The sequence below is a fragment of the Schistocerca cancellata genome, chromosome 3 (assembly GCF_023864275.1).
Source record: "Schistocerca cancellata isolate TAMUIC-IGC-003103 chromosome 3, iqSchCanc2.1, whole genome shotgun sequence".
Taxonomy (NCBI): domain Eukaryota; kingdom Metazoa; phylum Arthropoda; class Insecta; order Orthoptera; family Acrididae; genus Schistocerca; species Schistocerca cancellata.
In genome coordinates, this window is record NC_064628.1 from 50,705,988 (window position 1) to 50,850,166 (window position 144,179).

The following is a 144,179-nucleotide window of genomic DNA, read 5'->3' on the forward strand; positions in this document are numbered from 1 at the left end:
TCTACAAGATTATGGAATAGGAGGCAAACTTTTGCAAGCAATTAAAGGTCTTTACATGGATAGTCAGGCAGCAGTTAGAGTTGACGGTAAATTGAGTTCATGGTTCAGAGTAGTTTCAGGGGTAAGACAAGGCTGCAACCTGTCTCCACTGTTGTTCATATTATTTATGGATCATATGTTGAAAACAATAGACTGGCTGGGTGAGATTAAGATATGTGAACACAAAATATGCAGTCTTGCATATGCGGATGACTTAGTTGTGATGGCAGATTCGATTGAAAGTTTGCAAAGTAATATTTCAGAGCTAGATCAGAAATGTAAGGACTATGGTATGAAGATTAGCATCTCCAAAACGAAAGTAATGTCAGTGGGAAAGAAATATAAACGGATTGACTGCCAAATAGGAGGAACAAAGTTAGAACAGGTGGACGGTTTGAAGTACTTAGGATGCATATTCTCACAGGATGGCAACATAGTGAAAGAACTAGAAGCGAGGTGTAGCAAAGCTAATGCAGTGAGCGCTCAGCTACGATCTACTCTCTTCTGCAAGAAGGAAGTCAGTAACAAGATTAAGTTATCTGTGCACCGTTCAACCTTTCGACCAACTTTGTTGTATGGGAGCGAAAGCTGGGTGGATTCAGGTTACCTTATCAACAAGGTTGAGGTTACGGATATGAAAGTAGCTAGGATGATTGCAGGTACTAGTAGATGGGAACAATGGCAGGAGGGTGTCCACAATGAGGAAATCAAAGAAAAACTGGGAATGAACTCTATAGATGTAGCAGTCAGGGGGAACAGGCTTAGATGGTGGGGTCATGTTACACGCATGGGAGAAGCAAGGTTACCCAAGAGACTCATGGATTCAGCAGTAGAGGGTAGGAGGAGTCGGGGCAGACCGAGGAGAAGGTACCTGGATTCGGTTAAGAATGATTTTGAAGTAATAGGTTTAACATCAGAAGAGGCACCAATGTTAGCACTGAATAGGGGATCATGGAGGAACTGTATAAGGGGGGCTATGCTCCAGACTGAACACTGAGAGGCATAATCAGTCTTAAATGATGATGATGATAATGATGATGATTTGCCTAGGTAATGTACTTAAGTGATTAACATTGCAAGATAGCAGGTTAATGGAAGCGTGAGACAACCCATTGCAAACGTGAAATACGGTACCCTAACAACCGGTGCAAGCGCCAAAATGTTGAATGAAAGCATGTGACCATGCATTCATTGTATTGCACAGTGGCCGAATATCCGTTTGTGTGACGGAGTTCCATGCCTGTTGCACTTGGTCGGTCAACAGAGGGACGTTAATGCTGTTTGTGGATGACACTGGAGTTGTCGTTCGATGATGTCCCTTATGTGCTCGACTGGAGACACATCTGGTGATCGAGTAGACCGAGGCAATATGTCGGCACTCTGTAGAGAATGCCGGGTACAATAGCAATATGTAGGTGAGCGTTATCCTGTTGGAAACACCTCCTGGAATGCTGTTCATGAGTGGCAACAAAGCAGGTCGAACCACCATACTGACGTACACATCTGCAGTCAAGACGCGTGGGATAATCACGAGACTGCTCCTGCAGTCATACGAAATCGCACCCTGGACCATCAGAGCAGGTGTTATGTGCAATGTCTCTAGCAAGGAAACAGATTGGTTGCAGGCCCTCGACCGACCTAACGAAAACACGGCCATCACTGGCTCCGAGACAGCTTTCACCAGACAACACAGCAGACCTCCACACTACCCTCTAATGAGCTCTCGCTTGATACCACTGAAGTCGCAAATGGCGCTGGTTTGGGGTCAGTTGAATGAACACCACAGTGCATCTGGCTCGGAGCTTCCCTGAAGTAATCGATTAGTAACAAATACTTACTGTCAAAAACAATCTTTATGACAAATTATTTATCCCGGTGACCGTTTTCGACCACAACTGTGGTCATCTTCAGACCTACAAGTCATATACAACGCTTTGATCAGAGGGCTACATATATTAAAGAAAATACATAAAGCTACAAAACTATAAAACGATGAATTACCAATGAGTAAGAACCTTCTTCTGGTGGTAAATCACTACTGGAGAAATCAGTGCACGTCTTACTATATCTACTGGAGGCTCTGCCCACTTCTGACAGAATGATGTTATTGCTAACCAATGGCGTATAGGTCGAATAACAACGTAAATTTCTTAGTTAAAAGAAAATTGACAAGAATGTAGAATAAACACACATAAAACGTAGCTTGTTCACTAGATATTATCAGTTAAGAAGTGTTAAAAATATTTAAACATGTAGGATAAATGAACATCGTTTAGACAGTACATCGGTTGCCCTCTCAAGGCCTGTTAGTGGACATTTGGAACCACTGGTTGCCACAGTGAAGTTAGACGCCGTTCCAAAGATGTGACAGGAGGCTTCTTTCCACTGAAGTTGTTGTAAAGTAGATAGGGAAACTAGTGGCTGCCATGGCGAGGATGGACGCCATTCCAAAAATGTGGCAGCAGGCTTCTTTCTAACCGGTCACCAGAATAAATAATTTGTGATAAAGACTGTTTCTAATAGCAAATACTTGTAATAACATTCATTACTGCATACTCCCACAATGTAGTCAAAAGTAATCGAGTTGTAATCGTTCGTTGTGTCATTTTAGTGACAACTGCTGCTCCCACTACTACTGCAGATGCAGTGCGATGGGCCAGAGCGGTGCGCCGAACACAGTGGTCTTCCCTCTGGGTGGAGCCACATGACTGGCGCCTAGTCCGGAACCGCGCGACTGCTACGATCGCAGGTTCGAATCCTGCCTCGGGCATGGATGTGTGTGATGTCCTTAGGTTAGTTAGGTTTAAGTAGTTCTAAGTTCTAGGGGACTGATGACCACAGAAGTTAAGTCCCATAGTGCTCAGAGCAATTTGAACCGTTTGAACCACATGCTCCCACTACTACTGCAGATGCAGTGCAATGGAATTTTGATAAGACACAGTACATACAGTTCCGTACAGTGAATGGTATGACGCCATTAATAAATATAGACCTTAATCAGAAGCATATAGCTAGGGTAGAATATTCCAAATTTTTAGGTGTGTCCATTGATGAGAGATTAAATTGGAAGAAACACATTGATGATCTGCTGAAACGTTTGAGTTCAGCTACTTATGCAATAAGGGTCATTGCAAATTTTGGTGATAAACATCTTAGTAAATTAGCTTACTACGCCTATTTTCACTCGTTGATTTCATATGGCATCATATTTTGGGGTAATTCATCACTGAGGAATAAAGTATTTATTGCACAAAAGCGTGTAATCAGAATAATAGCTGGAGTCCACCCAAGATCATCCTGCAGACATTTATTTAAGGATCTAGGGATATTCACAGTAGCTTCTCAGTATATATCCTCTCTTATGAAATTTGTTATTAACAACCAAACCCAATTCAAAAGTAATAGCAGTGTGCATAACTACAATACTAGGAGAAAGGATGATCTTTGGCACAGAAAGGGGTGAATTATACTGCCACTAAAGTCTTTGGTCACTTACCAAATAGTATCAAAAGTCTGACAGATAACCAACAAGTATTTAAGAAGAAATTGAAAGAATTTCTGAATGACAACTCCTTCTACTCCATAGAGAAATTTTTAGATATAAATTTAAAAAAAATAAAAAAAATAAAAAATTAAAAAATTAAAATAAAAAAACACAAAAAATGAAAAATTTGTTATATTAACTTAAGTATGTTGTTAAATTAACTTAATTATGTCATGTATTGGAAAATTTGACTCGTTCCACATCATTACGAAGCATCGTATTCATGATCCATGGAACTAGTATTAATCTAATCTAAGCTAATCTAATGACTGGGTGGAGCCCACATGACCGTCTGGAGCCCAGTCTTCTTGCGATCGTACGTTCTCGTGACCGCCGCTGCCAGCAGTCATTACAGTGGCTACATTCCTGCCAAGTCTTTCTGCAATACAGCACAAGGAAAATGCAGCTCCTTGTACACCCATTACGTGACCTCGTTACAGCTCAGTGAGTTATTGATCATAGCGTCTTTGTCGCTTCAAAGGCGATCTCGACTAACTTCAACTCACCGTCTCCAATCTTAAAGGTAACTACCGCTCACGACCGTTACAGCGTGTATTTAAAGCAAACCTGATTTGCAAATCATTGGTGCTACTTACACCATTCTTACCCGACTGCCGCTAAATACGAGGTGCATTCAAGTTCTAAGCCCTTCGATTTTTTTTCTCCGGACTGGAAAGAGATAGAAACATGCGCATTGTTTTAAAATGAGGCCGCGTTCATTTGTCAATACGTCCCAGAGATGGCAGCACCGTACGGCAGACGGAATTTTACCGCCAGCGGCGAGAATGAGAACTGTTTTAAATACTTAAAATGGCGACGTTTTCCTTACTTGAACAGCGTGCAATCATTCGTTTTCTGAATTTGCGTGGTGTGAAACCAATTGAAATTCATCGACAGTCGAAGGAGACATGCGGTGATGGAGTTATGGATGTGTCGAAAGTGCGTTCGTGGGTGCGACAGTTTAATGAAGGCAGAACATCGTGTGACAACAAACCGAAACAACCTCGGGCTCGCACAAGCCGGTCTGACGACGTGATCGAGAAAGTGGAGAGAATTGTTTTGGGGGATCGCCGAATGACTGTTGAACAGATCGCCTCCAGAGTTGGAATTTCTGTGGGTTCTGTGCACACAATCCTGCATGACGACCTGAAAATGCGAAAAGTGACATCCAGGTGGGTGCCACGAATGCTGACGGACGACCACACGGCTGCCCGTGTGGCATGTTGCCAAGCAATGTTGATGCGCAATGACAGCACGAATGGGACTTTCTTTTCGTCGGTTGTGACAATGGATGAGACGTGGATGCCATTTTTCAATCCAGAAACAAAGTGCCAGTCAGCTCAATGGAAGCACACAGATTCACCGCCACCAAAAAAATTTCGGGTAACCGCCAGTGCTGAAAATATGATGGTGTCCGTGTTCTGGGACAGCGAGGGCGTAATCCTTACCCATTGCGTTCCAAAGGGCACAACGGTAACAGGTGCATCCTACGAAAATGTTTTGAAGAACAAATTCCTTCCTGCACTGCAACAAAAACGTCTGGGAAGGGCTACGCGTGTGCTGTTTCATCAAGACAACGCACCCGCACATCGAGCTAACGTTACGCCACAGTTTCTTCGTGATAACAACTTTGAAGTGATTCCTCGTGCTCCCTACTCACCTGACCTGGCTCCTAGTGACTTTTGGCTTTTTCCAACAATGAAAGGCACTCTCCGTGGCCGCACATTCACCAGACGTGCTGCTATTGCCTCAGCGATTTTCCAGTGGTCAGTGGTCAAAACAGACTCCTAAAGAAGCCTTCGCCGCTGCCATGGAATCATGACGTCAGCGTTGTGAAAAATGTGTACGTCTGCAGGGCGATTACGTCGAGAAGTAACGCCAGTTTCATCGATTTCGGGTGAGTAGTTAATTAGAAAAAAAATCGGAGGCCTTAGAACTTGAATGCACCTCGTAGAAACACGCCTACCAACTTTCATTTATGTCGCACAAGTCCTTCTTGGTGTTTCTATTAGGTTTCCGTCAGTGTAATTACAGTGAAGATTTTTAATGGATTACTGAAAACTCCCAACACACTGATCAGACAGAGCATTATGGCCACAGACCTATTATCAATATAAACCCGTCCGGGCGATAGCAGCTTCACCTGGCGACGAATGACTGCTAGTTAGACCATGGAGGTAAGAATAAGGGGAGATGGCGCTGCGTATCCTAGCCGTATTACGTTTTGAAGCCATGGGGGCGTGGCTCGCTGCCATGACACTCTGACCAAAACATTGCCAGTGTGCTATAGCGCTGCGTGTATTACAGTCGCTAATTGCCCCATATACGTATGTAACGTCATCATTTTGGTTGTTTCAAAGTTTTTGTTTAAAATCAAATCTCGTAAAGGCGAAATTCCGCATTTCTTCTGATTAAAAATAGTTTTTAATGTAATATTACGAATAGCTAGCGATCAGTGTAAACGATATCATTTTGGTAATTCAGTAATAAACGTGTATCACAAACTAAATAATAGAAACTGAAAACTATGTTAGCTATACCCTCCCTCCAAAGCCCCATAAATACATCTTGTTTGTAATACGTACTGGGACATTTCAGTTACGTTACACTACTGGGAAACACTGTTCATTACCACCAATATTTACTGAAATACGGTACATAGAATGGCAAATCTACACAGTGTCCAGTTTCGGCCTATACTTTACGTCAGTTAATGTAGTGTTAGCTTTTAATTTGGTACATGATGAAGACAAAGTGAGTTACTCAACAATTCGATCATCGACGATACGTACGTATTATACTGAAACGTGAACTTGAAAACTAAGAATTTAATTCTTTGAATTAACATACCTTTTGCAAATGTTTTGGGTGTGTAGGGAAAACTGATGGTACAGCATTTTCTCGGAGCCTTACTGTTGAAAGGGAAGTTCGGTCTATGTCCGCTTCTCGGAAATGCTGAGAACATACAGTGCTCCATTTAGGCGCACGCCAATTCTTCCTCCTCACGGCATTCTCCCACAGAGCTTTCCGACTTTCATTTTTAGGAAATCTAAAATCATACAGGAGAAAAACACGCTATAGTACAAGTACCGATGTAGCACACGTTCATTCACAATGAAGTTGTAAAATCACACTTGACGAGACAACTTACACATGAAATGTTATTCCCTTCGATTTCGCATCACAATCAGAACGATTCGTACATACGAACACCACACAAGTCAGCATAATAGCGCAAAATCCTTCCAAAAGCGAGCGACAAGCCTGTGCACACAAGCTTACAGCAGCAACGTTTTGGTCGGATTAAGATGGCTACCCTCAGCTTCACATAGCTTCACAGCTGTGACGTCACGGCGTCTCCCTCTATTCTTACCTCCATGAGTTAGACACACGGACGGTGCGTGTAGTATCAGTGAGCGAGCTGTCCGTGTGTAGAATGTTGAAGAAGCGCGATCTATCTGAGTCTGACCGAATGCAGTCTGTGACGGCACGGAGGCTCGGCACCAGCGCTTCGGAAACTGCACGATTTGTCGGGTGTTCGAGGAGTGCTGTGGTGAGTGACTTCAACACGCGGCGAAACCGAGGAGAAACCACGTCCAGATGTCGCGGGTTTGGGAGGCTCATTACAGATGTCGGACGTCGTAATCTGGACAGACTGTAAAACAGGATAGGCTGCGAACTGTGGCGGAACTAACATCAGTGAGCCGTGGCTGGTTCGTGTTACGCATTGCATTAAACCTTGGTTGCTGTTCTGTGATTAGTCTCCCGCGGCTGTCGCGATTATGCTGTTATCCTCTCTCTCCGCGACTGACAGCAGCGTGTATCGATATTCGCACCCTTGAACTACCTTTGGCCTTGCACTTATAGTTTCCGGCTATGCCGTGTATGGGCAGTTCATGGAGGTAAGAATAGAGGGAGACGCCGTGACGTCACAGCTGTGAAGCTATGTGAAGCCGAGGGTAGCCATCTCAATCCGACCAAAACATTGCTGCTGTCAGCTTGTCTTCATAGGCTTGTCGCTCGCTTTTGGAAGGATTTTGCGCTATTATGGTGACTTGTGTGGTGTTCGGATGTACAAATCGTTCTGATTGTGATGCGAAATCGAAGGGAATAACATTTCATGTGTAAGTTGTCTCGTTAACTGTGATTTTACAACTTCATTGTGAATGAACGTGTGCTACATCGGTACTTGTACTATAGCGTGTTTTTCTCCTGTATGATTTTAGATTTCCTAAAAATGAAAGTCGGAAAGCTCTGTGGGAGAATGCCGTGAGGAGGAAGAATTGGCGTGCGCCTAAATGGAGCACTATATGTTCTCAGCATTTCCGAGAAGCGGACATAGACCGAACTTCCCTTCCAACAGTAAGGCTCCGAGAAAATGCTGTACCATCAGTTTTCCCTACACACCCAAAACATTTGCAAAAGGTATGTTAATTCAAAGAATTAAATTCTTTGTTTTCAAGTTCACGTTTCAGTATAATACGTACGTATCGTCGATGATCGAAGTGTTGAGTAACTCACTTTGTCTTCATCATGTACCAAATTAAAAACTAACACTACATTAACTGGCGTAAAGTATAGGCCTAAACAGGACACTGTGTAGATTTGCCATTCTATGTACCGTATTTCAGTAAATATTGGTGGTAATGAACAGTGTTTCCCAGTAGTGTAACGTAACTGAAATGTCCCAGTACGTATTTCAAACAAGATGTATTTATGGGCCTTTGGAGGGTATAGCTAACTTAGTTTTCAGCTTCTATTATTTAGTTTGTGATACACATTTATTACTGAATTAACAAAATTCTATCGTTTACATTGAAGGCTAGCTATTCGTAATATTACATTAAAAACTATTTTTAATCAGAAGAAACGCGGAATTTCGCCTTTACGAGATTTGATTTTAAACAAAAACTTTGAAACAACCAATCTGATGCCGTTACATGCGTATATGGTGCAATTAGCGACTGTAACACACGTAGCGCTATAGCACACTGGCAATGTTTTGGTCAGAGTGTCATGGCAGCGAGCCACGCACCCATGGCTTCAAAACGTAATACGGCTAGGATACGTAACGCCATCTCCCCTTATTCTTACCTTCATGGGGCAGTTGGTCGGTTGGCGTGGAGCAGCGAGGAAATCTCCGTGGCGTGTGCATGGCCGCGGCCGCTGGCGGCGTCCACGCGCGGTCGGAGTGTGTGCTGCTGTTCCCATTGCTACGACGTCCGTGGCTCACCGATCACGAATCGAAAGTTGAGTCTTTACTTAATCTACCAGCCAGACCCCAACTGTCCACATTGTGTCGTTTGAATTTCGTTGTGCGCTGTTGGGACATTCCCGCGAGCAACAACGCGTGTTTTCAAGCTGGCGAAATTCTAGCCGCCCTCCTGTGGAACTTAACTTAACTTGATTATTTTTGAAATGAAGTGCACGAGCGGAATCTTCTGCCTTGTGGGCGTTAACGTTCCGGTTACCTGCCCTGGTCGTTGACGTAAATTCAGGCAGTGTATTTTCCTCGTCGTGTTGTAGCCGTCCAGCACGGCGTGTAGTTTGACAGCTGAATGTGTAACTCGTTGTGGGCGCCGATACCTTCTGCGTTGTTCCATTGAACTCCCTGTTGTGTGCTGGTCGGGTGGAGCGGAAGTTATCCTTTCGCTTGGTCCGTTGACTGTCTGTCGGTTGGGTTGCCGTCGGATTGAGAATTGTGAGCCGACTGCCTGTCTCGCCTAAGCGAGCATTAGTGTTTGAATTCCAGGCTTGGAAACTTCTGAGCGCCGTTTGATGTGCTGCCTTTTCTTATTTGTCCTTGTTGTTTGTTTATGTATGGCTTCTAGCCGATTTTAAATTAAAGTTGTTTTGCCCTTAAGGCGTGAGATTGTTTGGGCCTTCAGCCCAATTTAGAGAAATGTTTTAAAATGAAGCCTTCTGCCTTTTCAATTTCAGATTCTTGTTTTTGAGTCTTAAGTGATTGCACTTCATCCGGTTTTAAATTAAAGTTGTTTTGCCCTTGAAGCGTGAGATTGAATGTCGCATTTAGCCGGGAATTAAGTTCTAAAATTAATTGCTCTGTTTTTAATGTTTTCTTTACTTTCGTAATATTTATCAAATGAATAAATTAGTATGTACGTGTACAACTGACAGCCACTCATTTTGGCCCCTTTCCACAAATTAAACTATCTGTCTTGTAAAGAATGTAACTACCCCACACTATAATACACTCCTGGAAATGGAAAAAAGAACACATTGACACCGGTGTGTCAGACCCACCATACTTGCTCCGGACACTGCGAGAGGGCTGTACAAGCAATGATCACACGCACGGCACAGCGGACACACCAGGAACCGCGGTGTTGGCCGTCGAATGGCGCTAGCTGCGCAGCATTTGTGCACCGCCGCCGTCAGTGTCAGTCAGTTTGCCGTGGCATACGGAGCTCCATCGCAGTCTTTAACACTGGTAGCATGCCGCGACAGCGTGGACGTGAACCGTATGTGCAGTTGACGGACTTTGAGCGAGGGCGTATAGTGGGCATGCGGGATGCCGGGTGGACGTACCGCCGAATTGCTCAACACGTGGGGCGTGAGGTCTCCACAGTACATCGATGTTGTCGCCAGTGGTCGGCGGAAGGTGCACGTGCCCGTCGACCTGGGACCGGACCGCAGCGACGCACGGATGCACGCCAAGACCGTAGGATCCTACGCAGTGCCGTAGGGGACCGCACCGCCACTTCCCAGCAAATTAGGGACACTGTTGCTCCTGGGGTATCGGCGAGGACCATTCGCAACCGTCTCCATGAAGCTGGGCTACGGTCCCGCACACCGTTAGGCCGTCTTCCGCTCACGCCCCAACATCGTGCAGCCCGCCTCCAGTGGTGTCGCGACAGGCGTGAATGGAGGGACGAATGGAGACGTGTCGTCTTCAGCGATGAGAGTCGCTTCTGCCTTGGTGCCAATGATGGTCGTATGCGTGTTTGGCGCCGTGCAGGTGAGCGCCACAATCAGGACTGCATACGACCGAGGCACACAGGGCCAACACCCGGCATCATGGTGTGGGGAGCGATCTCCTACACTGGCCGTACACCACTGGTGATCGTCGAGGGGACACTGAATAGTGCACGGTACATCCAAACCGTCATCGAACCCATCGTTCTACCATTCCTAGACCGGCAAGGGAACTTGCTGTTCCAACAGGACAATGCACGTCCGCATGTATCCCGTGCCACCCAACGTGCTCTAGAAGGTGTAAGTCAACTACCCTGGCCAGCAAGATCTCCGGATCTGTCCCCCATTGAGCATGTTTGGGACTGGATGAAGCGTCGTCTCACGCGGTCTGCACGTCCAGCACGAACGCAGGTCCACCTGAGGCGCCAGTTGGAAATGGCATGGCAAGCCGTTCCACAGGACTACATCCAGCATCTCTACGATCGTCTCCATGGGAGAATAGCAGCCTGCATTGCTGCGAAAGGTGGATATAGACTGTGCTAGTGCCGACATTGTGCATGCTCTGTTGCCTGTGTCTATGTGCCTGTGGTTGTGTCAGTGTGATCATGTGATGTATCTGACCCCAGGAATGTGTCAATAAAGTTTCCCCTTCCTGGGACAATGAATTCACGGTGTTCTTATTTCAATTTCCAGGAGTGTAAATTTACTAGCTTTCCGCGGTCTTCGGATTTTGGGGGACCAAGAACACAGTGTGAGAGAGTATCGCACTTTCCCAAATCTCCTAATCCAGAAAAGCAATTATTGAAATGGTGCTATAAACATCAAATCCCTCATAAAAGCTGAAATATTAAAGAAACTGAGAGATACCCTAGACAGACTTAACATCCAAATTCTGGCTCTACAAGAAAAGGGATATAAAGAAGAATGCCACACTGATTACAGAATTTTCAAAGACAAACCAGGAATCTTAGAACCCAAGAAACCACCGCAATTTTAAACTAGTTTTGTAGTCAAAAAAACTTAAATCCTAAAAGACTTTCATTACTATCAATCGAATTAGATAACAAACGTTATTAATGAGCGCTCATGCACAAACAGCTGAACCAGAGCCGCTTAAAGTGGAGGAATTCTGAGAATTATTGGAATGAACCACAGCCACCATTCGCCATCACCAAACCGAAGTTTTGATGGGAGACTTCAATGAACAAATATGCGAGGAGAATAAGTTCAGAGCAACTATAGGACTAAGCCTTGCTTCCAAAGGACTTATAAAAATGGAAAGAGACTAATCAACTTTTGTGAAACATTTGAAGTGAAATTGTTGTCAATAACAAATTGGTGTCCTAACAAGAAGAAAATTTTGAGATCTCGAAATCCTTATCCTGAAGAATTTTAAACAGATCTTATAGTCATTTCCAAGAGAAATAAAAAAGAAATCTCGAATGTAAAACTAAAAAAAGGGAATTTAAAAATATTTATTATTACAGTGTCAGCTGCACATATTCACACACGATTACTGTTTTTTGATCATAAACAAACATCATCTTCATATCTGCAAATAAAATGAAAATAAACACCAGCCGCGGTGGCCGAGTGGTTCTAGGCGCTTCAGTCCAGAACCGTGTGGCTGCTACGGTCGCAGGTTCGAATCCTGCCCTGGGAATGGATGTGTGTGATGTCCTTGGGTTAGTTAGGTTTAAGTAGTTCTAAGTCTAGGGGACTGATGACCTCAGATGTTAAGTCCTATAGTGCTTGGAACTATTTGAACCATTTTTTGAAAATAAACATTACAAATAACTATTTCTTAGATGACATAGTTTTGAATTAAAGACGTTGAAGCTGCCCCTTCTTATTGAAATTATATAGCCTGACATGTTTTAAAACATAAAACAGGTGCCTGATTAATCGTCAGTAGTGAAAAGTCTCCGTTCTTAAAGAAGAAGAGCACGGTCAAAGTGATTCAATAAAAGTAATAGCACAGACGTAACTGTGCCATTCTCGGTCCCAAGCCCGGGGCCACATCTCACAAGTCATGGTGTAGTGTCGCAGAATAGTAAAGACTTGGAAACGTGGAATATTGCCAAAGTTTCGTTGCCTATGCCGAGAGCCAGAGGCAGCAGGTTAGCCAAGAAGTAAGAGGATTGCGCATGTATCGGAATGTGTCGTCAGGCAGGGTCAGTGGCCTGGTTACACACAACAGGCGAGAGAGAACTGCTTAGCACGCGGGTTTGTGTTAGACGGAGACTCTCGTAAGTCTGCCGCAACAACACGTAACTCTGTCGCAAGAACCCCTAAGGAGCGAGTATGACAGATGAATCAGCAGTATAAGTGGAACGTATGCGGTCATTACAAACGAGCATGACGTCAGGACGTCACTCGTGCTTCCTTTAAATACGCCAGCTTTGATAGCAACGAGGCACTCGCAGTTAGACTTGCAGTTAGATGTGTACTGGGTCGCTGCGTAGCGCTCAGCTCGGTGATCGACATGTTAATCTTTATTAAGGAGATGTTGCAGTAAGGGCGGCCCATCCAGCAGCAGACGTGAGGGGTCAGTACCAGCCCTGGTCCTCTCTGCTGCCGCTGTCAATCATCAACCCAGGATTTGCAGACTCGCTCGCCGCCAATGCTGACTACATCAGTGAGCCGTCGTCGAGATCGTGCGGGGCCTAGGCCCCGTGCATCCGCCGTCACAACCGGGTGAGCCGACGACGCTGAGGGACTGCAGCCCGTTCCGCCCGTCCACCGCGGACGAGTTGTAAGTAAGGTGTTTATGTTTTCTTATTGGCAACGTTACATAGCGCTCTGTATGAAAATCACTGGCTGTGCTGTGTGCAGTCTGTGGCTAGTTTGCATTGTTGTCTGCCATTGTAGTGTTGGGCAGCGGCAGCTGGATGTGAACAGCGCGTAGCGTTGCGCAGTTGGAGGTGAGCCGCCAGCAGTGGTGTATGTGGGGAGAGAAATGGCGCAGTTTTGAAATTTGTAAAAATGGATGTCATGAACTGCTATATATATTATGATTATTAAGGTAAATACATTGTTTGTTCTCTATTAAAATCTTTCATTTGCTAACTATGCCTATCAGTAGTTAGTGCCTTCCGTAGTTTGAATCTTTTATTTAGCTGGCAGTAGTGGCGCTCGCTGTATTGCAGTAGTTCGAGTAACGGAGATTTTTGGTGAGGTAAGTGATTTGTGAAAGGTATAGATTAATGTTAGTCAGGGCCATTCCTTTGTAGGGATTTCTGAAAGTCAGATTGCGTTGCGCTAAAAAATATTGTGTGTCAGTTTAAGCACAGTCTTGTATAATTTTTCAAAGGGGACGTTTCAGAGTCACCGGTAGGAGCAGGGAAGAAGACGGGGTGGGATAGAGTACACTCCGCACTACGAGAACGCTTCTGGTGCCCACAGCGCCGGGGACTCCAACCCGGAGCCTCTTGCTGTCCGCAGCCGAACCGCCGCCCAGCCGGGCGCCGACAGTCACGCGCCGCCGAAGTAAGGGCATTCCTCCGCTACGTCACAGCACGCGGCGCTGCGCTAGCAAGACTGCCTGACCCGGATCTGGTGTCATCGCTACGAGTCAGCGAGGGCTCGGGGAAGGTCGTTGATATCACCAAGCCACATCGTACTCGGCAGGAATAAAGATGTTATGAGTTAATAATGTTTCTTTGGCGTTTCTGACTCTTCTACAGCCATTTCCTATCATCCTGACTACTGGAGAGGTCACCGCTCGGCCATCCAGTCCACCATAGGCGACCGGGACCACCGGTGTGCCTACAATGGGGAAGGAGGAGGGGGAGGAGTAACAACCTCGTAAAAAAACCTGGGTCCATCTGGCTCCGGATGGTAGCACCCAGTTAGGGCCCCTACCTAGGGTTACAGGCGATGCCCGGCCAACGGTCTCGAAGGCGGAAGAGGAACGTCGTTTCCCAACGGCGGAGAGAGCGGAAGAGCCACTGAAACGTATCAGGTAGCGGCTGTACTCCATGTTAGGGGCGGCTACCAAAGGTGTCTGTGGCCCCATGTCGGGGGCGGCCCCAACACATCTTCTGGGGCTAACAACTTCAGTCGTATAACTGGACGGACATGAGCCGTCCCATCAAAAAAATTTTTAGCTCATGGAATGGATCGCACTAAGGAATCGAGATTACCCCAGGGGGAAAATCCCCCGTTGACCGAGGTCGACGCAAGCAGGCATTCGGTTTCTGGGGGACCTGCCAAAAAGTGCACAAAGATGATTCCGAATTGGAACCATAATGTACAGACAATGATTAAGACCGGTAAACTCATATAGGTAATAGATGAGATGAAAGAGAGAAGCATTGGAATACCAGTGATGCAAGAAACAAGATACACTGACGAAGATGCAGTGGAGTCAGAAGGCTTCGTGATACTGAAGTGGAAACCAGGAGTTAAAGTGGGAAAGGAAAGACATGCACCTAGATGCTTTGGTACAGGGTTCATAGTAGACAAGAGATACGAGGATGGCATAACTGAAATGAAGAGCAAGTCAGAAAGGAAGTCAGCACTGACATTTCAAGCAGGTAACAAAAAGTATACAATAATAAATGGACATGCACCTACAAATGACAAGAACAGGAAAGACAAGAAAGTTGCAGATAGTTTCTGGGAAGAGCTAGATGATACACTGAAAAACATTCCATATAGACATGTAAAGATGCTCGTAGGAGATTATAATGCACAGATTGGAAGAGAGAAGCAACATAAAGGAGTAGTGGGTGAGTACCCTGCACACCAGCGAACAAACAAAAATTGGAGAAAGACTAATTGAACTGTGTCGAGAACACAAAATGAGATTGATGGCAACATACTTCAGGGCCAAACCGTGTAAGAAAAAGACATGGGCAAACCCATGCACCCGCCTTGGGGAATTCCAAATTGACCACATAGCAATCAGCTGGACAAATGCTAAAGAGATCATGAACACAAAGGTCACGAAGAACACAAGAATAGAATCGGATCACTATCTTACAGAAATTAAGTGCATTTGGATTCCAAACAGGGACAGACTGCCACAGATGAATAGAAGAACAGAAAGCATAAAGGTAGACAGAGACAAATTAAGACACAATCGATCCAGATATGTGGAAGGAATTGAATCATTCAATGAAAGGGACGACACGAAGCGAAATATAGCGAAACAGGCTGAACTATGGGGAAAGGAAGAAAAGAAACGGAAGCACTGGTGGTGGAACAAGGAATGTGAGGAAGCGGTAGAGACTCGCAGGAAAGCCTGGTGAGGCTGGAGCAGCAAGAAGGACCAGGAAAAATGGGAAATTTTCTTAGGAGCAAGAAAGGAAGCAGCCCGAACAATAAGATGGACCAGAAGACAGACGATGAAGCAGGAACTGGACGAGATTGAGACCAACTTCAGGAAAAACAACAGCAGACATTTTTCCGGGAAATTCAAAAAGAGTCTGATTGGATACAGGGGTAGAGAACTGTTTATAAGAGATAAGAAAGGGGAGCCGGCTGTCAGTGCGAAGGAGAACTATCGGATTTTTGCAGAGCACTTTCACTACCTGCTGAACCGTGAACCACCTGAAGAACAGCTGGAACTGGGGACTGACACAGAAGAGAGAGAGCCACGCCCCCCAACCAGGGATGAAGTCGCACATGCCATAAGCGATCTAAAGAATAATGAAGCAACTGGAGAAGATGGTATAGCAGCCGAGATGATAAAGTGGGGAGGCAACAAAGCAATAGACAACATGACCAACATAATTCACCAGATATGGAGAACAAAGAAGTTGCCAGAAGGATGGAAGAATGCAATTGTAGTACCAATACATAAGAAGGGGGCCAAGAGAGATGCAAACAACTACAGTTGAATATCGCTGCTAGAGGTCGGATACAAGGTGCTGTCAAAACTCTTGCTCAAGAGAGTAGAAGAACAGGTAGAAAGTACAGTTGGCGACTACCAAGCGGGTTTTAGGAAGGGAAGAGGTTGTATAGAACACATATTTATCCTGAAACAACTGATAGAATATAGACAGTAATAACCTTCGTGGACTTCACAAAGGCATATGACTCCATTGACAGACAGACGCTTGTTAGGATACTGAAGAACAGAGGACGTGATGGAACTACATAAGAACTCACAAAAGAAATTCTGACAGACACAAAAGCAAGGGTGAGATTCAGAGGAGCACTGTCAGAAGAATTTGAGATCAAGACTGGTGTTGAACAGGGAGATGGATTGTCACAATTGTTGTTCAATATAGCACTGGACGAAGTGATCAGGCAGTGGAGAGCAATAAACGAGGAAATGGGAATACCAAAGACCCATGTGGGGGACAGAAAGGACAACAGGACTCAAGTGGACTGCCTAGCATTTGCAGCTGATATAGCAATAGTAAGTGAGACGGAAGAAGACGCAAAGATACAACTCGACAACTTAAGTAAGGCAGCCAGAAATGTGGGACTGAGGATCGCCTATAACAAAACAAAGACATTAAACACCACTAAAGACTGGGAAACACCGGAAGGCACTGTGCAAATGGTGGATAAATTTAAATACCTGGGAGAATTTATAACAGGAAGGAACAGGAGCAAGGAGAGAATAACGGAAAGAATAAAGAGGATGAGGCCAGCTTTCGGCATGACGAGAGAGATATACAATAAAAAGAATATATCCATAGAGGCAAAGATAAGCCACTACAAGGCAACGGTGAGGAATGCAGTATTATATGGTGCAGAGACGATGACACTAGGGAGAAATCGGACAGAACAACTAGAGAACGAAGAGAGAAAAATACTGAGAAAAATACTAGCTCCCAAAAGAGGTGGAGAGAGGTGGATGCGAAGATCTAGGGAAGAATTGTACTGGAACATGAGAACAATAACCGGGGAAATCAGACTCCAAAGAGCAAGGTTTGCTGGACATGTAGTTAGGATGAGTATGGACAGAATGACGAAGAGAGTGTAGGAAACAACAGGGAGGACAATGGGAAAGACAGGAACCAAGTGGGTTGTTGAACTTCGGAAGGACTGGTTGGAATTGGGGATCAAGGTCGAAGGAAAGGAAAATTGGAGGAACAAATATACACCGACCAATATGCCGGAGATCAATGACAGAGAGGAATACAGGAAAAGATTAGAGTGTCACTAGTGGAGCCGACAGGAGAAACGGAAACTGAAGATCTATGAAGAAGAGCGGGAGAGAACAAGAGAACGAATGAAGAAGTTCTGGGAGAAGAAGAGGAGAATGCAGTCCACGCAGGGGCTACCAGTGGTCCTACAGAGGCCGTAACGCAAGAAGAAGAAGAAGAAGAAGAAGAATAGCACAGAAGTATGCTCGTGAGCACATTTCGTGGCATCAAACATATTGTACCCACTATGCAGAAATTGATGTACGTGCTCCTAGAATATGGAAGAAAAGTGTCAAATATAAGCAGTTTTGTAAAATACGATTAATAATAGGCTTTCGCACAAACAAAACTCTCCCATTTAAGCTAACACTTGGTAGGAGCAAATCGAATGGTAGATTTACGGCATCGCGAGTCTATAATATCAAGCTCAACGAGTCTCATAAACAGTATATAGGTTACACGGGTAGAATTGTCAAGACTCGGCTTAAGGGGCTCCGGAACGCCCTATACTTGCAATGTTAAAATAACGCTTATAAATTACATCTTTCCTCACAAAGTATTTGAGGTAGGAAGTTGAACTTTTTACAGATTACTTATTGGAATATGGGCTACAACTTAACACAGGGATTTTACAAAATTTTTGTTCAGTTATTAAAGATGATTTTTTTTTCAATTGTAATGAAAATTCACAACATTTTTTTGCAATTTTTTGTTTATATATTCAAAAATATACAGTTTTTTGGAAAAAGGCTCTGTTAAATTATGCAGAAGGTACTGTGTAACATTTACTGAAAGTTTGAAACAAATATGTTTGGAAGATCCTTAGAAAACATGTAATTAGTATGAGAAAATAAAAGTTTTGGGAATCGAGCGACAAAGATTGGATTAACTTTTTAGTGCATTCCAGGTCCATAGGATGGATTATCTTCATCCTCTGCAAACTCCTCCTCCAGCTTCCTCTTGTTCCTCCTCCTGTTTACTCTTGCTTGTATTTCTAGACTCTTTACAGCCCTGTCTGCAGCCCGAAGGCGTTCCTTGTCTAAAGCAAGCATCGCTCGTACCATGTTAGAACCTATCTTCATTCCCATATTTCTAAATACCTTGCACCTTACAATGTTGCCATCATTGAAAGTCGCAACAGCATCATACACACCAAAGTGAAGTGTTTATATTCCAACAAATACAGTCTTGGGGATTCTCGACCATGTTGTTGTTGTTGTGGTCTTCAGTCCTGAGACTGGTTTGATGCAGCTCTCCATGCTACTCTATCCTGTGCAAGCTTCTTCATCTCCCAGTATCTACTGCAAACTACATCCTTCTGAATCTGCTTAGTGTATTCATCTCTTGGTCTCCCTCTACGATTTTTACCCTCCACACTGCCCTCCAATGCTAAATTTGTGATCCCTTGATGCCTCAGAACATGTCCTACCAACCGATCCCTTCTTCTAGTCAAGTTGTGCCACAGACTTCTCTTCTCCCCAATCCTATTCAATACCTCCTCATTAGTTACGTGATCTACCCACCTTATCTTCAGCATTCTTCTGTAGCACCACATTTCAAAAGCTTCTATTCTCTTCTTGTCCAAACTAGTTATCGTCCATGTTTCACTTCCATACATGGCTACACTCCATACAAATACTTTCAGAAACGACTTCCTGACACTTAAATCTATACTCGATGTTAACAAATTCCTCTTCTTGAGAAACGCTTTCCTTGCCATTGCCAGTCTACATTTTATATCCTCTCTACTTCGACCATCATCGGTTATTTTACTCCCTAAATAGCAAAACTCCTTTACTACTTTAAGTCTCATTTCCTAATCTAATCCCCTCAGCATCACCCGACTTAATTTGACTACATTCCATTATCCGTGTTTTGCTTTTGTTGATGTTCATCTTATATCCTCCTTTCAAGACACTGTCCATTCCGTTCAACTGCTCTTCCAAGTCCTTTGCTGTCTCTGACAGAATTACAATGTCATCGGCGAACCTCAAAGTTTTTACTTCTTCTCCATGACTTTTAATACCTACTCCGAATTTTTCTTTTGTTTCCTATACTGCTTGCTCAATATACAGATTGAATAACATCGAGGAGAGGCTACAACCCTGTCTCACTCCCTTCCCAACCACTGCTTCCCTTTCATGCTCATCGACTCTTATAACTGCCATCTGGTTTCTGTACAAACTGTAAATAGCCTTTCACTCCCTGTATTTTACCCCTGCCACCTTCAGAATTTGAAAGAGAGTATTCCAGTTAACATTGTCAAAAGCTTTCTCTAAGTCTACAAATGCTAGAAACGTAGGTTTGCCTTTTCTTAACCTTTCTTCTAAGATAAGTCGTAAGGTCAGTATTGCCTCACGTGTTCCAACATTTCTACGGAATCCAAACTGATCTTCCCCGAGGTCGGCTTCTACCGGTTTTTCCATTCGTCTGTAAAGAATTCGTGTTAGTATTTTGCAGCTGTGACTTATTAAACTGACAGTTCGGTAATTTTCACATCTGTCAACACCTGCTTTCTTTGGGATTGGAATTATTATATTCTTCTTGAAGTCTGAGGGTGTTTCGCCTGTCTCATACATCGTTCTCACCAGATGGTAGAGTTTTGTCATGATTGGCTCTCCCGAGGCCATCAGTAGTTCAAATGGAATGTTGTGTACTCCCGGGGCCTTGTTTCGACTCAGGTCTTTCAGTGCTCTGTCAAACTCTTCACGCAGTATCATATCTCCCATTTCGTCTTCATCTACATCCTCTTCCATTTCCATAATATTGTCCTCAAGTACATCGCCCTTGTATAAACCCTCTACATACTCCTTCCACCTTTCTGCCTTCCCTTCTTTGCTTAGAACTGGGTTGCCATCTGAGCTCTTGATATTCATACAAGTGGTTCTCTTCTCTCCAAAGGTCTCTTTAATTTTCCTGTAGGCAGTATCTATCTTACCCCTAGTGAGACAAGCCTCTACATCCTTACATTTGTCCTCTAGCCGTCCCTGCTTAGCCATTTTGCACTTCCTGTCGATATTATTTTTGAGACGTTTGTATTCCTTTTTGCCTGCTTCATTTACTGCATTTTTATATTTTCTCCTTTCATCAATTAAATTCAATATTTCTTCTGTTACCCATGGATTTCTATTAGCCCTCGTCTTTTTACCTACTTGATCCTCTGCTGCCTTCACTACTTCATCCCTCAAAGCTACCCATTCTTCTTCTACTGTATTTCTTTCCCCCATTCCTGTCAATTGTTCCCTTATGCTCTCCCTGAAACTCTGTACAACCTCTGGTTCTTTCAGTTTATCCAGGTCCCATCTCCTTAAATACCCACCTTTTTGCAGTTTCTTCAGTTTCAATCTGCAGTTCATAACCAATAGATTGTGGTCAGAATCCACATCTACTCCAGGAAATGTCTTACAATTTAAAACCTGGTTCCTAAATCTCTGTCTTACCATTATATAATCTATCTGATACCTTTTAGTATCTCCAGGATTCTTCCAGGTATATAACCTTCTTTTATGATTCTTGAACCAAGTGTTGGCTATGATTAAGTTGTGCTCTGTGCAAAATTCTACAAGGCGACTTCCTCTTTCATTCCTTCCCCCCAACCCATATTCACCTACTATGTTTCCTTCTCTCCCTTTTCCTACTGACGAATTCCAGTCACCCATAACTATTAAATTTTCGTCTCCCTTCACTACCTGAATAATTTCTTTTATGTCGTCATACATTTCATCTATTTCTTCATCATCTGCAGAGGTAGTTGGCATATAAACTTGTACTACTGTAGTAGGCATGGGCTTTGTGTCTATCTTGGCCACAATAATGCGTTCACTATGCTGTTTGTAGTAGCTAACCCGCACTCCTATTTTTTTATTCATTATTAAACCTACTCCTGCATTACCCCTATTTGATTTTGTATTTATAACCCTGTAATCACCTGACCAAAAGTCTTGTTCCTCCTGCCACCGAACTTCACTAATTCCCACTATATCTAACTTTAACCTATCCATTTCCCTTTTTAAATTTTCTAACCTACCTGCCCGATTAAGGGATCTGACATTCCACGCTCCGATCCGTAGAACGCCAGTTTTCTTTCTCCTGATAACGACGTCCTCCTGAGTAGTCTCCGCCCGGAGATCCGAATGGGGGACTATTTTACCTCCGGAATATTTTACCCAAGAGGACGCCATCATCATTTAATCATACAGTAGAGCACCATATAACACTATTTACACTTTCATTGGGGTTTTGAGTTTTTCCGTGAATACACTTTTTCAACAGTTCAGGTGCTGCTAAGTCTCTGAAAATAGGTTTTATCACCTCCATTATTGCATGAGGCAGACTATGCTTATGAGTGTACACTTCACCAGTTAGCAATCCTTTGTTATATTTACACCAACTGTCTTCTTCTTTGGGACACAAGCTATGTTGGGGATTTTCATCGGTTGAAGAAGTATGAAAAAAAGGAGCCCAAACAGCCTTCTTCATTTCGTCGACGCTTTGGATTTCTAATTTCTAATAACTTTACTTTTACTCATTATTATACTTCAGCAAAGCAGAGACTCAAGAAACAGAATTAATTACGAATATTTTCGAGATAACGACAGAGTAAATAAACATGAAACAATCGACAATCACGCCAGCGATATATATTGAACCATCACAGGTTAGCCACAACACATACTTTATCTCACATCACTAAAATGTACCTGATGAACACGGACGTTAATAATAACACCATTTGACAGCAGTTTAACAGCCCCACAGTGGGTCACGCCCATGCAGAACACATTTAAAAAAAAATTTAAAAATAGTTGTAGTCTTCGGAATTGAATAAATTATATATCTATTAAAAGGTAATAGTCTGCAGATTCAGAAAACGCAAAAGAGTAAAAATTGAACTTTTCATGATTTTGAGCCTTTCCGGAGCCCCTTAAAGAACAAACAGATAACGAAATAAGAAGACAGCACATCATTTGCATGAAACTAAACACTCCGTAGGACGAATGGAGAAATATCTTGAAAATTGACACTCTCGCCGAAGAGACTTTTTTAAGCAGTTGAGAGTAACTTGAAATATATGGACATGACTTGAAAGAACCAGATGAAATGCTCAATCTTCAGTGTAACTTCAGGAATTCAGAGCTGATAAGACTTGTGATGACTTGCTTAGTCGGCCCAGTCAGCAGCAGCCCACCACCTTCGCCACGTCCCACTCGGCAGAGCGAGGCCTCTGCAGCTGGCAGCGCGGCCGAGTGACAATGTGGCCGCAAACAGAGAGAACCCTACCTACAAGGGCACAGCACGCCGCAAACGGACTCTGGTGGAAACTGCATGTACTCTATGTTTTAGTTCAACGTTTAGTTATAATCACAAATTTGAAAAAGACGTCTCATGAAATAATGTTATGTGCGTTGTGAATTTTGCGCATTATCATCAAATTGTTTGCGTCTTCTGGAGAGTTCTGTGCTATATTTTAAGAACGCATGCAGCATTATTTTACGAGGGCAGTTCAATAAGTAATGCAACACATTTTTTTTCTGAAACAGGGGTTGTTTTATTCAGCATTGAAATACACCAGGTTATTCCCCAATCTTTTAGCTACACAACACTATTTTTCAACGTAATCTCCATTCAATGCTACGGCCTTACGCCACCTTGAAATGAGGGCCTGTATGCCTGCACGGTACAATTCCACTGGTCGATGTCGGAGCCAACGTCGTACTGCATCAATAACTTCTTCATCATCCGCGTAGTGCCTCCCACGGATTGCGTCCTTCATTGGGCCAAACGTATGGAAATCCGACGGTGCGAGATCGGGGCTGTAGGGTGCATGAGGAAGAACAGTCCACTGAAGTTTTGTGAGCTCCTCTCGGGTGCGAAGACTTGTGTGAGGTCTTGCGTTGTCATGAAGAAGGAGAAGTTCGTTCAGATTTTTGTGCCTACGAACACGCTGAAGTCGTTTCTTCAATTTCTGAAGAGTAGCACAATACACTTCAGAGTTGATCGTTTGACCATGGGGAAGGACATCGAACAGAATAACCCCTTCAGCGTCCCAGAAGACTGTAACCGTGACTTTACCGGCTGAGGGTATGGCTTTAAATTTTTTCTTGGTAGGGGAGTGGGTGTGGCGCCACTCCATTGATTGCCGTTTTGTTTCAGGTTCGAAGTGATGAACCCATGTTTCAGCGCCTGTAACAATCTTTGACAAGAAATTGTCACCCTCAGCCACATGACGAGCAAGCAATTCCGCACAGAAGGTTCTCCTTTGCTCTTTATGGTGTTCGGTTAGACAACGAGGGACCCAGCGGGAACAAACCTTTGAATATCCCAACTGGTGAACAATTGTGACAGCACTACCAACAGAGATGTCAAGTGAGCACTGAGTTGTTTGATGGTGATCCGTCGATCATCTCGAACGAGTGTGTTCGCACGCTCCGCCATTGCAGGAGTCACAGCTGTGCACGGCCGGCCCGCACGCGGGAGATCAGACAGTCTTGCTTGACCTTGCGGCGATGATGACACACGCTTTGCCCAACGACTCACCGTGCTTTTGTCCACTGCCAGATCACAGTAGACATTCTGCAAGCGCCTATGAATATCTGAGATGCCCTGGTTTTCCGCCAAAAGAAACTCGATCACTGCCCGTTATTTGCAACGCACATCCGTTACAGACGCCATTTTAACAGCTCCGTACAGCGCTGCCACCTGTCGGAAGTCAATGAAACTATACGAGACGAAGCGGGAATGTTTGAAAATATTCCACAATAAATTTCCGGTTTTTTCAACCAAAATTGGCCGAGAAAAAAAATGTGTTGCATTACTTATTGAACTGCCCTCGTATGTCCCATTGCATCTTTCTCCCTCCGCTACCCATAGTTCATTACGTATCAGGGACTGGGTGTTGTGTTGTCTTCATCATCATTTCATCCCCATCCGGCGCGCAGGTCGCCCAATGTGGTGCCAAATGCAATAAGACCTGCACCAAGGCGGCCGGACCTACCCCGTAAGGGGCCTCCCGGCCAATGACGCCAAACGCTCATTTCCATTACGTATGGATTTGCATCATGCATAGTGGGTTTAGAACAATACTCGATGCGATTAAATGTGCTTGATGCCATGGAATGGACTCACAAGTGTACTTTCCTGCTGTTACGTTTAGTGTAAAACTTTGACTATGTTCTTCATTTTGAAGAACTTTGACTTTTCACTGCTCGTGATTAATCAGGTATTTTATGTCTTTAACACTGTGAATCTATGTAATTTTAATATGCAGGTACAATGTTGACAGCGGTAATATTAAATATTTTTCTATCTATGTCATCTAAGGAAACAGTTATTTGTTTCACGTTTCCTTTGATTTTATTTTTAGGTCTGAAGATGATCATTGCTTACGATCGTACTTTTCAGTGTGAGTATGCGCAGCTGAGACTGCAGTAACAAATAGTTTTAAAGTATTTGAGCAATTTCCGAATCTCTGACTGTATGTCGTCAATTATTAGAAAAGAGGAGCCATCTATCCTGATCACCACTTGTCATTAATTGAAGCTAACTTGCAGCCAAGAAGAACCAAAATGAGAGAGAGAGTAGAAATCCAAGAACTGACCCTGAATTTCTTAACAAAATTCGGACGTCTCCTGCGCAAAACATCCTCATCCAAGAATCTTCGAGCTGCTCAGAATCGAAAGATACTCTCTTACAAGCGTCACAAAGTGATGGTACACCCCTAAATAATCGTAAATATACGTGGTGGCATAATGTGTATGAGAAAGGAACTGAAGTCTGAAATGACTGAAATTCCCATAAAACCACGCAAAAGGAGAATGCACTCACTGCAGTCCAGAAACAGGCTTCAAATATCATTCGATCTTTAAAACGTCATTATAATAAAACCTGGCTATAAGAAATAGAAGAAGAGCCCAAGAAAAATAAAGCACGGGGTTTCTAAAGAATTTTAAGCAAAGAGATGTCTACATATCAGGTACCCAATCTGTGTTTTAGACGACTAGATGCGACTATGGACGTAAATGATAAAGAGGCTCTTGAACTCTCAGCAAACCATTTTAAAGAACTTTTAAATTGTGATTTTCCCGCAGTCGAATTCACATTTCAGAAACCTGAGCCACACACAGTGTAGCGACCGGAACATTGTCCATTGTCGTAGTCGTACAAGTAAACATCGTCTGCGCCATCCAGCGACAGTATTGCAGCTGGCTGCAGTCACAGAGATACTGTCAGTGGTTGCAGTGAGGTGGCACCATGTCTGTGAAGTTGTGACGTGTGTTAACGAGTGAAACAGGGCAACGGCTGAGTGGAGACAACCTCATGAAGCCATGGACCCTGCATGTCAGCAGGGGACTACTCAAGCCGGCCGGAGTGGCCGAGCGGTTACAGGCGCTACAGTCTGGAACCGCACGACCGCTACGGTCGCAGGTTCGAATCCTGCCTCGGGCATGGATGTGTGTGATGTCCTTAGGTTAGTTAGGTTTAAGTAGTTCTAAGTTCTAGGGGACTTATGACCACAGCAGTTGAGTCCCATAGTGCTCAGAGCCATTTGGAGCCATTTTTTGGACTACTCAAGATGGTGGAGGGTCTGTAATGATGTGGGGCGAGTGCAGTTGGAATGATGTGGGACCCATCATATGTCTGACAGGTGATCCTATCTGATCAGTGGCATCCATTCATGTCCATTGTGTATTCCGACGGTCTTGGGCTATTCCAGCAGGACAATGCGACATCCCACACGTTCAGAATTGTTACAGAAACTCTCTTTTGAGTTTAAACGCTTCCGCTGGCGTCAAGGCTTCACAGACATGAACATTATTCAGCATATCTGGGTTGCCTTGCAACGTGCTGTTCAGAAAAGCTGTCCACCCCTCGTACCGTTACGGATTTATGGACAGCCCTGCTGGATTCATGTTGTCAACTCCCTCCAGCAGTACTTCAGTCATTACTCGAGGCCATGGCGTGTTGCGGCACTTCTGCTCACGGGGGACCTACACGATATTAGGCAGGTGTACCTGTTTCTTTGGCTCTTCAATGTATAAGGCCATCAGCCACTGCGAGTCAGAGACCGTCACGACTCCGAAACGCACACGCTTTGTCCACGGAGCTCACGAAAGCATTTATTCAGAGCACTAAGAAACTATTGTTAGAACTTTCCGTTTTGCAACTAACGAAGTGATATTTAGTCTTTGGCACAATTTTGATGAGAATACATTGCGTTATGTAGTCAAGTGTATGCCAAGTAGCTACGTTGAACTTTAGTTGTGGAAGCCGTGCTGGTGATACAGTGCAATGTAAGTGCAAATTGAGCATAACTTTTAACTAACGCTGAGGAAATTTAAGGTTTTCCTAACTTGCACAGTGTGCAGAAAGACATTCATTATCATTTTAGCAAAAGTGGATTCGTTACGGGTGTTTTAACTTTTACATGTACAGTAGAACCCCTCTAATCCGACCTTGGATGGTCCGTCACTCCGGTTAGTCCGACTATGCTGAGGCTCGCGAGCCTGTGCCAACTTGTCACTGAGTGGACGCCTGTCGGGCCATTGTTGCGGTGTCTATCGCTGTGCACATTGTTTTACTGTGCGTTATTGTGCAGTTTTATCCTTTGTTGGGATTAAAAAACTTGGTTGTTTGCTTTATTCCATGTTCTCTACCGTACTTATCACTGTAGATTCACTGTCTATACAGTTGTTTGTTTTTGAACATGTCTGGATTCGAAAGTAAACACGTAACTCTTTCACTAAATGAAAAATTAGCCATGCTACAAAGACTGGACGAAGGAGATTTGCTCAAAAATTGCAAAGAAACTGAATGTAGGTGTTACGACAATTAAGGATTGGAGGAAGAATCGGAAAGACATTGACTCCTATGCGGTTACAATTGATGGTGAAAACACTCTGAAGAATCGCTAAACATTAAAAAAGCCAAAACTTGAACTGCTTGATAACGCATTGTGGATGTGGTTTTGTCAAGAAAGAAATAAGGAAAGGAACTCCAATATCCGGGCCAATTCTCAAAGAAAAAGCGATAGTTTTGCACAAAAAACTGGAAGCCGAAAGTAAATTTTCTGCCAGTGAAGGCTGGATTGATCCTTGGAAAACTCGTCAAAAATGTATCCCTGACATTTTTCCATGTAATTTGTTTTCGTTTTTACTGTAAAAACAATGCATACTGTATAATCATTTCTTAGCTTATACATACAGTAGCTTATTTTTTGTAAAAATTATTTTATATATAGTGCTATAAACATTTTTTAGTTTACAGTACATATCGTTTATACGTTATTATGTACAGTACAGTACTGTAATTTGTTTGTCGTTTTTCCTTTTAAAACCAATACATATTATAGTGTGTGTAGACGTTTTTTAGTTAATATACTGTTTAACACTGTGTAAAAAACATCTTTTTATATTACTGTAGACATCTTTTAGTTCTTAAATCGTTTAATTTTTTGTACTAAATGTCTTTTTATACTTTTTGCGATAAATATTAGATTTTTCGGATAATCCGACCTTTTTCTCGTTCCGACGATAGTCCCGGTCCCGAAGGTGACGGATTAGAGGGGTTCTACTGTAAGATGAAAAGTTTTTATCTACAATGGAAATTATTGGATGTTTCTGAGTTTATATAAAATTTCTTTGCAACATTGTACTTTGTTGGAGGAGAGAACTGACGGCAGAGTTAATACGTAGGTTTTTTTTTCTTCACTGCCGCCCTCCCTGCATTTTCTCTCACCAAGTCACTGGCTTCTAGTACTGTAATGGCGAACTTCCGCGAAGCTTATTAGAACACCCAAGCGAAGAAGTTAAGTCCGCAACCAGATATTATCATTACACCAAGCCAAAACGCTAAAGGTTGTTGCTTTGATTTGTATGTACAAACTTGCAAAGAGATTTGCTCCCTGCGTTCTCTGTTTACTAGCTACGAATTATGAGAAAATGCATTACATTTTGAAGCTTAGCATATAATTTCAGCGCAAAGAATTCACGTCTGTACTGGGCCATTACGAGTAATAGGATGCAACATTCTCTGTCCTGCCAGGTGTCCAGTCTCTACTCACGTGGGGCAGGATTTGATTTCTCTATGCAGCACATTGGAATCATAGGCAAACTACATAAATCGTTTTATCATTCATCTGACGATTCTTGATGTTTTCGTACATCTTTGAATATTTTGTGGATACATTCTTTGTTATGCTGTGGTATAGAAAGCCACATGATTCTAGCAGAAGTAACTTTGTTTTGAGTTACGATAATCAGTAGTTTTAATACGATTTCCCTACGTTTATTTATGCATCTTGCTATTATTAGCTAGTAATTGAAATTTAACGATTCCATTTAATGTGTTATGTGCTCGAGGACTTTGCAACTACAACTGTAGTAGGGATCCTATCATGATCATTTGCCTTCAGCAAACGTAATTGTTTATTAAGAGTTTCTTGTACTATCGGCACTCATTTATTAAAAAAAAAAAGATTATTAACAGCGTCTTCGTACTGATCTTTCGAGTTTCGGAAGGGAAGTTTGCTTGAGATCTTCAAGGCAGCTAACGATATGTCAGGATCTTTGCTGTGTTTATTCTATTTCTCAAATTTTTAGTGTTTATGTGGAAAAGTGTTTAGATATCAGTCGTGAGACTTGTATGCTCGTTGTACATGCTGCGCCTATTAACATAACACATTGCGTCAGTAAAGTGATGAGTAGGAAATTGTATCATTAAGGTGTAATTAAACGCTCATTTAAGCCCGTTTATTAACTGTTGCTGAAAGTAAGTGAACCCTGTATTATCTTATTCTTAAAGTAACGTCAGAGAGCGTTAAATAAAACTTTCATATGCCAATACTGACAGATTGTTAGAGGGCATTTTAATCAGACAAATTTTCTGAAGACGTCCTTACATGTAGTCAGAATTTCAAGAACAAGCGGAGTAGTTTCAAGCCTTCTGACGTTCGGTTCATACTGTCTGTAAAGCGTCTAATTAATACGTTTTGTCTCTATGCTATCTACAGGGTGTTTCAAAAATGACCGGTATATTTGAAACGGCAATAAAAACTAAACGAGCAGCGATAGAAATACACCGTTTGTTGCAATATGCTTGGGACAACAGTACATTTTCAGGCGGACAAACTTTCGAAATTACAGTAGTTACAATTTTCAACAACAGATGGCGCTGCGGTCTGGGAAACTCTATAGTACAATATTTTCCACATATCAACCATGCGTAGCAATAATATGGCGTAGTCTCTGAATGAAATTACCCGAAACCTTTGACAACGTGTCTGGCGGAATGGCTTCACATGCAGATGAGATGTACTGCTTCAGCTGTTCAATTGTTTCTGGATTCTGGCGGTACACCTGGTCTTTCAAGTGTCCCCACAGAAACAAGTCACAGGGGTTCATGTCTGGCGAATTGGGAGGCCAATCCACGCCGCCTCCTGTATGTTTCGGATAGCCCAAAGCAATCACACGATCATCGAAATATTCATTCAGGAAATTAAAGGCGTCGGCCGTGCGATGTGGCCGGGCACCATCTTGCATAAACCACGAGGTGTTCGCAGTGTCGTCTAAGGCAGTTTGTACCGCCACAAATTCACGAAGAATGTCCAGATAGCGTGATGCAGTAATCGTTTCGGATCTGAAAAATGGGCCAATGATTCCTTTGGAAGAAATGGCGGCCCAGACCAGTACTTTTTGAGGATGCAGGGACGATGGGGCTGCAACATGGGGCTTTTCGGTTCCCCATATGCGCCAGTTCTGTTTATTGACGAAGCCGTTCAGGTAAAAATAAGCTTCGTCAGTAAACCAAATGCTGCCCACATGCATATCGCCGTCATCAATCCTGTGCACTATATCGTTAGCGAATGTCTCTCGTGCAGCAATGGTAGCGGCGCTGAGGGGTTGCCACATTTGAATTTTGTACGGATAGAGGTGTAAACTCTGGCGCACGAGACGATACGTGGACGTTGGCGTCATTTGGACCGCAGCTGCAACACGGCGAACGGAAACCCGAGGCCGCTGTCGGATCACCTGCTGCACTAGCTGCGCGTTGCCCTCTGTGGTTGCCGCACGCGGTCGCCCTACCTTTCCAGCACGTTCATCCGTCACGTTCCCAGTCCGCTGAAATTTTTCAAACAGATCCTTTATTGTATCGCTTTTCGGTCCTTTTGGTTACATTAAACCTCCGTTGAAAACTTCGTCTTGTTGCAACAACACTGTGTTCTAGGCGGTGGAATTCCAACACCAGAAAAATCCTCTGTTCTAAGGAATAAACCATGTTGTCTACAGCACACTTGCACGTTGTGAACAGCACACGCTTACAGCAGAAAGACGACGTACAGAATGGCGCACCCACAGACTGCGTTGTCTTCTATATCTTTCACATCACTTGCAGCGCCATCTGTTGTTGAAAATTGTAACTACTGTAATTTCGAAAGTTTGTCCGCCTGAAAAAGTACTGTTGTCCCAAGCATATTGCAACAAACGGTGTATTTCTATCGCTGCTTGTTTAGTTTTTATTGCCGTTTCAAATATACCGGTCATTTTTGAAACACCCTGTATGAACTTCAACAAGGGCTTTGTACAGCTAGTTTTACACTACGAGATAATTAGCAGCTGAAGCAGTTCAATGCATCGCGCTTGTCTGACATGCCGGACTCCCTGTGAAAGGCAACACCGACTGTCAGTGGTACGGACGGGGCTTGCATAGGACGACAGACAGCTGCTGTGGCAAATGTATCTCGCGCTGTATCAGCAGATAACACGTCGTTGCGAATGGATCCGCGGCATTGTTTACGTCGCTTTTTAACAGCTGCACAATTGCATTAATTGCAAATGAGAGGGCTGGCAGCGCGCCACTTTTCGATCTGGCTGTGAGCGAGTAATCGGATTAATTACCGCACGGCGATTTTTTCCACGCCCACGTCAAAGCGGTCCGGCATCCGGCTACGACGTACTCGTGATACACGCCTAATGCGACCAATTTCTAACGGCAGAGTCATTTCAGCGCGTAAAACAACTGTATCACGCAAAAACCCCAAGAGTGTTCCACACGCAGGACTGGCTACCCGCTGGCGTAGGCTTTGAGATATGCCGCGAGGATACAGACTGCCCCGACAACCAAAATTTAATGAGTTCTTTGAGAAAAAGATAGAAATGCTCCACCAAAAAACAGCTGGGTTACTTTCCAGAAGTTACATTTTTGGGAAGTATGTCCGATGTCATTTGCTGCTGGACGCATCTTCTAGGGAGGTTTACTATCTTTGGCTCGAAAAAGCATGTTCCTTGAGACTTTTTTTTCTCGGGATGTGTTATAGATATCAATGTAAAATTTGGTCAAAATGTTTAGTGATATTTCCTCTACAAACTGGAATTTTTCGACCGGAAATGTCGAAGAGCAAAGGCGGAAGTGCCGTCGGAACGAAACAAAATTTCGATGTAAACCTCTACTCGCGGTACGTAACAGGTCAGCCGGCTCTTCTGAAATCAAAGTTGAGTTGACATTAGAGAAGTATATAAGATTATTTAGGTGTTATACCTCTCTTAAGTTATTTGGAACATAGGAAACAAAATGGCGGCCATTTGAAACAAAATAGTGTTTTTTTTTCATCGAATTTTCGACTTCGTCGGCCAAGTAAAAATATTTATAGTTGATGGATCGGAATAAAAGTGGTACAGATCCTAGACAATTTAGTTAGTTTCGTCGGAAACAAGGAATTATACCAATCGGTTCAGTAGATTTGAAGTTACCATACCGCGCGATAAAAGGAAGTCATTTCGAGAAAAACGCGTTTGCAGTTTTGACTACATATAAATGCAATATTACGCAACCAACTTACGTTCAATCTCTTATTCCGAGTCCATGAACTAGTCCTTCCCCTTCCTCATAGAGGGCGTTCTTCTCGATCTGGGCCATCTTACGCTGCTCCAGAGCTGCTCGTACGTCCGGTGACAAGCGGTTTTCGGCCGCTTGAATCCGGTGGTCGTCCGAATGCTTGGCGAACTGCGTCGAATAGAGTCCCAGGGTGACGTCCATCGTTATCATGGTCTTCAGAATTGCTGAATACCCTTCGTTGAAGCTGCTCACTGCCAGGAAAGTCGCAATCTCCACAGTCTTCGTACGAGAACGCAAATGCTTGGGGGATAACTTCCAAACACACGCGTTCAAACTTTCATTTGAATTTTGTGTGTTTTCTCCCTATCACCGGTACAACAACTCGTCCTCCGAAAGGGCTTCGTAGATCGGATGAATCTTTTTGAACCTTTTTGGAGAGCGGCTGGTCGTGTTGATATTCATCCAGATGCCCGATAGCCTCTGCAATGCGCCAGTTGCACCAACTAGTTTCCCCAACCGGACAATTTTGGTGTTGTGGGTGGTCATCCGTTGAACACTTGTGGAAATACGTTGCCAAAATTGCCTTTTTCATCTGTTTCACCGAATTGGAATGCCGTCGGATTGAAAAGCCGTAGTACGTCGTAAGCTCCTTGATCACTTGATGAATTCTTCTCGGGTTTTCTGCCGAGTGGTGGCGCCGTCTTGTCGCAACGTTTCAATGAGTTTCGTATACATCATCTTCTGGCCAGAAGATGATGGGTACGAAACTCATTGAAACGCTGCGACAAGACGACGCCACCACTCGGTGATAACCCGAGAAGAATTCATCAGTGGAATACGCCGAGAAAGAAGACAATGGCATATATCCTTGATCACTTGATCCTGGGCAAGCACATAGAACAATTTTTCGCGGCTACGAAGTCGAAATTCCCGAAAAGTACTGATGCGTGAAAAAGGCCGATTTCAGGCAGGTGCCCTTTTTTTGTTCAACCACGAATAACAAACATTTCAGTTCCGCATTCGGAAAAACCGTTTCAGGGGTGGATTCTAAACACTTATGCATCCAAAAATGCAGTTTAAAAAATCGATTTTTTGAACAAAAAGATAGTAAACCTCCCCTTAATATCACGGTAAAAAAAAAAAGAAATGTCACTTTCTATGTCTTGTGTCGTTCCTTGCTTGTGAGTTTCTACGTAACTAACGTCCGTCTCTTTGAATGAATATAGGGCTGTTTTCTTGTCTGCCACGTCATAAACAAAATGTGCGAAATGCTCATGTCAGCCAAACAAAGCGCGTTTCATATAGTCAAATACTAAGGAAGTATTTACAATAAAAAATTACAATAATAATAATTGGGCTGGCATGGATGCAGGACCCTAAAATATAAGAGAGCTCGCAGAACAGTGGATCATCACATTCAGAGCTAATGGTAGGCACTTCCGTCTGCACGGCGCAAAAATAAGGTATAACTGTTTCGAGACCCCGTAACTGTCTCCGACTGCAGCGCATAAGTTTGAAATTTGGGTGAAAGATAAGTACAACCTTCTTCTATAGTGGTACACAAGGGAGGTGGCCTGAGTCGTCACCATTGGTCTCAGTGACACTTCAAACAGCGAGATGTCGGCATACGTGGAAAGAATAGACCACGGCTCAGAAGGTCATGTGAGCTGTAAGGTGAGTTAACGATGTCAAATCGGCAACAAACTTCATGAGTATTCCGCCCAATGTCATCTTTGACTCGTCACAGGACAGGAAAATCGTCACACCCCTTCTTCCCCAACATTGCACGCCTTCTTTTGACGCCTCTGCGATGGAAGTCAGAAACACAACACCCAGCGTTGAAACGACACAGTTTTCTTGTGGGTGGGCGAGGAAAGCATTTCAGACTTACCGATGCACAGAATCGACGCGAGAAGTCCTCAGGACATGGTATAAATGGGGTTAATGAATGCACCTGTTCCCTTGGACATTGGTTCCCACACTGTTGGAAACGACAATTCGATCGACGTTGTTGACAACGTTCGACACGCTGACAGCCCTTACCCCCACCCTACGTACCCCACCCCGCTACGTTGAACTCTAAGGACTTCGTGGGCCTGTAACCCCACTGAACGTAATCTGACCCTTTTGGAGTGTACTGCGACTGCAATTTTTGCTGCCGTACACAGGGTGAAACCACTAGGGACCGCTCAAAACGATTCGGTGGAATCTGGACGTGATCCGAAGCAGCCTTTTCAGCGCTCCTTTTTCGCACCCTCCTGTGGCGCGATCGCGGGGGATGCAACACTGATATATGCTGGCAAAGGGTCCCTCTAAGGGCTGTCAGTTCGACAACACCCTCAGTGCCATCCACACACTCTTGTCGACCACGTTAAAAATGTCCGTAGTTATAATAGAATATGCGTTGTTATCAATACGTTGAATCTACATGGCTACTTATAAGGCACTATCGATAGCTGCCCTTTCAGCTGAAATGTAATCTGGAATAGACAGGTGATACTAAGACCGATGCTGATCTTCTTTCTGTCCAAGTACACAATTAGTGTGGTCAACAAAGACGCATACACGGCGTCGAGGATGTTACCGAACTGGGGGCCTGAGAAAGACCCTCTGATGTTTTATTCACACACATTTCAGTGCTGCGCCTCTCCATATGACGCCGCAATAGAGGACGAAACAGGAGGGCTGAAAAAGCATAGTCACCTTTTACTGCCTCGGATCACGTTCAAATTCCATCGAATCATTTTGATCGGTCCCTAGTAGTTCCACAGAATCGGATTTTTAACAGTCATATTCTAGTAAGTGACAAGAAAACCGTCTCCAACGCACTGTCGCTTCCTGTTTCCATAACTGAGGTGGCTAATTGGGCACGAACTGAAAACCAATAAATTGAAATTAGAGTAGGGCTGAATGGGGCAGCCGGCCGAGGTGGCCGAGCGGTTCTAGACGCTACAGTCTGGATCCGCACGACCGCTACGATCGCAGGTTCGAATCCTACCTCGGGCATGGATGTGTGTGATGTCCTTAGGTTAGTTAGGTTTAAGTAGTTCTAAGTTCTAGGGGACTGATGACCTTAGAAGTTAAGTCCTATAGTGCTCAGAGCCATTTGAACCATCTGTGCGGCAGTGAGGCTGAAATGTTTTCCTCGGCCAACCATAAGAAAACCGCGTCATTTCAACGATCGTTCTCATGTTTCTGACCTCCTTGGCAGAGGCGTCAAAACAAAGCGTGAAATGTGTGTAAGAGGGAGTGCGATGGCCGTCCCCTCTTGTGATAGATGCACAGTAGCGTTGGGCAGAATTGTGGTGAAATTTGGTTCCAGTGTGACGTCACTTGGTCACCTGTATGTCGACACCTTGCAGTTCGAGGCGTCGCCAAGGCAGCGGAAGAGGAAGGTTGTAGGCATCTTTGAGCCAAATTTCACACTTATGCGTTACAATGGGAGATAATCACGCGTTTTCGAAACTATGATAATTTATTTTTATTTTTTACTATCTGTCAAACCCGGCATTGCCCGAATATCGATTCTGCCAATTTTCTATTAAAAAGAAAAACTGTGTTTCTACTGAAAAATTTCGTTTCCATGTATTCGTGACAATACCTTTGAAATTATGAAACAGAAGTACAAACAAATAGGAATAGTGTACAAATGTATAAGTACAGTATCCAAAAATAAGAACCATGATCCCGTACAGTTTCTGTACTCTGGGCGCAGCCGGTTCGCGTGTCTACGATGTGATTTTGTAATCGTCTCTACTGCAACGAATCTTCATAGCTCTGTAGACGCCTCCTTTTTGCCTACAGGTGTTTGCGTTTCGCAGTTGAAAGCTGTCAAAAGCGCTGCCACGTGTCAGGGATTTCCTTAATTTGACTCGACTTTACGAGTCTTAGTAGTAAAGAATACATACAGGGTGTTACAAAAAGGTATGGCCAAACTTTCAGGAAACATTTCTCACACACAAAGAAAGAAAATATGTTATGTGGACATGTGCCCAGAAACGCTTACTTTCCATGTTAGAGCTCATTTTATTACTTCTCTTCAAATCACGTTAATCGTGGAATGGAAATACACAGCAACAGAACGTACCAGCGTGACTTCAAACACTTTGTTACAGGAAATGTTCAAGATGTCCTCCGTTAGCGAGGATACATGGATCCACCCTCCGTCGCATGGAATCCCTGATGCGCTGATGCAGCCCTGGAGAATGGCGTATTGTATCACAGCCGTTCACAATACGAGCACGAAGAGTCTCTACATTTGGTACCAGGGTTGCGTAGACGAGAGCTTTCAAATGCCCCCATAAAGGAAAGTCAAGAGGGTTGAAGTCAGGAGAGCGTGAAGGCCATGGAATTGGTCCGCCTCTACCAATCCATCGGTCACCGAATCTGTTGTTGAGAAGCGTACGAACACTTCGACTGAAATGTGCAGGAGCTCCATCGTGCATGAACCACATGTTGTGTCGTACTTGTAAAGGCACATGTTCTAGCAGCACAGGTAGAGTATCCTGTATGAAATCATGGCGGTGAATCGAGGAAGTACAGTACATATTGACGAAACTAAAATGAGCTCTAACATGGAAATCAAGCGTTTCCGGACACATGTCCACATAACATCTTTTCTTTATTTGTGTGTGAGGAATGTAACACCCTGTATATTAAAACTTGATACTTGATGTGACAATTTTTCTCGCATCTCAGTGTTTACGACGTCATATCTCCTGATCTACGTGTAGTATCAAGATATAATTTTGTAGATACGTGTAGCGGCTTACATGGATATTATCACGAAATTTATCGTGAATACGGTTAGTAGTACAGGAGTAATATATTTAAACGTCATGAATGGTATGGCAGTTTTACACGCGTCATTTTTATGACGTCATATTTCCTGAACTGATAGGTACGTGGTTCTCACCCCCACAGAGATTGTTCAAATGGTTCAAATGACTCTGAGCACTATGGGACTTAACTTCTGAGGTCATCAGTCGCCTAGAACTTAGAACTACTTAAACCTAAGTAACCTAAGGACATCACACACATCCATGCCCGAGGCAGGATTCGAACCTGTGACCGTAGCGATCACGCGGTTCCAGACTGAAGCGCCTAGAACCGCTCGGCCGCCGCGGCCGGCACAGCGATTGTTGCCTGACAGTACAGGATACATGCTCCAGGTCTGGTTGAAATCGCGCCTGTGGTTTAGGGGAGATGTGAAACACACGTACGCTCGCACGAAAAACACACACACACACACATATTTTTATAATATGTAGGGATTCTGCATCGTACACCCACATTTATCGGAAACCTCTATGATACGCACGGCAGAGAATACTTCCCATTGTACGAATTATTAGGACTTCTTTGCGTACCATTCACGTACGAAATTCGATAACAATGATAGCTTAAACGCCTCTGCTTGTGCTCTAATTAATTAAATCTTTTCGGTATCCCAATGAGAGTAATACATGGGCGGGGGGGGGGGGGGGGTTGCAGCATTTTTGTAATTTAATCACTTAAAACTGGTTCTTGAATCCGGTTTTCACGAGATAGTTTGCGTCTGCCGGTTTAGTTTCTTCAGCATCTCCATGAATTTCTCTGACGGACCGAACAAACACGTGTCGATTTGTACAGCACTTCATTTATACGCTTAATATCCCCTGCTCTTTGTATTTTTTCCTTATGGCTGTCACACACTTGAGCAACATACTTGCGAGCATAATAGTTTAATTTTGAATTCAGAACTGAAATCAAAAGCTAAGCATACAGAACGAGCCGACATAAAGTAGGAGGAAGCTGTCTCTTGGCATGAATGTGCTCAGATTTGTACATGTTTTTGTTTAAACCCACATAGCCTTATAAGTAAGCGATATTTATAACTACTTGGTACGACAATCTTGGGGCGAAGCAGAAATTTTAACTGCTTTAGCACAGATCGTCAGGCAGATCATCATAGTTGATTAGCAGGTGTGTTCGTATCTATTTGCTTTCGAAAAACGTTTACCTAAAAGTTCAGTATTAACTGAATATTTCAACGGCAGCGGGAGAATCCTTGGAAACAAGACGAATGTTATCAGGACGTAAATTATAAGAACGTGCATAAAAGATTTTCTGTTTTGTGTGTACATGGATGCCGCCACCATAAAACCATGGTAGTTTATCCATCATAATCGGTTCGTATTTTCCCCGGTTTGGTCAAGCATAATTGAGGAATGAGTTATAATTTATAGTCTTTATCGGACGCTCCAAATCGAGAGAGGTGACGCAGTGGCAAGAATCGAACGTATCTTCGGGCGAACGGCGGTTCAAATTTTCAATTCTGCCATCCAAACTTAGGTTTCCCTGGATTACCCTATTTCACTTAAGAGAAATCCCAGGATTATTCATTCGAAAGAGGAGGGCTGATTTTCTTCCCTGTCTTTGCGCAGCCAGAGCATATGCTAATAAATCTTTTTCTTCTTGTTTTGTAAAAACTGAATAGTTAGTTGATTGGTATTAGGCAACTTCCCGTTTTTCCGTTTCCCGGATAGCACTTGTTTAATTTCCTACATGATTTCCTTGAAATGGACAGTGATCAAAGTGCTTGGGAAGTGGTAAAGAACATCAGTGTTATTGAAATAAATCGGCTCTGCGCTAATGGGTAACAGAACATGGAATACGTCAAAGGATTACAATAGAATGATAAATGTCAGCAGATGCCCGATTACCTTCCATGTACAATCACATATAGGCTGGACTCAAATCCGGCACCAGTTTATATTACTGGAGGCACCGTTCTACATGATTTGGCCAAACATCGCTACACATATAAATCGAATACATTTAACAAACACACAATAACCAGTTCACAAAGTAGGCAGCTCTTCCAAGTTCCGCAAATTATACATCGCATGACCTACCCCACGAAATGTGTCTAAAATATCATATACTAATACATAATGCAAAGCAACAAATAAGTATAAGAACAAATCAAACAATAGAACTTACATGTGATGCCAACAGCAATTAATCTTTCAATTTAAAGGCACAAGTAAGAAGTCCTGGTAAACCTAGTACAAGAGCAAGGTACAAACGTGCAAGAAACAGTGCTGATTGCGGAAAACTAATCAAATATAGATAAGCAAAGTTACAACATAAATTAGGACACACAAGTTACAAGAAAATTCAGGTAGTAAAAATCTTAAAAACAGGCGCATTCACTGAGCAGGATCCGAACAGCTGTAACACTCAAATTTATTCTCCCCGTCCACCCCGGTAGTCAAACCAATAAATGAGCAATTGGAACGATACGACAAAAAACATTTCATTCCGACCGGCTATAACAAGATGAATTAACAGCTGGAAGCAGTTTAACATGAGACAATGAATAACCTACTCTCCTCAAGCGTTCCGGAATCAGGTAACAAAACTGAGTGCAAATCAGTGGGGAGTAAGGATCGGTGAACAGCACCAAACCGATTGAACTGTTTATTAAAGTCTGCTCTGCAGCACGTGTGCACGGCGACAAGCAGTGTTCTGAAACGCACGACCCGACAATTCCCTCGCCCGGCTACATGCGGCGCGGTCGCATGGGTCCCAATGCCGACGCCGTGCGCTTGGTCACGTTCGGCTCTGAACGCGCCCTCCCAGCTTGTCCGCCGGAAGTCGAGGCGTCGCTTTTGGGAGGATGCTAAGTTCACCCAAACTGGATATGATGGGACGTCATTATGACGTATATACACTTTAGTCGATTAACACACCTATCGACTTTTACGAACGTTCGAGATTCTAAACTGTCGTCAGCTAGTGGTTTGTTTTGACACGTGCGATTCTGATAACAGCTCAGTGTGGCAGCGTATATGTATTTCGCCAAAATAAAAGTAAAAGAGCTGGATATTAATAGAAATATTCCTGACCGTGGCCTTGAAAACACCACGGACAACACGTTTCGTAAAAAAAGTGAAGTCTTCTTATGTCCCGACCAGATTAGATTGTGTGATTGTCGTATTGAACGCTTACGCCGAAAATAATATTTATTTATTATCAATATTTTAGTATGGTTTCATACAATTGGTCTTGTCAGTACATATTAGATTGTAGCAGCATACTCTTGCTGACTCTCTTTTCTTAATTTATATAGCTGAAAGAGAACTCGTGCAAGTTTGTTAGCTAAGTAATTTATATGTCCATACCAAGATAGTCTTTTATCAACGATAATTCCAAGTAATTTTACACTCGGACCGCAGAGACAGGTACCTTAGTGTCCAGTAATGACTGGTGTGTAGAATAATTGAATTTCGAACTTAAAAAGAAAAATATGAGGCAGTGTTGAAGAAAAATCGTCGACCGGAGATGAAATACGAGGGGAAGTGGATTTCTCAATGTAACCTTAACCAAAGGTTAGTGTCTTGACGCATCTAAAGATTTTGGCTGCTGAGTGCTTCTTCTCACCGAGTACGAATAACCGACGCACTTCAGCTGGGTCGGAAGTACATCAATTTCTGCTTGAGATTCACAATAACCACGCAATTGCCCGTCGTCATCGATGCTGAACTCTTTCAGCTTTTCTCTCATTAGTGTCTCGAATGCTGAACACATAATTAGAGACGAGCAAACGAAAAACAACGCACAGGACACAAACACAGTACAATACACGATTTAAACGCAAGGAACGCAAAACACATCTAAGCGAATGGCGCAGAGCACAGCGCTACCTCTCGAAAGTTCACAAAAGTCGAATAGTCGATATACGGTTTCTATCGTTTTCGATGTAGCGTGTATACGTCATAATGACGTCACATCGTATCCAAGTCCGGTGAACCTAGCATCCTCCTCGCTTTTGCTGCCAGCCGGATACTTCCATTTCGACCGCCAGACCGAGACCCCGCCACTCGAGCTCGGCACACCCGTAAAAGGCTTGCAACTTATTGCGCAGGCCCTCTGTGGCACCACGTGCGAAGCCGTTGCTCCGTTCAAAGAGCGCAACTACCAGTCCTAAACACTACTTTATCATATATAGTCCGTGAGACGAGTGATTGGTACTGACAGTTCCAGCGGGCAGACGGCGCTGTTGCCGAACGTGGCTCACAGCACGCGGCGCCATGTCTGCTACACGCATTCTCTAACAGCAGAAACAAAAGCGAGACAAAATACAAGTCGTATTGGTACGCGTGAATTTATTTAAAGTTGATGCTTCAAATATATTAACTCGAAAACTGATAAGAGCTATTTAGTACAAGTATCTAAGATGCTGAAACATAATAAAGTTATTTGTTAAACTTCACAACTGAAATGAAAACTATTTTCGCAAGTTGTTGAACATTAGCAGTTTGGGTTTCCATTGTTAAGTATTAGCATTATTAATTTGTTCTACTACAAGCTACAGAATAATTGGTCAGTGTATTAAGAGTTATAATCTGAAGAAAGTACTCACAATATGATGATCTGGTTGTAGATCGATAGCAAACTCCCTCCTTACATTCCTGAATACGTTGTAGTTACTGTAATGGAAAAACACCACTCACATCACTGTCAGAATCTGATTTGACATTGTCTTCGTCAGCTCTACTTGAACTATCACTGCTCTCTCCCAGATGTATAATTAAATTTTCGATGCATTCTTCCACAACCCCTTCGGTTTTGGCCGCCTCTCTGATGGCACTTGCAGTGCTGTTTACAATTTTAGCCCACGTCTCGCTTGTCACTTTATTGATAGCTGCTGGAAGGAGAGTTTTCACTTCAGAGATCGTGAATTTTTTATTGTTTGCAGCAACGTAATTTTTTATCTGCGCCCACACTCCTTCAATTGCATTGAAGTGACAGTGGTATGGAGGAAGCCGAACGATTTCATGCGCGTGCCTTTTAGCAATCTCGTCAATTACATATGTTGGAAATTGGGGTTTCTTTTGTGCCACAATTTCGAGCAGTTCCGCCTTCCTTAAATCTTCTCTGAAATCTACTTTTCGCCGTTTCAACCACTGAATGATATCGTCTTTTTTGTTGCCAAGGTTGGTGCCTTATCGTGAACAACGGAATGATGAGGCGCATTGTCCATAACAATCACTGATGGACTTGTCAGATTCGTCATAAGCGATGTCTCGAACCATTCTTAAAATACTACACTGTTCATTTCTTCATGGTAATCTCCCGTCTTTTTTGACCGAAACATTTTCAAGTAGTTTGGCACAAAACCTTTCGATTTTCCTGCATGTAAGACAATAATACGCCCTCCTTTGCCAACAGACATTGCCATTGTACCCTCGGGCGTTCCATCATTCCACCCTCTACGTAAAGAATGGCTGGCACTGACCCAAGTTTCATCTAACCACACTATACTTTCGAATTCCACACCCATGATCCTGCGCAGAAACCTGCACCGCCATGCAACTACATCTGTCCTTTCCATTAATATTTTGCGTCCGCTAAACAGTGAATAGCTGAAGCCTGTATCTTTCAACACTGTACGCAATGAAAATTTGCTCCCTTTAAAAAGATCGTCTTTCTGAAGCGACACCAGTAATTTAGATAGAGTGGGATGTTCCCTTCTCTTATAATAGCTATATATATGACGACGAATAGCGTCTTTCTGAAAATCGTCCAAAGCTGTCACCTGCTTATTTCTCGGTCACTTCTTTCCTGGTGTGTGCAGCTTTGTTGTGCCACTCTTCTCACAATCTACACTATACTGTTCTTTCCCTATCTTTACAACAGTGTTCTTACTTATTTTCAATGCTGCTGCAGTTCTTTTCACAACCTGAACAACAGGAATTAAGGGCCCATCTTTGTCCTTTTCTTTCTCAAAGTAATCCCTCACAGAGCACACGAATTCACGGGCCTGGGTGTGTAGCACACTTTTCTTCCTCCGTTTCACTTCTTCTGTTGGGCTGGTACTACCCGCCGCACTAGACATTGTTTACAACGAAACATAAACAAAGAAACACTAAAAACAACAAAAACGAAATAAACTGCGAATTCAACTTCAGACAAACGACGAACGACCGCACCGCCTGCACGCGACACACTGGTAAGTTTCATAACCGCGCGCGACCGGGTTTCAGAGCGGCAACGTGGCCCTTGCTACTCGCTCAAAGTCAGGCCGTCATTGGCTGCCTGCCTGTGGTCGCTAGGCAACGGAAAGACGCTACCGAGCTGTCAATACCAAAGACTCGTGTCCCAGACTATAGTACTTGGAGCGTGTAGTACGTGAACACATAACACTGTAAAAAATATTGTGTACTTTATGAATGAATTTTTTATGTGTTAATTTCACTTAACGGATTCTTTAAGTGAACTTTTTAGGATTCCGTAACTCAATCGGTAAAAACGCAACTCTGATAGGATCACTTTCTTGACCACCTGTCTGTGTGTCCGACTGTTAAAAACTCTTTTTCGCAGCAACAGGCAGAAGTTTTAACTTCAGATTTTTGTCACATATTATGGTTTATGGTCCCCTGGTGACGTAAAAAATGAAGCACACAAGTCAATGCAATAAAAAAAAAGCACTCCGTCTTCAGGCCACAAGTGGCCTACCGGAACCATCCGACCGCCGTGTTATCCTCAGTTGAGGATAGGGATAGGAGGGGCGTGTGGTCAGCACACATCTCTCCCGGTCGTTACGATGGTAATCTTGACCGAAGCCGCTACTAATCGGTCGAGTAGCTCCTCAGTTGGCATCACGAGGCTGAGTGCAGCCCGAAAAATGCCAACAGTGCATGTAGGCCTAGATGGTCACCCATCCGAGTGCCGGCCAAGCCCGACAGCGCTTAACTTCGGTGATCTTACGGCAACCGCTGTATTCACTGCGGCAAGGCCGTTGCCCAGTGCAATGAAAAGATTCGGAAATTTATGTTGCTCGTATTGATACAAACTCACTCATCAAAACATACAAGGTACTTCCTGTTCACCTAGATTCATCCAGCTGACCAAGAACCAAGGTTTTGCAGTACAAAAAAACGCTTAAAATGGCTCTGAGTACTATGGGACTTAACAAAATGGCTCTGAGCACTATGGGACTCAACTGCTGTGGTCATAAGTCCCCTAGAACTTAGATCTACTTAAACTTAACTAATCTAAGGACATCACACACATCCATGCCCGAGGCAGGATTCGAACCTGCGACCGTAGCGGTCATGCGGTTCCAGACTGTAGCGCCTTTAACCGCTCGGTCACTCCGGCCGGCGGGACTTAACATCTGAGGTCATCAGTCCCCTAGAACTTAGAACTACTTAAACCTTACTAACCTAAGGACATCACACACATCCATGCCCGAGGCAGGATTCGAACCTGCGACGTAGAGGTCGCGCGGTTCCAGGATTTTTTACGTTGTCGCAATAAAATGTGAAATGTTTTTAAAGGTTAATAAGCCTGAATCGAAGAAATTCTACCCCTTTTCTTGCAACAATCATATGTATTTTTTTTAGCATTTTGCTAGCAGAAATTCGTAATCGTCTGGACCAACAAAGATAGGATGTATCAAACGTATATTTTGAACAACCCTTGGTTACTAATACTTCAAGGTGGAAAGACGTGTGACATGTATTCACTGCAAACATGGACAATGAAGGCGATATTTGAACTTCATTTTGAGTGTGTTCATTAAGTGTGGCTATAGATACTTATAAGACACTTTCAGTTGAAACTGTAATTGATGTTAAGTGCACTTAAATAATGTTTGGAACTTCAAGGTGTTACTACTTCGCCGGTTGTGGTGGCCGAGCGGTTCTAGGCGCTACAGTCCGGAACCGCGCTGCTGCTACGGACGTAGGTTCGAATCCTGCCTCGGGCATGGATGTATGTAATGTCCTTAGGTTAGTTAGGTTTAAGTAGTTCTAAGTTCTAGGGGATTGATGGCCACAGATGTTAAGTCCCATGGTGCTAAGGTGTCGGACATACTAGAAAGTGAAGACATTCAACGTATCGAATTGCTTGGTAGGTTTTATCATCCACTTTAACCAAAATTATCTATCATTAAAAAAACAGGTACTTAATCTACAACATTTGAGTACATTTTCTTTTAGCTTTATGAGCAAAATTGGTATAGTTTTTCGTTCGACTGCAGTCGCATCTCATTATTTTGTGATGTCCAGTGAAGTGTACCGCCATCAGTTACAAATGATCAGCAGAGACATGCCCACCCTGCGTAATATCAGGGGAAAAAAACTTCGACTATTTTGATGCGAAAACTACCGATCACCGCAGAATGTCCTCGTTATTTCGAAATTTAATTGATCGTGGGAGTCACTTTGCAAGGCGAGTAATTTTTTTTGTAGTTGGATTACACTCACCAGGTAGGTCAAATAGAAATCGGGGTGGGGGGTGGGGGAGAGGGAGCACGATGTTCTTTTCTGGGAACACTATTGAGAAATGACATCTTAAGCCGAGCACAGAGGGATTATACAGCCCATAACATAACACGACCATCGTTACTACATTACTGTCACCCTACATAAAAAGTAATCTTGAGCCTACAGGAGCACACACGAGCCTATGATAGTGCATTTGTGCTAAGTGTTGGCAGCTGTCCTACATTTACAAGCAAGTCTGGTATCCGGATCGAGCGTGAGCCAGGGATACAATCTTTTGTTTTTCGTCGTGGCAACATTCTACTGTATGTCTATTGAAGTAATATTGACATGCGCGAGTTGACTGCTGCCTTTGTTGATTTTCTGAAAAAAAAAAAGAACCATCTGCCTCTAAACTTACTTGCACGTGTGGTAAAGGATGACAGAGAGTCGATGGAGTGATAGGGTGAGATGGATCAGTAACGAGGTAGGATTTAATGGTAGAATGATGAAGCATCCTAGAGAGAAAGGGACATGTCGCTGTAGGTCATTTGACCATTTTTTTCGTTGTTTTTGTCGAGATGCATCAGTTATGTGGCATAACCTTCGTTCGACTCGCATACAACTGCGTGTCCTGTGTATTACTTAGATTACTGTCTACTTGCGATCGTTAACAACAAACTTCTCGGTCATCAGAGGACTTCCATCATGTTTCGACACATTCCTCTAGACGAACGAAGGTTTATGCGAAGCACTCCATCTCCCTGCCGCTTCTGCGCATGAAATCGAGTCTTCAGTTTTATAACTATGGTGATTGGTGATTCTAAATTAGGTGATAGGTGTTTGTGAGGTACTACAGTCCCCTCGTATACATCTGCTTGACAGATGTCTTGTTTACAGAGTTGGTGGCGGCATGACTTGTAATTTCAAATGTCAAATACCGCTACTATGCGTTTGTCTCGTCCATTGCAAGTGGTGTTCTCCGTTATTAAAGAATATTTCATATATGACTGATGCTAGCATAGTATAATTTCTGAACCGTCATCGGATGTGAACAGTGGGGAGATATACACCTCTGGAAAGCTATATTGTACATGTGTCACAAGGATGTTTTAAGGAAGTAGTTTTTCATACTACAGTTTATCACCATGGTTTATCGTCGAGAAACCTGCAAGGAGATTGTATGTCATGCGATTAAAATGTATTTCCTGCATTGGGATAGTAAAAGTGCTGCATTCCATACGACTTATAGGTCGAATACCGCAACGATCTAACATTATACCATGTTTTAAGTGCAGAACATTGTAGTCTTAGGAGTGCATGTGTTTATGTTGTCTCTTACCAGTACCTTCTTGGTAATGACCCCAGACACTACAACAATACTTTAGAGTTGATAGCGCAGTTGATGTACGTAAAACGCAACAAACTCCGTCCTCCTGGAACTCCATCATGCATAAAAACTACCCGTTTCCTGTTCTTAATATAACTTAGAATGAGTGATAAATTTCCCTACACGTGTAGCTCAGGACAGTAGCACGCTAATAGATAATGTATTTGTACAGAAATAGGATGTAAAACAAACACGTGCTTTCCCTGTGGTAAATGGAATGTCAGACCATGATGCACAACTGATTAACTTACAAAACCTAACAGGGTGTATAATTCAGAGACCATTAAGTAAAAGTGTGAGGTAGCTCAACCCAGTATCTATACAGCACTTCAGAGAAAGCTTAAGAAATGTTAATTGGAGAGATGTATATAATGAGCCAAATGCTAATGATAAGTGCAACTTATTTATTGATAAATTTATATCCCTCTTTGAACATTGTTTCCCAAAGAAAATTACTAAATGTAACACCACACACTTTTCAAAGAAACCTTGGATTACTACAGGTATTAAAGGGTCTTCAGAAGGAAAAAGAAAACTGTGTGAGACAGCAAGAACTAGTAAAGATCCAGAAGTAGTTTTACACTATAAAAATTATTGTAACATACTGAGAAAAGTTGTAAGGAAATCAAGAAGTATGTATGTTAGAGAAGAAATAAACAACCCTGGCAATAAAATAAAATCAATATGGAATGTTGTTAGAAGGGAAACAGGAAAAGTAACCATTGGGATAGGTTGTGTTACTGTTAAAGAGAATTAGACCATCCTAACCAACAGTACACAAGTAGCTAATTTTCTTAATAACCATTTCGTAAGTGTAGGAGAAAAAATTGGTGAGAACAGTTCAAAAGAAAAAGCTAGGCAGAACATGGAAGAGACTGTTTTGAAAAAAATTTGAAAAGTTTTGCTTAATAACCTCTTGTGAAATAAGTAAAATTATTAAACCTCTGAAAAATAAATGTTCTGTTGGAGTAGATGTCATCTCTAATAAGATATTAAAACAATGTGGAGCAATTACAGCTGATGTTCTGAGTCACATACGTAATGCATCACTAACTCGTGAGTATTTTCCCAGACAGGTTAAAATATGTCATTTTCAGGCCTCTCTACGAAAAGGGGGACACCACAGAGGTCAATAATTATCGGCCAGTATCCTTTCTTACAGCATTCTCAAAAATCTTAGAGAAAGTAATATACCCAAGAGTGGTTAGCTCTCTCATCAGTAATGGGATACTTAGTAAATCACAGTTCGAATTTCAAAAATGCTGTTCCGCTGAGAGAGCAATATACAATTTCACTGTCCGCATAATAGAGTCTTTAAATAGTAAAATGTCACCAGTAGGAATTTTCTGTGACTTGTCCAAAGCATTTGATTGTGTGAAACATGACATTATGTTGGAGAAATTACAACTCTACGGTATAAAAGGAATAGCATATGAGTGGTTTAAGTCATACCTACAGAACAGGAGGCAAAAGGTTTCCTTGTATGGGTCAAGTGATTTAAATAAGTTTGCCACTTCATCTAACTGGGGTGAAATTACATTAGGTGTTCCACAGGGTTCAATCATGGGTCCCCTTCTGTTAGTGAAATATGTGAACGACCTCCCTTCCTATCTGAAACAGGAAGCTGAACTGACACTGTTTGCTGATGATACAATGATCATTATTAATCCAGTAAGAGAAAGTCAAATTGCAAATGATACAATTAAGGTCTTTGGAAATGTCATTAATTGGTTTTGCTGCAAATGGGCTTGCTCTAAACTTAAAAAAAAACACAGTATATTAAATTTTCTGCTGCAAAAGTACAATTCCTTCAATAAATATAACATATCAACAGAAGTCAGTAGACAAGGTAGAACATTCTAAGTCTTTGGGTGTACATATACATGAGAATCTTAATTGGAAAATTCATATTTTGGGTCTCCTAAAGCGACTAAGTTCAGCAAATTTTGCGATCAGAATAATTGCTAATTTTAAAGATATAGAAATTAGTAAGCTAACATACTTTGCATACTTTCACTCTCTGATGTCATACAGAATAATATTTTGGGATAACTCAACATTTAGACAAAAAGTATTCACTGCTCAAAAGAATGTGATTAGAATAATGTGTGGGGTTCATAGTCGCACATCTTGTAGGCATCTTTTTAAAAGATATAAATTTTTTCGACAAATTGCTAGATGAAATAAGGTGTCTGACAGACAGCAGTAATAGATTCAAAAATAAATTGAAATCATATCTCCTTGACAACTCCTTCTATACCATAGATGAATTCTTGAATAGGAATAAATAAATCTATGAATATAGTGTATGTATTTTGTGACATTTAAGGGAATGGGGTAAATAACAGAAATATTAATCTTTAACTCTGTATTGTAACATATATATATATATATATATATATATATATATATATATATATATATATTAAAAAATTTTGTTTTATATGTGCATTTCTTGTGCACTTGACACGTTCCACATAATTACGGCTACCGTACCGTGCGATTGATCAATGGAACACGCAAGCAACTAACTAACTAACTAACTAACTTAACCGTCTTTTATATCATCACAACAGTTTCATATCTACTGTACACCACTAAGGGGTACTAACCTCCTCGACATTTGCGCATCTGGAGAAGTGTTGTGCTCTTCGATGGGTGCGGAACAGCAGTTATATCCTCGGTTCGCACTGTTCCTTCACGAAATGTGGAATTTGGCGGCCTACTTCTGGTCAGCTGCATGGAGTGTTGGTCAAAGACAGTGTGAGGAGATCTTTCAGTCTAAATTTATCCCAAGAATGCGAGAATACCCTGTGACTCCCATCCAGATAGAGAAAGATCGTAAGTTACGCACTATGATCGAAGAGCTAGGGATGTTTAGATCGCTGTCTGGTATACTCTGGTGTGTATGTTCGAGAATTAACAATGAGTAAACATACTGCACTGTCATTACTTACACTAAGTGATCAAAAGTATCCGGACATCCCCCAAAACATACTTTTCTCATATCTGGTGCATTGTGCCGCCATCTACTGCCAGGTACTCCATAGGAGCGACTTCAGTAGTCATTAGACATCCTGAGAGGGCAGAATGGGACGCTCCGTGTGGCTCACAGACTTCGAACGAGGTCGGGTGATTGGGTGTCACTTGTGTCATACGTCTGTACGCGAGATTTCCACACTCCTAAATATCCTGTTCCCGACGTGATAGTGAAGTGGAAACGTGAAGGGACACCTACAGTTCAAAGGTGTACAGGCCGAACTCATCTATTGACTGACAGAGACCGCCGACAGTTGAAGAAGGTTGTAATGTGTAATACGCAGACATCTATCCAGGCCATCACACAGGAATTCCAAACTGCATCAGGATCCACTGTAAGTACTATGACAGTTAGGTGGGAGGTGAGAAAACTTGGATTTCATGGTCGAGTGGCTGCTCATAAGCCACACATCACGCCGGTAAATGCCAAAATGTTCCCATTTCTACCGAGTGGTCAACACACGCTCCTCTCGCAACTCCGCTCGTCCTTTTTCCCCATAGGATGCAGAAGGTCTTAGATATGGCGCTATCCGACGTCCGTACAGGTCAGGCTTAAAGCGGGACGATCACATGGACTAAGCTGCAGGGAGGGCGGGGCAGAGCAGTTACAAGATTCAGAGGGACTGTCTAAAACAGCGCTGGAGTTCTTGATGTATGAGATCCTTAGCAGATATTTTCGAAAAAGGTGACTCATTTCTATATACGAAAGTGGCATGAATATGATTCCCCAGTGGCTGTAATCATTAAAAGACGTCTCTACAGTATCGAACGCTTATATGTGGTTGAATGGATACACTTGTTCCAAATTGAGGTCAACATTTCTGACAGCATTTCTACCAGAAAGCGTAATACTATCAGCGACTCGTATGTGTGCGTGTGGACTCAAGACCATTTTTTATGCAAGGTGACGGTAACGTAGTCGCGACGATCGTGTTTTTTAATAGCGCGTTCTTTAAACCAAATGTATGTTGTGGGCTGTAGAATCCCTCTGTGGTCAACTTCAAATGTCATTTCTCAATAATGTTCCTCGAAAAGAACATCGTATTCCCCTCCCAGATTCCCATTTGACTTACCTGGTGAGTGCAATCCGACTACAGAAAAAAAAATAGTAGCCTTGCAAAGTGACACTCATGATCAATTTAATTTCGAAACAATTAAGACATTCTGCAGTGATTGGTAGTTTTCGCATCAAAATAGTTGAAGTTTTTTTCCCCGATTTTACGCAGGGTGGGCATGTCTCTGCTGATCATTTGTGATCGGTTGCAGTACATTTCGCTGGACATCACAAAATAATGAGATGCGACTGCAGTCGAACGTAAAAGCTATACCGATTTTGCTCTTAAAACTAAAAGGAAATGTACTCTCCCTATTTTCGTGGAAAAAGGACATTTATTACCGTCGCGAATGCTTTTTCCCTTTTTAATAGTTGCTTTATTGTAGGAGTCGCGTTGATGTTAAATAGATGGGCAGGGTTATGCTACTTAATTTCCCTTTTGTGCTGTCTAGGACTGTCGCCTTAAGGCGGTGACCAGATGGTGGAAAGCTGAGTGCAGCCAGTGATCGCAGAGGGCGGCAGCAAAGGGCAGACAGCTGCCTGCCTGTGCTGCGAGACGGTTGGTGGTTGGACAGCTGGCTGTTTGAAGGGACAAGTGTTCCCAAACTGTAGGTGGTTGGAGGGAGGGGTGGAGGGAGGGAGGAAGGCGGCCTCGATTTTCGGCAGTTTGTGCGCGTCTATCTAGGAGAATGCACATTCAACTACCGCCTCCTCTGCAGCCTTTTAGGACGACGATTTTCGCCAGTACATGTGCTGCATTATGACCCGTTCATTACGAGTGCTAGTTTATTCACGAAAATTTCGAAGCGTAATTAGAAGTGTGACGCATTTTTTGATTTCCATCAGTTGTGGTAGCATGTATTGGCTTCGATTACCTGGGCTGCAGGATGGTTTTTGAATAGGCATCTGTAGGGAATTCTGACGTCAAACAGCAATAGATTCTGTATGCTTACAGGTAATACACTTTTTTAACTCCTCTCTGTCCAACACCAGCATCTCGTCATTTGGACACATTTCCCACCAAAAAGAATAAAGATAGTACCTTACACCTCAGCCTTTTTCCTGCCAGGTTGTAAGTGTAGGTTAGAGTTTGAGTGTGTCTGTCGCTAATTTCGAGTGGTATTGCGAAATTTTTTCTCAGCAGGATAACACCAGTTGTATTGTATCGCCGATTTTTGTGGTATAGTGCGCTTTTGCACAGTTCTTGGGCAGCTCTATGCGTGTAGTTGTGTAATTAGGCCCTATCTTTGTGATTAATTACGTAATTAGCATCGATATTTGCGTCAGAATCGAGTGGTATTTACGGAATTTTTTTGTCTGCAACAGTTGTATGGTATCGTCGGTTTTTGAACTATATTGAGATTTTACGCCGCCCTTGTGTAGCACTATGGATATGGTTCAAATGGCTCTGAGCACTATGGGACTTAACATTTGATGTCATCAGTCCCCTAGAACTTAGAACTACTTAAACGTAACTAACCTATGGACATCACACACATCCATGCCCGAGGCAGGATTCGAACCTGCGACCGTAGCGGTCTCGCGGTTCCAGACTAAAGCGCCTAGAACCTCTCGGCCAAACCGGCTGGCACTATGGATATGATTGTGTAATTGGGACAAATCTTTGTGATTAATTAAGTAATAAGGATCGAAGTTTGCGTCAGTTTCCCTACCAAAATAAATAAAGTACACTAACCTAAACTTCGTCTCCCGCATCTGGACAGTTTCCATGTGTTGGGGGTGCACTTGGGCTTTCCATCCAGAAGCACCAGGGTTCGAGTCCCAGAAAGGACACCACCATTTTTAATTTCCCGTCAGTTCCAAGCGCCTCTGTTGATTTAATTGTGTTAGGGGGTACACTTAGGCTTTCCGCCCAGGAGGACCAGGTTTCGAGTCCCGGGTGGGGGTGGGGTGGGATGTCAGCACAGCCCTGGGACAAAGAAATTCCCGCCAAAATTCGAAATTCCCACAAAAATTCGAAATTCCCGCCAAAATTCTTATTTCCCAGTAATAGGGTAGGTTGGCAGGAGGGGGCTTGGGGAGGGGTAGGAGTGGCTGGGGCACGCGTGCAGCTGAGAAAACATGTAACGTCATGTGTGGGTGGGAGTGGAAGTGGTCAGGCGTGGTGCTGGGAGGAGTCGAGGATAATTAATTGATCAATTTAATTAATTACATATCAGTCTGATATGAAAATTGCGCTGACAGCCCCACTACACTACAATTATCTGTGACCCGTGATGCACCACATTTGTCTCGGCACTTGTTTTGGATGGCGCTATTTTGCCATGCACGCCATATTTTAACCACGCCGGCAAGTGAACAGTTTAAAAGCTTGGTCGTTTTGGAAATGCTTCCACCCTTGTCCCGAAAGCCAATGATCACGACCTTTTAGAAGTCAGATAAATTGCCTCATTTCTGCGTTACGACAACGACTTACTGTTTTCATGTTCCCACTACTCGCATTATATACCCTCCATTGCTAGTGATGCCACCTGCAGTCGTCGAACATAGGCGATGGTCACATTAATACGACTGGACAGTGTAATATCTGACTGGGAGTTAGTGACAGAGTGACACATGCACCTATTACTCATAAAATAACCATTGTCACTAACACCTTAGAAAACTCATAACCATCAGATGATTTATATTCTAGGAATAACAGAGAAGGAACGATAACAATATGATACTAGAAAAAAGTTTGTCGGATTATAAAGGGCGTAAGGCAGGGATGGAGACATTCACGTCTTCTGTTCAACCAGCATATCGGAGATGCACTGAAGGAAATAAAAGAAATGTTCAAGTTTGGGATTCAAATTCAGAATGAAAGGATACAAATGATAAGATTTGCTCATTACATTACTATTAGCCTTCAAAGGAAGGACTAACTGAGCACAGTATAGGGACTGAGAGTAAACTAAAAACAGACGAATATATTGAGTTACATCAGGAGTGAAATCAGCGTCAAAGCACGCAGTATATGAAAAATTCTTCTAGCTTGGAAGCAAAAGAATGCGTGATGTACGTAAGCAAGGAGAACATAGTACATCGATTAGCATAGGCATAGAGATCAGGCCTCACCAAAGATCAAAGAGACGCGAAAGAATTTTTTGATAATTTAAGTCTGGAGCGCACCACTGGATGGAAGTGAATCACAGACAGTCGGAAAACCGGTAAAGTAGATAACTGAGAGGTCTGAGGAGTGGCGCCGTAGAAGGATGTAGGAAATTAAACGCAGCGAAAGAAATGAGGAGGTTCTCTGCAGACCTGGCGATAAATGTAGTATATGAAATACACTAAGTAGGAGAGGGAAGAGGATCGAAGGGTGTCCCATAAGACGTGGGGAATAACTACGTGGCCCAGAGGTAGTCGTAGAGGCCAAAAATTGTAGGGGAAGAGAGAGTTTGGAGTACCATGCAGTTGTAATTAAAGTACAGCTACTTAGAGAGGTCCAATATGAGCTGTAATTATCGTATAGCAGCGGGAATTGCTAGATATCCAGTGCGTTGATGTGGAACCGAATTACGCTGGAAAAACATTAGTGCCAGCTTTGACCAGAGGTGCAAATTTGGTACTGTGAAGGCAAGAATGACGTATAGAAATGTTTCCACACGTAATGGATTGGGAACGGAGCGTAGTTAGAAAAGTCAAACAAGTGAGAACAGCGTAATGTTGATTTCATTATTAACCACCGCTTACACAATATGTTCAGTATGAGCACCGGAGACGACAACGGGATGCTGTACAGCGCCTGGTGATCAAAATTAGAACTAATTTTTTTCCAGCGTAAATCTGTTCCACATTAACGTAATAGCGTACCTACAAAATTTTGCTGCCATTCTATAGCTACCGCCCACAATGTACCCCCGTCAGCAGCAGCGCTTTAATTATAACCACCCAGTATATACACTCCTGGAAATGGAAAAAGAACACATTGACACCGGTGTGTCAGACCCACCATACTTGCTCCGGACACTGTGAGAGGGCTGTACAAGCAATGATCACACGCACGGCACAGCGGACACACCAGGAACCGCGGTGTTGGCCGTCGAATGGCGCTATCTGCGCAGCATTTGTGCACCGCCGCCGTCAGTGTCAGCCAGTTTGCCGTGGCATACGGAGCTCCATCGCAGTCTTTAACACTGGTAGCATGCCGCGACAGCGTGGACGTGAACCGTATGTGCAGTTGACGGACTTTGAGCGAGGGCGTATAGTGGGCATGCGGGAGGCCGGGTGGACGTACCGCCGAATTGCTCAACACGTGGGGCGTGAGGTCTCCACAGTACATCGATGTTGTCGCCAGTGGTCGGCGGAAGGTGCACGTGCCCGTCGACCTGGGACCGGACCGCAGCGACGCACGGATGCACGCCAAGACCGTAGGATCCTACGCAGTGCCGTAGGGGACCGCACCGCCACTTCCCAGCAAATTAGGGACACTGTTGCTCCTGGGGTATCGGCGAGGACCATTCGCAACCTTCTCCATGAAGCTGGGCTACGGTCCCGCACACCGTTAGGCCGTCTTCCGCTCACGCCCCAACATCGTGCAGCCCGCCTCCAGTGGTGTCGCGACAGGCGTGAATGGAGGGACGAATGGAGACGTGTCGTCTTCAGCGATGAGAGTCGCTTCTGCCTTGGTGCCAATGATGGTCGTATGCGTGTTTGGCGCCGTGCAGGTGAGCGCCACAATCAGGACTGCATACGACCGAGGCACACAGGGCCAACACCCGGCATCATGGTGTGGGGAGCGATCTCCTACACTGGCCGTACACCACTGGTGATCGTCGAGGGGACACTGAATAGTGCACGGTACATCCAAACCGTCATCGAACCCATCGTTCTACCATTCCTAGACCGGCAAGGGAACTTGCTGTTCCAACAGGACAATGCACGTCCGCATGTATCCCGTGCCACCCAACGTGCTCTAGAAGGTGTAAGTCAACTACCCTGGCCAGCAAGATCTCCGGATCTGTCCCCCATTGAGCATGTTTGGGACTGGATGAAGCGTCGTCTCACGCGGTCTGCACGTCCAGCACGAACGCTGGTCCAACTGAGGCGCCACGTGGAAATGGCATGGCAAGGCGTTCCACAGGACTACGTCCAGCATCTCTACGATCGTCTCCATGGAAGAATAGCAGCCTGCATTGGTGCGAAAGGTGGATATACACTGTACTAGTGCCGACATTGTGCATGCTCTGTTGCCTGTGTCTATGTGCCTGTGGTTCTGTCAGTGTGATCATGTGATGTATCTGACCCCAGGAATGTGTCAATAAAGTTTCCCCTTCCTGGGACAATGAATTCACGGTGTTCTTATTTCAATTTCCAGGAGTGTACATCAAAGAATTGACGTTGGTGTGTTTCTCTGAAGAGACTGGCATAATGGAGTAAATTCACCTCCGCAGTTAAGTGATCAGGAGTGGAACTCGATGTGTTCGTGATGACAACTAAAGGGCTACATGATCGAGAAGTAGCGGCTAAGACCTGCGAAACTGAGAACGGTAGGAAGAGCTGTATGCAAAGGACCTGCATACTACGCCCGAATGACGTCATTGGCAGAAGATGACACGGTAGCTGGTCGTAAATCAATGGACTGTATGTGGAGCTGAAGGAAATCGTGGCGAACCGCATCAAATCAGGAGACCGATGCAATTTAAAGGACAATAAATTCCACGTTAAATAAAAGTTGTACGTTCCATGTATGTTCCATATTATGTTGTACTTATGCAGCTGGACATAGATTTTACAGCATCGCTGCTTAAATTTCAGTGAGTTGCTTCGGATTTGGCTTATTGTGCTTTCCCAAAGTGTTGAATATCGCTATTTTTCTTTTAGTTGGGCCTGGACTGTCATTTCATTATCGGCATCCAGCTTAACTGGTGCTCTGCTTGTTGAATTTTCTTTCCTCCATACTGGTCAGAATTCCAGAACATCATCTTGAACATTGTGCGCCCATAAATGGAACGCTAAAACTCTCCACTCTCTGTGCAAAATAAGCTGCTTAAGGAGACCCTCGGAAAGTAATTACGTCGCTCCAACTTCATAATATCCTTTAAATTAAAGAAAAAAATAAACAGTTGCATTGACAAAAGAGTGAGTTGCTTAAGAGACTATAAAAAACAGTTCCATTATTTGTCAGAAAAATAATCTAGATACTAGAGATTCTAACCGCATTATTATTATTATTATTTACTTAGTTTATGATTTAGTGCTGCTAATGACAATGATTTAAAGATCAAATTATCATTAAGTACCAGTTTAAAGAATCGAGCTCCCATGTATAAAACTCTGCAAACTTCTGATTGCCTTACAAATGAGTTCATGTGTTAAATATTCCCAGTAAGCATTTAAGAGAGACAAATTTTACAGTAGATTGGAAATTACGTTTAAAGTTTGTTAGAAGTCGCTAAGTGCTCTCATTACCAAAAACTGGATCATTAAATCTGGGTAAATTGTGCTCCATTTTAAGTAAATGCAAGTTTTACAAGCATCTTAATGTTTGTGACGCCATATATCCTGAACTATGTGTCGTAAAATCACATAATTTTGCAGGTACATTCAATGGTGTATGTGGTTACTGTCTGCAAAATGTGTTGCAAATACTGTTAGTAGTAGGGAAGCAATAAATTAAAACATCATGCCTAATGCTGAAATTTTACTGCATGAAGAGTGAAAATGTAGCAAGCTACACTACTGGCCACTAAAGAAGAAATGTAGATGATAAACGGATATTCATTGGACAAATATATCGTACTAGAATTAGAATTGATGTGTGATTACATTTTCACGCAATTTGGGTGCCTAGATCCTGAGAAATCAGTACCCTGAACAACCACCTCTGGCCGTAATAACGGCCTTGATTCGCCTGGGCATTGAGTCAAACAGAGCTTGGATGGCATGTACAGGTACAGCTTGTAAGTAAACTGTTTAGGTTTTCTTATTGGTAACGCCACGTAGCGCTCTGTGTGAAAATCACTGCCTGTGCTGTGTGCAGTCTGTGGCTGTTTTGCATTGTTGTTCGCTATTGTAGTGTTGGGCAGCTGGATGTTAACAGCGCGCAGCGTTGCGCAGTTGGAGGTGAGCCGCCAGCAGAGGTGGATGTGGGGAGAGAAATGGCGGAGTTTTGAAATTTGTAAGACTGGATGTCATGAACTGATATATATATATATATATATATATATATATATATATATATATATATATAATGACTTTTGATGACTATTAAGGTAAATACATTGTTTGTTCTCTATTAAAATCTTTCATTTGCTAACTATGCCTATCAGTAGTTAGTGCCTTCCGTAGTTTGAATCTTTTATTTAGCTGGCAGTAGTGGCGCTCGCCGTATTGCAGTAGTTCGAGTAACCAAGATTTTTGTGAGGTAAGTGATTTGTGAAACGTATAGGTTAATGTTAGTGAGGGCCATTCTTTTGTAGGGATTTTTGAAAGTCAGATTGCGTTGCGCTAAAAATATTGTGTGTAAGTTTAAGCACAGTCATGTACAATTGTTCTAAGAGTACGTTTCAAGCTGCCCATGCAGCTTCAACACGATACCACAGTTCATCAAGAGTAGTGACTGATGTAGTGTGACGAGCCAGTTGCTCGGCCACCATTGACCAGACGTTTTCAATTGGTGAGAGATCTGGAGAATGTGCTAGCAAGGGCAACAGTCGAACATTTTCTGTATCCAGAAAGGCCCGTACAGAACCTGCAACATGCGGTCGTGCATTATCCTGCTGAAAGGTAGGGTTTTGCAGGGATCGAATGAAGGGTAGAGCCACGGTTCGTAACACATCTGAAATGTAACGTCCACTGTTCAAAGTGCCGCCAATGCGAACAAGAGGTGACCGAGACGTGTAACCAATGGCATCCCATACAATCACGCTGGGTGATACGCCAGTATGGCGATGACCAATACACGCTTCCAATGTGCATTTACCGCGATGTCGCCAAACACGGATGCGGCCATCACGATGCTATAAATAGATCCTGGATTCATCCTAAAAAACGACGTTTTGCCATTCATGCACCCAGTTTCGTCGCTGAATACACCATTGCAGGCGCTCCTGTCTGTGATGCAGCATCAAGGGCAACCGCAGCCATGGTCTCCGAGCTTATAGTCCGTGATGCTGCAAACGTCGTCGAACTGTTCGTGCAGATGGTTGTTGTCTTGCAAACGTCGCTATCTCTTGACTCAGGGATCGAGACGGGGCTGCACGATCCGTTACAGCTGTGCGGATAAGATGTCTGTCGTCTCGACTGCTAGCGATACGAGGCCGTTGGGATCCCGTTCCGTATTACCCTCCTGAACCCACCGATTCCATATTCTGCTAACAGTCATTGGATCTCGACCAACGCGAGCAGCAATGTTGCGATACGATAAACCGCAATCGCGATAGGCTACAATCCGACCTTTATCAAAGTCGGAAACGTGATGGTACGCATTTCTCCTTCTTAGACGAGGCATCACAACAACGTTTCACCAGGCAACGCCGGACAACTGCTGTTTGTGTATTAGAAATCGGTTGGAAACTTTCCCCATGTCAGCACGTTGTAGGTGTCGCCACCGGCGCCAACCTTGTGTGAATGCTCTGAAAAGCTAATCATTTGCATATCACAGCATCGTCTTCCTGTCGGTTAAATTTCGCGTCTGTATCACGTCATCTTCGTGGTGTAGCATTTATAATGGCCAGTAGCGTATAAACTTTTTTCCTTTCATCATTTTGTGGTGGGTGTCACCGAGAAAAAGTTTAGTAAATATTTAAAATTATGTATAAAGTTTGAAACATACCTTTTCGGTGCTAAAGCCGATTGGAAACATGTTTGATAGGTAGGTCTGCAACAGGGTAGTCAAAGTGGAAGGAGGGAGAGGGGGGAGCGTGGTTACATTGGATCGGCAGATGTTATTTGACGTCTATCCTAGCTCTCTGACTTGGTTCTAGCCTCATCCATGAATCTGGGTCTGCCAGAGCAACATGGTTGACAACTCGTTCGCAAAATACAACGAAATAATTCTTCTGACTGGAGAATCGCGTGATAAAGGAACAGCTGCTCGTCGCCTTCATCAGGATTGTTCTCCACAGTCCCCGACCCCACGGCTTACCCTTTTCGCCACATTTACGCAAAGGCTCCGAGAAAGCGTGCCTTCCCAGTTAGCAGGCGTGACTGTGGTGCTCCAATGAGACGTCGCACATCCTAATTGGCAAAGGCCCTACTGCACCATGTCGAGAGAATCCGTCAACGAGAACACGAACAATATTTTTGGCTATTGATGAATGGAAATGTGAAACAAGTGATGTGCTGGGTCAAGCCTAACCAGTTACTTGTAAAAGTGGTCGCGTTACCAACATGTTTCCAAATGCCTTTGCGTTTCCAGATATGGGTTCCAATTCAAAATATTATCAACTGACTCCCCTCTACAAGTTCTAGAAGTTTGTAACAGAAATTTTCGAACACCCTGTATATACATTTTCTATCTACACTCCTGGAAATTGAAATAAGAACACCGTGAATTCATTGTCCCAGGAAGGGGAAACTTTATTGACACATTCCTGGGGTCAGATACATCACATGATCACACTGACAGAACCACAGGCACATAGACACAGGCAACAGAGCATGCACAATGTCGGCACTAGTACAGTGTATATCCACCTTTCGCAGCAATGCAGGCTGCTATTCTCCCATGGAGACGATCGTAGAGATGCTGGATGTAGTCCTGTGGAACGGCTTGCCATGCCATTTCCACGTGGCGCCTCAGTTGGACCAGCGTTCGTGCTGGACGTGCAGACCGCGTGAGACGACGCTTCATCCAGTCCCAAACATGCTCAATGGGGGACAGATCCGGAGATCTTGCTGGCCAGGGTAGTTGACTTACACCTTCTAGAGCACGTTGGGTGGCACGGGATACATGCGGACGTGCATTGTCCTGTTGGAACAGCAAGTTCCCTTGCCGGTCTAGGAATGGTAGAACGATGGGTTCGATGACGGTTTGGATGTACCGTGCACTATTCAGTGTCCCCTCGACGATCACCAGTGGTGTACGGCCAGTGTAGGAGATCGCTCCCCACACCATGATGCCGGGTGTTGGCGCTGTGTGCCTCGGTCGTATGCAGTCCTGATTGTGGCGCTCACCTGCACGGCGCCAAACACGCATACGACCATCATTGGCACCAAGGCAGAAGCGACTCTCATCGCTGAAGACGACACGTCTCCATTCGTCCCTCCATTCACGCCTGTCGCGGCACCACTGGAGGCGGGCTGCACGATGTTGGGACGTGAGCGGAAGACGGCCTAACGGTGTGCGGGACCGTAGCCCAGCTTCATGGAGACGGTTGCGAATGGTCCTCGCCGATACCCCAGAAGCAACAGTGTCCCTAATTTGCTGGGAAGTGGCGGTGCGGTCCCCTACGGCACTGCGTAGGATCCTACGGTCTTGGCGTGCATCCGTGCGTCGCTGCGGTCCGGTCCCAGGTCGACGGGCACGTGCACCTTCCGCCGACCACTGGCGACAACATCGATGTACTGTGGAGACCTCACGCCCCACGTGTTGAGCAATTCGGCGGTACGTCCACCCGGCCTCCCGCATGCCCACTATACGCCCTCGCTCAAAGTCCGTCAACTGCATATACGGTTCACGTCCACGCTGTCGCGGCATGCTACCAGTGTTAAAGACTGCGATGGAGCTCCGTATGCCACGGCAAACTGGCTGACACTGACGGCGGCGGTGCACAAATGCTGCGCAGCTAGCGCCATTCGACGGCCAACACCGCGGTTCCTGGTGTGTCCGCTGTGCCGTGCGTGTGATCATTGCTTGTACAGCCCTCTCGCACTGTCCGGAGCAAGTATGGTGGGTCTGACACACCGGTGTCAATGTGTTCTTTTTTCCATTTCCAGGAGTGTATGTATAATACTTGACTTAAAGTGTTACATTATTGACGTAAGATTATACGTCTTAATGAGTAAGTTATCACGGCATTTTATATTTTTAAATTCGGCGAATAATTATATGTAATATTGAAAATGAAATTTTTGTTGCTCCGGGAAGCTGTTAAATAGGCAAAATGCATGATGGTGCTCCGGTTAGTCGCTTCGTAATATCGACGTTCACTGTTGATTTCGGCAAACTACTGTATACCGGGTTAGCACTAAGGCATCTCCAGTTGCCAAGAAAGCGAAGGATGCTTCTCATGTCCCGTAGGCAGTTCGCACTTTGCTTTGCGAGAAGCCCAGTATCCGATGTCACCACTGAAAATGAGACGAAGTGCGTAAGTTTTTATGTTCCTTTGTGTTTATTTCATCTGCCAAATCCGTGCATTTATTCATCTTCTCACTGCATAAAAGTTTTGTGTGTGTGCAGTGAGTATGAGGAAGATGATCTGCTAAGGTTTGCCGTTGCTGGACCGGGGGGCGAGGAGGTTGTGAAATAGCAAGGTGCCTGGGTAATTTTAACCAGGATATTAGCACAAAGTTATCATTTAACAAAATAAATATAAAAGTGAATGCAACAGTAAGAAGGAATATCCATGAAATTAATAACAAGTAGAGCCTTCAAGGCCTGTTCGGACATTGTTTGTTTTGTTTTTGTAGAAGTTTCAGTTAGCCGAACTGATTAACAACATTTACCTGAAATATTGTGGAGACTATTAAACAACAAAAACCATGAAAAATTTTATATAGCTGTATTAATTAATCACTCGTGTTTAAAAATAATAAATGAACAATAACTGTGGTTCACTGGCACTTGCATAACCTTCGGAATGGCGCCTGGGAATGGTGATAATAAATAAAAGGGTAACAACTAACGGATTACTAAAACATATAGGAGGCAACAGAATTAAAAACAGCATTTAGACCGTTAAAAGCATTGATTTAACACAGATCAAATCTGGCACCCACATCCTTTGCTAAAACCTAAAAACACTTATAATAACAGGAGAATACAAGTAAAGTTAGTTATGGTTTAGTGCTGTTAACTATATTCTGCTTTGACATTACCAAAATCAACAGAGCTTGTGAAAAATAAAATGTTATTATATTAAATGGGTTCCAATGTCCAGGTAAAAATAAAATAGAAACACAATGTTCAACCGTTACGTTGCAACTCAGAGGAATACCTGTGCGTGTTATGATTCAGAACAGATGACACTGGTGAATACAGACACAAGATGTGTATCGTGGCTGACAGCAAAAACTTGAAGTTCAGTGCCAATCTCCTGGGGCTTCGAAAGGATGTTGTTTAATATAAGGTTCTCACCAAAACAATTTTCCTCTGTGACCGTGCTGGTATAACGATACCGTAATTGTCGGTGGCGTCTGCCAACGTTCATGCACCCGGCTTCATTCCCTCTTAAGACTCTTCTCGAAGTTAACTACCAGGCCCCACGTAAAAGCCTCCCGCTCGGTCACAGCAGTGAGAGATATGACAAAGCAGAGCAAAAAGATCGTCTGACCTATGAGCGGAAACTCTGCCCGCGCCTGCTACAACACACGACTGCCACAGCGAGTCCGACCGCTCCGCTTAAGGTGGCACCCTCTGGGCAAGGAAGTTCTCCAGAGTCTAGCAAGGAAGGATACAGACACACACATATTATGGATCCCACGCATTCTCACGGTTCACTTGTCCATCTTAACACAGGTCAGTTGTACAGGGTGTTTCGAAAATGACCGGTATATTTGAAACGGCAATAAAAACTAAACGAGCAGCGATAGAAATACACCGTTTGTTGCAATATGCTTGGGACAACAGTACATTTTCAGGCAGACAAACTTTCGAAATTACAGTAGTTACAATTTTCAACAACAGATGGCGCTGCGGTCTGGGAAACTCTATAGTACGATATTTTCCACATATCCACCATGCGTAGCAATAATATGGCGTAGTCTCTGATTGAAATTACTCGAAACCTTTGACAACGTGTCTGGCGGAATGGCTTCACATGCAGATGAGATGTACTGCTTCAGCTGTTCAATTGTTTCTGGGTTCTGGCGGTACACCTGGTCTTTCAAGTGTCCCCACAGAAAGAAGTCACAGGGGTTCATGTCTGGCGAATAGGGAGGCCAATCCACGCCGCCTCCTGTATGTTTCGGATAGCCCAAAGCAATCACACGATCATCTAAATATTCATTCAGGAAATTAAAGACGTCGGCCGTGCGATGTGGCCGGGCACCATCTTGCATAAACCACGAGTTGTTCGCAGTGTCGTCTAAGGCAGTTTGTAGCGCCACAAATTCACGAAGAATGTCCAGATAGCGTGATGCAGTAATCGTTTCGTATCTGAAAAATGGGCCAATGATTCCTTTGGAAGAAATGGCGGCCCAGACCAGTACTTTTTGAGGATGCAGGGACGATGGGACTGCAACATGGGGCTTTTCGGTTCCCCATATGCGCCAGTTCTGTTCATTGACGAAGCCGTCCAGGTAAAAATAAGCTTCGTCACTAAACCAAATGCTGCCGACATGCATATCGCCGTCATCAATCCTGTGCACTATATCGTTAGCGAATGTCTCTCGTGCAGCAATGGTAGCGGCGCTGAGGGGTTGCCGCGTTTGAATTTTGTACGGATAGAGGTGTAAACTCTGGCGCATGAGACGATACGTGGCCGTTGGCGTCATTTGGACGGCAGCTGCAACACGGCGAACGGAAACCCGAGGCCGCTGTTGGATCACCTGCTGCACTAGCTGCGCGTTGCCCTCTGTGGTTGCCGTACGCTGTCGTCCTACCTTTCCAGCACGTTCATCCGTCAGGTTCCCAGTCCGTTGAAAATTTTCAAACAGATCCTTTATTGTATCGCTTTTCGGTCCTTTGGTTACATTAAACCTCCGTTGAAAACTTTGTCTTGTTGCAACAACACTGTGTTATAGACGGTGGAATTCCAACACCAGAAAAATCCTCTGTTCTAAGGAATAAACCATGTTCTCTACAGCACACTTGCACGTTGTGAACAGCACACGCTTACAGCAGAAAGACGACGTACAAAATGGCGCACCCACAGACTGCGTTGTCTTCTATATCTTTCACATCACTTGCAGCGCCATCTGTTGTTGAAAATTGTAACTACTGTAATTTCGAAAGTTTGTCCGCCTGAAAATGTACTGTTGTCCCAAGCATATTGCAACAAACGGTGTATTTCTATCGCTGCTCGTTTAGTTTTTATTGCCGTTTCAAATATACCGGTCATTTTTGAAACACCCTCTATGAGATTGTATCACTTTTTATGCCGCTGTTCCAGTAATTTTTTTTATTTTCTAAAGGAGTGAGAGGAAGCTATCTCCGATACGGAGGAAAAGTTTTTGATTTACTAACACTGCTGCCCTAAGTTCTGGAGAACTGGAGAGGTCGACGGAAAAAAATGCTAATCACCAATACAGCAACGGTCTATTTGATCACGGTACTTGTTGTTCAAATGGTTCAAATGGCTCTAAGCACTATGGGACACAACATCTGAGGTCATCAATCCCCTAGACTTAGAACTACTTAAACCTAACTAACCTAAGGACATCACACACATCCATGCCCGAGGCAGGATTCGAACCTGCGACGGGAGCAGCCGCGTGGTTCCCGACTGAAGCGCCTAGAGCCGCTCGGCCACAGGGGCCGGCGCAGGTACCTGTTACGTTTTTGAAGACACCACAAGCTGGTAACAAGTAGTTCCATCTGTACCGCAACAGAAAGTTACCTGCTCTATACATTGATTTATCTTGTATCTTCGAATTTAACCTTCACGTAACATGTAATAACTCAACATCAGGCTGTCGTGGATTAGCAGTTTCTTCCACCGTCCTCTTCAACTACTTTGGAGACCTCATTACGTTTTTTTGAGATGTTTTATACCTGTCAGAATTTTACATCGCAGCGTAATGTGTGATTGGGTTTCTTACTGATATCTATGCTCCCTTGTTCGCTCATAATGTGCTTACAGCAGTTTCTTGTCGAAATTACCTGATACTGCATCGTTCTCAGAAATCCCTCACTTTTAAATGAAAATATAAGTCCGTCAACCAGTTGTTCGTGCTGCCAAAAGAACATGCTTTTTGTTGAGGAGATTGAAATATTTGAGTACAATTCTTCTGGAAGTATCATCTTGGTTTCAGTTATTTCTGACACATTTGTTGCGACTATTCCGGATGTTTCTGTCAGATTAAGCAGAGTATTTTGGATTTGCAGTTATCATATTGCTTTACGAAGTGATGAAGTGTAGTTATGAAAACAATGCTTCAGGTTAGAAAGTTGGTTTTCCTGCAGCTATTCAGTAATACACTGTGATCAATCATCGCAATACGTACATTCTTAGCAAACCTCAGATGTGATCTCATTATTCTACAGTACGTCAATATAGCACTTCCTTGAAATCTTGTTCTCCCCAAAGATTTTCTTGATCTACAGATCATCAGTACTGATTTGTAGTCTAAGACTATATCTGCTCCTGCGTGCACTGTAGAATCCAATATCTGATTGTGGAATCTCTGTGTATCTCCAGGTCTTTCCATGTATACTTCCTACTCTTGTGATGTTTGAACTCAGTATTTGCTAATGGCTCTGAGCACTATGGGACTTAACATCTGAGGTCATCAGTCACCTAGAACTTAGAACTACTTAAACCTAACTAACCTAAGGACATCACACACATCCATGCCCAAGGCAGAATTCTAACCTGCGACCGTAGCGGTCGCGCGGTTCCGGACTGGAGCGCCTAGAACTGCTCGGCCACTCAGTATTCGCTATTAACTATTGAAATTTACTGCAGAACTCCATTAGACTTTCTACTCTCTCATTCTTACTGCCATGCTCACATTCTTCCAGAACGCTTTCTTCTATTTTTTCCCTTACAAATGAGTCTCAGTTCCCTATGGTTATTAGACTTTCACCTCCGTTTACATACTGAATGACCTGTTGAATTTCCTCATACAGTGTTCTATATCTTCATCTAATGCTGGTGACGTCGGCATGTATACCTGAAATATCGTTGTCGGCGTTGTTTGCTGCCGAAACTGATGAGGAAAACCCTTTCACTGAATTATTTACAGACACTCATTACCTGTCCTACTTCCCTATTCATATCGAATCCTACTCCCGTTATACAATTTTCTGCTACTGTTGATATTAGTCTACATTCGTCTTGCCAAAATCCTTTATCTTCTTTCCATTTCACATTACTGATCCCCACTCTATCTAGATTGTTCCTTTGCATTCACTTTTCCATGTTTTCTGCCTTTCCTACTCTGGTCAAACTTCTGATATTCCATACTTTGATTCGTGGTGTGCTCTCTCTTCTTTACTACTCCATGTATTTCTCACGGTCACCTTCCCCTTGGCATTCCCCGTCGGAGATCCGTATGATGGACTAATCCAGCATCTTTTGCCAATGGATTTGTTGGTTGTTTGGGGAAGGAGACCAGACAGCGTGGTCATCGGTCTCATCGAATTAGGGAAGGATGGGGAAGGAAGTCGGCCGTGCCCTTTCAGAGGAACCATCCCGGCATTTGCCTGGAGTGATTTAGGGAAATCACGGAAAACCTAAATCAGGATGGCCGGACGCGGGATTGAACCGTCGTCCTCCCGAATGCGAGTCCAGTGTCTAACCACTGCGCCACCTCGCTCGGTTTGCCAATGGAAAGATAAGCATTTTCAACTACAGGTCACATGTCCTGTCGATACACATTACGTGTATTTAACGCAGTGCTTTCCCTGCATCTTCATGCCGTCGATCATCGCTGATTCTTCTACCTTTCAGGGAACAGTTTCGCGCCCTAAGGGCAAGAGAGTATCCTGGACATCTGTTCGCTCCTCCACCGTCTTTGACGAGACCGTTGGCAGGACGAGGATGACATCTTATGCTGGAAGTCTTCCGAGGTGGTTTAACGTCGTCTACCGTCCGCCACGAAAGCTGAGTGGTCAGCGTGGCAGATTGCCGTCCTGCGGGCTCGGGTTCGATTCCTGGCTGGGTCGGGGATTTTCTCCGCTCAGCGACAGGGTGTTGTGTCGTCTACATCATCATTTCATCCCCATCCGGGGCGCAGGTCGCCCAATGTGGCGTCGAATGTAGTAACACCTGGACCAAGGCGGCCGGACATACCCCGTAAGGCGCCTCTCGGCCAATGACGCCAAACGCTCATCGTGGTATACCATCGACCTCTTACGAAGTGTCAGCTGTGTAATTATGTCTCGTGAATGAGTTGTACAGGGTGTTTCAAAAATGACCGGTATATTTGAAACGGCAATAAAAACTAAACGAGCAGCGATAGAAATACACCGTTTGTTGCAATATGCTTGGGACAACAGTACATTTTCAGGCGGACAAACTTTCGAAATTACAGTAGTTACAATTTTCAACAACAGATGGCGCTGCAAGTGATGTGAAAGATATAGAAGACAACGCAGTCTGTGGGTGCGCCATTCTGTACGTCGTCTTTCTGCTGTAAGCGTGTGCTGTTCACAACGTGCAAGTGTGCTGTAGACAACATGGTTTATTCCTTAGAACAGAGGATTTTTCTGGTGTTGGAATTCCACTGCCTAGAACACAGTGTTGTTGCAACAAGACGACGTTTTCAACGGAGGTTTAATGTAACCAAAGGACCGAAAAGCGATACAATAAAGAACCTGTTTGAAAAATTTCAACAAACTGGGAACGTGACGGATGAACGTGCTGGAAAGGTAGGGCGACCGCGTACGGCAACCACAGAGGGCAACGCGCAGCTAGTGCAGCAGGTGATCCGACAGCGGCCTCGGGTTTCCGTTCGCCGTGTTGTAGCTGCGGTCCAAATGACGCCAACGTCCATGTATCGTCTCATGTGCCAGAGTTTACACCTCCATCCATACAAAATTCAAATGCGGCAACCCCTCAGCGCCGTTACCATTGCTGCACGAGAGACATTCGCTAACGATATAGTGCACAGGATTGATGACGGCGATATGCATGTCGGCAGCATTTGGTTTACTGACGAAGCTTATTTTTACCTGGACGGCTTCGTCAATAAACAGAACTGGCGCATATGGCGAACCGAAAAGCCCCATGTTGCAGTCCCATCGTTCCTGCATCCTCAAAAAGTACTGGTCTGGGCCGCAATTTCTTCCAAAGGAATCACTGTCCCATTTTTCAGATCCGAAACGATTACTGCATCACGCTATCTGAACATTCTTCGTGAATTTGTGGCGGTACAAACTGCCTTAGACGACACTGCGAACACCTCGTGGTTTATGCAAGATGGTGTCCGGCCACATCGCACGGCCGACGTCTTTAATTTCCTGAATGAATATTTAGATGATCGTGTGATTGCTTTGGGCTATCCGAAACATACAGGAGGCGGCGTGGATTGGCCTCCCTATTCGCCAGACATGAACCCCTGTGACTTCTTTCTGTGGGGACACTTGAAAGACCAGGTGTACCGCCAGAATCCAGAATCAATTGAACAGCTGAAGCAGTACATCTCATCTGCATGTGAAGCCATTCCGCCAGACACGTTGTCAAAGGTTTCGGGTAATTTCATTCAGAGACTACGCCATATTATTGCTACGCATGGTGGATATGCGGAAAATATCGTACTATAGAGTTTCCCAGACCGCAGCGCCATCTGTTGTTGAAAATTGTAACTACTGTAATTTCGAAAGTTTGTCTGCCTGAAAATGCATTGTTGTCCCAAGCATATTGCAACAAACGGTGTATTTCTATCACTGCTCGTTTAGTTTTTATTGCCGTTTCAAATATACCGGTCATTTTTGAAACACCCTGTATCTGCACCCTCTAGCCTTACTAACAAGGGAACTTCCCCATCGCACCCCCCTCAAATTTAGTTATAAGTTGGCACAGTGGATAGGCCTTGGAAAACTGAACACAGATCAATCGAGAAAACAGGAAGAAGTTATGTGGAACTATGAGAAAAATAAGCAAAATATACAAACTGAGTAGTCCATGCGCAAGATAAGCAACTTCAAGGACAGTATGAGCTCAGGAGCGCCGTGGTCCCGTGGTTAGCGTGAGCAGCTGTGGTATGAGAGGGCCTTTGTTCAGGTCTTCCCTCGAGTGAAAAATTTACTTTTTTTCGCAAAGTTATGATATGTCCGTTCGTTCATTGACTTCTCTGTTCACTGTAATAAGTTTAGTGTCTGTGTTTTGCGACCGCACCGTAAAACCGTGCGATTAGTAGACGAAAGGACGTGCCTTTCCAATGGGAACCGATAACATTTGATCGCAAGGTCATAGGTCAACCGATTCCTCCACAGGAAAACACGTCTGATATATTCTATACGACACTTGTGACGGCATGTGCGTCACATAATTGTCTGAAAATAAAAAATTAAAATTCTCACTCAAGGGAAGATTTGAACCAAGTACCTTTCGTTTCACAGCTGCTCACGCTAACCATGAGACAACGGCGCTCCTGAGCTCAGGTTGTCCTTGATGTTGCCTATCTTGCACATGGACTACTCAGTTTGCATATTTTGCTTATTTTTTTCATAGCTCCACACAACTTCTTCCTGTTTTCTCGATTGATCTGTGTTCATTTTTTCAAGGCCTATCAACTGTGCCAACTTATAACTAAATCTGAGGGGGGTGCGATGGGGAGGTTCCCTTGTAAGGAAGAAGAAAAAAAAGGACACGGTGAAACTCGGTACCGTCACACAGCCAGGTCATGTTCAATAGGGCGGTCTTCATTAACAGTGCCACATGCCCTGGTTTTACGATGTCGCGACGCCACCAATTAGCCGGTGTAGCACTGGGATGAAATACCTTCCATTACTAGAAATTTAGCTTGTTACCTCCGAGTCGGGCGCCATCGCTCAACCGTGCGGTTCAGACTTCAGTCATAGAGGCAGGTATCAATCCCGTGCGTATTCACCATGTGGGATGTTAATGATATTCGACACGTATCTACACGATATTACACTCCCTAGGAAACTAAGTCCACCGCATACAGTTATACACTTTCTATTCACAATGATAAATTATGGCGATACCGAACTTCTGTAGTTCAATTCTTTTATCTTGGCGGCTCGCGCATGCCCGCCCAGACGCGGGAGATTGCTGCGTTGCCAGTTGCACACGACGCACGCGCTAAGAGAAGCAGCGCCATAGTACAGCATAGTTCGCAAGCTTACGTTTAGGGGGGAGAGCGCAGTTTATGAAGTAAAGCCACCACGGCCGCATTAACCCTTTCCCTGCTACAGAGACGTGCTCCCTGCATTCCGCGCTGTGCGCGATTTTGTCACTGTACTGCTCGCCTGTGCAGTCACATGGTGTTCCAACTGCTTTGACACTCTTATCATTCGATTTTATATGAAATTTAGGTATCTTGTCCACATTTCATTCTCAACATTGTGGCAACTAAAATTGACCATATGGAAAGTATACGCTACAGAATTTTATCTCTACAAACTCTTCAAAATTTCGTGCAATGGTTTACTACATTTAATGCTGCACAATAACTGCGCTGAACATCGAAACAAAATTAAGTCATTTGTGGGGGGAAGGTATCAGTCAAGAAGATGTGTAAAAATCCAATTTTTGGGCCAAACAGTTTTTGTTAAATCGAATGATGAGTGTGTCAAAGCAGTGGGAACACCACGTGTCTGCACAGGCGAGCAGTGCAGTGATGACAAAATCGCGCACAGCGCGGAATGCGGGGATCACCTGTCTGCAGCAGCGAAAGGGTTAATGAAGAGACAAAGCACTAGAAATTTCAAAAAAATTGCATTCAAACGATTAAAATTCGTGAAGTAAGACGCTTCGATATTGTTTTTAAATAAAGAAAATATTCAGCACTGCACAAGGTTTGAACTCAGAACCCTTTCCTCATTAGCCTAACACCTTCACCGTTACACTAACGTAGCTTGTCTCACAGTGTAACATCATGAGGGTCTCACAATATAACTTCATGAGGACTCTTAAAACACAATGCAAAATACTGACAAACACTGTTGGTATGACTATGAATTACTCACGCTTCGTCGAAGTACAATAGGAAATAAACAATTACTGCTGTTCTTTATTGCCAAAAAAGGCGGTTCGTGGGACTGATACAAACACCTTTCCTTGCTATCGCCTGAATTAGGAGTCTTATTGCTTGTTTGGTTTAATTAATAGAATATGAAGCAGTTGGTATAAAGAATGCTTTTTCCAAACTTTCTATAAAAGAAAGTCTGCTATCAAGACATTGCTTTTGTTCAGTTACTTTATTTATGACTGAACGTTTCTAAAACTGGAGACACTCGTCCGTGCTCTGCACTGCAATCGAGATCTGGTAACGTCGTTCTCTGTTCATTGGCTGACTGTGTTTTGTGACGTCAGATGCGCAGAACGAACCTAAACTCGGCAGCCAACATAAATGACGCGCACTTTAGTACTTCTGCTCTCACACACGACGACGTCAGCGTGCGTCGCCACAAGGCTTCCCACAGACCCTAATGGAAGTTTCACCGTGATTTCACCTCTAATCTGCGCGACCGTTACCTCTAACGACCTTCATTTATAATAAGCTTCTGTAAAATATATTGCGTATAAAACAGATTGTTGTCACACCTCATTAACATTATAGGTATCATAAATCACTTTGTGCCGTTAATTACAGTTCGGAATTTTGCATTATGGTGCTTTTGACACTAATTACCACTTGTCGCAGTACATGACACTTTTTTAGGAATCAAGTCAGATACCACAACAACACTGAGGAATCTTGATTTCTTGAGAGTTAGGCAAAGCTAAAATTTATTTCCACTTCATGTCTGCACATTTACTATATTAGCCTGGTAATTCACAGGATGAACAACGAAGGTCCAGTGAAGATAGTACGGCTGTTGCTCTGCCTTACTGCTAATATAAATTTTATGTATACTATCTCTGAACACCTACTGACTTTTTTTCTATGAATGTATTTATGTTCACACCTAATACACCAGAATTAATTAAACGTTAAATCCGGAGTTACTACAATTTCATGCCTCTGTTTTCTTTTTCGTGTCGTGGAGGTAGATTACGGTCACTTTAGAGAAGGGTAAATGTCCACCGCGGAGCCAAAATCGCTCCGATTAAACTGTATCAGTCAAAGGGCCGACGTAGTATCCAGCACCCATCAGAGTATTAAGATATATTGAAACGTCCCCTCAGAAAAATTATACAAGACTATGCTTAAACTGACACACAATATTTTTCGCGCAACGCAATCTGACTTTCAAAAATCCCTACAAAAGAATGGCCCTGATTAACATTAACCTATACCTTTCACAAATCACTTACCTCACAAAAATCTTGGTTACTCGAACTACTGCAATACAGCGAGCGCCACTACTGCCAGCTAAATAAAAGATTCTAACTACTGAAGGGACTAACTACTGATAGGCATAGTTAGCAAATGAAAGACTTTAATAGAGAACAAACAATGTATTTACCTCAATAGTGTTCAAAAGTCATAACGTATATAGCAGTTTATGATATCCAGTATTGCAAATTTCAAAACTCCGCCATCTCTCTCCTCACATCCACCACTGCTGGCGGCTCACCTCCAACTGCGCAACGCTACGCGCTGTTAACATCCAGCTGCCCACCACTACAATGGCGAATATTACAACAATGCCACCCAGCCACAGACTGCACACAGCACAGCAGGTGATTTTCATACAGAGCGCTATGTGGCGTTACCAATAAAAAAAACCTAAACAGCCTACTTACAATATCTACTTTTTATTGACGATAAACTTGAAGTTAATTGGTGAAATTGACACCTTTGCCAGCAATGTGACAAGAAGCGATAAGATAGAGAATAGAGCTAGACATATTTCTCACATACTTGTTGACAAGATCGTGAAACGTTACTTCGAAATGTGCTGCATGTTCCCGGCATTTGATAGTGGGCAGAATCGTTCCTCATCTTCTCCCAGGAGTGTTCCAAGTGGCCTTTCTGCCCGCTTTGCATTGCAAGGTACTATGATACCATTAGAATGCACCGAAATAAACCAATGCCGTGTGAGGTCTTCCGTCATCTTGCTTGCCAACCTTTCTGAAGTTAAACGAGAATGAAAGGAAATTTTCTTTCTGTGCACCACAGTACTAATAGGAGACGAGGTACTGGCAGAATTGAAGCTGTGAGGAGGGCACGAGAGTTGTGCTTGGGTAACGCAGTTGGTAGAGTACTTGCCCGTGAAAGGCAAAGGTCCCGAGTTCGAGTCTCGGTCCGGCACACAGTTTTAATCTCCCAGTAAATTTCAGATTACTAATAAGTTTTCCTTTGTGCAGTTAAAAACCGATGAAAGGCCTAAGTTTGTCAACCCTGGTACTGTAGGTCACAGACGGTTAAAATAAACCGATTTAATGATATTCGTCACATACATGAACCTGAGATTTTGTTCATATCTGTCATTTCAAAGATACAAATTAAGGATGAGATCTTACATTAGATATTTTAAACTTGAAACAGAATGACATACGTGTACTAAGATGATGTTTTCTGGTCTGATGATTTCTGCTCAGAAACTTTCACCACAATAAAAAGATACACTTAGTGGTTGTCAGGGTGACTTCCAACACGACTTTTACAAAATACGTTACATCTGTGGTTACAACAAATAGAAAGTGTTAAATGACTTCCTCGCTTTTACAATGTCATAAACATCTGACGAACGGATGAGGAAAGAATGAATCACATGAGCCACATAAAAAAAGTTTTGAGGATTGTGAACCTAGGAGGAAATGTGTAGGAATCTGTTTTTGAGAGCCGGCCGGAGTGGCCAAGCGGTTCTAAGCGCTTCAGTCTGAAATCGCGCGACGGATACGGTCGCAGGTTCGAATCCTGCCTCGGGAATGGATGTGTGTGATGTCCTTAGGTTAGTTAGGTTTAAGTAGTTCTAAGTTCTAGGGGACTGATGACCTCACAAGTTAAGTCCAATAGTGCTCAGAGTCAAATGGTTCAAATGGCTCTGACCACTATGGGACTTAACAAAAAATGTTTCAAATGGCTCTGAGCACTATGGGACTTAACATCTATCGTCATCAGTCCCCTAGAACTTAGAACTACTTAAACCTAAGGACATCACACAACACCCAGTCATCACGAGGCAGAGAAAATCCCTGAACCCGCCGGGAATCGAACCCGGGAACCCGGGCGTGGGAAGCGAGAGCGCTACCGCACGACCACGAGCTGCGGACTGGGACTTAACATCTGAGGTCATCAGTCCCCTAGAACTTAGAACTACTTAAACCTAACTAACCTAAGGACGACACACACATCCATGCCCGAGGCAGGATTCGAACCTGCGACCGTAGCGGTCGCGCGGTTCCAGACTGAAGCGCCTAGAACCGCTTGGCCACTCCGGCCGGCACTCAGAGTCATTTGAACCATTTTTTGTTTTTGAGAAATTGCTTAACGTGCTCCTCTCGAAAAATTCCTGGGATTGTGAATTTTCTTATCAAATAAGCATTTGTATCCTCTGCCCCTATAGTCGCATTTTCTAACGTGCATAGCTAAGAAAAAATGTTGTGCTTTGGTAAATTTGAAATTCCGTCATTACGGTTCGTAGCACGAGATGTACATATTTTACTTACTTTATGCTGCTTGCGGACACTGTGCACTGAAGTGACAAAAGTACCTCCTAATATCGTGTCGGACCTGCTTTTGCCCGGCGTAGTGTGGTAACTTGACCTGACATGTCGCTGGAAGTCCTCTGCAGAAATATTGAGCCATGCTACCTTTATTGCTGCCCGTAATAGCGAAAGTGTTGCTGGTGCAGGATTTTGCTCATAAAATTACCTCTCGATTATGTTCTATAAATGTTCTATGGGATTAATATTTGGGGATCTAGGTGGCCAAACTCTTGACTCGATTCTCCCAGAATGTTCTCCAAACCAATCACGAACAATTGCAGCCCTATGACATACCACATGCTCATCCATAAATATTCCATCGTTGTTTGGGAACATAAAGTCCATGAATGACTGCAAATGGTCTCCAAGTATTTCCAGTCAATGATTGGTTCAGTTCCATGTAAACACACCCCACACCATTATGGAGCCATTACCAGCATGCACAGTGCCTTTTTGACAACTTGGGTCAATGGTTCAAATGGCTCTGAGCACTATGGGACTCAACATCTTAGGTCATAAGTCCCCTAGAACTTAGAACTACTTAAACCTAATTAACCTAAGGACATCACACACACCCATGCCCGAGGCAGGATTCGAACCTGCGACCGTAGCAGTCCCGCGGTTCCGGACTGCAGCGCCAGAATGGGTCAATGGCTTCATGGGGTCTGCGCCGCTCTCGAACCATACCATCAGTTTTTACCAAATGAAATTGGGACTCATCTGACCAGCACAGGATTTTCCTGTCGTCTAGGGTCCAACCGATATGGCCATGAGCCCAAGAGAGGCGCTGCAAGCAATGTCATGCTGTTAGTAGAGAAATTAGCGTCGGCCGCTGTCGTATCCCATTAACGCCAAATTCTGCCACTGTGTCCAAACGGATACGTTCGCCGTACATCCCACATTGATTTCGATAGTTACTTCACGCAGTATTGCTTGCCTTTTAGCACTGACAACTCTACGGAAATGTCACTGCTCTCGGTCCCTAAGTGAAGGCCGTCGGCTACTGCGTTATGTGGTCAGAAGCATTCCCTGAAATGTGATATTCTCGGCACACTCTTGCACAGTGATATTGAATTCCCTAATGATTTCCTAAATGAGATGTGGCATGCATCTATTTCAAACTACCATTACGCGTCCAAAGCCTCTTAATTCCCGGCCTGTGGCCACAATCACGTCGGAAACCTTTTCATGTGAATCACCTCAGTACAAATGACAGCTCCGCCAATGGAGCCCTTGTGTACGCTAATCTACCGCCATCTGTATGCCTGCATGTCGCTAGGACTTTTGTCACTTCAGTGTAAATTTCACGTTTATACCCAAAGCTGTACTAACGACATCTCTCCTTACTTTTCTTTGTCTGGTAAAGAACTGCTGTGAAGGAAATTTTATATCTTCCAATAATGGTCCTTTGTAGTTCACTATTGCTTTCATTATTCTCTCATTACTATAGTCTTCATACTGAATACTTCTTTGATAGAGCTCTCCACGCTACTCTTGACCTTTGTTCACCTCTGAGTAACGACTGTAACATAAATCCATTTGATGCTGCTTACTGCAGTCAATTCGTGGTCTGCCTCTACAGTTTTTACTCCTCGCACTTACCTCCGTTACCAAATTAACTATTCTTTACGTCTCGGCATATGTCCATATGCCAATATTGATGAAGTTCTGCTATAAATTTCTTTTCTGTCCAATTCGATTCAGCACGTATTATTACGTATCCGAGCTATCCATCTCATCTTAAGCATTCCTCTACGGCAGCGCATTTCCAAACTTTCACATCTGTTGTTGTCCTTACTGGTTATCGTCCACGTTTCCTTTTCCGTTAAGGAAATTTTTGGAAATTTGTGGTAAGGTCTTATGGAACCAAACTGTTGAGGTCATCAGTCCCTAAGCTTACACATTACTTAATGTAACTTAAACTAACTTACACTAAGGACGACACACACTCCCATGCCCGAGGGAGGACTCGAACCTCCGATGGGGGAAGCCCCGCGAACCGTGACTGGCCGCCTAAGACCGCTCGGCTACCCTGCGAAGCTCTCCGTTAAGGCAACGCTGCTAATAACCACATTCAGAAAAAGACCTCCTGTCTTTTTTTTTTTAAGAGCTCTTCTTGAGTCTGCGTAATCAGTCATTTTTATTTCTGTTGTTCCCAGTTATTTTACGGCCCAAACAGCAACAGCAAAATTAGTCACTACTTTTATATTGCTATTTCATAATCTGATTCCCTTAGCATCATCTGGTTTAATTCGAGTACACCCTTTGTTTTACTTTTGTTGACGTTCATCTTATTCCCTCTTTTTATGTCGCTGTCAATATCATTCAGGGCGTTTTCTAAGCCTCTAACTGAATTGTACTGTCTGCAGAGGATCTTAAAGTGTCTGTGTCTTCTCTTTAAACTTTATCTGCTGTCGCAATTTTTCTAAAACCGCAATTTTTTCTTGTCTGTACATGTTCAACACATATACCGATTTCGATCCCAATCGAATAATTTGTTGGAGGTGCGTCGTTTTTTGTCATAGAGCAAATCTCGCCAAATTGCGACCTGCGGACCGCATGCGGCCCGAATCAAGCATCCGTGCGGCCCGCGGTTGGTAGCCGTGTATTGCAGTAATGTGCGTCTAGCTAGTAACAGCCGAATGCAAAAGCGTGAAATAATGTTAAAGCTTCCTAAGAGTGGTTTTCCTGCTCAGCAACAAATAAAAAAAAAACTTTGAGACACTAATACTTAAGATAAGCTTTACTTTAACTGACATCAGTGAATTCAGTTAATTATACACTCACACAGGCAACACAACAACACTGACATGAAATTTCATTGTCACATCTTTGGGGTCGCTGAGGATGGTAGCAGTCGGAAACAGGCAACAGTTGGCGAGAAGTGTTCTGAATGGTGGCGACATATAACGAACAGTACTTGTGGGCCAGAGGCCAAGTTTTCGCTGCCCTACTACGACTTATTGGGGACTGGTAACATATTAATTTATGTAGGTTATCAATTAGTTACCAATTAATAACGTGATCGGAACCGATGACCTCAGCAGTTAGGTCCCACAGAACCTTACCACAGAAAATAACGTGATCGGTAACTCAGCGGCCCGAGGTGCAGCAGCACAACTGGCTCTTGAGCAAAAAAGTTTGACGACTGCTGCTTATTTCTATTGTGGCCAGTTATTCTGATACCCAAATAGTAAAATTAGTGTACTACTGTCGGCCGCTGTGGTCGAGCGGTTCTAGGCGCTTCAGTCCAGAACCACGCGGCTGCTACGGTCGCAGGTTCGGATACTGCCTCGGGCATGGATGTCCTTAGGTTAGTTAGGTTTAAGTAGTTCTAAGTCTAGGTGACTGAGGAACTCAGATGTTAAGTCTCATAAAGCTCAGAGCCATTTGAACCATTTTTTGAATCTACTACTTTTAGCTTGTCATTTCCTAATCTGACTTCATCAGCATCCTCTGGTTTAATTCGACTGCACTCCTTCTTTTCCTTTTGTTGACGTTCATCTTACAACCTCTTTTCATGACGCTATCAACCTCATTAAAGCGCTATTCTAAGTCTCTAATGAATTTCAGTGTCATCAGCAAGCCTTAAAATATTTGTGTTGTAAGTAGGCTGTTTATATTTTCTTATTGGCAACGTTACGTAGCGCTCTGTATGAAAATCACTGGCTGTGCTGTGTGCAGTCTGTGCCTAGTTAGCATTGTTGTCTGCCATTGTAGTGTTGGGCAGCTGGATGTTAACAGTGCGTAGCGTTGCGCAGTTGGAGGTGAGCCGCCAGCAGTGGTGGATGTCGGGAGAGAAATGGCGGAGTTTTGAAATTTGTAAAAATGGATGTCATGAACTACTGTATATATTATGACTTTTGACGAATATTAAGGTAAATACATTGGTTGTTCTCTATTAAAATCTTTCATTTGCTAACTATGCCTACTAGTAGTTAGTGCCTTCCGTAGTTTGAATCTGTTATTTAGCTGGCAGTAGTGGCGCTCGCTGTATTGCAGTAGTTCGAGTAACGGAGATTTTTGGTGAGGTAAGTGATTTGTGAAAGGTATAGATTAATGTTAGTCAGGGCCATTCTTTTGTAGGGATTTTTGAAAGTCAGATTGCGTTGCGCTAAAAAAAAAATATTGTGTGTCAGTTTAAGCACAGTCGTGTATAATTGTTCTAAGGGGACGTTTCAATGTCTTCTCTTTAAACTTTAATTCCTTTTCCAATTTTTCTGAAATTGTAATCATTTGTTTGTCCGTAGATGTTCAACGCATTTTACGATTTCCGTCCCTTCGCTCTCCCTCCCTCCCTCCCTCCCCCCCACCACTCTCTTGTCTTAGAGTGTGTGTACTTCGAAAGCGAGTGTGCCATGCATGGCACATTCTACCCATTATCTTTGCTATTCCATCTGCATATTGAGTAAGGGAATAATGGCCGTCCGTAAGTCTCTGTACGTGCCCTAATATCTCTAATCTTACTCTGAATATTCCTACGTGGGATGCCCGTTGGCTGCAGCATAATAGTCGCACATGCTTCTTCGAAAAGAGGTTCCACTAGAACTATGTCATCTTTCCTCGAAAGAGTCCCATCTACGTATCCCGAGCATTTATGTTGCGCTCTCGTATCGGCAATAAAGAACTGATCGAGCCCGCTAGTATCTCCTTGAATTCTTTCGATGTCTCTTGTCATGCCTGCTTGATAAAGACTCGAAATACTCTAGCAATAGAACCGGTCGCATAAACACCTTGTACACAATTTTCTTTACAGGTGCGTTACGTTTTCCCTGAACTCTATCAATAAATTCAAGTCTTCCACTATCTGCGACTGGTTTGAGCAGATCGTACCATTTATCACCTCTTACCATTACCCTAAATACATTACGATACCCTAAATACATTACGATGAAACGTTCACCACTAACCTTTTTGTATTTAGAAGTATTGTCTTACAATTATCTTCACTTAATAGAGGTGTCATTCATACCATTCAATATATGAAGTGAAGAATGAGATTTTCACTCTGCAGCGGAGTGTGCGCTGATTAAAACTGTGTGCCCGACCGAGACACGAACTCGGGACCTTTGCTAGTGCTAGTGCTAGTTCTGCAAGGTTCGCAGGAGAGCTTCTGTAAAGTTTGGAAGGTAGGAGACGAGATACTGGCGGAAGTAAAGCTGTGAGTAGCGGGCGTGAGTCGTGTTTCGGTAGCTCAGGTGGTAGAGCACTTGCCCGCGAAAGGCAAAGGTCCTGAGTTCGAGTCTCGGTCGGGCACACAGTTTTAATCTGCCAGGAAGTTTCATATCAGCGCACACTCCGCTGCAGAGTGAAAATCTCATTCTGGAAACATCCCCCAGGCTGCGGCTAAGCCATGTCTCCACTATATCCTTTCTTTCAGGAGTGCTAGTTCTGCAAGGTTCGCAGGAGAGCTTCTGTAAAGTTTGGAAGGTAGGAGACGAGATACTGGCGGAAGTAAAGCTGTGAGTACCGGGCGTGAGTCGCGCTTCGGTAGCTCAGATGGTAAAAAAAAGATATGGTAGAGCACTTGCCCGCGAAAGGCAAAGGTCCCGAGTTCGAGTCTCGGTCGGGCACACAGTTTTAATCTGCCAGGAAGTTTCATATGAAGTGAAGAGTTTGTCCTTCTGCAGTTCCTTATTATTGTTCAATGATGACAGATACTTTTCTGTTGGCAACAGCATCGTCAGAGAACGATCTAACTGTGCTGCTCATCCTATCTGATAAATCGTTTCTGCATGTAGAAAACGTTAGAGGTCATATTGCCTTCCTCGAATCATGCTTTCGTTGCTGTGTGACACCGGCCGTCCAGTATAGCGTTGTAGGTTTCTTTAGCTACATACTTCTTAAGCCACATATTTACGAAAATACTCCGTATGACCATATCTTCTTCAGTAGTCTACGGTGTCGTCCATCCAGACGGTGATGTCTTCAATTAATGTGACGAAGCGAAGTGCTGCCTGACAAAGGAAACTCCCCATCGCATCCACCTCCGATTTAATGGTAAGAGAGCCCAGTGGTTAGCCCGCCAAAAACTGAACACAGATCAAGCATGGGAACAAGAAGAAGGTGTACTGAACGGTAAAAAAAGAAGCAAAATAGAAACAGTGAACAGTCCAAGGACAAAAAGTTAAATATAGAGCAGCCTGAAACAGCAACGCCTTCGTGGTTATGTGGGCAACGCGTGTTGGACTGACAAGAGCGCGAGTCGTGTTCAAACCATTGTTTTTTTTTTTTTTTTTCGCCGTTCGCTGTATTCAAATTCTTGTCTGTCGTGGTGTAACGTCCGTCTGCACCAACGAGGTGTAAGGAAGGGACCTGTAATGACGGTTGATTCTGCACAGCTACTCTATTACCAGCCGAAAGGAAGGGGCTTTCGAGTGGATGGGAGCCGCAACCATTTGATGACAAGGCGACAAGTCAACCGAATCCTCCACCGGAAAACACGTATGGTGTGTCACACACGGCATTAGTGACAGTACGTGTGTCATATGACACGAATCTCTTACCGACAGATCTAATTTGTACGCCTGGTACATGAGTTAAATATGCCTCCTTGCCCGATTTAGGTGAATGTGATCACTTCCGAGGAAATGACGAAGACGCAATAGTTTGTAACAATATTATGTGGAGGAAAATTCCCACTGACCATATAGCGGAGATGGTGAGTCGCAGACAGGCGCAACAAAAAGACTCTCACAATTAAAGTTTCCAAATTAAGGCCTTCGTCAACAACAGACACACATACGCACGCACACACACACACACACACACACACACACACACACACACACACACACACACGCAAACGCAACTCACACACACGACTGCAGTCTCAGGCGACTGAAACTTTGGTTTGCATCAGTTTGTGTGTCGGTCTATTGTTGACGAAGGTCTTAATGCTGAAGGCTTTAACTGTGAGAGACTTTTTGTTGTGCCTGTCTGCGACTCAGCTCATCCGCTATATGGCGAGTGGCAACTTTCATTCTCATAATATTGTTACATTCCATCCTGGATTTTCCATTGTTTGATTTAAACATAATAGCTTGTCACTTAAGCTGCAACAAATGAACGCAACAGTTTCATAATCACACAGTTTCTCTGTGCTCTGTCATGGTGTATGTTTTTAACGGCCGGCCGGAGTGGCCAAGCGGTTAAAGGCGCTACAGTCTGGAACCGCGCGACTGCTACGGTCGCAGGTTCGAATCCTGCCTCGGGCATGGATGTGTGTGATGTCCTTAGGTTAGTTAGGTTTAAGTAGTTCTAAGTTCTAGGGGACTGATGACCTTAGAAGTTAAGTCCCATAGTGCTCAAAGTCATTTGAACCATTTTTTTTTGTTTTTAACGCTTTTGAATTTGCGTTAAGTTTTGGGTTGTTTTGAGTCCGGAATTCTTTTGTTGTAACATAGTTCACACCTATGTATTCTTTTCTTTGTAATTTCTGTGAGACGTCTCACAGAAATGAAATGCTCTCACTATTCATTACGTTTACTTCCGACGGTAACGTATTCTTACCACATGACTCATGTTCTATAACCAATGTATAGCATGACAACTGCCAAGAGAACAAATATTTGCCGGCCGTGGTGGCCGGGAGATTCTAGGCGCTTCAGTCTGGAACCACGCGACTGCTACTGTCGCAGGTTCGAATCCTGCCTCGGGCATGGATGTGTGTGATGTCCTTAGGTTAGTTAGTTGTAAGTAGTTCTAAGTCCTAGGGGACTGATGACTTCAGCTGTTAAGTCCCATAGTGCTCAGAGCCATTTGAACCATTTTGAACAAACATTTCAGTGACCAGACGGGCAGTTCACAATGTTTTGAATAAATAAATAAATGGCACGAGGGAGTTATCAACACCGCTCGTTCGCTTTACAGTCCAACACCGTGACGACTTAACCACGACGTCGCGGCTGTTTAATTACGCTGTATATTGCAAATGTTAAGTTTGGACCATTCACTGTTTCTGTTTTGGTTTTTTTCTCACAAGTCAGTACACTTTCTTCCTGAATGATATATATACTCTGCAGCGGAGTGTGCGCTGATATGAAATTCGCCGGCCGGTGTGGCCTTGCGGTTCTAGCGCTTCAGTTTGGAACCGCGTGACCGCTACGGTCGCAGGTTCGAATCCTGCCTTGGGCATGGATGTGTGTGATGTCCCTTAGGTTAGCTAGGTTTAATTAGTTCTAAGTTCTAGGCGACTGATGACCTCAGCAGTTAAGTCGCATAGTGCTCAGAGCCATTTTATGAAACTTCCTGGAAGATTTAAACTGTGTGCAGGACCGAGACTCGAACACATGGTAGGAGACGAGGTACTTGCAGAAATAGAGCTTTGAGGACGTGTCGTGAGTCGTTCTTGGGTAGCTCGGGTAGTAGAGCACTTTCCGTCGAAAGGAAAAGGTCCCGAGTTCGAGTCTTGGTCCAGCACACAGTTTTAATCTGCCAGGAAGTTTCACCTTCTTCCTGTTTTCATGCTCGATCTATGTTCACTTTTGGATGGGCTGTCCACTGGGTCATCTTACCAGTAATTCTGAACGGGGTGCGATGGCGAGTCTCCGTTGTACGTTATGGAGGGAGCAGCTGGTTCGGGTGAAGCGAGGCAGGCGGCCCCGGTATGCGGCGACCTCTTCGTCGCCTCTTGTAGCAGCCGCATACCAGACGGCCGCGTCAGACCTCTCACCACCAGCCGGTATGCGAACACTGGCTGTAAACCACGATGACGTTCACTTGGACTCTCGCATCGAAATGACTATCGTAATAAAAAAAGAACAATTATGTCTCCTCTTCTCTTTGTACCTCATCATCTCTATTCCAGTATTTAAGTTACTGGCAATTTGTATAACATAATAGATTCTAGAGAAACGAGGAAAGTACAATTCACTGACCCATATTTTACATTATGACGGCATTTAACAGTGTGAAACGTCCCCTTTGAAAAATTATGCAAGACTGTGCTTAAACTGACACACAATATTTTTTAGCGCAACGCAATCTAACTTTCAGAAATCCCTACAAAGGAATGGCCCTGACTAACATTAACCTGTACCTTTCACAAATCACTTACCTCACCAAAAATCTTCGTTACTCGAACTACTGCAATACAGCGAGTGCCACTACTGCCAGCTAAATAAAAGATTCAAACTACTGAAGGCACTAACTACTGATAGGCATAGTTAGCAAATAAAAGATTTTAATAGAGAACAAACAATGTATTTACCTTAATAATCATAATATATATGCCATCCAGTCTTACAAATTTCAAATCTCCGCCATTTCTCTCCCCACATCCACCACTGCTGGCGGCTCACCTCCTACTGCGCAATGCTACGCGCTGTTAACATCCAGCTGCCGCTGCCCAACACAACAATGGCAGACAACAATGCAAACTAGCACACAGAGCGCTACGTAACGTTGCCAATAAGAAAATATAAACAGCCTACTTACAAGTGTAAACGGGGAAATATAATGGACAGTCTTCAATAAAATAAGAGTATTTCACGCTAACCGGTTCCGACAGAGTCATCGTCCAATCACCTAGAAATAACATTACTGTGCATAAGCACATAGACGTAATGAGAGCACACAAAAAAATGGGGCTCTGAGCACTATGGGACTTAACTTCTGAGTTGTTGTTGTTGTGGTCTTCAGTCCTGAGACTGGTTTGATGCAGCTCTCCATGCTACTCTATCCTGTGCAAGCTTCTTCATCTCCCAGTATCTACTGCAACCTACATCCTTCTGAATCTGCTTAGTGTATTCATCTCTTGGTCTCCCTCTACGATTTTTACCCTCCACACTGCCCTCCAATGCTAAATTTGTGATCCCTTGATGCCTCAAAACATGTCCTACCAACCGATCCCTTCTTCTAGTCAAGTTGTGCCACAAACTTCTCTTCTCCCCAATCCTATTCAATACCACCTCATTAGTTACGTGATCTACCCACCTTATCTTCAGCATTCTTCTGTAGCACCACATTTCGAAAGCTTCTATTATCTTCTTGTCCAAACTAGTTATCGTCCATGTTTCACTTCCATACATGGCTACACTCCATACAAATACTTTCAGAAACGACTTCCTGACACTTAAATCTATACTCGATGTTAACAAATTACTCTTCTTAAGAAACGCTTTCCTTGCCATTGCCAGTCTACATTTTATATCCTCTCTACTTCGACCATCATCGGTTATTTTACTCCCTAAATAGCAAAACTCCTTTACTACTTTAAGTGTCTCATTTCCTAACCTAATTCCCTCAGCATCACCCGACTTAATTTGACTACATTCCATTATCCTCGTTTTGCATTTGTTGATGTTCATCTTATATCCTCCTTTCAAGACACTGTCCATTCCGTTCAACTGCTCTTCCAAGTCCTTTGCTGTCTCTGACAGAATCACAATGTCATCGGCGAACCTCAAAGTTTTTACTTCTTCTCCATGAATTTTAATACCTACTCCGAATTTTTCTTTTGTTTCCTTTACTGCTTGCTCAATATACAGACTGAATAACATCGGGGAGAGGCTACAACCCTGTCTTACTCCTTTCCCAACCACTGCTTCCCTTTCATGCCCCTCGACTCTTATAACTGCCATCTGGTTTCTGTACAAACTGTAAATAGCCTTTCGCTCCCTGTATTTTACCCCTGCCACCTTCAGAATTTGAAAGAGAGTATTCCAGTTAACATTGTCAAAAGCTTTCTCAAAGTCTACAAATGCTAGAAACGTAGGTTTGCATTTTGTTAATCTTTCTTCCAAGATAAGTCGTAAGGTCGGTATTGCCTCACGTGTTCCAACATTTCTACGGAATCCAAACTGATCTTCCCCGAGGTCGGCTTCTACCAGTTTTTCCATTCGTCTGTAAAGAATTCGCGTTAGTATTTTGCAGCTGTGACTTATTAAACTGATAGTTCGGTAATTTTCACATCTGTCAACACTTGCTTTCTTTGGGATTGGAATTATTATATTCTTCTTGAAGTCTGAGGGTATTTCGCCTGTCTCATACATCGTGCTCACCAGATGGTAGAGTTTTGTCATGACTGGCTCTCCCGAGGCCATCAGTAGTTCAAATGGAACGTTGTCTACTCCCGGGGCCTTGTTTCGACTCAGGTCTTTCAGTGCTCTGTCAAACTCTTCACGCAGTATCGTATCTCCCATTTCGTCTTCATCTACATCCTCTTCCATTTCCATAATATTGTCCTCAAGTACATCGCCCTTGTATAAACCCTCTATATACTCCTTCCACCTTTCTGCCTTCCCTTCTTTGCTTAGAACTGGGTTGCCATCTGAGCTCTTGATATTCATACAAGTGGTTCTCTTCTCTCCAAAGGTCTCTTTAATTTTCCTGTAGGCAGTATCTATCTTACCCCTAGTGAGACAAGCCTCTACATCCTTACATTTGTCCTCTAGCCATCCTTGCTTAGCCATTTTGCACTTCCTGTCGATATCATTTTTGAGACGTTTGTATTCCTCTTTGCCTGCTTCATTTACTGCATTTTTATATTTTCTCCTTTCATCAATTAAATTCAATATTTCTTCTGTTACCCAAGGATTTCTATTAGCCCTCGTCTTTTTACCTACTTGATCCTCTGCTGCCTTCACTACTTCATCCCTCAGAGCTACCCATTCTTCTTCTACTGTATTTCTTTCCCCCATTCCTGTCAATTGTTCCCTTATGCTCTCCCTGAAACTCTGTACAACCTCTGGTTCTTTCAGTTTATCCAGGTCCCATCTCCTTAAATTACCACCTTTTTGCAGTTTCTTCAGTTTCAATCTGCAGTTCATAACCAATAGATTGTGGTCAGAATCCACATCTGCCCCAGGAAATGTCTTACAATTTAAAACCTGGTTCCTAAATCTCTGTCTTACCATTATATAATCTATCTGATACCTTTTAGTATCTCCAGGATTCTTCTAGGTATACAATCTTCTTTTATGATTCTTGAACCAAGTGTTGGCTATGATTAAGTTATGCTCTGTGCAAAATTCTACAAGGCGGCTTCCTCTTTCATTCCTTCCCCCCAATCCATATTCACCTACTATGTTTCTTTCTCTCCCTTTTCCTACTGACGAATTCCAGTCACCCATGACTATTAAATTTTCGTCTCCCTTCACCACCTGAATAATTTCTTTTATCTCGTCATACATTTCATCTATTTCTTCATCATCTGCAGAGGTAGTTGGCATATAAATTTGTACTACTGTGGTAGGCATGGGCTTTGTGTCTATCTTGGCCACAACAATGCGTTCACTATGCTGTTTGTAGTAGCTAACCCGCACTCCTATTTTTTTATTCATTATTAAACCTACTCCTGCATTACCCCTATTTGACTTTGTATTTATAAACCTGTAATCACCTGATCAAAAGTCTTGTTCCTCCTGCCACCGAACTTCACTAATTCCCACTATATCTAACTTTAACCTATCCATTTCCCTTTTTAAATTTTATAACCTACCTGCCCGATTAAGGGATCTGACATTCCACGCTCCGATCCGTAGAACGCCAGTTTTCTTTCTCCTGATAACGACGTCCTCCTGAGTGGTCCCCGCCCGGAAATCCGAATGGGGGACTATTTTACCTCCGGGATATTTTACCCAAGAGGACGCCATCATCATTTAATCATACAGTAGAGCTGCATGTCCTCGGAAAAATTACGGCTGTAGTTTCCTTTTGCTTTCAGCCGTTCGCAGTACCAGCACAGCAAGGCCGTTTTGGTTAATGTTACAAGGCCAGATCAGTCAATCATCCAGACTGTTGCCCCTGCAACTACTGAAAAGGCTGCTGCCCCTCTTCAGGAACCACATGTTTGTCTGGCCTCTCAACAGATACCCCTCCGTTGTGGTTGCACCTACGGTACGCTGAGGCACGCAAGCCTCGCAACCAACTTCTGAGGTCATCATTAATTTAGAACTACTTAAACCTAACTAACCTAAGGACATCACACACATCCATGCCCGAGGCAGGATTCGAACCTGCGACCGTAGCGGTCGCGCGGTTCCAGACTGAAGCGCCTAGAACCACTCGGCCACTCCGGCCGGCCAGCACACTCCACTTACAAAACAAAGGAGCCACATTGACTTGTCAGATACATAAAACAGAGAAAATAAAAGTACTTAGCGCCAACTCCGAAGTGGAGGCAAGTTCGTTAGTGGAGCCGTTATACCCACAGCACATCAGTAACCTAGGCATCAGTCTTTCCTGATGTGCTGTAGCTACAGTTAGGTGACAAAAGTCATGGGATAGCGATACGTACGGATGCAGATGGTGCTAGTGTCACGTACACGAGGTATAAAAGGGCAGTGCGTTTGTGCACCTGTTATTCGTACTCAAGTGACTGAAGTGGAAAGGTTTCCGACGTGATTATGGCTCCACGACAGACTATGACCGCGGAATGGTAGGTGGAGCTGGACGCGTGGGACATTTCATTTCCGAATCTTTAGGGAATTCAGTATTGCGCAATCCACAGTCTCAAGGGTGTGTCGAGAATAACATATGCAACTCTCTATTTTTTTCTTTAACATTGACCTACAGAATTTTCCCTGACGAAACTCAAACTTCACCTATTCATTTATTACCCACAATATACAAGCCCAACGCAATCTGACTGCTATACATTGACAACGTGGCTCCAATAATTGACACAAAAGGATGGCCCTGAATTGCAGGAAATCTTAACAATGAAACAAATAAAAAAAATTGTAAGGTGTCAGGCAAATCCAACACCTTCCATGAAAACCCTGACATGATAAGCAAATCCAGTAGTATGTCACATAGCTCCGGATAAATCGTGACATTAACTTAACCAAAGTAATACGAGTAACTAGTGAGCAAATGGAATACCACAGACTAGCACAAGAATACCTAAATGCATGTCATACCTTCCCACCGTGACACACCCACGTTGCCAGCTCACCACCAGGACCACCCCCCCAGCCCATGTTAAAAGCTAGAGCCCTCCAGAAGAACAGTATAGATCTTACGATAACACTAAAAGGGCCACACCAGCTGCAAGTTTTAGCGTGAGACTTTTTCGCGTCTCTGTTACGTTGCAAACGTTAAAAACGTTGCCCCACCACAAAAAGTATAGCGTTTCTTATTGGATAGACAGAATTTTTGTAGGTGGAGCTTAAGGTTAACATTGAGACCCTGATTGGTCAGATGAAATCACAGCCAGATAGTTTTTTTAAACCAACTTCGGTAAATTGTAGTAAGGAGAATTTAGGGGAGAGTTGCTTCCGAGACGGCGAGGTGAGCGGAGCTGTGCTGCCCACCGCCCCCTGACGAACACCGACAAGGTAATGAAAGCACGTGATGCCGCATAACAGTGCATAAAGCTTCAGTCAGAACTGCAGAAGTCTCATCTGTTATACCCCCGTTTTGCGAAATACTAGTGTCGATCGTCAATTAAAACTCATGATATTCACATTTGCTACGTAAGTTAAAATCTGAAACGCGATGATTTTTCTGTTATATAATTATTGAGAAGCCACATCAGCCACTGTAATTTACGACAAGTTAGATAAGTAATTAAAGATACCTGAGGGTCACTGTAGACAATTTTGATAGTTTTCTCTTTTGTGAAACTTAACTTAAACCTAGATTATAGATGTGATATGGCATAGGTCATCCTTCGATCCATTGTAGAACTTGGAAACCCACTCAGGGAATAATCGTTCACATTTTTGTTGAACACAGTTGGTTTTTATCATCCTGTATTAAAATATTTCCTTTTATCAATAGTGCAATTTATAAACAATATTTTGTGAGTAGAATAAAATTTCCAATGGTAAACTTAACTGCTTTACCAGCTAACTAAAAATATGTAAGCCTTGAACCCCTTCCACTAAATTTAGTTAGCATTAAGATTCTTTTACAGGGAGTGCAGTGGAGCTGACGCTGAAATCATTAAGTATTTGGTTATATCATCGTTAGTCTCACTGAACTCTTCTGAACTCTACATGTCATGTGTGGTCTGGCGTCTCCTTACCAGCAACAGGTCCCAGGTTCAAACTAGTCAATTCCCTAAAAAACACGCTCGGAGTATCGTTTCGCGAAAGTGGTAGGGAGACACGACTTAGAACAACAGACACCACTTGGAATGTTAGAGAATGGCGACCCTGCCAGGATGGTAAAATACCATGATTCAAGGGCGACCACATGCCTAACTAGGTCAGAAAAATATCCTGTTGAAAAATTTTCGTAGTAAATAATTTTTTCCTAAAGTTATAAATAGTCAAAAACAGTATATGCAGCGACAGATAGTAAGAAAGTATTCAATAGAACGTGAGACATTCTAGCAGAGACAATAGCATAACTAAGTTATGAATTTTAATATTGTTAGAATTAAGTTTTCTCTCCAATGCAAGCGCACAGGTGGCGGATACATCGTTGACAAGTTGGTTCTGACCCAACAAGTAAGTGAATGGATTGTCAGTCTTGGGTATAATAAGTGTCAAGTTGTGTGAACAAAAAGTTTATGAAACGCGTGAGATCGTATGAGCGCATGTTGACTCGAAGTAGGGCGCGTGAATTGCTTTTAAAACAGAAAATAAGTGATTCGGAAAGATTAGCAATGGCAGATCGAGACCTTGACCGAATTGAGGTAGAGACCCAGCATGAAAATGGACAGAGAATAGAGGACAGTACAACAGACGATGCAGTATCGCGAGAAATAGTACAGATAACGCACCATAACGAGGATAATGTACGTCAAGGCACAGAAAACCTAGGTCAGCATCCGACAGAGGAGCAGGAAAGTAGAGAGACAGCCGATGAGGATTCTAACTTGCGTCTTGAATACGTAGAACCCATAGTACAAGTAATCAGAGCTCCCTCACCACAGAATACAAGGAATTCGAGCAGAAACGTGTCACCGCACAGTTCAATGCAATCGGTTGCAAACCAACACCTGGGCGAAAACACAGAGCGTAGGACGTCGGAAGAAAACACAATAGGACCCACCAATCTTGCAGATTTATTACAATTAATGACGGAAACCATGACAAGACAAAATAAAGAAATTGCGAACCAAATTAAAATTCAGAATGAAGAAACGACGAAACAAATTGCAGAAACCACGAGACAAATGCATGAGATTAAAGAACAAAACAAAAAAATTCAGTTAAACCTAAGTCATATTGAAGACGAGGCAAAAGAATCTCGAGAAGTGATAGGAAACTTAGTAACAGGTCACAATCAATTGAGAACAGACATTGACAAGGTACAAGCGGACGTACAAACATTGCGTAATGACACTCAGGACGAGATCAAAACATTACTTAACAACACCCAGGGAGAAGTCAAGAAACTAGAGAAACAGATAAACGTAATTACTAGACAAGCAGCAGGTACAGCGCGTGAAATTGTTGAAAACAGTGTGCTACACAAACGTATCACAAAAGCAGCGCTGAAAAGATATGATAACCGCATAGTCAAAATAGAAGCGCAAACGAAGCAACAATTTCAGAAATTGCGAACAGAGTTGTTGCAAACCATTGAAGAACGTAGTGAGCAATATCGAACAAGCAGTGAGTCTGCAACCACATCCGTATCTGTAACAGCACCAGAAAAACAAGCAATTAACGAAGATATCACGCATTTTCATTCCAATCACAGGCGGAAAATAACATATGTGAAATCAGACAGCCTGCACCGCAACAAACACGTTTCGAAATTCTTGATTAATAAACGGCACCACAAACACATGCAGAACCACAAATGTGTGTTTCAAGACAGTTTGGATCGTGCAATGAAGCGGTAAGGTTAGCCAGACAAGATACCGAACCAATACATGACAATGGAAAGCCAGGTCGCGAAGAGTACAGTGCAATGCATTCAGCTACACGTTCACAACCGATGGAAGAAAATTATTGCGTACCACTCCAACGATACTACGCAAGGGTACGCGAAAGTTGCAGTGGACAATATCCAATGGATCTACCACAACCGGAAAGAACGACGGGAGAAATGATCGGAAACAAAAGTGGCGAAGAATCGCGAATTTAATATGGAACTATGACGAAGTACAACAACGATCATTTCCTCACAGTCAGAAAATTTCAACACTTTCGAGAAGGAAACTCATTATATCCACGAACTTTTATTGATCAATTCCGAGTAGGATTGCCAGAACACTGGACGCTAGCACACAAATTAGACTTTAAATGTGCACACATGTCAGAAACAGTCGCAGAAACCATGCAAAATGTTGCAGCGACATGCCGATCGTACGAAGATTTCAGATAGAAGTTTCTCTCACGATATTGGTCCAGCGAAGCACAGAGCAGAGTGAAGTACGAATTATTACACCATCCATATTTTGAAAATTCGGGAGATGGGCCGGAGTTAAAAAAAATGGTTCAAATGGCTCTGAGCACTATGGAACTTAACTTCTAAGGTCATCAGTCCCCTAGAACTTAGAACTACTTAAACCTAACTAACCTAAGGACATCACACACAACCATGCCTGAGGCAGGATTCGAACCTGCGACCGTAGCGGCCACGCGGTTCCAGACTGTAGCGCCTTTAACCGCTTGGCCACACCGGCCGGCAGGAGAGAAGAGTCCCGTGAAATTTTTCGAATTAATGGTAAAGAAAAATCAATGCTTAGATGTACCATACAGTGACGGAGAGTTGATTAAATTATGCGCGATGAAGTTACCATTGAAATACCAGCAATCATTAGTAGGGCGCGGAGGCAATGACGTCGAAGCATTTAAAGGTATTCTAAGGGAACTAGAGTTCCAATGTTCGGAAGATGACGCAAGAAAAAGACGAAGCGCACATGAAAACGAAAGCAAAAAGCAGTGGAATCCACAAGACACAGTACGAAGAAACAATAATTACGAACCACGTGATAACTTCGCACCAAGAAACGACAATACATTTCAACAAAGAACCGGTTATTGATTTAGAAGAGAATATGGCAGTAACTATAATTCACCCAGGAACGGCAACAACTATTACAGAGGGAATAACGACAACCGGAACGGGTATTGGAGCGCCAATAGACCGACAAATTATCAACAAAGAAACCAATATCAACAAGCGGAGCAAGAAAAGAGAATACAGATAGAAGAGGTGGAGGTAAGACCACCAAACCCCGAAAAACGTTCGAATTGACAGCTAAGCGCCCATGCCAAAGGGAATGACGCACCGACCCAGGACGATTGCAGCACCTTGAACAGAGAAATAAATACCTTATCACGAGAAGAGAAGAAGGAAGAAACAAATCCGCAGGGACCAGATGAAAACGAAGACAAGAAAATAACAATATCGTGTTGGGACGAAATTCATTGGGAGAATACTGACGAGGAAGATGAATTACCAGAGGCATGCACAACGAATGTAGGAGGAAAGGACGAAGTAATGAGTATTGCAGAGCTTTTTGAGATGGAAACCAGGGAAAGCGAATTCAATGAGGATAATGCGCAGTTGACAGAAGTTGAAAATAAGTTACTAGTGGGCACACAACCCAACGTATATAATGAAGGAAGTTATGAAGCGATAATTAGAGCATTTAGATGCGATTATGTGGAAGTAGCGACGAAGAAGGAGAAGATAAGACGAGGATGAGGAAAAAGTAGAGGATGTTGAAGAAAGCGGAAATGAAGGAAGAAATAGAGAAGAGGAAATAAAAGAGAGAGAGGCAGCAGTAGAAGCTTATCCTACAGAAAGTTCGAATTCACAAGGGAAATTCCTGAAAAGACTCATGTATGATTCAGTGGAGGATTCGTTGATGCAAGAAGAAGAAGAACAGAATCAACCCTTTCAAATTCAACCAATTGTGAAGGCGATGGTAAAGCATATCCCAATCAATATTGTAATTGATAGCGGAAGTGAACTGACTGCGATCTCAGAAAATTTATTCATGCAGTGTAACGCCAAAGAGTAATTGCCAGTTCTGAAAACGCGTAAGATTAAAGTAAGAAGTCCTATTAAAAACAATGCTGTGGAAGTTACGAGACAAACAAGGTTAACTCTTTCATGTCAAGGTCAAAAGATCGAAGCCAACTTCGTGATTATACCTAAACTAACAGTAGATTCGATTATAGATGCAGATTTTTCAAATGAGAGACGAGCGATAATAGAAATGGGAAAAGGTAGCGTAACATTCGGGAATGTCACACACTTCTTTGAGCAAAAGCTAAAATTAGAAGAAACAACAGTTATAAACAAACAATTAAGAATGACGCGAGACAAAGAGGATGAAGAATTAGAATGGTATGCACAAAAGGGGGAATCGCCTCAACTTACGTTAGAAGTCCATAGAGAAATCGACGAAAAATTGCAAGAAGTTCAAGGTATTTCGGAACACAGTGAAAGAGAATTAGAGGGTATTTTACGAGATAAGGCAGAGGTATTTTTACCTAAGACTGGCAGTATTAAACACTTTCAGTACAAGTTTGAAGTAAAACAGCACAAACCATTTAGAGTGCCACCCTATACAATCCCATTAAGCTACAGGAATAAAGTATTCCAGGAGATATCTAAAATGTTAGATGATGATATCATTGAACCAACTACCTCCACATATAACAGCCCACTCCATATTGCACAAAAACGAGATGGGAGCATCAGGTTAGTGCTTGATTCCAGACAGATCAACACAATCATAATCACAGAGACAGATCGCCCAGAAAAATTAGAGGAATTGATACAAAACTTCCACGGTGCTAAGATATTTTCATCAATTGATTTACAGAGTAGTTTCTGCCAAATAGAATTGGCCCCAGAATGTAGAAAATTTACAGCATTTATCGTATTCGGCAGATGTTACCAGTTTAAACGAATGCCATTTGGTTTAAACTTATCATCAGCAGCGTTTGTTAGGGGATTTAATTCTATACTCAGTCCTGAAATTTTACAAAAAATTACTTGTTATGTTGATGAACCCTCTTGGGAGCATCACAACGACACATTAAATCAGTTTTTACAGATCATGAAAGAGCATGGGGTCACAGTAAATATAACAAAATCCAAATTTGGAAGGCGAGAGGTCAAATTTCTAGGACACATAATTTCAGAGAAAGGGGTAATTCCCGACCCAGAAAAACTAACTGCAATCAAAGAATTCTGTACTCCATATAATAAGAAAACTCTCAGAGGATTTGTAGGTCTCACCGGATTCCATAAAAAATTTATTTGGATCGACTCTCTCGCAACACCACGCCTATGTGCATTGACTGGAAAAAACACGCCATGGGTATGGGATCAACAAGCCAATGAAGAATTTTTAAAAGTGAAAAACGCACTGACAACAGCACCGATTTTAGCACATCCTGATCTAACACAAAAATTTTGTACGGCCACTGATAGCGCGAAAACAGGCAGGGCTAAGATCATATAGAAGAATTGCATTTGCCACTCGGGTACTCACAAAAAGCGAGAAAAACTATTCAGTCACGGAGCTGGAAGCATTGGCCATTGTATGGGGCTTCCAACGTTTTCGATACTTCCTATTCGGAAGAAAAACAAAAGTATACACTGACCACAAAGATTAGAATTTCTGTTATCCGCCAAACTAACTCATGGGAGGTTAGCCAGATGGATGTTAATACTACAAGAATTTGACTACGCTATTACACACATACCAGGACCAGCGAATGTATTAGCAGATGCTTTATCACGATGTCCACAGGGTGCAGCCAATAACATAGGTTTGGAAGCAGCAGAAGACCAGTTTACAATGTACTATATGAAACAAGTACCTTTCGAAAACTACATTACGACAGCATTGAAAAACATAGGCAAAGAACAGGACAAGGATCCCGAAATACTAGGAATCAAACACAAGTGGAGAAGTAAGGATTTTCCAGACATTCGACAGCACTATCTCGTAAAAAACAATGTTTTATTTTTTAGACGAAATGTTGCAACGAATGAGTGGTTAATGTATATCCCAGATGAACTAATTAATAAGTGCATATGGTATACACATTTAAATAATGGCCACTTTGGACCAAAGAAATGCTTTTTAAAAATAAAACAAACAAGCCATTTTCCTAATATGGAAAGACGAATTAGAACAGTATTAGTCAAATGCAAAAAATGTATGAGGGCTAAACATGTCACTTTCCAAACCAAACCACCTATGTTTCCAATAATCCCTAAAAAAATTAAAACAAATAGCTGCAACATATTTGATGCAGCCCCTCCCACGCACAAAAAATGGATATATTTTCATATTTGTAGTTTTGGAACTTACTTCTAAATATGTTACCTTGACACCATTAAAACGGGCAACAGGTCTTACTATAAGTAAAGCATTTAGACAAGATTTTCTCAGACAAGCAGGCCGAGTGTAACGAATAATTTCGGATAATGGCCCACAATACAAATCAGTGCAATGGCAGAACACATTAAAACAACACAAAATAAAACCCATCTACATATCTAAGTACAAACCTAGCGTAAATCCAGCAGCATGATCTATGAAAGACATAGGCAGTTTATGCCGATTATATGCAGGCAAAAGACACAACACTTGGGATACATACCTTAAAGATTTTCAAGAAGTAATAAATGAAATGCCACATAGCACTACACTACTACCTCCAGTTACTGTACTTAAAAATATTGAACCCCCAAACATAACCAGAGAAAATGTTAGATTTCCTATTGTACCATATAGACAGCACAAACAAGTCATAGCAACAGCACTCTCCAACGTCAGAAAGGCAGCCATTAAAAGAAAAGAAAGAGGAGATAGAACAGCAATTAAAAGAACATTCTCAGTAGACCAGAAAGTATTTGCAAAAACACACCATCTCTCCAGCAAACAGAAACACAAAATACATAAGTTTTACACTGCATACAAAGGACCTGTCATAATTAGCCAAATTGCTCATGATAATGCTGTGGAACTAATGAACCCAAAAACAGGCAAAACCTTAGGACTTCACCATGTGAGCCATATAAAAAAGTTTGAAGATTAATTTTATTACTGGTAAATAATCAGCACAATATTTCAAGATTATGTTGCACATAAGATCGTCAGGAGAAAGAAGAATGAAGAGAGAGGAAGGTGGGAAAAAGAAAGTAGTTTCAATAAAAACAAAAACAAAAATAACACCAATAGTACCATAGATTAAGGTGAAGGGATAAAGCGTAGATAGTCTAACAGCATGAAATACTAAAATGCTATACATGACACTACACAAAAATAAAAAACGAATTTGAGGATTCTTGTATAAGTTAAAACTCAAAATATCTTAGAATTTTAACATGGAAAGGGCGCCAAAATTTGTAAAGCTTTTTAAGAAGGCATAAAACACTGTAGGTACTAGACATATGTTAGATGATTATAAGTAAAAGTGTTTGTAAGAAACATTGTAAAAACTCCAGCAAAGACCAGATGCAACGACCCACACCAAGTTGCAACGCAAGAAGTATCAAGAAAGAAAAGGATGTAATTAGCAAGACACGATTCCTACAAGGCGGAAGTGTCGAGAGAAGGGAAAGGACAGCAAGACCAACAGAGGGCCCTTGTAGCCGAAGTGCAGCAGTAAATCTGCTGAACCACAGAGTGGTGGAACCCTGCTGGGACAGAACACGGAACCACAGAGTGGCGGAACACGGAAGGCCAAGAGGGTCTTGGAATGCCCCCACTCAGTGGAGCGAGCAAAAAACGGACTGACGAGAAGACCGCTTGGGCAAGCCACCACTGGCAAAAAAATATATATATATGTAAAAGTCACACTACTGCTATTAAACAGCACGCTGGTGCACAAAACTGAAGAAAACTTCCACAAAGGAAAAATGACAATTTATCAAACTGTTACTAAGAGGAGAACTTCAAAGCGACTAGTTGTCAATAAATATTTCCATATCCTGACCAGAGAAGAACCAAGAAGCAAGTAAGAAGTAGAGAAAAAGCAGGAAGAACAGAAGTTGTAAATTTGCAAGATTGAGACCAAGAAAGAAGATGGGTGAAGAATAGACGACATACCTTCCCAAATCCCTATCCTGTTGTAAACTAGGCGTCTGCGAAGTATTACAAACAAAAACGACCGCTTTCAGCGACACATAACGATGACTTTCACGCATACAAAGCCAGTAAACCACGAGATTCTGCATTCACAGCTCCATTCCATTATGGGACCTCCACAACAGCAACACACACTTGCAAAGCCAACAAGGAACGACGAACGAAGCTGTACATCAAATACGTGCCCACATCCATCTCGCTCAAGTCCATCACCTACATGCAAAAACAGTCGCCAGCCTCATGCTTAAACATTCATAGGATTGTGTGAATGGTGAAATCAAATTATGTGATGTAGGAATTGTGCAAAAGAAATGTGTGAAAAACTAAATAAGTTAAGCACACCAGACAGCTAATAAACTATACAATAACAGTCATTGACTATGGACTTAAGTAAAAAATAGACTATCGATAAAAATAAGTCATTAGTTCTGAAATGGACAGTATATAAAGAACAAAAGTAAGGCATAATAAACACTAAAACTATATGCCACTTATGTTCTTCTCATAAAAATAAAAGAATAACTGTATTTTACTTATTTTCTCCTTATAAAAACAAGGAATAAAAATGATCTTGTTGGATGTTTTCCCTTTTTTTAACATTTGTACCATTTGTTAGGATAATATCTCAATACTTGTGTATGTATATTTCTTTCTCAAAGCAATTCTTGGAAATAATTCTTATTTGTTAGTGTAACAATGTTGAAATGAGTGTCTAGAAACAAAAACATTTTACTTGTACATAATATTTAGAAAATGTGTTAGGAATAGATTTTACTTAATTACTACATTTATAAAAAACAATATTTCTAAGAAAATCGATGTGAAAGACTCCTCACTTTCGATAACAAACTTCTTAAAAAACAAACTTCATACTTAAATAAAGAAGGAAAATAATTAAAAATTAATAATAATAATAACATCATATAAATATTCTTCTCTTGTCAATATAAACATATTTTTGAGAATAATGTGGAAGAATATAAAAATATAAATTAGTAATACAAACTAGCATAGAACCAGAATAACGTGGCTGAACAGTAGGCAACAAAATTTAGATAAAGGAATAATTTTTGACTGACTTAGACAACAATTCAATCATTGCCTAACTTCAGTGCAAAAATTAAGATCGAAGGGTGGTGATATGTAAGGTGTCAGGCAAATCCAACACCTTCCATGAAAACCCTGACATGATAAGCAAATCCATTAGTATGTCACATAACTCCGAATAAATCGTGACATTATAATTAACCAAAGTAATACGAGTAACGAGTGAGCAAATGGAATACCACAGACTAACACAAGAATGCCTAAATGCATGTCATACCTTCCCAATGTGAGACAGACGCAGTTCCGAGGGGAGAAACGAGAACAGAAGCCGAGAGCAGAACCGTGTTAAGCTAGAAGGCCCTACAATAAGGGACGGACACCAAGGTCGCCAGCTAACCACCACGACCACCCCCCAGCCCATGTTAAAACTAGAGCCCTCCAGAAGAACAGTATAGATCTCACGATAACACTAAAAGGGCCACACCAGCTGCAAGTTTTAACGTGAGACTTTTTCGCGTCTCTGTTACGTTGCAAACATTGAAAACATTGCCCCACCACGAAAAGTATAACGTTTCTCAATGGATAGACAGAATTTTTGTAGGCGGAGCTTAAGGTTAACATTGAGACCCTGATTGGTCAGATGAAATCACAGCCAGATAGTTTTTTTTAAACCAACTTTGGTAAATTGTAGTAAGGAGAAGTTAGGAATGAGTTGCTTCGAGTCGGCGAGGTGCGTGGAGCTGTGCCGATCGACGCCCCCTGACACTGCCTAACCAACGACAAGGTAATGAACGCACGCGATGCCACATAACAGCGCATAAGGCTTCACTCAGAGCTGCAGAAGTCTCATCTGTTACACCCCCATTTTGCGTAATACTAGTGTCGATCGTCAATTAAAGCTCATGGTATTCACATTTGCTACGTAAGTTAAAATCTGAAACGCGATGATTTTTCTGTTATATAATTATTGAGAAGCCACATCATCCACTGTAATTTACGACAAGTTAGATAAGTAATTAAAGATAATTGAGGGTCACTGTAGACAATTTTGATAGTTTTCTCTTTTGTGGAACTTAATTTAAACCTAGATTATAGTTGTGATATGGCATAGGTCATCCTTCGATCCATTGTAGAACTTGGAAACCCACTCAGGGAATATTCGTTCACATTTTTGTTGAACGCAGTTGGTTTTTATCGTCCTGTATTAAAATATTTCCTTTTATCAATAGTGCAATTTATAAACAGTATTTTGGAGTAGAATAAAATTTCCTATGGTAAACGTAACTGCTTTTTCGACGTTATTTTACCAGATAACTAAAAATAGGAAAGCCTTGAACCCCTTCCACTAAATTTAGTTAGTATTAAGATTCTTTTACAGGGAGTGCAGTGGAGCTGACGCTGAAATCATTAAGTATTTGGTTATGTCATCGCTAGTCTCACTGAACTCTTCTGAACTCTACATGTCATGTGTGGTCTGGCGTCTCCTTACCAGCAACAGGTCCCAGGTTCAAACTAGTCAATTCCCTAGAAAACACGCTCAGAGTGTCGTTGCGCGAAAGTGGTAGGGAGACACGACTAAGAACAACAGACACCACGCAGAATGTTGGAAAAGATATTAAAGAAATATGAAAATACCTCCATCTCTGTTAATTGCCTAAACTTATTTCAGTCACGAGTCCCTATAGTGGAAACCCCATTCTTGTTTAAAAGTCACTTACCTCACAGAAAATGTTCATAACTCGAATTACAGCAATTACAGCAAGTAGCAACAACAGCTAGCTAAATAAAAGGATTGGAACTACTATAGACTCTAACTACTCGAAGGCATATGATTAGCAAAACTAAAGATTTTGTCGAAGAGCAAACAATGTATTTAGAAAATTCTACCTTATTCATGTGACATGAAATTATATAGTTGCCAGTAATTTCACCACCTAAACATTACCAACAACATCCATTGTCATACATTTCCTTGCGTATTTTCTTATAAACACATTATTTCATCTCAGTTTACAATGCACGTCCTACCAACACACAGTCTCCACTAAGAGTATCATGTCCTTACACTTCCCTATCCACTCGCTAACTGCTAGTCCGTCCAATCACAGAATCTCTTGCCGAGGGCGCACAGCGCTGCCGCCGATATTAACACAGTCTATAGCACTGCCGACATACAATCAGGCTACTTGCACAAGTTTCAGGCATTTCCTTTCACCACGGAGAACACAGTGGCCAACGGCCTTAATGAGTAGCTGAGTTTGCGTAGAGTTGTCAGTGCTAACACACAAGCAACACTGCGTAGAATAACTTCAGAAATCAATATGGAACGTATAAGGAACGTATTTGTTAGGACTCTGCGGCGAAATTCGGCGTTAATGGGCTACGGCAGCAGATAATCGAAGGGAGTGCCTTTACCCTAATTACCTAAATTCGCACCAATGACGACCTCATAAACCGTGACTGTGGCTATAATCTTAGCAAGGCTTGGGAACCAGCGATTGGGTTAATCAAGAGTAAATCGAGCAAACGTATAGTTGTGACGACCACGGCGGACAGAGCCATCACTCCGACGTCATCTCAGACGCCGTCGCAATCTGTTCCACCGCGCGACCGTGGCGCGGGGCGCGCACGGCGGAGGGATCGCGCCGCGGGCGGAGGGTATTTAAATCGGCCGCCGCCGCGACCGAACCCAGTTCCCTCTGAGCAGCCATAGCGTACGCATCTCCGTGCCGGCACGTTCACAGGAGCTCAGTCCGTCAGTTCACCTGATGATGGCGACATGTATGATCGCCGAAATATTGTGCCCGTTGGACACTATAGACCGGCAGCACACCCGTGGATATTTTGATTGTTCGTTATTTGTTTGAAGGACATACTGGACGATTCGAGCGAATGATTTGGCCAGACAGATCGCCCGACATGAATCCCATCGAATATTCATGGGACATCGTCGAGACAGTTTGTGCACAAAATCCTGCACCGATGACACTTTCCTAATTATGGACGACTATAGAGGCGATTGTCACCTGTGGTCTAGGGGTAGTGCCTTTGATTAGTAATCAAAACGTGCTCGGTTTCGAAATCCGCCACAGCTTAAATTTTCTTAAACTTCGATTAATAATCAGCATTGGCGACCGAAGAGTTCCGGCGTAAGAAATCGCCCTCATTCTGCCTTTTTCAGTGAGGGCGGAGGAGCGGACAGAGATTCAGGGCACTCTCTCAACCTTGGGGAGGGAAAACGGCCGCTAAAGGTGGAAGAATAAGCAACGATTAACGTTAAGGAATGGAAAAAAGGCATGAGGATGCAGAAGGCAATGGAAATCAGTGCATTAAGACGGGTAGCTTGTATCCACAGGTCATGTGGCCTGTGGCTGAAAAAGTGTGATGATGATGTCTCCACTGGCAAAAGATTCCAGAATAGTCCCCCATTCGGATCTCCGGGAGGGGACTGCCAATGGGGAGGTGACCATGAGGAAAAGATTGAATAACCAACGAAAGGATAACGTTCTACGAGGCGGTGCCTGGAATTTCAGAAGCTTGAACGTGGTAGGGAAGCTAGAAAATCTGAAAATGGAAATGCAAAAGCTCAATCTAGATATGTGGGGGTCAGCGAAGTGAAATGGAAAGAAGACATGGATTTTGGTCCGATGAGTATAGGGTAATATCAGCAGCAGCAGGAAAAGAAATAGGAAAGTAGGGCAGAGAGTGTGTTACTGTGAACAATACAGTGACAGGGTTGTTCTTATCAGAATCGACAGCAAGGCAACACCAACAACGGCGGGGCAGGTATACATGCTGACGTCGCAAACTGAAGATAAAGAGATAGAGAACGTATTTGAGGATATTGAAAGGGTAATTCAGTACGTAAAGGTAGATGAAAATCTAATAGTCATGGGGGACTGGAATGCAGTTTAGGGGAAGGAGAAGAAGAAAAGGTTACAGGAGAATATGGGTTTCGGACAAGGAATGAGAGTGGAGAAAGTCTAATTATGTAATAAAGTTCAGCTGGTAATAGCAAATATTCTGTTCAAGAATCATAGGAGGAGGTGTACTTGGAAATGCCGGGTTCTACGGGAAGATTTCAAATGGGTTACATCATGGTCAGACAGAAATTTCGAAATCATATACTGGATTGTAAGGCATACCCAAGATCAGATACAGACTCAAATCACACTTTAGTAGTGATGAAGAACAGGCTGTTCAGGAAGAATCAATACGCAAAGAAGTGGGATATGAAAGCACTAAATGAATGACAAGATACGCTTGAAGTGCTGCAAGGCTATAGATACAGCAATAAGGAAAACCACGATGGATGAAGCCAGAAGGACATAAGGCGCAGAACGGCACAAGCAAAGAGGGGATTCATGGCCAAGAGAAGTCTTCTAATATCAAATATAGGTCTCAATTTGAGGAAGAGCCTAAGTTTGGCACTAATAGTTCTTTTGACCAGGAACGCCCTCCTTCCCTGTGCTGGACTGCTTTTTATGTCGGTCATGCGTTGTTTTGCTTCCAAAATAGCAGAATTCCTTAAATTCGTCTACTTTGTGACCACCAATTTCGATGTTAAGTTTCTCGCTATTCTCGTTTCTGCTTCTTCTCATTTCCAGTTTTCTCTCAATCCATATTCTGTACTCTTTATTATATCCACTCCATTCATCAGGTTCTGTAACCCTTTTCACTTTCACTAATGGTAGTAATGCCAACAGCAAATGTTGTCATTGGTTCCCTTTCACATTGAATCTTAATCCCACTCTTGAACTTTCTTTCATTAGCGCCATTGTTTCTTCGATTTGTAAATTGAACGGTAGGGACGAAAGACTGCTATCTTGTCTTACATACTTTTTAATCCGAGCACTTCATTCATCGCCTTTCAGTCTTATTGTTCCTGTTCCCGATACTGTCGAAAAACATCGTAAGAGCCACGGAATTATTCCATGTAGGCTTTCACGGCCGGCGTCTTCATCAGTAAACACTTCCGGGCTAAGTTGCCGTGGTCGATCTGTAGAACTTCTTCTCCCTGACGTTTCGTTCTCAACTACGGAGAACATCTTCCGAGGTGAGTCGACGACTGGCTGCTAGGAGCTGGGGCCGCCGCTTATATAGAGATCGTAGGGGGCGCCACCACGCGTCACGTGGCGTCGATGTGCAACTATCTCTGGCTATCGTTTGTTCTCTCGGTGGCAGGCAATCGATTGTCACGTGATTGATGCAACGTCGACCGCCATATCTTATCCAATTTTAATCCTTCTTCTTTACGATTAAAATTGTATTGATGTTTGTGGATTTCAATTGTCTCTCTATACATACGTGTATAATAGTGCGACGTCCTCGCTAGCACGCTTGTTTCACCAAATTTTATTTCGTGATCTCCATCCTTAAAAACATGTTCCGCTACTGCCGATTTGTCGATATGTCCCGAGCGACAGTTTCTTTTGTGCTCCGTCAACCGTGTATTGATGCTTCTTTTTGTAGTTCCTATGTAAACCCTGCCACAACTACACGGAATTTTATATATCCCTGGGGTGGCTAGGAGGTGACGAGCGTCTTTTGTTGATCTTAGGCATTCACTAATTTTCTTAGTAGGTCTAAAAATGGTCTCTACCTGAAACTTGGCTAGTACTTTTCCAATGCGATCCGTGATATTATGGATGAACGGAAGAAATACTTTTCCGGCTGATGGTTGTTGCTATCTCCTATTTTTAGGCATTTTTCTATTTGGGTGAAGTGCTCGGTTAATCTCGTGTTTCGTATAACCATTTTTCGCAAAGGCCATTCGTAAATGATTTAGTTCTTCTTGTAAGTAGCCTGGTTCACAAATATTATTGGCCCTATCCACTAGTGTTTTTATGACCCCTCTCTTTTGCCTAGGGTGGTAGTTTGAGTTCTTATGGAGGTGGCGATCAGTATGTGTACCTTTCCTGTAGACCTTATGGCCTAAGGTCCCATCTGCTCGTTTGATAACTGATACATCCAAGAAGTTAAGTTGTCCATTCTTCTCCTTCTCCATAGTAAATTTAATCTTTGGGTTGATGCTATTTAAGTGTACCAGAAAATCATTCAAGTCTTCTTCCTCATGATTCCATATTACAAAGGTATCATCCACATACCGATACCACTTCGAGGGGCTTTTTTTGGCCGACTGCAGTGCTTGATGTTCAAAATATTCCATGAATAAATTCGCAATTGCGGGACTTAGGGGGCTTCCCATGGCTACCCCATCGGTCTGTTCATAAAATTCACCATTGTACTGAAAATAGGTCGAGGATAGACAGTGTTGGAACAAGGCTACTACATCAATAGGGAACATATCGGCTATATGGGAGAGAGCTTCATCAACTGGAACCATCGTGAACAAGGACACTATATCAAAACTGACAAGTATGTCATTAGGACCGACAGGAATTTCCCTCAATTTCTCAATAAAGTGTAGAGAGTTTTTAATATGACTCTCAGTTTTGCCTATGTAAGGTTGTAACAAAGAGGCAAGGTGTCTGGCTAGTTCTTGGGTAGGAGCTCCAATTGCGCTGACTATTGGTCTCAAAGGAACATCAGGTTTATGTATCTTTGGTAATCCATATAATCTCGGAGGATAAGCCTCCGTTTTACAAAGATACTTTTTAACTTCTGTAGGAATGGAAGACTGTTTTATCAGACGATTGGTGGCATTCAGCACATTCGTTGTGGGATCCTTTTTCAACTTCTTGTATGTGCTGGGTTCCAGGAGATCACTGATCTTCTTGTGATAATCCTCAGTATTCATTAAAACAGTAACATTTCCCTTGTCAGCGACAACTATAATAACATTCTTGTCTGCATTGATCTCCCGCAATGCCTTCCTTTCCTCTTGAGACAGATTGCTGCAGGGTGGCTTAGCTTTGGGTAATATCCTGGAGGTTTCCATTCTAATTTCATCAGCAGAATATGATGGTAACTGACGAATTCCTGCCTCTATATTAGCAATAGGACATTATGCAACAAGGTTGTAGTGAAATGTAGGAGGGACTGCTGGGATCAACGAATGATGTTTTCATTTGATTTTTTACCTGAAGCAGATTGTAAAGTTGCTACACTTCTGCAACATGAACTTATTATACCTCTGTTTTGTATCTACTTACCTGTATTTATGACTACTAAGGAAACAATTAGGCAAAATTGTGGCCCTCCGACGAGAAGTTTCTACTGCTAGTCACTATATTTAAATCTATCGCTTCATCTTATCCAATAACTCACTACCAATTCAAATTTGCTACAAAATAAGATGGTTCAAGTGTTCCACTGCCGCCTATTGTAAGTGGAAATTAAAACGCGTGGCTTCGAATCATACCGATAATGAGATCTATTTCAGCTCTGGAGGCGCCAGGCGAACTGTTGCCAACCCTCTCATCAGATCGCTGATCCAGCGTCCTTACAAGCTCCTGTGGTTGACCATGATCATAAACAAATGAGATTTATTTTCGAATAAACAGACGGGAAGATCCATTCTGTTTGGTTCTACTATTAGTAATCACCGAAAACAACCAGAACTAAAAAAAAAAAAAACCTATGCGGACATATTAAATGAAACGGCCACATAAAGCTGTTTGTAGAGAAAAAGCGGCGTCCAGATGGTCACTGGAAGAATTCTCGAAAGAGCTAGCTTCCAAATCCTTCTTGAGTTTATACTTGGGTATTGTTTAGGAGACTTGGTTCCTCACCAGCGTGAATCGGAAATATCAAAAGAAAAGTTTACGTTTCTTGAAAGGTTAGGTTACTAAAAGTGAGGACGAAATTGAGATGCTCATCCAAATCCAGGTACTACCAAATTAACGCTGTACTACACACAGAGATTGTTAGCCCGAGAATGCATGTTGCAAGAAGAGTCAAGCAACATATGACTTCTTGCCGCTTACATTTTGCTTTGTGGCTGCGATGGTAAAATGAGAAACACGTGCTCGTAGTTGTTATTCCCACGTACCGAATAACAGAACGGGAGAATAGAGACATGCTGATGATGAAGTACCCTCCGCCACTAATATAAAGTGGCTTCTGGAGTATGGCTGCAGGTGTACACGTAGATAAGCTATGACGTGACTAAAGATTGGAAGCATAAGCATGAACAACGCAGGATGTCTGAATTTACAAGGTAGAAGGGAACACGTGTAAACAGACGCTACTTCCAGCCAAATGTACCAAGTTGACGAACACTGTTTGTGAGCTTGTGGGCCCTCGCTTCACTCGGTTTATTAAAGCGTGCCTCACGCTATGTTCCCAGAGTTGTAAAACACAACGGAGCAGAACAAAGCAGTGCGCACGGTCCCATGCGGTATCGTTAGCAGCCACGCTGTCTACTGTGAAGCGAAACAAAGGCACTTGTCTCTGCTAGTCAGCTCGTCCATTCTACATCAGTGACGTCTTGTACGTTAGCAAGCTGTTAATAACTGAGCACCAAAAGTGTCATTATTTGTTTATACCTGTGTGTTACGGCTCCTATTGCAGTTATGTTGGTAATTGGATTTAAATTTTTAACAACAAACAATGTGATGTTCCTAATTCCCACTTCTCCTCAAACAAGCACCTATAATTTTACGCTATACTAGACTACAGTACAAAAGAAAAATACACTCCTGGAAATTGAAATAAGAACACCGTGAATTCATTGTCCCAGGAAGGGGAAACTTTATTGACACATTCCTGGGGTCAGATACATCACATGATCACACTGACAGAACCACAGGCACATAGACACAGGCAACAGAGCATGCACAATGTCGGCACTAGTACAGTGTATATCCACCTTTCGCAGCAATGCAGGCTGCTATTCTCCCATGGAGACGATCGTAGAGATGCTGGATGTAGTCCTGTGGAACGGCTTGCCATGCCATTTCCACCTGGCGCCTCAGTTGGACCAGCGTTTGTGCTGGACGTGCAGACCGCGTGAGACGACGCTTCATCCAGTCCCAAACATGCTCAATGGGCGACAGATCCGGAGATCTTGCTGGCCAGGGTAGTTGACTTACACCTTCTAGAGCACGTTGAGTGGCACGGGATACATGCGGACGTGCATTGTCCTGTTGGAACAGCAAGTTCCCTTGCCGGTCTAGGAATGGTAGAATGATGGGTTCGATGACGGTTTGGATGTACCGTGCACTATTCAGTGTCCCCTCGACGATCACCAGTGGTGTACGGCCAGTGTAGGAGATCGCTCCCCACACCATGATGCCGGGTGTTGGCCCTGTGTGCCTCGGTCGTATGCAGTCCTGATTGTGGCGCTCACCTGCACGGCGCCAAACACGCATACGACCATCATTGGCACCAAGGCAGAAGCGACTCTCATCGCTGAAGACGACACGTCTCCATTCGTCCCTCCATTCACGCCTGTCGCGACACCACTGGAGGCGGGCTGTACGATGTTGGGGCGTGAGCGGAAGACGGCCTAACGGTGTGCGGGACCGTAGCCCAGCTTCATGGAGACGGTTGCGAATGGTCCTCGCCGATACCCCAGGAGCAACAGTGTCCCTAATTTGCTGGGAAGTGGCGGTGCGGTCCCCTACGGCACTGCGTAGGATCCTACGGTCTTGGCGTGCATCCGTGCGTCGCTGCGGTCCGGTCCCAGGTCGACGGGCACGTGCACCTTCCGCCGACCACTGGCGACAACATCGATGTACTGTGGAGACCTCACGCCCCACGTGTTGAGCAATTCGGCGGTACGTCCACCCGGCCTCCCGCATGCCCACTATACGCCCTCGCTCAAAGTCCGTCAACTGCACATACGGTTCACGTCCACGCTGTCGCGGCATGCTACCAGTGTTAAAGACTGCGATGGAGCTCCGTATGCCACGGCAAACTGGCTGACACTGACGGCGGCGGTGCACAAATGCTGCGCAGCTAGCGCCATTCGACGGCCAACACCGCGGTTCCTGGTGTGTCCGCTGTGCCGTGCGTGTGATCATTGCTTGTACAGCCCTCTCGCAGTGTCCGGAGCAAGTATGGTGGGTCTGACACACCGGTGTCAATGTGTTCTTTTTTGCATTTCCAGGAGTGTATGTTTTTTCTTGTTTTGTTTGGAGCCTAAGCCTCTTGTGAGCAGAGGCATAACTCAGGATTCGCAGCGTCAGTGCTGCCACGGTACCCAGTGTGTACAGATTGGTAGAGAGATGGTTGTAAGTATTCATAAAATCCTTCCTGGTCCTCTCCGAAGTTCATCTCCCCACTGCTTGCGGAAGGACCTCTTGGTTGGACGCTCTAGTGCTCCTCTAATCTGGTTAAGTAGGCTTGCTGCGCGTAGGTTGATACTCAGCCTGTCAGGAAGTTCTGTTTGTATCATAGCTTATTTTGATGTAGGCAGGTTAATTATCAACGACATTTGCCGTTGCTGTATCTCCTTGCCTACTGACGCACTGCCACACGACATGACCTGGAGCGCCAGTTGTTCTACATTTACAGCTGTGTGTGGTGCGTTGGTGAAACGGACTGTGTATGCGACAGTAAGTGTATTGCTCTATCGAATAACGACAGTTACCATATTCTTGATTTTCGTGTTGCGTTAAGAAGGGAACTGATAATTTCTCCTCCCTGTTTTTGGCTTGCAGGGGATTTCTTGCTACTCTTCACAAATTCCTTTCTTCGATCTGGCTCTTGCGCTCATAATTGCCCTCTACGTAATCATATACACCCTATTTGAGCCAATATTCTGCACCTGTCTTTCTCACTCTAGACCTGTTGGTAGGAAGCCTAATATCACCAGGAGCGCCTCTGTCGTTGCTGTTGCATACGCGACCCTCTTCACTAGAGAGCGTGCGCGGTCTATACATTCTGGGTCTAGGAGCCCATATATTTATTCCACACAGAGGTACCTGAAAGTTTTTTTAGTACTTGATGTTATTTAGTTCAGGGTTTTAATCTCTTTCTCGTAAATGATTTCCACATACGCACGAGGCTTTTCATTCTCGTCGATGTTCCAATCAAATTACCCATTTACTCTTTTTCTCTTCATTGGTTGACTATTTACTATCATTGTTGGGTTCCTCCCTCCTGATAGTATACAGAGATATGTAAACAGGCAGAATACGGCGCAGCGGTCGACAACGCCTATATAAGACAACAAGCGTCTGGCACAGTTGTTAGAAGCTGGACGCCGGTGGCCAAGTGGTTCTAGGCGCTTCAGTCTGGGACCGCGTGACCGCTATGGTCGCAGGTTCGAATCCTGCCTCGGGCATGGATGTGTGTGATGTCCTTATGTTAGTTAGGTTTAAGTAGTTCTAAGTTCTAGGGGACTGATGACCTCAGATGTTAAGTCCCATAGTGCTCAGAGCCATTTGAACCATTTGAACAGTTGTTAGATCGACTACTGCTGCTACAGTGGCAGGTTATCAAGATTTAAATGCGTTTGAACGTGGTGTTACAGTCGGCGTACCAGCGATAGGACACAGTATCTCCGAAGTAGCGATGAAGTGGGGATTTCCTCGTAAGGCCATTTTCGAATGTACCGTGAATATAAGGAATACGGCAAAACATCAAGTCCTCCAACATCGCAGCAGCCGGAAAAAGATCCTGCAAAAATGGGACCAGCGACGACTGAAGAGAATCGTTCAACGTGAAAGAAGTGCAACCCTTCCGGGAACTGCTGCAGATTTCAATGCTGGGCCATCAACAGGCGTACGACCCATTCAATGAGACATCATCGATATCGACTTTCGGAGCCGAAGGCCCACTTGTGTACTCCTGATGACTGCTGATGACTCGTGTACAAACTTTTACGCCTCGCCTGGGCCCATCGATACCAACATTGGACTGCTGGTGGCTGGAAACATGTTGCCTGGTCCGACGAGTCTCGTTTCAAATTGTATCGAGCGGATGGACGTATACGGATATGGAGATAACGTCATGAATCCATGGCCCCTGCATGTTAGCAGGGGACTGTTCAAGCTGGTGGTGGCTTTGTAATGGTGTGGGGCGTCCTCAGATGGAGTGATATGGGACCCTCATAAGTCTAGACAGGCGACACGTACGTAAGCAACCTGTCTGATCACCTGCATCCATTCATGTCCACTGTGCATTCCAGCAGGCTTGGGCAATTCCAGCAGGACAATGCGACACCCCACACGTCCATAATTGCTACAAAGTGGCTCCAGAACACACTTCTGAGTTTAAACATTTCCGCTGGCCACCAAACTCCCCAGACATGTACATTATTGAGCGTATCTGGGATGCCTTGCAACGTGCTGCTCAGAAGAAATCTTCACCCTCTCGCACTCTTACGGATTTATGGACAGCCCTGCAGGATTCTTGGTGTCATATCCCTCCAGCACTACTTCAGACATTGGTCCAGTCCATGCCACGTCGTGTTGCGGCAATTCTGAGAGCTCACGGCGGAGCCCTACACGATATTAGGCAGGTGAATCAGTTTCTTTGGCTCTTCAGTGTACAATCTGTTTCGTATCATATTATCGGTATTTTCTACGCTAATCGCTCAATGTTTTCCGAACTTTCGGGTTTTTTTCTTCTGATTTTGGTCTTGTACTGGTAGATACTATTATCCCCAGATCTTCTGCTTGTCATACTGTGAAGGGATTCCGTAGTGGCTCTATATCAACATTCCAGAACTTTGGACCATAAACACACGAACCAATTTGGCGACGTTTGTCACTACTTTCTTTGCAGGCGTTCCAGTTTCACCTGCCTGTTTCTGCAATAATCTCGTAAATTGTTACCGTCGTTGAGTGACTGTAGGAGGATACAGAATGACTTAGACAGAATTTCTACAGTGTACAGTGTACGCCCATCACGTGATCCACTGCGGTTCAGAACGTAGTGAAGCCTCTTTCAGTGTAAGTGGAGCAGTGGAAAGTGGACAATGGTAGTCATAGTGGAGCAGTGGGTGTTCGTTGTGGAAAATTTCGTGACAACACAAAGTAGGGGAAACGGTCGAGGTGCCAGCAAAGAGTGCCATGGAATGCTTAGTCCGAAAATGCGGTCAGACGGGATCCGTTTTTAACAAGTCGAAAAACACTGCGAAACGTGCCCGCGCGCCAGAAATGTGGCTGCAGATCACCAGACAATGCTTCAGGATCCTACTAAATCAACTCGATGCCTGTCGCAAGAGACTGGGTTATCATGTCGATCATTCGAACGAATACTCCACCTGGACCTGCACGTGCATCCCTACCGAGTGTCTTTTGTTCACGCAATATCACTAGCAGATACTCCCCAGCGCCTCCCGTTTTGTGAGTAGCTGTTCACTGAGATAACAGATCTGTACTTTATGTCTGATGAAGCCTGTTTCACCTGAGTGATTATTTTGACTCACAGAAACACAAGTTCTGGGCGGCGGAGAATCCGCTTAACTTCCACGAAACACCATTGCATGATCAGAAGGTTGGAGTGTGATGTGCAGTGCCTGCACACCGCATTATTGGTCCCAACTTCTTTCATCAGACGCTGACTTCGGTGCGTTACATTCCCAACATTTTGAAACCATTTGTGGCAGCAGTAACCTACAGTTGTTTCCAACAGGATGGAGCAACTGCGCACACAGACAGCCGAGCGCTGGAGCATACTTTCACAATCCTCACGGCTGCGAGTTGTTGGCAGAGGTCAGTCTGGGCGCAGCCATGGCTAGCCACCCAGATCACGTAATCTGTCAGTGTGCGATTACTTTGTGTGGGGAGCCTGAAGTCTAAAATGTAATGAACAACTCTCGTAGTTTTCAAGAACTGCTGCAGAATATTTCAGATGAGACTGTAACAATTCCAGCAGTCCAGCTACGATCTGCCAACAGCAGTTTGCTAATTAGGTCCCAAAAGTGCCAAGATATGAATGGTGACTACTTTCAACATCTGCTGCAGTCACTTTCATTTCTTCTGCTGTGTTTCTTTCCAACCTGGAACTCGGTTCTCCGTGCCTCTTTTATTTGCCCCACCCTCTATTTCGTGTGATGAATGACAGCTTGGTTTAATTGTAGAAACATTTATGTTAATGCAGATGAGTAGGAAAAACAGTCCTGTAATGTTCGAATCCAGTATGAGTGCTCTGTTGCTTGATACAGTCACATCTTTTACAGTGACAGGTCTAACACTGCAGAGTGATATGAAATAAAGCCAGCACGTCAGGACTGTATTGGGAAAGGCGAACGGGTGACTCCGGTTTATTGGGAGAGTTTTCGGAAAGTGTGCTTCATCTGCAAAGGAGACTGCGTATAGAATATTAGTATGACCCATTCTTGTGTACTTGTCGAGCAGTGAGCTACACTTTAGGCATGGCAGTGTTATATGCGTTTGCTGGTTCGCGTGGCTGTGTCGTGAGTAACTCATTTTAAAATGGAAGTTGAAACTGAGTCAGATCGGATTGCACCTAATGACCAGCGTTCTTACATCAAAACCGAATTCCTATGTGGAAAGAACCCAATGGAAATTTACGACAATTTGAGAGAGGTGTGTGGGAATAGCATATTTGATCGTAGCACAGTATCACGGTTGTCTGCTCGATTCCGTGAAGGTCGGATAAGTACTAAGGATAACCCAAGAAGTGGAAGGCCATCCAGTGCAACAGACTACATCTCTCAGGTGAAAGATATTTTGAGAGAGGCCTGATAAAAGCATGTGAGGAAATTGCATATGAGACCAGAAAGCGTGTCAGTAAAAGTGGAGAAAATATGCTGCCAGATGTGTTCCACATGATGTTAGTGACGAGCAGAAAGCAGGTCGCAAAAGAAACGCAGAAAATTTCTTCAACGTTATCAAAAGGAGAAAAGTTTCTGAAAACCGTTGTTGCACTTGATGAATCGTGGATATGAGATTTGGAGTCAGAACTAAAGTCTCAGTCAATCTCGAAATTACGACTTTCCACGCCCGAAAAAATTCTGCTGCCAAGAGTCAAACGTGAAACTGATGATGATCTTTAAGTGTCATATGCATGAAGTCGTAGTTATAGAGAGAGTGCCTCAGTGGATGAGTGGATGTCTATATACATACACGGCACATGAAGGAAGGCACAGTATGTCATCTAACCATGTATCATGTGGGGTGGGGGCAGCACCTCCATTGTCATCTGTTCTATTGGATGACAGCTTATTAAAGCACAGACAGAAAAAAAGATATTCATTCCGGCGTATTCATTAAGTCATTTAAAGGTGTATTACCAAGTAAGTGCCCAGGTCAGCAAAAGATCCACTTCATCACGGCTTTCATTCAGTGGAAAGCTGCCTTTTAGGCAACGGAGACAGTTGAAACCCGTCAAAATGGCGAACAGTTCGAGACTGTGTTCTTATCGAAATACTGTTCTGGTTGCATCCAAGAAAGACTCCATAAGGAGGTCTTTAATCCTCAACCCTTTAATAGTAGGCAAGGAAGTCTACCCAAGTAGTTTGAGAAGTTTCTGACTAACACACAGTTTTGGGATGAATCCATATCGTATAGGGATGTACTGCAATTAATAAAAGCAAAATTGCCATTGGATCTAAGGGACACATTAGTCCATGAGCCAGAAATCAATCTTGAACACTTCATACATTAGACTCACTTGACCTTATACATGAAGATTCGAAACTGAATAACAGTTCCAATAATAGCACAGCACAGCCCATCCCCTGAAAGCACATTCGCATAATCACAGAGGGACAAGAGACAATTGGGTAAATCATATGATACAGCTGGGGCCACCTCCGATGCATGATGTACAGCAAGTTCATGGCTGTCCATCAAATTTTAATAAAAAGAGGAGAAATGATAACAGTGATCATCCTGGTTACTATGGTAATACATAGAAAAGTGGATTGTCAGAACTATAACAATAACATTCGCTGGAATCCCCGAATGGAAAGCCGAAAACAACCAACCACGCATAGCAATCATAACATGCAAGAAACTATAGTATAGAACTATAGTTTTGGAAACAACTGGCCCACACAGAATCCCGTCGTAAATACACTCCTGGAAATTGAAATAAGAACACCGTGAATTCATTGTCCCAGGAAGGGGAAACTTTATTGACACATTCCTGGGGTCAGATACATCACATGATCACACTGACAGAACCACAGGCACATAGACACAGGCAACAGAGCATGCACAATGTCGGCACTAATACAGTGTATATCCACCTTTCGCAGCAATGCAGGCTGTTATTCTCCCATGGAGACGATCGTAGAGATGTAGTCCTGTGGAACGGCTTGCCATGCCATTTCCACCTGGCGCCTCAGTTGGACCAGCGTTCGTGCTGGACATGCAGACCGCGTGAGACGACGCTTCATCCAGTCCCAAACATGCTCAATGGGGGACAGATCCGGAGATCTTGCTGGCCAGGGTAGTTGACTTACACCTTCTAGAGCACGTTGGGTGGCACGGCATGGTAGAACGATGGGTTCGATGACGGTTTGGATGTACCGTGCACTATTCAGTGTCCCCTCGACGATCACCAGTGGTGTACGGCCAGTGTAGGAGATCGCTCCCCACACCATGATGCCGGGTGTTGGCCCTGTGTGCTTCGGTCGTATGCAGTCCTGATTGTGGCGCTCACCTGCACGGCGCCAAACACGCATACGACCATCGTTGGCACTAAGGCAGAAGCGACTCTCATCGCTGAAGACGACACGTCTCCATTCGTCCCTCCATTCACGCCTGTCGCGACACCACTGGAGGCGGGCTGCACGATGTTGGGGCGTGAGCGGAAGACGGCCTAACGGTGTGCGGGACCGTAGCTAGTTTCATGGAGACGGTTGCGAATGGTCCTCGTCGATACCCCAGGAGCAACAGTGTCCCTAATTTGCTGGGAAGTGGCGGTGCGGTCCCCTACGGCACTGCGTAGGATCCTACGGTCTTGGCGTGCATCCGTGCGTCGCTGCGGTCCGGTCCCAGGTCGACGGGCACGTGCACCTTCCGCCGACCACTGGCGACAACATCGATGTACTGAGGAGACCTCACGCCCCACGTGTTGAGCAATTCGGCGGTACGTCCACCCGGCCTCCCGCATGCCCACTATACGCCCTCGCTCAAAGTCCGTCAACTGCACATACGGTTCACGTCCACGCTGTCGCGGCATGCTACCAGTGTTAAAGACTGCGATGGAGCTCCGTATGCCACGGCAAACTGGCTGACACTGACGGCGGCGGTGCACAAATGCTGCGCAGCTAGCGCCATTCGACGGCCAACACCGCGGTTCCTGGTGTGTCCGCTGTGCCGTGCGTGTGATCATTGCTTGTACAGCCCTCTCGCAGTGTCCGGAGCAAGTATGGTGGGTCTGACACACCGGTGTCAATATGTTCTTTTTTCCATTTCCAGGAGTGTATTACTGAGGTGGCGGGACAGTCCCGCTCCACAACAACATATGCATTAAACTAAGTTCAGCTACACTCTGCCCTCAAATGTTGCCACACAGAAAGTCATTTTGCCCTCTATCCATTTTCCGAGTGGAACACAAAAGGAAATGGCTAGTGGTGATATATGGTTCCCTTTGCCGTGCATCATTCAGTGGCTTACACATTCTGCATGTAGATGTAGATGCAGACAGATTATTTTCTGCACGTGGTGTACGACAGCCGTGTATTTCTTATACGACATTTTAAAGAAAAGTTTTAAAATATATTTTAACAGATATAGATACATAAGGACAGTCCATCTGTTTCAGTCGATTGTACACGGTAGGCCATCATAAATTATCAAACGTCCTAGGTATGCGATATGATACAGAGAAACTACCAAGTATTGTGAGCACAAAACTCAGTTCAGTGCTCCTTCACGGTACTCATATCAATCAGTGCAATAACCACCCAAGTAGTACTGTGATTATTTTGGGAGCCAGTTTCGAAATTACCAACACTGGTTTGATGAAGTCAACTATTTGAATTATATAGAAAAAAAAATATGAAATGAAATGAATCACACACTTCCTGCTACGCTGGAAAAACGGAAAAATCTTTTTTGAAGACATACAAACTATTATTCAATAAACTGAATAAAATTCAGTTCCAGTTGTATAACTGTATTTCTCATCAAGACCAGTATTTGGGCACTGTGACTTTACAAAATGTTCATCAAATATTTTATACAGGTATCCTGCCGAAAACCTGATAATGTCCAGTTGGCTGAAAACAGTTCCAGTCAGACATATATTGCACAACTGAAGCTACAATTTATTCAGAGTATTAGTGACATTAGCAAATACCCTGTGTCAAATATGAATAAAATGCTGTATAAAACAGTAAACTATTATTTATGCTATTGCGAACAGAATTGCAGCACACCTGATATTCTGTACACCAACTGATGTCTGCCATAGTATGAACTTCACATACGGAAGAATTTCTGTAACAGAACTCTTCGTTTAACTCTGTTGCCGTTTCCTATGCCGTACTCATCAAAAGTTCTCAAAGAGAGAAGTTTAGCGGATTAAATTTGGGTGAGCTGTTGATTAGCGCTGATCCTCACATGTTCACTACAAAAGTTTCTCGTACTCAGACTGTTTTCACGGCTTCGTTTACAATGCTTACAAGCTTTTAGATACAGTTATGAAAAGCCTCTATTCGTCTGTTAACGGCGTCTCAGATTGCTACTTTTATTTCCCTTGCAAAGTGGACCTATTCCTACACTCACATCCGTTAGTTCATTTTCATTCATAGATTATCTCGACCAAAAACGCCGGTTCATCAGCTTACCTTTCTCAAAGTTGCATAAATAAGTAGCTTTTCTCTAATTCTAAAATCATAGTCAAATAAATGGTTGTTCTCACCTGTAAATCACATAGTCGTATCACGAACTGTTCAAAAGCTCTTGCTGATCAATTAAATTCCTTATGATATGTGACAAATCAATAATGATCTTCTTCAGCAAAGAGAAAGAGAGAGAGAGAGAGAGGTACATGGAGACGTTGAAAAGAGAAATGAGGAAATGAATGTTGCAGTAACAGGCCTTTCTGTGTTCTTGTAGGTAGAGACACAGAGATCCAGTCAACCATCTCAGATTTTTCTACGGCGGAAGGGTCTTGGACTGTGAGCCTTATGTCTTGTCAGACCAAATGAGAGGCTGCTTCAATAAATAATGACGGAAATTGGCTCATAAGCCACTGAAGCAGCTTCAAATGTTGAATAAAAATCGCCACAGCTGTTGTAAAGGGTACACCTAGATTCACACGAAATTTACTTATGTGATGGAATTTTGTACACCAACAGCTTTATTGGAATAACAACTGTCTGTGTTTGGGTATTATTGAGGCATTTTTTAAAGTCTTATGTGGTATAGATGTCTGAGGATGAATACTGTCTGATACAATAAGTCTGATATTTTACGACCATTGAACGAATTTCATCTATAGGACCAATATCACAAGAAAGAGGACTAACTACAAATAAAAATTCGCTAGCTGAATAGGGCCAACCTGGTGTTACCCAGGTATGTATTTGTTCCAGTTCCATTAGTTCTTCTCCTCCTTCCCCTTGTCTCAGTCCATTCCTCCATCGTCTCCTCTGTCCATCTCCTTCTCTCCCCTCCATCCCCACTCTACCTCCTCCTGGCCCTGTCTCTGCCTAACTGCTACTCCCTCATCTGTCTTCCCAACTGCTTCTTGCCACTCTTTCCATCTGCTTCTCACTCCATTGTCCATCTGCCATCCCCCATTGTCCATCTCCCATTCCACCTCTGTGTCCATCTCCTCATGCCCCTTCCACCCCATCCTCCCTCCCTTTATCTTCTCCTCCCCCTGTCCATCTCCTCCTTGCCTCTCTCTGGCCATTTCCTGCTTCCCCTCCTTCTGTCTATCTCCTCATCTCTTTATCTGTCCATTTTCTTCTCCCCATCCCTCTGTCCAATCCCATCTCCACCCACAATGTCTGCCTCCTCCTTTCCCTCTCTCTGTCTATCTCCTTCTCTTTCCTTCTACTGTCTGTCTCCTCCTCTTTCTCTGTACATTTTCTCCTCTTCCCCTTCTCTGTCTATTTCCCTTCCCCTCTCTCCTCTACCTCATACGTGTGTCCACGTCTTCCTTCCCCTTCTCTGTTTGTCCATCTCTTCCTACTCCCTTCTCTCTCCATGTCATTACCCTCGCCCCAATAGGAGGTTGATGGTTCCTCCCCCACAGTATTTCTTTCCAGTCAGTACGTAGAATGTACACCAAGTTTTGCTGAAATCGATCCAGAGATTTAGGATGAGTTTTTTACCCACAGATTTGCCTGCATATGCACTTGTCACATGTATTTCACACATGTTTGTATGCATATATCACCTGTATCTGTAGCGAATTTCGACCTGCAGTTTTGTTTGCACGTAGCTCAATGTGTTCCCTGTCACACAACGATGCAATTTTTTAGGTACATTCAGCGTCATATGTGGATACCGTCTGCGAAATGTGTTGAGAATAGACATAGCAGCAAAGAAAAATGAATCTGAACCTCACGCATGATTGTGGCAATTTCTCACGCAATTCAGTGTTTATGACGTCGTATCCCCTGCATTATGTGTCGTCCAATGATATGATTTTGTGGGTACAGTCAGCGGCATATTTTAATCTTGTAAGTTAAATGTATTGCTAATAGAGTTAGCAGCAAATAAGGGTTAAATCTAAACGTCCTGCACGATTCGATAGTTTTTTGTGCATCTTAGTGTTCATAACTCCATATCTTCTTAACTGTGTGTTGTAGAATAATACAATTTTGCAGATACAGTCAGTACCAAATGTGAATACTGTCTGCAGAAAGTCACGAATATTGTTAGTAGTAAATAAATTAAAACGTCATGCCTATGCGGTAGTTTTACTGCATTAACAGCCAAAATGTAGTAAGCAATGAACTTTTTCCCTTTCATCATTTTGTGGTGAGTGTCAGCGAGAGAAAAGATTCGTAAAGGTTTAAAATTTTGTTTAAAGTTACTACGTGCTCTCATTCTCAAATACTGTATGAATTGATTCTCAGTTGAATTGGTGTGAGCACACGAAGGTACTTGCAAACAGAATGTCATCAGCATGTTATGCCCTTAGAGTCCTATCATCAGTGAGTAACATGCAGTGTCTTTTAGTTACATATTATTCATATGTACACTAAATTCTTAGCTATGGCATTCTTTTTTGGGAAACAACCACACAAAATATGAACACAATTTTCAAACTCCAGTAAAGAGCCATAAGAATAATAATCAAAAATATTAGTCGAACTCATTGTACAGATCTGTTCAAAACAATGGGGATTTTAACTGCTCCATGTGAGTACATTTACCAGTCACCACATCAAAAGCAACATTGGTAATTCCTGCATAAACAGCTCTGTCCGTGACCATGCAACGAGAGATAGACGCAACTTACATTTACCGAGAAAAAATAAACATAAATCTCAAAACAGCATTTCTACCAAGGAATAAAACTGTACAATAACTCGCCAAAAGAAATTAAAGAAATTGCAAAAATACTCTTATTTAAAAAGGCAGCTAAAAAGTACCTGTTATGCAATACATTTTATACATTGAAGAATTACTTAGATAAAACTGAGTAGGGGTTTGATAAAAAAATGTTATACAAATAAATAATAATAATACTGATAGTAAGATATCCAAAATTCCACATAACACCTTCACTTTATGTTTTTCCCTTCTTTTTTCCTTTCTAGAAATACTTACCTCCAAGCAAAGCACAGTACTAACACCTCTCCCTCTTCCTGAGCTCAACATCTCACTCATTATGGAGGGATGCTGACTCAGTTTTTCAAGATAGCAAATAGGAAGTTGCGGCACAGAAAATGGTCCAGATATCACTAGTGTGTGAGTGTTGGTATGTGTAGTGAGGGAAGTGTTATGAAACAATGTGTGCAGTGACAGATAGTGAGATATGAGTGAACGGTGTGGTATTACATTATTTAATAAGTTATTTGTAAAAAGGAAATCTAATGATGGTCACTAACTATAAGTCCATAAATATATGTGTATGCCAGTTAGCTTATTTTAAATTGGTCTAAACTTGTAAATACTTTGACATGTCATATATCCTTGTAAAAAGAGATCTGCAGATGAATAAAGCTGCTAGTACTATTACATAAAGGCTGGATAGTCTCACGCTGTGCGCTACACTCCTTTCTCAACCCCGCCCCTTTGATGGCTAAGTGCTTCTCATCCCAATTTGATATCAGCCCAGCATTTTAGGAGGCAGAACATACATCTATATACCATTTTTATAATATCTGTGGCTTCATTATCAGAGGAAGCCGATATACGTGCCAGAAAAATGAGCACATGAAAATATACAAGCGATTCTAAAAGTAGCTCCAATGAACGTATCCACTTGTACAGAGAGCTCAAGTTTCTTGGTAATCGTTGGAATCAGCAGTGAATTTTTTATATTTGTGGATCAACTGTGGAGATGGTACAGAAAAATAGAAGGGATGTAAGGCAGCAGAATAATTTTCTTATAGAATGAGGCGATGACATGTTTTAAGTAACGGTAGAGAATGCTTGAAGGAAGGTCGCTTTTTCAGGTCTCGTGCTCTAAACATCCATGCCCACCGCTCTTCTCCAACCACTCATCCGTAAGCTGCAACACACGCGGCAGCCTTGCACCGGTAATCTTATTTCCGCTGCCTGCGATTTGTCCCGAAAACGCACTTCCCCTCCTGGTGGAGAGCTGGAGCGCAGTACGATTTAAAGCGGTGAGATACCAGCAGGATGAAAGCAGAGCCCTCCAAAATCTGCGGCTAGAGGCTCTTAGCCGCTCACTGCTAAAAAGAAAAGGCACAGGTAGATATTTTTTCCTACCAGTTGCAGTTGCACAATTTAACAGAAATATTTTCTGTCCATTGCTGTTACTTACAAGTTAATAAATTAATACATGCTTTCGATGCTGCTGACTAGAACAAATTCATATTTTTGTACGGAGGCACAAAATGTGGATTAAAATATTGATGTAGTTGACCGATTCCGCTTCAGAGTAGTATCATTCAATATTATATTGCGCACTTGAAAATTTAAAAACCTGCCACAAAAACAAAGGAAACAGAGTTAGTTAGTTAGGTGTACCATTGATCAATCTCATGGGAACCGTTATGATGTGCAACGTGTCAAGTGCATGAGAGATGCACACGTGAATCAAGGTCTCCTTTTTTAAAAAAAAAAGGCAAAGGCTTAAATTTTTAACACCCCAATCGCTTAAATGGCACAAAACGCATATATATATATATATATATATATATATATATATATATATATATATATATATATATATATATTCCTGTTCAAGAATTCATTCATGGTATAGAAAGACTTGTCAAGGAGATATAATTTCAATTTATTAGAAACTGTTGTTGCTGTCTGTCAGACATTTTATTTCATCTGGAAAAGTTTCACAGCAGCATATTTTACCCCTTTCTGTGCCAAAGATAGGTTCAGGAGAGGATAGTGTAAGTCTTTCTTTCTTCTGGTGTTATAATCACGAATGTCACTGTTATTTTTAAACTGGTCCATGTTGTTGAGAACAAATTTCTTCACTGAGTAAATGTAGTGTGAGGCTGTTGTAAGAATTCCTAACCTTTTAAACAGAAGTCTACAAGATGTGCGACTATGAGCCCCACACATTATTTTAACCATTTTCTTTTGAGCAATGAATACTTTTTGCCTAAGCGTTGAGTTACCCCAAAATATTATTCCATATGATATCGGAGAGTGAAAGTGTGGAAAGTATGTTGGCTTGCTAATTTCTGTATTCTCAAAATTATCAGTCATTCTGATCGCGAAAGTTGCTGAATCTAGTCGCTTTAGGAGATCCAAAATATGAATTTTCCAGTTGAGATACACACCTGTATGTACACTATCACGGTATAACTATATATGAGTGTGTGCACATATCACGGGATAATAATATATTTTTATTTTTATAATTATATATTTTATGATTTTGATTGGGGTGTCTTTAAATATTGTGGGCTAGCATGAGACTTTTAATTAACTTATACCGCGATAACACTCGTACGGACATCGGCTGCCCCGAAGTACGTTTGATATAATATTTTTTAAACACAACGATCTACTCACAGCCTTCTAATAAATAGTTTGCATGAGCGCTGCTATTTAGAAAAGAAAATATGCGTATTCTTACGCAAACTGTAATTATTAATATGAGTCTCAGGGGCTACTGGTTATTTATGTACCAAATTTCACAAAGATCAACTCAGATATTGCGGAGCTTATTGAATAGAATTATTTTCAATATTTGTTGTTCATTATTTGCAAGGCAAAACTGGAGAGAATCTCATTTGCCGTTAAGCGGCCAAAATGAAACATACTGAACTCATTCAGTGCTGTGAATTTTATTAAATGAAATCTCTCAGTACTCTTTTTAACTTAGAAATTAATGAAAGGTCAAAATTGAGAAGTGTCTCGCATTTACATTTAATATTATGACATGAAATTTTAATTAAATTATACAGTCAGCGTAATGGCCGACTAAATCCAGCTAGGGGAGATGTGCTCCCTGCACTACGAAGTTCTGTAAAAACTTTGTTAATTATAATTAATGGTGGTGATCCTGAGAGGGTACAACTAAGTCAATAATACACACTTTGTAATAACAATTTCAATTATATTTTTCAAAAATGCAAGTAAAACTTACGTTAATTGTCAGACAGCACTACAATGGTGGCCTACCTCTATACGAAACAAAAACAGGAGAGAGAGTTGAATCAAAGAATTGTCTCTCATCTTCATGGCCCATGTTACACAGAGATTATACCAAAAAACTGTGTTTTGTTAAGTACATCGATATTTGTGTTTTTCTAATAATAATTTACTATCTTTACTATTTGTTTGACATCGTACAGACGTAATTAGCCTTTAGATAATTTATGGTTGACACGTATCATAACAAAAACTTCTTTTCCCTTTCTCCAAATGTCCATTCATGTGACGTACCGTCACAACACCCAAACACTTCTATGCCCTACCCAGGCTACTGACTTCTACTGATGCGTTAAATTTATTGAAAGAACTGTACTCCTTGCAGTAGAAAATTGAATGTACTGTGTTTCTACAAAGTTCAGAACAAACCCGTTCGCAGGAAACCAATCAATAACTTTTACGAAAACATTATTTATGTCATTTTCTATTGGAGTTTCTTTTACTGGATTAATAATGATGCTTGTATCATCAGCAAACATTGTCAGTTTAGTTTCTTGTTTCAGATAAGAAGGGACAGAAATATTCAAGAGCAACCTACCGTGAAAGCGTCATCTCTACTGTCGGTATGTCTTGCGAAGTAAAAGAAAAAACTAGGAACGAGAAGAGTGACTTCTGGCTTTCCTGGCGAATATGTTGCAAATAAAGCTCTCGGGTTTGCAAGTGAAACGTAATTTACATTTAATCCTCATGCTGGTGGTTCATATTTACGGATAAGAATATGTAAGTGGGACTTACAGACAGTTATCTGGCGACAAAGCTGAGAAATGTACACTCCTGGAAATGGAAAAAAGAACACATTGACACCGGTGTGTCAGACCCACCATACTTGCTCCGGACACTGCGAGAGGGCTGTACAAGCAATGATCACACGCACGGCACAGCGGACACACCAGGAACCGCGGTGTTGGCCGTCGAATGGCGCTAGCTGCGCAGCATTTGTGCACCGCCGCCGTCAGTGTCAGCCAGTTTGTCGTGGCATACGGAGCTCCATCGCAGTCTTTAACACTGGTAGCATGCCGCGACAGCGTGGACGTGAACCGTATGTGCAGTTGACGGACTTTGAGCGAGGGCGTATAGTGGGCATGCGGGAGGCCGGGTGGACGTACCGCCGAATTGCTCAACACGTGGGGCGTGAGGTCTCCACAGTACATCGATGTTGTCGCCAGTGGTCGGCGGAAGGTGCACGTGCCCGTCGACCTGGGACCGGACCGCAGCGACGCACGGATGCACGCCAAGACCGTAGGATCCTACGCAGTGCCGTAGGGGACGGCATCGCCACTTCCCAGCAAATTAGGGACACTGTTGCTCCTGGGGTATCGGCGAGGACCATTCGCAACCGTCTCCATGAAGCTGGGCTACGGTCCCGCACACCGTTAGGCCGTCTTCCGCTCACGCCCCAACATCGTGCAGCCCGCCTCCAGTGGTGTCGCGACAGGCGTGAATGGAGGGACGAATGGAGACGTGTCGTCTTCAGCGATGAGAGTCGCTTCTGCCTTGGTGCCAATGATGGTCGTATGCGTGTTTGGCGCCGTGCAGGTGAGCGCCACAATCAGCACTGCATACGACCGAGGCACACAGGGCCAACACCCGGCATCATGGTGTAGGGAGCGATCTCCTACACTGGCCGTACACCACTGGTGATCGTCGAGGGGACACTGAATAGTGCACGGTACATCCAAACCGTCATCGAACCCATCGTTCTACCATTCCTAGACCGGCAAGGGAACTTGCTGTTCCAACAGGACAATGCACGTCCGCATGTATCCCGTGCCACCCAACGTGCTCTAGAAGATGTAAGTCAACTACCCTGGCCAGCAAGATCTCCGGATCTGTCCCCCATTGAGCATGTTTGGGACTGGATGAAGCGTCGTCTCACGCGGTCTGCACTTCCAGCACGAACGCTGGCCCAACTGAGGCGCCAGGTGGAAATGGCATGGCAAGCCGTTCCACAGGACTACATCCAGCATCTCTACGATCGTCTCTATGGGAGAATAGCAGCCTGCATTGCTGCGAAAGGTGGATATACACTGTACTAGTGCCGACATTGTGCATGCTCTGTTGCCTGTGTCTATGTGCCTGTGGTTCCGTCAGTGTGATCATGTGATGTATCTGACCCCAGGAATGTGTCAATAAAGTTTCCCCTTCCTGGGACAATGAATTCACGGTGTTCTTATTTCAATTTCCAGGAGTGTATTTACAAGAGATCCGCCGGGTCATACTCTGGTTTATATTTTAGTTCACACTGTTTTAATCACTTGTACCGACACTGCAGATGTCGCTTTCGCGTTGAGATTCTGTGGTGTGCATCTTTCACTATCTTATGTCAGCGCTGATGGGTTGATATGCGTGAACGCTGACTGTGCGAATATCTGGCGAGGCGAACAGGGACCCTCCGTGTTCTAAGAATCACCGACAGCAGCGGTGCCCATAGGTTGTCAGGCAGCAATGTTGTCAATGACGTATGGCGGCCAGTAGGAGCTGTGACGCACATCCATGGTTGGGGTCATTTGTCAGTACTGCGCGTGGGAGAAGAGGAAAGCACCATGCAGGTCCGCCTAGCTGTTGCAGCAGAGCCGCGTGCGCCACAGGAAAACCGCAGTTCTGTGTGTGTGTGTGTGTGTGTGTGTGTGTGTGTGTGTGTGTGTGTGTGTGTGTGAAGCACGCACCTGCTCCAAACTTGTGGCGTCCGCAGGCCAGCCGATTCACCGCGAATAGGCACTCGACCTGTTGAATGTGGTCAGCGTCTGGTTTCCTCCACCGCTCGCATATCGCTTCCCCCAACCACCGCCATTTTGGGCTCTAGCCGTTGTGGAGAGGTAGAAAGGCTAGTGACGTCATCAGTGGCCAGTGTGCTCGTGACATTCCGAACGGTCTCAAGTGACAACTTGTAACGGAACATATTAAAGGCTTTACTGTACCGAAGTATGCGATACCCTCCAAATTCAACCAGTTTAACGAGTATTTATGATTATAGAAAAGTTATTGTGTATGTTAACAATGATTGCATAACATGTCTGCATAAACAGTCAACCCATTAAATTATACTGAGTAACTGACCTACACAAAAGTTTATATCACTTGATCACTGATACAGCAAATGTCATCATGTAAAAACACTAAGTTCATCTTAAATAATTAATATGAAGTACGAAAAATAGTGGCCAACTTTGGTATTTTAGATCTCCTTAAATAAAAATCACCCAGTGAAACCTATTTGTTCACTAGGAGCGTTTCCACTCAGTATTCACGAAATCAATCCTATTTTAGACGAAAACCAATGTAATTCTTAATAATTCATGTTATTTACTTATTTATGCAAATTAGAGAAGTCAATTGACAAACTTCTAAAAAACGGCCTTTTTGTAACAAAGAATTATTCTGTCAAGTTAACAGATCTGTCTGTCATTTTAATAACATGTTAAATTATGTCACTCGATGCAAATTAATAACTTTTCTGCACAAATTATGATAACAGATGTACATGTGACTTGTAAACTATATCTCTTTTTAGTAGTTCTTTGACAATGTTATAAATAAAAGCAGCAAGAACGGTCGGGGAGCAGTCGGAATGTCACTTTGGTAGAGTGTGTTTGTGTGTTATTGTTTGAGGTGTATAAACAATGCAAAGAACATGTAACGGAAATACTACTTTGTCTTGTGTCATGGTCTTTGGTGGACAGTGGAATTAAGATGGCCACCAGAGTAATAAATATTTTAGGTTTACATATTTGTTGGTTTCGCTCGTTCTTTATCATCAAAAGCATATAAAAAACACGGGACCTCATGTTTTTAACCCTAGACAACCAGATGTAGAGCCAGCATCAGCATCGAGAGACAGCAGCGATCCAGCAAGTAGCAGCGATTACTACAACACAATGCATTTTAATGGCGCCAACCTAACATCAAGTGCTAACAAGCTCCGTAAATGGGAGTGAAATAGTGCGATTATAGCAATTAGCTATATCTACGACCAGGCGACCATTACTAACTGCAGATGCAGACATAAGGCGATTCCGTTTCTCTACGGTGGGAAAAGTTCCCGTCGCAGCTAGGACATGTATCCAGTTAATTAATGTTCGTAGTTCAATTCTGCAACTAGCATTAACCACTCACCCCTCCCCCCAAAAATTCTTTAACGAGTGTCTTGGCAACTTAATGATCATTTGCAAGGTGTTTATTTTATTTTATTTTTGTATGCGTTAGGAAATTAGTATTTCCTGTTGGCTGTCTTTTACTTGTCAATTAAATAGAGATTCTTGTACTGAATAGAAGGAATTGTCACGGAGAAACATTTTTAATTGCTTTTCAAATTTAACTTTGCTGTCTCTCACATATTTTTCATTGTGGTGTAGGTGATCAAAACTTTGGTGGGTGCATTGTGCATTGTGCACCCGCTTCTAGGGAAATGTCACCCACTTGTGGAACGATTAATGTATTTTTTGTTCTGGTGTTGTAATTACGACCATCATTGTCCCTTTTGAACCGTACTATGTTATTTACCAGATACTCCTGGGGGGGGAGGAGGGGGGGTGCATACACTGTGACACAGTAGTCAGAATGCCAAACTCTTTTAATGTCTACAAGATAATCTTGGGCAAACATCACATATTAATCTTTGTGAGCAATGAAAAATTTCTTCCCTTTAGAACCACAGAACATTATTTCATAGCACAATATTGAATGAAAACACCTAAAATATATTAACTTACAGATTTGTCTCTCCCCAAGATTTTCAGTGATTCGAAGTGCTAATGTGAACGAAATGAGTTGTTTTGAGAGAACAAGAATGTTTCTACCAGTTTCTATCTTCTCAATATGCAAAAATACTTTTTTTGAGCTTTCAGCCTAGTTATTACTTCCTAATCGTTTTTTATAGTTGGTCAAGAGATTAGTCAGTAAGCATCAATACCCAAGGATGTCACGGAAGTACTAAGGAATGACGAGATACGCTTAAAGTTCTCTAAGGCTATAGATACAGCAATAGCTAGCTCAGTAGGCCATACAGTTGAAGACGAATGATTATCTCTAAAAAGGACACTCACAGAAGTTGAAAATAAAAACATAGGTACAAAGAAGATAACTGCGAACAAACCTTGTGTAACAGAAGAAATACTTCAGCTGATCGTTGAAACAAGGATGTACAAAAGCGTTCAGGAAAATTCAGGAATACAGAAATACAAGTCACTGAGGAATGAAAAAAATAGGAAGTGCAGGAAGCTAAGACGAAATGGAAGCATGAAAAATGTGAAGAAATCGAAAAAGAAATGATTGCCAGGAAGGACTGACTCGCATATAGGAAACTCAAAATAACCTTCGATGAAATTAAAGGCCAGGGTGGAAACATTAGGAGTGCAACGGGTAATCCACTGTTAAATGCACAGGAAAGAGCAGACAGATGGAAGGAATACACCGAAGGCCGCATAGAAGAAAAAACAAGTGTCGATTTAGAACAGGTAGGGGATCCAGTATTACAATCAGAATTTAAGAGAGCCTTGTAGAACTTAAGATCAAATAAGGCAGAAAGGTTAGATAACATTACTTCAGAATTTCTTAAATCGTTCAGGGAAGTGGCAACAAAACGACAGTCACGTTGGTATGTGGAAAGTGTGTCTGGCGACGTACCACCTGAATTTCGGAAAAATATCATCCACACAGTTGCGAAGACTCCAAAAGCTGACAACTGCGAGAATTATCAGCTTAACAGCTGATGCATCAAAGTTCCTAATAAGAATAATATACAGAACAATGGCAAAGAAAATTGATGATGTGTTAGATGACGATCAATTTGGCTTTAGGTAAGGTAAAGGCACCAGACAGGCAATTCTGATGTTACGGTTGATAACGGAAGCAAGAGTAAAGAAAAGTCAAGACACATTCATAGGATTTGTCGACATGGAAAAAGCGTTTGACAATGTAAAATGGTGCAAGATGTTCGAATTTCTGAGAAAAATAGGGATAAGCTATAGGGAGAGATGGGTAATATACAGGGTTATTACAAATGATTGAAGCGATTTCACAGCTCTACAATAACTTTATTATTTGAGATATTTTCACCTTGCTTTGCACACACATACAAAAACTCAAAAAATTTTTTTAGGCATTCACAAATGTTCGATATGTGCCCCTTTAGTGATTCGGCAGACATCAAGCCGATAATCAAGTTCCTCCCACACTCGGCGCAGCATGTCCCCATCAATGAGTTCGAAAGCATCGTTGATGGGAGCTCGCAGTTCTGGCACGTTTCTTGGTAGAGGAGGTTTAAACACTGAATCTTTCACATAACCCCACAGAAAGACATCGCATGGGGTTAAGTTGGGAGAGCGTGGAGGCCAAGACATGAATTGCTGATCATGATCTCCACCACGACCGATCCATCGGTTTTCCAATCTCCTGTTTAAGAAATGCCGAACATCATGATGGAAGTGCGGTGGAGCACCATCCTGTTGAAAGATGAAGTCGGCGCTGTCGGTCTCGAGTTGTGGCATGAGCCAATTTTCCAGCATGTCCAGATACACGTGTCCTGTAACTTTTTTTTGCAGAAGAAAAAGGGGCCGTAAACTTTAAACCGTGAGATTGCACAAAACATGTTAACTTTTGGTGAATTGCGAATTTGCTGCACGAATGCGTGAGGATTCTCTACCGCCCAGATTCGCACATTGTGTCTGTTCACTTCACCATTAAGAAAAAGTGTTGCTTCATCACTGAAAACAAGTTTCGCAGTGAACGCATCCTCTTCCATGAGCTGTTGCAACCGCGCCGAAAATTCAAAGTGTTTGACTTTGTCATCGGGTGTCAGGGCTTGTAGCAACTGTAAACGGTAAGGCTTCTGCTTTAGCCTTTTTCGTAAGATTTTCCAAACCGTCGGCTGTGGTACGTTTAGCTCCCTGCTTGCTTTATTCGTCGACTTCCGCGGGCTGCGCGTGAAACTTGCCCGCACGCATTCAACCGTTTCTTCGCTCACTGCAGGCCGACCCGTTGATTTCCTCTTACAGAGGCATCCAGAAGCTTTAAACTGCGCATACCATCGCCGAATGGAGTTATCAGTTGGTGGATCGTTGTTGAACTTCGTCCTGAAGTGTCGTTGCACTGTTATGACTGACTGATGTGAGTGCATTTCAAGCACGACGTACGCTTTCTCGGCTCTTGTCGCCATTTTGGCGGCAGAAACCTGAAGTGCGCCTTCAGCCGAACAAAACTTTATGAGTTTTTCTACGTATCTGTAGTGTGTCGTGACCATATGTCACTGAATGGAGCTACAGTGAATTTATGAATTCGCTTCAATCATTTGTAATAACCCTGTATAATATGTACAAGAGCCAAGAGGGAATAGTGTGGACGAGCAACAAATAAGTGCTCAGATTAAAAGGGCTGTAAGAGAAGGATGTAGTCTTTCGCACCTAATTTTCAATCTGTACAACGAACAAGCAATCATGGAAATAAAAGAAAGGTTCAGGAGTGGATTTAAAATTCAAAGTGAAAGGTTATCAATGATACGATTCGCTGATGACATTGCTATCCTCAGTGAAAGTGAAGAAGACTTACATGCTCTGCTGAATGGAACGAACAGTCCAATGAATACAGAATATGGACTGAGATGAAATCGAAGAAAGACGAAAGTAATGAGAAGTAGCAGAAATGAGAAGAGTGAGAAATTTAACATCAGGATTTACGGTCACGAAGTAGATGAAGTTAAGGAATTCTGCAACCTAGGCAACAAAATAATAATGAACGACGGAGCAAGGAGGACACCAAAAGCAGACTAGCACCGGCAAAAAAGGCATTCCTGACCAAGAGAGGTCTACTAGTATCAAACATAGGCCTCAATTTGAGGAATAATTTCCTGAGAATGTACTTTTGGAGTACAGCATTGTGTGGTAGTGAAACAGGGATTGTGGGAAAACCGGAACGGAGGAGTGTCGAAGAATTTGAGATGTGATGCTACAGACGAATGTTGAAAATTAGGCAGACTGGTAAAGTATGGAATGAGGAGGTTCTGAGAAGAATGGGAAAGGAAAGGACTGCGTAGAAAACACTGACAAGGAGAAGGGACACGATGATAGGACGTCAGCATTGTGTGGTAGTGAAACAGGGATTGTGGGAAAACCGGAACGGAGGAGTGTCGAAGCATCTGAGATGTGATGCTACAGACGAATGTTGAAAATTAGGTAAACTGGTAAAGTATGGAATGAGGAGGTTCTGAGAAGAATGGGAAAGGAAAGAACTGCGTAGAAAACACTGACAAGGAGAAGGGACACGATGATAGGACGTCTGTTAAGACATCGGGAAATGACTTCCAAGGTACTAGAGGGAGCTGCAGAGGACAAAAACTGTAGGAGAAGACAGAGATTGGAATACACAAATAATTGTGGACGCAGGTTGCAAGTGCTACTCTGAAATGGTTAAAATGGCTCTGAGCACTATGCGACTTAACATCTGAGGTCATCAATCCCCTAGAACTTGCAACTACTTAAACTTAATTAACCTAAGGACATCACACACATCCATGCCCGAGGCAGGATTCGAACCTGCGACCGTAGCAGTCACGCAGGTCCAAAGTGAAGCGCCTAGAACCACTCGGCCACAGCGGCCGGCTGCTACTCTGAGATGAAGAGGTTGGCACTGGAGAGGAATTCGTCGCGGGCCACATCAGACCAGTCAGAAGACTGACGACTTAAAAAAAAAAAAAATTTGTCACTAGTATAATACACTCCTGGAAATGGAAAAAAGAACACATTGACCCCCGTTGTGTCAGACCCACCATACTTGCTCCGGACACTGCGAGAGGGCTGTACAAGCAATGATCACACGCACGGCACAGCGGACACACCAGGAACCGCGGTGTTGGCCGTCGAATGGCGCTAGCTGCGCAGCATTTGTGCACCGCCGCCGTCAGTGTCAGCCAGTTTGCCGTGGCATACGGAGCTCCATAGCAGTCTTTAACACTGGTAGCATGCCGCGACAGCGTGGACGTGAACCGTATGTGCAGTTGACGGACTTTGAGCGAGGGCGTGTAGTGGGCATGCGGGAGGCCGGGTGGACGTACCGCCGAATTGCTCAACACGTGGGGCGTGAGGTCTCCACAGTACATCGATGTTGTCGCCAGTGGTCGGCGGAAGGTGCACGTGCCCGTCGACCTGGGACCGGACCGCAGCGACGCACGGATGCACGCCAAGACCGTAGGATCCTACGCAGTGCCGTAGGGGACCGCACCGCCACTTGCCAGCAAATTAGGGACACTGTTGCTCCTGGGGTATCGGCGAGGACCATTCGCAACCGTCTCCATGAAGCTGGGCTACGGTCCCGCACACCGTTAGGCCGTCTTCCGCTCACGCCCCAACATCGTGCAGCCCGCCTCCAGTGGTGTCGCGACACGCGTGAATGGAGGGACGAATGGAGACGTGTCGTCTTCAGCGATGAGAGTCGCTTCTGCCTTGATGCCAATGATGGTCGTATGCGTGTTTGGCGCCGTGCAGGTGAGCACCACAATCAGGACTGCATACGACCGAGGCACACAGGGCCAACACCCGGCATCATGGTGTGGGGAGCGATCTCCTACACTGGCCGTACACCACTGGTGATCGTCGAGGGGACACTGAATAGTGCACGGTACATCCAAACCGTCATCGAACCCATCGTTCTACCATTCCTAGACCGGCAAGGGAACTTGCTGTTCCAACAGGACAATGCACGTCCGCATGTATCCCGTGCCACCCAACGTGCTCTAGAAGGTGTAAGTCAACTACCCTGGCCAGCAAGATCTCCGGATCTGTCCGCCATTGAGCATGTTTGGGGCTGGATGAAGCGTCGTCTCACGCGGTCTGCACGTCCAGCACGAACGCTGGTCCAACTGAGGCGCCAGGTGGAAATGGCATGGCAAACCGTTCCACAGGACTACATCCAGCATCTCTACGATCGTCTCCATGGGAGAATAGCAGCCTGCATTGCTGCGAAAGGTGTACTATACACTGTACTAGTGCCGACATTGTGCATGCTCTGTTGCCTGTGTCTATGTGCCTGTGGTTCTGTCAGTGTGATCATGTGATGTATCTGACCCCTGGAATGTGTCAATAAAGTTTCTCCTTCCTGGGACAATGAATTCACGGTGTTCTTATTTCAATTTCCAGGAGTGTACGTCTAGATGTGCAGCACTGAATATGTTGTGTCTTTTTGAAATTGTCAGACCATTTGCAGAAACAATTCAGAATTACTTTTAAGGACACTGTTTACCTTTTCTTCCTTCACTGGGTGAAAGCTCGGACAGACTAAAATGCTAGTGTCATCTGTAAAAAGAATGCTTAAGTGATGCGCTATCCACTGCACTCACTGCAACAAAAATTTAACTGCACAAATCTACACAAACTACTCACACTATAAATATGCTTCATAGCTTGTCATGTTAAGGACAAGGTACATTGCACATACTATCACAGAACTTCGTTTATATTGAAAGACTGGGCTCGTAGCCGTACAATAATACCTGCGTCCATAACAAATCATGTCACAGAACTGGAACCTGATTCACAGCATTAAACATACTACACAACATGCCTTAAACCACTCAATCTGTAATTGCCTGATGTGTGGTTTAATACCTACACAGTCTAGAAATACTGCTCGAGGGAAACTCAGTAACCGTCTTGGATACTTTTCTCTTTTTTCATTTTATATATACATGTCACACAAATGTTATATTCACCAGTTTCGAGTTATTACCAATCAAATATTTGTATTTCATTGCACTATCTTTCTCTTCTAGCTACTTCCTTCATAATCAGATATTTCCGGGTTGTTAGACCTTGCTGATAGGTTCCAGAGTGGGGGCAACAGGTTCCTGTGAACGGGTGACTGACTCACCCGTTCACAGGAATCTGTTGCATAACGATCGGATTTACAATTTCAGTTTTATGGCACCATTCGATAATATTTTTAATACGATAATAGCGTTTGGGACGTGAAGATGGCAATACTGAGTTGCCGAAACTGGTAGAATTTTAAATATAAAATGAAATAAACCAAAACATGCGGCTGTTGGTAAAGTTTTTTTATCAAGAAAAATGTTTTCCAGTTCCCATCAGTGTACGTACTCCGAAAGCCATTACAAGCTGCGGCCCGAACGAGGTAGCGCAGTGGCTAGCTCACTGCACTCGCATTCGTGGGGGAGGATGGTTCAAACCTGCATCTGGCCATCCTGATTTAGGTTTTCCGTGATTTCCCTAGATCGCTCCAGTCAAATGCTAAGATGGTTCCTTTGAAAGTGCACGGCGATTTTCTTCTCCATCTTTCCCTAACCCGAGCGTCTGTTCTGTCTCTAACGACCTCGTTGTCGACGTATCTGCTCTTCCTCCTCCCATTACAAGTCGTATGACGCAACATACCTCATATCATTAGTAAACATTCCCTTTCCAGTTCCACTTTTAAATGGAGCGAGGAAAAAGCGACTGTCTATATGCTTCTGTTCGAGCCGTAATTTCTCTTTTATTGTCTTCGCGAACCTTACGCGAAATGGACGTTGACGACAGTAAATCGTTCAACAGTGAACTACAGATACTGGTCCTTTAAATTTTGTCAACAGTGTTGCGCGAAAAGAACTTTGTCTTCCCTCAGGGAACCCCATTTGAATTCACGATGCATTTCCTGAGATGTTGAGGGAACCTGACGGTAACAAATCTAGGAGCACGCTCTTAAATTGCTTCTAGATCTTCCTTTAATCCAACCTGATGGGCATCCCAAACAATGGAGCAGTATTCAAGACTGGATCGTACTAGTATTCTACAAGCGATCTCCTTTATAGATGAGCTACACTTTTCTAGAGTTCCCCCAATAAACAGAAGACCACTTGCCTTCCCCACCACCAAACATAGTGCTCGTAGCATTTTATATTGCTTTTCGATGTTACACCTAGACGGTTATTCTACCTGACTGTGCCAAGCCGCACATCACTAATCTCGCATTCGAATTTTGGAAGATTGTTCTTCCTATACATCTCCATTAACTTACAATCTACATTTTCATGAACTGCTTGGCAAATCTCAGTTTTCTCTTTTGTATCATGTTTGAAATTAGTTCGACACTTCCACAGCACCCTCGTACATGTATCCATATTTTACTCTGTTGATTCGTAGCCCAGATGTCTCTCAAGATCTTTCGTTCCCCTTCGACAGCAGGATAAAGGTCCAAGATGGTCGTCTTTCTTGCACGCAATGCGGTATTTCTGATTGTTGACACATAATGTCTAAGCTATTGTTTACATATGTTGTCTTTGCACACATCTTAGTTTTCGCAGCTTTTGGGATCTGTGTATTATGCTCTTGTTGCTCTGTAACTTGCCTGTTACGTTTTCTCCCAGGTAGCGGAGGCTCTTCACATTCTCCACCACTTAATCGTCAACCTTCCAGTTGGTCTCTGCATCCAGGACCTTGGTTTTATTGTATACTACGTTGAGATCGCCTTTTTTGCAACTTCAGCAATATTTTCCAGTACTGTTCTTGCGTTTTCCTCTTTCTCATGTGGTAATGTCGTACCATCAGCGAAGGTTAGGCAATCTATTGTTGTGTTATAATTATTTTGCACTCAGTCTGTATTCCTTCAATAGCCATGGTGTTGTTCACCTGTCTCCACTCGTGGACCATTTCATCCTGCAAGAAGTTGAACAAAATCAATGACTACCCAACTTCTTGAGACACTCCTTTGCAATACAGAATTTTCGACGTGACCCTCGTAGAGACGCCTTTCAAGGCGTCCCTTACTATTTTACCTGTACCCCGCGCCTGTGTCACGAAGGACATTCGTCAACACAATCTTTTCTACAGAAACTTAAGCATGCTAAAGTCCACGAAGTTCACTACAGTGTTTCTACCTTTCCTGAGACAGCGTTCTGATATACATTTGAGTCTAAAAGTCAGATCGATACAGTTTCTCCTTTTCTAGACAGCCTGATAGTCTCCAGTGCTTGACTCGAGGTGATTTTCCACACTACTGAACAACAATCTAGAGAGTCTCTTGCACACATTCAATAGTGAGAACCTTCCATTGGTATCCAGTACATTTTTTCTACCCATCTTACGTAATGGAATATTGATGGCATATTTCCAGTCTTTCGATATTTTTCTATTCATCCAGATGTCCATCTTTATTTTGTGCATACAAACATGTGGCCAGACTACCCCATATAATTTTCTCAGCGCAGATGTCATCATTACCAACAGCCTTATTGCTATTGAGATACTTAATTGCTTTTACAGCTTACATTCTTGCGGATATATGATGTATGTTTCCTTTCATGTTATATTATAGCGTTAGCTTTTCTGTATGTGTTTCAGTGCTCAACAGATCGTTGAACTACTTTTAATTTCACCGAACGTTGTTTTGACTTTTCTATGTGCTGACTCAATTCTTTTTCAATTTCTTCAGGTTTTTCATGCACTCATTTCTTCTTAGCTTCCCTCCAGTTCCCATTTATTTCTTTTCCCAGCGTATTCTATATTCCTGTATATCACTGAACACTTTTTTTTACTTTATTCTTTTATCGATCAACTGAAGTATTTCTTCGGTTACCAATGGTTGCTTCGCAGTTATCTTCTTTGTACCTACGTTTCTCTTTCCAACTTCTGTGAGTGCCCTTTTGAGAGATGTCCATTCCTCTTCAACTGTGCTGCCTACTGAGATTTCAGTGTATCAGAATTCCTTAAATTCGTCTACTTCGTGACCACCAAGTCTGATGTTAAGATTCAAGCTGTTCTCATTTCTCCTATTTGTCGCTACTTTTGTCATTTTCCGCTTTACTCTCTATCCATATTCTGTACTCATTACTTTTCATTCCATTCATCAAGTCCATTTTTCTTTACTTTCACTGAGGGTAGTATTGTCATCAGCAAATAATTGATATTCTTTCACCCTGAATTTTAATTCCACTATTGACCTTCTCTTTTATTTCCGTCATTGCTTCTTCGATGTACAGGCTGAATAGTAGGGGCGAAAAATTGCAACCCACGTCTTACATCCTTTTTCAATAGAACTATTCATTCCTGGACGTCTATTTTTATTGTCCTGGCTTGATTCTTCTACATATTGTACATCACCTGTCTTTCCGTGTAGCTTACTCTTATTTTTGGCATATTTTTGAACATATTGCACCATTTGACGTTGTCGAACGATTTTTCTAGGTTGACAGATCCTATGAACGTGTCTTGATTTTTCTTCAGTCTTGCTTACATTGTCAACAACAAAGTCAGAACTGCCTCTCTAATGCCTTTACCTTTCCGAAAACGAAAATGATCATTATCTAACAGATCCTCAATTTTCTTTTCCATTCTTCTGTATATTATTCTTAGGAGAAACTTAACAGCTCATTCTGCGATAGTTTTCGAAGTATTCTCTAGCTGTTTTATAAAGATATATTACCAAAAGTCTGACGGTACACTGCCAGTGTCATAGATGTTACACGCCAGCTTGAATAGTCACTCGGTTATCATTTGCCCAATAATTTTAGAAATTCTGATGGAATGTTATCTATCCCTTCTGCTTTATTGGATCTTAAGTCTCCCATAGTTCTTTTAAATTATGACTCTGATAATGGTCCCCGTATGTCTTCCTTATCGTCTCCAGTTTCTTCTTCTATCAAGCCATCAGGCAAATGCTCCTTCTCATAGAGGCCTTCAATGTACTCTTTCCACCTGTCAGCTCTGCGTTTAACAATAGAATTCCATTGCAGTCTTAGTGTTACAGCCCTTCCTTTTAATATCACTGAAGGATTTTATCGATTTCTTCACAGTTTTCCTGCAGCCATTTCACATTGGCTTCCCTGCACTTCCTAATTATTTCGTTCAAAAGTGATTTATATTGGTGTAATACTGACTTTCTCCGAATAATTTCGTGCATCTTTCATTGATCAATTGAAGAATTTCTTCTGTTACCCAAGGATTTTTCGCACTTATCCTTGTTGACCCATGTTTGACTGTCCAGCATCGGTGATTTCCCTTCTTAGAGATGTTCCCTTCACATCAACTGAATTCCCTATTGTGATATGCCCTATCCATACCTTTAGGAAGCTTTAAATACGTCTTATCACTTCCTAGTACATCAGTATCCCAGTTCTTTCCACTGTGATTCTTCCGGAAGATTCTCTTAACCTTCAATCTACTCTGCAGCATTACTACCTTGTGCTCTGCGTCTGTATCTGGGTAGACTGGCTATGGCAAGGAAAGCGTTTCTTAAGAAGATAAATTTGTTAACAAAGAGTGTAGGTTTAATTATCAGGTAGTCTTTTATAAAAGTATTCGTATGGAGTGTAGCCATGTATGGAAGTGAAACATGGACGATAAACAGTGTAGACAAGAAGAGAATAGAAGTTTTCGAAATGGGGTGCTGAAGAAGAATACCGAAGATTAGATGGGTACATCGCGTAACTAATGATGAGGTACTGAATAGAATAGGGGAGAAGAGGAATTTGTGGCACAACTTGACTAGGAGGAGCGATCAGTTGATAGGATACGTTCTGAGCCATCAAGGGATCACCAGTTTAGTATTGGAGGGAAACGTGGAGGGTAAAAATCGTAGAGGGAGACCAAGAGATGATTACACTAAGCAGTTTCAGAAGGATGTAGATTGCAGTAGTTATTCGGAAATGAAGAGGCTTGCACAGGATGGAGTAGCATGGAGAGCTGCATCAAACCAACCTCTGGACGGAAGACCACAACAACGGCAACGAGTATTTCCGGAACCGCTTAAGATATCATAATAGTGTTTTGACTCAAACGAATTGATGGGAAGTCCTGATTAAACGACGTGTAGTTTCTTCTCTTAGCTACACTGGTCTGCAGAACGTAAGGACGATAGTAACTTTCGCATAGTATGTGAGTGTCAACTGCTCGTAACTTAGCTCGAAGAAAGTTGGACTATACATAGAAGGAACTGCTATAGTGTAGTACAGAAGATAAATGAACGAAATACGCATCTGACCAATAGATATGACACTCTTATTCAGAGGCAATAATTACGCTCTGTGTCACCTCGATTCATAATGGCCCCTGGACATTACAAAAGGCGGGACATGGTTCTTAATAGGGTGTGTGATCACCATGCTCTCGAGCGTGTTCCTTTGCTGGCCCAAGCCAAGTAAAGAGTTGTTGTTGTAGGGCGTTCCGTTCCTCCAGCAGTGCAGTTGACGGCTAATGGAGTGTCGTTGGTGTGTGTGGACGTACTGCAGTAGGCCTCCTCAACACATCCCAAATGTTGTTGGGGAACGGGCAGGTCAGTCTATTCGCTAAATATCCTCTCGTTGCAAGACCTCCTCCATCTGTACTGCTCGATGCGGTCGCACATTGTCATCCATAAAGATGAAACCACGGCCGAAGTCACCGCTGGAAAGGACTACACAGGGAAGAAGTTGAGCTGTGTGTGTACCGTGTTCAGACAATTGGAGGTCAGTACACCAACGCAACATTGTTCCTTCCCACACCGTAACGCCTGGACCACCAAAACGGTCGTGTTCAAAAATGTTCCTGGGTGCATTACGTATTCACCACTCTCCCCTTTAAGGATGCGGCCTCAGTTCCATCGAGATATGTTGCTGGGCAGTCACACATCATGCGATAGTCGAAAGCCACATTCGTCCTTAAGTTTAACACACCAATGTATATTAATGGCAGACATGCCAGTATCAATTTCTCTTTATCAAACGGAACTGGAGAAACTTCTGCAGCTACTATCGGAAGAGACAAATCTCTGTTCAAAATCGGATTAGTAGTTTTGAAATAATTATCATGTTTAGAACTTAGGATTTATCTGTTTTGAACGTGAAACTGATTGCTGCATTATGCGGGAGTTGACTTAATACCCGAATAAGGAAATACGTCACGTTGGATAAGGAGGCAGTTTGTTGCACTACTTGCAATACCGGGTTGAAAGAGGCATGGAGGAAATGTAGCATTATTTCCGTTTGTGTCATTCACTTGTGTCGAACGTCGGTTTGTTCGGAAAAAAGAGTCATTCATAAAACAAGAGAAACTAATATCGTACCTCCTGGCTGAACTGGGAATCTTCGCGAGCTCATTCCCTAGTGTCCGATCTACCCAAGCACGATTCACGAATCGGCGTCAGCGCTTTACTCCCTCCCGTACTTCATCTTTCACCTTGCATCTTAATTACATAACTCAGTCGGTAGAGTCCGGCATATGGTTTTAATCTGCCACGAGGTTTCAAATTAGCGCACACTTTGCTGAAGAGCGCAAATTCATTACGGCAAGAGAAACTGCAGGTTGTCCCAGGAAGAACAGTCACTATTCAGGGATATAACAGGGGCGCTCGCTTCAAACAAAAAACTTCATACAGACACACGCCCTATTCACAATGGTTTCCGAGATATAACACATTTAACGCATATTGTTATTTATTTTGTGCGTTACTCAGTACATTATCAGGTTTACATATGCAGGGCGATTCAGCTGCTCCTACTGACGTCGTCTTATGCAACCCCCAATGTTCCGTCTTGCCTTCAAAAACCACGCGCAATATTTGCATAGTCTCTCTCCCAGTAAGCGCAAACTATTAGTCCTGCAGAAAAAAATGAACAGAACCTTTTTGTACGAAATTTTATGTACGGGAGAGCGGGGCTACAAGTTAAGATTTTTAGCTAACCTCAAAATTCGTTAAGAATGCTTGATTTTAGTATTCATGCGATGCAATCAAAATTAACTTACATACACACACCAAAAAAAAAATTGGCATCACTTCGGTTCCGGAGCCTGTACAGAAAATTGGAATAGAGATGAAACATAAACATCATTTCCGCCATTTGTATTGCTCATGAAAACCACACACTGCATGTTGTACCACCATACATTGAGACGGTCAGAGATGGTAGTCCACATTGCTGTACACACCGGTACCTCTAATACCCAGCAGCACAACCTCTTGCTTTGATGCATGCCTGTATTCGTCATGGTATACTATCCACAAGTTCGTCAAGGCACTGTTGGTTCATATTGTCCCACTCCTCAACTACGATTCGGCGTGGATCCCTCAGAATGGTTGGTGGGTCGCGTCGTTCAAAAACAGCCCTTTTCAATTTAGCCCAGGTACGCTCGATAGGGTTCATGTGTGTAGAACATGCTGCTCACTGAAATGTTGCATTTTTGAATAATTAATAGAATATGCCCCAATCTTGTAACTAAGCCTAAAATACATTAAGAGTAAATTTTCTCCCTGTAAATAAATCTGCAAAATAAGGAGAAAAGGCCACGATTTAATGAAAGGAAATGTATTTTTTGTTGTTCAGTTAAAGAAATTTCTAGAGAAATGTTTACGTATCGAAACTGTGAAGCAAGTTGAAGGCAGTCGCCGTAATTTGTTTTTGGATTATACAAAAGCAGGAGCTGTGAGCTCTCTCTCTCTATTGTTTGACAAATGTAAGCGTCGCTCTGTAAAGTTTGGCAAATAATTACGCTAATTTAAGTTCAAAAGCCGTGTTTTAATTAAGATTGTACTTTCATTTTTCATTAATTCCAGCCCGCATCTCGTGGTCGTGCGGTAGCGTTCTCGCTTCCCACGCCCGGGTTCCCGGGTTCGATTCCCGGCGGGGTCAGGGATTTTCTCTGCCTCGTGATGGCTGGGTGTTGTGTGCTGTCCTTAGGTTAGTTAGGTTTAAGTAGTTCTAAGTTCTCGGGGACTGATGACCATAGATGTTAAGTCCCATAGTGCTCAGAGCCATTTGAACCATTAATTCCACATATGAAATTACTATGCTGCATTGTAGAGCTTTTTCAGGCTGTAGCGAAAAGAATTGTCGACAAATTGTTTGGTGGCCACAGACAAACGCTACTAGTGTTCAAACGGCTATCACTTTCTCAAACTTTTATTTCAGCGTCCCTGAGATATCTTCACCGGTCTTTTCTATCAGTATCCTGGAGATGTAATTACGCAAACTGCATAACTTTTAGATCGGTCATCGGACTCTAAACAATGCAGTCGGTCAATGTTCTCGTCTGTCTGATGGGAATCTGATGCTGGTTGGTGGAATATATAATTTCATCATCCACAAGTAAAAATTTTCTATGCACCATTATATCATTTTAGAAGATTTCCAACAGTTAAAACAATAAATATATTACTTTTTTTTAATACCAGTAATATTGAACCACTATAGCCCAGCGATGTCGTTATCCTGAAGGAAGTCATTCACAAGATGTGCACGATGGGGGCACGAATTGTCGTTTATGAAGACGAATGCCTTGCCAATATGCTGCCAGTACGGTTGCACTATCAGTCGGAGGATGGCATTCACGTATCGTACAGCCGTTACGGCGCCTTCCATGACCACCATCGGCGTACGTCGGCCCCACATAATGCCACGCCAAAACAGCAGGGAAACTCCACCTTGCTGCACTCGCTTGACATGTGTCTAAGGCGTTCAGCCTGACCAGGTTTCCTCCAAACACGTCTCCGACGATTGTCTGGTTGAAGGCATATGCGACACCCATCGGTGAAGAGAACATGATGCCAATCCTGAGAGGTCCATTCGGCATGTTGCTGGGCCCATCTGTACTGCGCTGCATCGTGTCGTGGTTGCAAACATGGACCTTGCCATGGACGTCGAGAGTGAAGTTGCGCTACATGCAGCCTACTGCGCACAGTTTGAGTCGTAACACGACGTTCTGTGGCTGCACGAAGAGCGTTATTCAACATGGTGGCGTTGCTGTCAGGGTGCCTGCGAGCCGTAATCCGTAGGTAGCGGTCATTCACTACAGTACTGATCGTCTGGGCATCATTGAACTACAGATAACACGAGCCGTCTGCCT